The 121,880-nt window shown below is 39.5% G+C and overlaps 1 protein-coding gene across 3 annotated transcripts; it reads right to left on the reverse strand.

The window, feature by feature from the left end:
- Positions 1-5,913: 5,913 nt before the first annotated feature.
- LPIN2 (lipin 2) lies at positions 5,914-73,771 on the reverse strand. 3 transcript variants are annotated; one of them, XM_063451509.1, is made up of 20 exons: positions 73,557-73,771; positions 40,659-40,859; positions 38,673-38,768; positions 37,012-37,298; positions 30,749-30,856; positions 30,154-30,277; positions 29,624-29,954; positions 29,429-29,528; positions 28,308-28,495; positions 27,630-27,723; positions 27,045-27,114; positions 26,529-26,618; positions 25,164-25,243; positions 19,409-19,550; positions 14,227-14,375; positions 12,197-12,283; positions 11,162-11,314; positions 10,089-10,203; positions 8,758-8,861; positions 5,914-7,139 (listed from the first exon to the last, which is right to left on the reverse strand). In XM_063451509.1, the coding sequence occupies exons 2-20, from the start codon at positions 40,848-40,850 to the stop codon at positions 6,995-6,997; spliced, it is 2,655 nt and encodes an 884-aa protein (XP_063307579.1). In that variant the 5' UTR covers positions 40,851-40,859; positions 73,557-73,771; the 3' UTR covers positions 5,914-6,994. The 3 variants fall into 3 exon arrangements, with proteins under 3 accessions (XP_063307579.1, XP_063307580.1, XP_063307578.1); XM_063451510.1 differs by lacking the exon at positions 73,557-73,771 and adding an exon at positions 64,999-65,070; XM_063451508.1 differs by lacking the exon at positions 73,557-73,771 and adding an exon at positions 58,546-58,755.
- Positions 73,772-121,880: the final 48,109 nt, after the last annotated feature.

The following is a 121,880-nucleotide window of genomic DNA, read 5'->3' on the forward strand; positions in this document are numbered from 1 at the left end:
CATATATATATATTACACACACACTTTTCAGTGCTGGTCACATTCAAAGATTAATTATTAGTGTTTTAAAGGATTACAATTTTGATTTCAGCAGCTTAATTAATAACATTGATTTGATATATGTTCCCGATTTTTTTTATTTTTTTATTTCTTCTTTAATGCACTTTTGTATTTTAGAATTGTTTTACAGAGATCTATGCCTCCCAACTATACTCATTTAGGCAGGACAGTCATGACTTTTCATGTCCTGTATTAACTATGTTTCCTGGTGTCCCACTTTTGGGAATAGCAAAGAACTGTCTACAAAAAGTATAATGCGAGTGCATTATTAGACATGCTTGCTCTGGGTTCAATGCACTAGGACTGAAACAGTGCTCTCTTCAAGACCTGCCCTAAGTGGGATGACGCAGGCATTACGCTGACATGATTGTAATTTGAGCAGAGCCAAAGACACAAACAATCATCTCACTGGCCCGGTCCCTTCACCCTTCCTCCCTGTTGCGTCCTGATTCTTGGGAAGCCAATGTTTTGGCGGGTATGTAAATATAATGTGAGAACAAGAGCCACCAGAAGACACCACTCATCCCATGGGACATGAGGTACAGAAAATCTATCCTATACTCCATAGAGCACATATGCAGCATGTAAGAATTGTAGGCAAGATTTCAGCCTAAACTTGTACAATACATTATCACTCCTTCTTACATTAAATCACCATCACCTAATGATGTCCATTTATCTGTCAAAAAAACACCTTCACCTGGAGAGAAACTTATCTCAATGTGATAATATTTCCCAATATATTAATAAACCAAGTATAAACATGGAGTGGTTCCATACCAAAGCTAGATGGCGAGTAAATCACTGAATTTTCCATTAAACAAGTAAGAAATGGCATGTCTTCGATCTCTCACATCAAATAGTAGATTCTAAAGTAAGCAACCCTAAAATCTCAACTACAGATTAGGGCAACTTGTACACAATGGTGCTTGCAATTATAACCCCACGGTCTATATGAAGACATATTCATAAATCTGTTCTTTGGCTTTGCTCTCATGTACCCTCTTTCAAATTAGAATATTTAATACTCAAAAATTAAAAAGGATCAAACACATCAATAAATTGCTAGATACATGCAGCTCTACTGATCATTGCTACATGGAGTGCAACCCATGTGGTTGCACACACATCCCTGTCAGTAAGGTAGACGAAAAGAATAGAGAAGATCTACATTTAGTGTCAGTTGGAGAGATGCAAATGGGCTATTGATATTAGGCAGTGGGAGAAGAATGGGTAACTGGTATAGTGCTAGGATGGGGGAATGGGCTGCTGCTACCAAGAGTGGAGGGTTGGCCTACTGGTGTAATGCAGGAAATTATGGTTGGGCTACTGATAAAATGTAAGTAAAAAAAAAAAAAAAAAAATTGTTACTGGTACAGAGCACAGAAGTTGGAAATTTAGCATTGGTATAAGAAAGGGTCTTAAGATAACAAGAAACTTATAGATCTAGCTAGTTAGTAACTAAAGAATTTAAATTTAAATCCTACTGTAGATTAACCGAGTAGTAAGCAGTATATCATATAATGATGGTGAGTAATGGGTTTATAAATTTTCAAGCCTTGAAGGTTAGGACTAGTAAAAAAATGTTGGAATCTCATTGGAGTAGCCAGCCACAGCTGCCAACAAAAAAAACATTAAGAATAAAGTGTTTATGAAAGTGCACAACAATGATATCCATACATTCGTATGTTGCCAATCCTTGGAAAATAATACAATCAATGTTTATTCTGGATTTTGTTAACACAAGTGTTGGTGATGCCATTTTACACAGATGTTAGTGGCCTTACAATACAATCGATGCTTTCATTTCTCCTGCTGAAATTTTTTTTTGCAATATATGACATTTCATGGAGATGGATCCAAGGGTTTTAAAGAATATCTTCTGAGCTTTCACTCATCAATAACACAAAATATGACACTATTCAAATGGCTAAAAACTGCTCCCCTCACTAACGCGTACAAGTACAGAGACCTTCAATGTTATTGTAATTCTTCAATATATTTAGAAGGGTTGATCTACAAGTCAGGGAATTCACTAAATTAATCCTGTGAAGAGACAAATGATTCTGACCAGAATGGCTAAAACAACAAAGTGTTGGTAAGGAGTTCACGGAGGTTTAGTCTTAGTCACCATAGGTCAACATGTTTCATGACTGAACCCCTAATCCAGGAGGAATTGTTCATTATGGTTGGCTTGCGTAAGAGCGTCATGAGTAAGGAGTGTGCCCTCTCTTTCCCCATGTTATAATAGTGCAAATTTTAATAGAAATCAGCACATTTATAATTCAATCCCGATTCCTATGGCTAGCTTAGGTCACCAGAGATAAGTGCAAGTGGTATGCGCTGTAATAGAGCTTACTGAGAAGTCTGTGACTGGACAGTCACACATATGGCTGGCCTGCAATGCTTCTCAATGAGAAGCCTCCAATTGGTCGTTCTCTACTTGTCTGTGCCAGGGTAAAAGAGCAGGGGTGGCAGTCCACTGTTAGGAGTTATTCACAGTAGAGGCTGTAGGATGGAATTGTAGCACTTGGCAGACCCCAACAAACAAAACGTAAAAGTATTGAAATATTAAGGGCGCCTTGAACCTAAAACGTTTGGGAACCACTAGGCTATAAGTACAAGTAGCACTTTGCTATTTCCAAACCAATTTTTTTCCCCCCAAAAATAAACGCACACAAGTTACATTGTAACACTGATATCTGTCAGGAATCCCTGAATAACCCTTACATGTATATATTTTGTAAAAGAAGACAACCAAAAGGTATTTAACTTATTTTGACTCTTTTCATGCAACCATTTTCATACTACCAATCTATGCCAAATTTAAAAAAAATAAATTGGTGATTCTTTTGACACGCATAGTAATTTAAGAATACATGTACAGAGAACTTTCAGGGTTACTGGCAAAGAACATCCCAATATGTGTTCATCAACATCTTCTCAGTACAGTGATACCACCCATGTACAGGTGTGTCGGGTTCTCTGGGGGCTAAAAGACCTTAGCATACTGGGGGGTGCGCATTCCAGTTTTCCAACTTTGAATTTTCACAGCTGGTCATCATGCACCCATGTCCTACTGGGGACATTTTTGAAGCCGACAAATGTAAATTTACCCCCAGCAAACCATATATTTCTGACAAATGGTGGTATTTTAACATTTTCCATGCCCTAATTCTACCACCAGTCTTTTTCAAACTTTTGGGTAGTCATTTTTTTGTGTTATTTTTCTCTCACATTGTACTTTAGGCATGGATTGTCAGCTTCTGTTATGTGTTACTGACAAAGAATACCCCAATATGTGTTCAGCAACATCTCCCGAGTACAACAATGCCCCCAGTGTACAGGTTTTATGGGTTTTTGCAAACTTACAGGGGTCAAATGTAGGGCTTTCCCCTTTTCCATGTTTGCACATTGAAATTTGCCAGATTGGTTTGCTGGGCCTATGTTGCCTTTGAGACCGTATAGCAGCCAACGAATGAAAATTAACCCCATCATGGCATACCATTTGTAAAAGTAGACAACCCACAGTATTCAAAATGGGGTATGTCCAGTCTTTTGTAGTAGCCACTTAACCACAAACACTTGCCAAAGTTAGCATTCATATCCGATTATTGCATTTTTGAAAATTTTGTACAAAAAACTGCACTTTTACTGGTAATTTCATCGTCGTGATAAGTTTTACTGTTTTAAACACTCATTTGTGTTCAGCGAAGTCTCCCGAGTATAACAATACCCCCATGTACAAGGGGCTGCAGGCAGTGAGGGGGGTATTGCAGCGATGCCTCAACATTGAGGCATCACTGCAATACCATTAGAGCTGCTGGAAGCGATCATGATTGCTTCCAGCGCTCTAATTCCCCGCGGACGTATCAGGTTCGTCCGCGGTCTTTGAGGACCCTTTTTTGTCTGACATACCTGATACGTCCATGGTCACCAAGGGGTTAAGGACCGTTTTTGTCGGACATACCAGATATGTCTGCGGTCGGGAAGAGGTTAAACTACTGGATGCATACTTGCAAAAGCATAATATATAAGGATATGATTTTTAAATTGTGGGGTAATAGCTTCTTGATCCAAGGATAAATCAGACTGCAATTCTGGTGTTAAGAAGGAATTTTTTCCTAGTTTGTTGAAAAATTGGATGGCCACATGCCTCTTTTCATCCTAGGTAACAATCTAACTGTTTTCACATATATTTGCTAAGGGTGTGGGCAGTTTATTTTGTCAACAGGATCTAAACGTAACAGAACCATTGTCCTATACTGGGCAATGTGTTTGTTTTTAGGAACAGAACCAGATGGAGAATAAATTGGGTCTGTGTATTAGGACCATTAAATATTGTTGGGCTAAGGGGTGTGTGGACCCGGATTTCAATATAATTATTATATTTTTACCAAACCTAGAGGCCAGGGAATGAAGTTGGAAGGTGCCACGCTTCGGGCTGTCCTCTAGTTAATCTTCTCTCTCTTTGTTTAATACTTATGGACCTTGGGTCATATGGACCCAAACTGGGATTTAGCTGCAAACTAATATTTTGCTGTTCAGAGCAATAACATAAAATCCCTGCAATACTATCCCTGCAAGTGATAAACTAAGCTCAAAAGACAGTCTGCAAACAGTAATTTCTATCCAGTTTCCGAGGAGCAACTTATTTTATGTTTTATGGCAACTAAATCAAACCTATAATGATGGCCCTATATTATACTAGCATTCAGGCTCCCTAGGCACACTGTCGGAGTGCAACTTTCATCCATTACTAAAAGGTAGCATGAGTAGTGTTCCTACAACAGCTGGCTTTAAACCCCAATTTGAAAATATTCTAAGCCCATAATAAAATAACTTATGTAATACTTTTGTGATTTTATTTTGTGCCTTGTGGGGGCATTTTTCTGACCACATCCCATCCAGTTATTTCTAGGAATTGAAGGTATTTCACATCAACATTCATGGAGATGTGCCAAGAATACATGTTGCATATACATGCATACAAGATTGGTTCCAGATGTAACACCACTGCGTGCAGGTTTAACTCTTTGGGTGTTATGACGCAGCTCAAGGGTATGGATGGAATATATGGGTAAGTTAATAAAAAATTTTAAACCTGACTATTTAATTCTCTTCCAATGGATGAGGGTCCTTTGGCAGCACATGCATGTATGATTTGATTGGGTGTAGGAACTAAAGCTTTGCAAGTAATATATATGGATATATAATATGGTTGCAGTCGTCAGTGGTAAAGAGTTTTTGCAGTATCTGAGGATTAGTGTGTAAATATTAACTGTGGGCATTCGTATTTACAACTGCAGAAACTATATCACATATGATAAGAGGTAGGAAATTCAGTTATATATTGTATTTAACATAGAATGGTTGGGTGGGGTAAGGGAGTAAAGGTTTTTCACAAGACATATTAGGGTTCTACAACACAAAAAAAGAATGGGGTTCTTGCAATCTGGAAACTGATGAAGATGGATGCACTAGAAATAAAAGTGGAGTTCAATGATTAAGGAAGTCAGTTGTTGCATTTCAGATTGACAGGTTTGATTTCCTGGTGAGGTCAACTTAATCGTTCATCCTTCCAAGGTCTATAAATGTAGCACAATTCACTTGGGCAATAAAAACTAGACCCCTGACATATTTGGAAATTAGCAAGCTGGTGAAATACAATTTTCACTCACATTTTCAGTCTGACATATGCATTATGGAATTATTCAATATTGATCGAGCACATTAAATCTTTGAAAACAATTTTAAAAAGTGTAGCAAGAAAAACTGGACAATGCACTTTCTTTCAATAATATATTCATAGTTATACAGGTTAACAAAATACAAGATCTCAAAACAAAATAGTATTTAAAATAGCTCAACACTTTATTTGGGTAGAGTTTTACATCATACTTACAAATAAATACTTGCCTTGGCCCAGAAGCAGACATACAAACACACACCTTTGTGTTATCATTTACAAATGATATGGTTCTTGTAATACTTTACATCTTTTAATATATACAATCTCCAGGCCGGTGTCATCAATGAAATGTCTGATTCTATGATTCTAGTTTATTGAGGTTTTGTACTCTTACTGGCAAAAACAAAAACTTCTCTATCCACAAAATAGTTGTGGGTATGTGTGAACCACTTGAACTAGGTGCAGATTCACAATAAACCTGAAATGCATAGTGAAAGCACTGTGCATCCACATTAACAAAGGCAAGAAGGGTGGATGGCATAAGAACATATTCCGTAGGAAGAAAATAACATTCGAGGCTTGTTGCCTTAAATAAACAAAAATATTATAAAATATGCCACCTATCTCTGCCATATAAAATAGCACATTTTAGTGGCCTGAAATGCAGAACTGCATGTAAAATAAATAATTGCACTGGTACATATTTGGCTTAAGCAAAGGTCATGTATATTGAAAATGACCATTAAACTAACCAATTGGCAGTACATTAGAAATTCTCATCTAATTTCTACAATATTCTTATGTCTTCATAGCTGTAAAGTCTGCAACCCATTGCCCTGCAATAGAGGTCAGGCTTTACAAGCCCTGAAAGGGTTAATCTCCATAGGCGTAACGAGATAACAGGGTGAACATCATTATAGCTCAGTTAGCATCAATGAATCTGGAACACAGAGTAAAACGCGTTATCCATCCATTCACAAACTTGTTTACAATGAATTAAGATACTGTATTAAAATAAAATCAATATTATTATTTTTTTTTTTACATTTTCCCTGAATAGAACATACAATATCTTTACTGGCTACAGATTACAAACTGACTGTAAAATTAAATGGGAGAGAGGCATTTAAAATGATTTCAATAAATGCCTTCTTCCCACAGCAATAATACTTCAGAAGGACAAATCGCCAACAGAAAGAATCGCATATGAATCGACAGCTCCAGAAGTGCTCAAAATGTGAGTTATGTCAAGTCTGCCATGTTTACTTCTGGTAGTGGGACTCTCCAATAGCAGAACGTGCTGAACTCCGGACACGTGAAAGCAGAACTCTGTTCTTTGTCAAGTAATGGGAAAACATGTTCAACCAATTCACTAAGATGGCTGTACCTAGATTAGAATGGGGGGAAAAAAAAGGGTGGGGGGGGGGGGGTGATCAATCACTTCAATAGAAACAAATCATTAGAATATATAGCATAGAAGGCATACTCATGTGTTGTCAAATGCTCTCATAAATCATCTTCCATAAACACTTGAACCTGAAGTAGGCCGAGATTCCGTCAGGAGTGGTGTGAACCAAATTAGGTAAACAGAATGCACGCTATAACTTGGAAAAAACTGGCACTACAGAATAAAAAAGTGTGCACATTACTTCTGCACATCCTCATGACTTGCTTATCTCCGCAAACCCTGTTCAACCATGCTTGTATTAAATTCATGAGGGTACGGACAATAAATTTAACTTTTTCCCTTCAGTCAGCCTCTAAACAGAATAGAGGTGATTAAATTTAACTATTTTAATAGAGCCAAGGGGATCTGTTCCCTTCACAAGAATTTTGTATGCTATGGTTAACTACTTATATTTAATTATTATTTGTATTTAATATTTTTATTATTTATTTTATTGTTTTATTATTTAATAAAACCGTATTACTGGAAAATCCATGGCAGCATCACTAAAGGGTTAGCTCTGCCCACTTGGCTGATGAGGCAGGAAGTAAAAATTTAGATACACCCCATGTCAGAATATACTTGGTCTTCTTCCTGTCCTTTGGCTGTATGGACACTATTTTCTATGAGAACATTTAGTTGTTTTTTTGTTTTTTAAACTTTACTTTGGCCAATTTTGATTTGGCTTCCCTAACAGTCCAGACTCTTTTAGTAGACCCCAGTATGCAGCCTAGTTAAGCTCGGTTCGTTCTTAACTTTATGGGAACACCCTGGTAATATGCAATGCTTTCCTATTGGGATCTTACGAATACTAGATCATCAGCAATTGCTTTAAAGCGATTTCCAAGGCACCTTTGAAATGGGTTTCTCTCCTTGAGAAGTATATTGATAAAGGAGTGCGAAGAGTTTCCCTTTTATGGAGTTAAAATAGGCTTTCTGGGGCTTCCTTGGATCTGGTTAGGATTTTAGTCAGGAACATGGCCCTTTCATTGGCTGCCCACAAAACCCCTTGGCTTAAAGGGACACTATAGTCACCCAGACCACTTCAGCTCAATGAAGTGCTCTGGGTGACAGGTCATTCAGGTTTTAACCCTGCAGATGCAAACATAGCAGTTTCAGAGAAACCTCTATGTTTACATTGCAGGGTTAAGCCAGCCTCTAGTGGCTGTCTTCCGGACAGCCACTAGAGGCGCATCTGCTAAGCTGGAGGCATATTATGCCTCCATCGCGCAGAGCGTCCAAAGGAAAACATTGAAAAAGCATTGACAGCATGCGCATTCGGCTCTGCTGACATCGGCAGAGGGAGCTGATGTCAGCAGAGGAGAGGTCACCAGCGCCGAGGGAGCCCGGCGCCGGAAAAAGGTAAGCTGCTGAAGGGGCTTTAACCACCTTTTTTTTGAAGATGGAAATGGCAGCTTTGGGCTCCAACTTATATTTAAAAAAAAAAAAAAAAAACTTTTTTTTGTTGTGTTTTTTTTTTTTTACTTTTAAAGTAGCAGAATTTGAACCAATAAGCTGCAATTACAACGTATTAGAGAAAGTGAGAAAGGCCTCTTACGATGTTTTGTTCCCTTTTGTTCGTTCCTGTATTAATTCTCCTTTTGGATTCACAGTAAATATCCGGCAGTCTGGAACGCCAACTTTCATATATGCAAATACATCCTGAAATGAAATACGTCTGATACAGTTAGCAGAAAATAAACAACAACAAAAAACAGTATCTATGGGTAGCAGGCACTTTAAAAAAGATTAAAAGTAAATATTTCAACACTGAGGCAGGGCAGTATTCCAAAGACACTGTTTGTATTATGATGTGGGTCTCAGGAAACATTGAGTCATGGAGAAAGGAGATCAAGCTGGGAGACATACAGCTTCCAGGGGATCCCTGTACTTGATAACTCTTGGCTCTGCTCCACATTTGTTCAACATGAAAATGGCATAGCAGTGGAAAGAATTGAACAAATAAAAAGCACATATTTATTCAATTGACCACTATCACAAGCAACGCTCTCATACAGCGTTAAGGTAAACCAAAAGATCCCAATTGTATGAGGCATGGGTATTTCTTCTTGAACGGCTTGTAATGATACTGTAATCTTCATGGCAATGGTGCCCAACCTGTGATTTTTAGTCAGCAGTAGCTGGCCCCAGGTTGGACATTTCTGCATTATATGCATTCAGAACACTGAAATGACACTGTACATAGAATAAAAAGATTGCTACACTTTTTCTCTTTTGACATACCCAACAAAAATAATCCTACTGTAAAACCTAATGTATAAATGAAATAACTTCAGGATTACTAGTTATACAAACACAGAGTGAGTTTTAAAACCACTGTACCATAAAGGAACACAATACAAAAATGCAATCCTAAAGCTATAGTATTCTCCTCACTAGTCAGAAGTCTGGGCCCTCTAAATTAAATTATATGCAAAAAAAAAAAAAAAAGAAGGGCTGTACTTACCTTTTTCCCCCAGAACCGAAGCTCACTCGGTGGTGCTGTCCTCTCCTTCTACCATGACTTAAAAAAGCAGGCTCCTCTTCCAATCCTTCTCATAGAGAAGCATTGAGGAGGAGAAACCCATGCGTGGTGCTCATCCAATTAACTGCTTGTCATAGGTAAGCATTGAATTCAATGCCTTCCTATGATCAGAATTTTATGTTCCGCTCTCATAAGTCGTCATGAAGTGGCCTTTAGTCTCCCTTTAAGCAATGTGAGCTAATCAACATTTCGGGAATTTGTCCATAAGGTTAACTAGTAGCTACATTTATATTTATTTCTCCCTATCAATATATCTGTCTAAAAAGAAAGACAGAATTTTATTGTGCAAAGAAAAAAAAAAGAAAAAAAAATCAATTTTAAGAATCTAGAAAGAGAATACTTACATTAGGGCGGTTTCCAAAAGCAGCATAAAATGGTTGTTCATAAATAGGAAACAAATTTTTTATATCATTGAGGCATTCTATCTTGAACTTCTCGGGTTTCTTTTCTATAACCTCCCTAAAAAAATAATAGTAGACAATTATTAAATTAGATGAACACAAGACAAAGCTAAGATGTAAAAGACAGGATCTTCTCACGGAATACTTCCAATTAACACAGATTGATCCATATAAACACATCTTATAACCTGAACTTGCACAGTATAGGGGTAAGTGAGAGAATTCACAGACTTTGTTTGAGAAATTTGTGTGTCTGCGGCTTATTTGACTGTAAAAAGTGCAAAATTAGAATACACAAACCATTAAACAAACAAGCCTTAATTTAACATTTTTGTATATATATATATATATATATAGTATATTTTTCGCCAAAATATCAGAAAATATATCATATATAAAAATATCAACGCAGCAATAAAATAAGTAAATTAAAATTCCATAAAATGAAACCATTTTAAGTTTGAAAGAACATTTCATTATTTGATAACTTTATCCAAAAATATTAAAATAGAGGCCAGGTTTTTTTGAGTACTGTTAAGAGTTTAAGGCCCAGAGTAGTTTAGCACTCTTACAAAATGTCAAATTATTTTACAAGTATTCTAAAAGATATTAAATAGGAAAGAGCCGCTTTCAGAGTGTAAAAGATATTTACAAGTACATCATATACTGCAATTACTGCTGCAAATATATTTGGTTTAGACATACCCAACTATTTGTATACAAACGTAGTTGAAGGGTTACTTCAACCAAAAACTCAGTATTTTAACCAAAACCAGTGTTTACTTAAGAGTAACCCTTCCTTGTCTTGATCCACGACACCAAAAAATGTACTGGCATTAACATGTGCATGCTGACAATATGTTTAGAATTAATATTAGCTAATTTGGAACACTTGTTCAGGGCTGATTAATGATACCCTAAGGAAGTGGTCATTGTGCTTGAAGGATCCTTTTAAGGAGAACAGATCAGTCAAAACTGAAAATGAACATGTATTGCAACTCAAACTGCACCCATACCTGTGAAATGCTGAAAAGAGACTGCTGGGAGACAGCATCAAAGGCCCTCTGGGAAGGATAGTACCTTTGTCATTTACCCAGTGTAAATAGCCTCTTGTCATATCTGCCATACCAATGGCACGAGCGGAGCAGTACATAAACTTATATCCGTTTCTAAAACGAAACATAAAAGATTAGTTTAAGGAGACAAATGCAATGAAATACAAACAGGAAAACCACCAGACACTTGGTATTGGTTCCTTCATACATTCCAGTAAAAAAAATTGTAGTGAAATAGGTAATGGAGGAATTAAGAAACCTCTCTACTGAATGCAAAAAAACAAGGTAGTGAGAGAGGTTGTTGTCGTATCATGTTCCTTTGTGTGTACATCATGACAAACAGAAATGAACACATAGCAAACACCATATTGCTAGGAAACGCAGGCTCATGAACACAATATGCCGTAAATTGTACATACATGGATGGAATCATGAGACAAACAAGCAAATTTGCATACATTCATGTCAAAGAAAGGCCAATTCAGAGTACAACTGAATTTATTTAACTAATTTAGTATTTAAGTCATTCTACTCTCTCACAATGTGCAACTTAATTACAAGTTGAATCGACACTGACCTCAGGTCAACAAAGCTAACTTTATTTTATACAAAATAGGGTAGTGATCTGTGGTGGACAAACTTATAAAATGCAATTCTACAGCCATCAGTCATTTAGAATTCATGTTTAAGACATTGTATCAATTGTTTCAGAAGAGAATTTTATAAAAGTAGTCTGGATTAGAGCAATATGCAAGCATGTATTCTAGGATGGTTAGTCAAATAACTCCGTTTGGCAGGATACAAAAACCTAAGATGCTGGTTTGGAAAGTATCCAAAGGTAAATGAAAAAAATGTTTAGAAAAATTCCTCTTCAGCACCATCAACCCAAGTTCCCGCAGCTGGACTGACCTAATTTTCACAAACAATGAATAACCAAAAATGTAGTCATTTCTCAGCTGGCAGAACATATTAAATCCACAGATACTTTAAACATACTCGTGTATAGAGTGGTAGAGTTTCGCAATGCCTTGATGTGTCCAATCTTTTCCAAGTTGTGGAAGAATCTGTCCTAAGGCATCCGACCTTGTTTTACAATGAGAGAGAAGAACAAAAATGAGGTTTAGATATAAAACATACCTACAATATGGTAGCAATCTAACAGAAATCACAACTCAAATATTACTATATTAAAAGCATACATCTCTGGACTTCTAAATTGGATTTTCTTACACTAAATATGAGCCTTTGCCTGTACTCATTCATAGTGATTTGATAAAACTTTTTTTTTTTTTTTTAAAGTTGCAGATGCAATAAGTGTAAGTCAATACAATCTTCAAAATAAAACAAATCAAATGGAGGGGCTCAAATGGTGTGACAGACTCACAGACAGAATACAAAATGTTTACATTTACAAGGTATACTAAACCTGAACAAGGTTTACAGAGTGTAATAGGTATTATCCCCAGTAGGGAATAAACAAACTGGATATAAAGTCTGCATGAGCATAATTAGTACTGTAGTTTGCCATATAATATGATTCAAATTATATTCCGTTTATAGTCAGAATATGGTTTACAACTTAATAAATAAAACAAATTAAAAAAGGCCTACGGATTTTCATTTCTGGACAATGAGCATCAGGCCCCACTGTTTAAGTTTAAAATGTAGAGATCTTGAACTTCAAAGTGCTGATCTCACCGCTAGCGATGTGGTGATGTCAGACAATTAACAGATTAAGGACTATAAATGTTCACCATACTTCCATGGGCTAAATCACATTACGTCATATACAATTAAATATTAGGACTATATTATAGCTGCAGAAGATGGATACAAATGTGTGGGAGTTATAGAGTATGACCATGGAGAACGTATGCTAGGATATCCACAATCGCACAAAGGATAAACATTAATTCCCCATGAATGAAATGGGCTAATATTAAAAAGGTTACTAGGGAAAAATTGCAGAATGGAAAACAGTTCTAATGAAGTATTACTTTTTTATTTATTTATTTTTTTACATAAATTCTACTATTTGTAAAGGGGAAGCAAACATTAATTTAATATCAGTGGAGCTCATTATATTCTATGACTGCCCAATTACTGCATATTACACCGTGCCATTATTTAACAAAAATAAAGCCAAAACGGAAAAGCCATGTGTGGAAAAACCAAGTACACCCCCTTACTGCTTGCATAGGCATTAAGAGACTAAGTAACTGACAGGTACTGCTAATCAAATGCCCTTGATTCATTGATCATCAGAAAGTGTGACCACCTCTATAAAAGCCACATTTTAGCAGTTTGCTGGTCTGGAGCATTCAGGTGTGTATGAATCCCCAATGATCTGCAATTTATACTGCCAATCACACTAGGAAGGTTTATTAGGTAAAAACTATTTGAAGCCCATCATTCTACAATGAGAAAGATTATTCAAATGTGGAATAATCTTTCTCAGTTGCCAATCTCCCCAGGAGTGGATGTCCCAGCAACTTTACCCCGTCAGACCGTGCAATGCTCAGAGGAATTGCAAAACACCCAAGAGTTACATCTCCGACTTTACAGGCCTCATTAAATGTTATTGTACATGACAGTAGAATTAGAAAAAGACTGAACAAGTATGGTTTGTTTGGAAGAGTTGTCACAAGAAAGTCTCTTCTTTCTAAAAGAAAAATGGCAGCAGAGCTTAGGTTTGCAAAGCTGCATCTCAACAAACCACAAGACTTCTGGAACAACGTCCTTTGGACAATAAAGTGGAAATGTTTGGCCATAATGCACAGTGTCATGTTTGGCGAAAACCACATGCTTCTCCACTGTGGCTTTATTTTGTTAAATAAATCATGACACTGTCATGTGTTAATCTGAGGTTGTACTTGCATAATTTTAAGACCTGCTAAGGAACAGATTGTTATTATGCCCTGATATGTAACACCATAGCATTCAAAGAGGGTGTACTTTCTTTTTCCACGTGACTATGCACACACACACACACATATCGTTTTATTGGATATAAGAATGTCACTTGCTTTGTGATTGTTCCATCAATGTCTGAAATTATGAGTTTGTCATTCCAGTTCCATAGGTAAATGGTACCTTCACACCTACACGTGCCTTGATACTGAGTAGTAATGCTGAAAACAATATCGTTAGGACCATCTCGCAGCTTTAACTTTTCCTAGTAAGAAAAAAAAACCACAAACAAAGATATATAGATATATATAATGAATAGGTTTGCATCTTATTTTAAGGCCCATTTTACTACTTTAAAAATGTATTTAACCCCTTAAGGACACATGACATGTATGACATGTCACGATTCACTTTTATTCCAGAAGTTTGGTCCTTAAGCGGTTAAAGATTGAAAAATTCCATAAAAATATCCAAGGGAACATTTTATTTTCTCTCCTTATTCCACAGTTCTTTATATTAAAAAAAAAAAAAAAAAGCCAAAAAAACCCCCCAAAAATTAGCTTCCTGGAAAAACTCCATGAACATTTACTAGCAACAGATAACTGACATACAAGTGTGTTTTAGGTTAATACAACTTAAAGGAACACTCCAGGCTCCATACCATCCACATGCACTTTCTCTAATGTTTTTTCTGGAAGAACGGCCTGAAGCTGATTGGCTTCATTTTCATTTTAAAATAAAAAAAATAAAAAAAATAAAAATTCTGTACGCTTTACAGAATGATACTCTGAAAACATTTTATTCATCTTTAAAAGCCCTCAGGAACACAGTATGGAATTCTGGGCAGCAATTGTTTGTATACACCCATTTGCACGGGGAAGTGGACTAAATAAACATTATTATGTTTCTATGACAAACAGTGACAAATTCTAGCCTCCACGAGTTACAACGTGAGGAAGGAAAACCATCTGTGTAGACATACGTTTTCGAAGCTCTGGTGGCTTCTAGGTTAGTTCAGGGCTTATATACAATTTATTACAATAATACCACTCCAAACTCATACAAATAATGAAAAAGTAAGTAAAATGTTTGAGGATTTGTTTCCACCATACCTACAACTTTGATATCTCATTAACGTAAAAAGTCACAGAAGACTTATAACAAGCATTATGCGGTGATTAACACAATAAAAACAAATATACAAATATAAGTAATAAGTGATTCCCTGGGGAAATGACTCCTTATCGTGACCTTTCCTGAGAAGCAGACACAGTGAGTTGTTAAGCAGCTTTTCCCAGCTGGAAGTGGCACAAATGACTTCCTGACATATTTAAGAAACTGTCATATCAGTGGGAGCACAACATCCTGCAGATTTGTGCAAAAGACTGGAGGTATTATATAGGTTTTAATATATTTTTTTTAGTATTAAATTAAAAAAAAAAAAAAAAAAAATCAGAATTGAAAGGACGGGCAGGTTTTCCAAAACATTTTTTTTTTTTTAAATGATACCATGGAAGAAACAAAATGTGCAAAAGGAATGAAAGTTTTTCAGGAATTTGAGCTACAGTAGCTCTTCTGTGAGATCAGACAAGGCTGGCTTGCCTTCTCTCTCCACATGCATCAATGAGCCATGGGAACCAATGATCCAGACGCCAGTTCACCGGTTGTTCTTCCTTGCACCACTTTTGGTAGGTACTAACCAATGCATACTGGCAGACAACCCACAAGCGTTGCCATTTAGGAGAGATGCTCTAACCCAATTTTCTAGCCCTCACTATTTGGCCCTTGTCAAAGTCACTCAGATCTCTTCACTTGCCCCTTTTTTCTGCTCCAAACACATGAAATTCAAAAACTGACTGTTCACTTGCTGCCCAATATATCCCACCCCTTGACAGGGGACTTTGTAATGCTATAATTAACGTGTTTCACTTCACTTGTCAGTGGTTTTAATGTTGTGGCTGACCAGAGTATATCTCAGTAACAAACTGGATGTGTCCAATCACACCAATAGTGCTTTTTTAACCTAAAAGCACATGCAACCTAAGTGACTTTTTTAACCCCTTAAGGACACATGACATGTGTGACATGTCATGATTCCCTTTTATTCCAGAAGTTTGGTCCTTAAGGGTTTAAAGAGGATAACAGCTCCCTATTTTTGTTTCTTATGATCTCATAAATAAAAAGTGATTCACTAGCCGAATAAGAGGATTCAGTTGACACTATAAGCTAATGAATGACCATGGGCATCATTACTCAGCTTCTGAAGCTGAATTCACATTGCCAGGCATTCTACAATGCTAAAGAGACTCAGAGCTTGGAGGGACCCAACTAAAAAGGCAAATCATTGCAAAATGGTTTGCCACATTACCGGGTAAAGGGCACAAGGGTATTCCTAGCATCATAAACACTACAGTGGGCTAGTTTGTTATAAAGGAATTATTTGCCAATTTAAGGGGCTAATCAAGATACCTTTTAGTTTGTTTGTGAAAAGTCTGGGTTCACGACTCCTATCTGTGAACAAATGAACACACACAAATCCAATGTATTTCTAGGTTCTGTCAAAGCAGGAACAACGAAGCCAGACATACAAAAACCTTATAACAAATACTCTCAAAATTGATTAATGACCTCAGACAGGGCAGTAAGACTGTCCAATCCTGAAGTAAGAGGATACTTTGACTCATATAATACATAAGACAGTTTTGACCATAATGCAGTGACTCACTATGAGATATGCTGTAGACTGAAATGACTCGGCTTAATCACTTACACAGTCTTTTTTCTTTGTTTTTTTCTATCAAAACAAACCTGGATACTCAGCAAATTATACAGCTGTTTGAGGTTTATCAGAGAGCTAGTCCTATGAACCAATGTACATGTATCTATCATCAAGTATTGAGTAAACGGTCTGATCTTTAGAACCCCCTCTGCAACAGCCGGCAGTATAATCAGACCTCTTTTGCGGTTTTAGCTCAACGTGTACAAGCACAAACAAGATCTTTGTGACTATTCCAGGAGTAATTATTTCCCCAAATCTGAGAGTATTTATAGCAAAACAGCTAGAGGAAAAAAACATGTCCAAAGGTTTTTCTAACAGGTGGAAGCCTTAGTACGGACACCCAAGAATGGTAATGCTATTTATTTAAACTCATTTTAAAGATGTAACATTTTAAAATTCATCCAAAAAATATTGTAATAACTCATTTTCAACATATTCAGATAGACGGCTTTGCAGTGACAGTTGCAGAGACCTCTGGTCTTCACACTTTTTAGTGGGATTGCTGAATCATAAAAAGGTCTTTTATGGAAAAGGTGTTTATGGGACACATACTACAGCCATTGTAATGGCAGACAGACAATGCTGTACAGTTTTGTATGTAAATAAATTAATGACCATCAACTGAATGGAATTCCATTGAATGTAAGCTCTTCTCCTTCATTAATTCATTCAGTATCCTAAATGGAAAGAAGAAAAAACCTACTACTTAACCCCTTAAGGACACATGACATGTGCGACATGTCATGATTCCCTTTTATTCCAGAAGTTTGGCCCTTAAGGGGTTAATGTACTTGCATGTTTCCAGGCTTGTATGTCACGATTTATCTTACAAAAACAATTAAACATATCAGGATGTTATCTATGATGCTCGCTACTAGTGGCTGGATTGTCCATTTAAAGGACTCAGATGTAAGAGATTTAGAATGGACTGCATCCAGCACAAGGCATGGTTTGAATTACACACTATGGAATTCAATGGTACATTTAAAAAAAAAAAAAAAAAAGAAAAAAAAAATATGTTATATATATATATATATATATATATATATATATTCTGTAGAAATGGAACATGACAAATTTTACAGTTTCACTGACTCACCATCCTCACACGTGAGAATATTGTGTTCTTGATAGTTCTAAAGAGGCAGTGAACGCAAATTTTGTTAAATCTAGAATCCTGTGAATAGACAGCATAGATTCTCATAGAACTTGTGCTAATCCTAACATGGTCCCATGGATGTCCAGTAGCTCATTAAAAAGGAAATGTGCACATACAATAGGGAATACTATTCAAAATACCAGTGTTGGATTTTCCATTGCCACACATTAAAATTATAGTTTGATTCTTGTAGACATGGGAAATCATCCAAATCTGCTTTTAATGTATATATCAGCTTAAAATGTTCAATGTATAACTTTAATTCGAAGAAGAGATAAAGTAAATTTTCAGAGCTTGTGTGTAGCAGCCCTTTAAACTCAAGACAGGTGATCTGAAGTTCCAGAATGTGCTTATGAGAAACTGCATACTGATGATAAGACAGTTGAAAACTGACAGGTACACATGTTACAGATTAGCATTGCTACATCCATCTAACTTTTTTTTCAAAATGTGTTTAACATACAAAGCACATTTTCCCCTCTCTCATGTCATAAATATTATGTCTCATAAAAGATAGAAACTGTTTTTATTTTGTATTTTGCAGTCTGGAAGGCACAAGACATGTATTGGTGATTTAAGCTTGGCACCATTGATAATCAGGCCGTCGCAAGAAGAAGCCAGCAAAATATTTTCCCCACTTTGCCAGTTTCCCTTTCTGCTCCCAAAGAGAGATAATAGAAGGTATCTGAAAGATGCTGACCAGTCTGCCTCCATGCTATATGCAATCTTTTAGGTGGAGAAAATATGGCTACACACAACCAAATTGAGTAGCTGAACTCCAATCCCCCAACTAGCAGTAGTGAGGAAAGGAAACATTAATATTCAAGGTACAATATGTCCTCAGTGGCTGGGTCAGTGGGACTACCAGATGTCAAACTATAGCCATTATCCAATGATTATGTATGAGCAAGGCTACTTCATTTAAATCAGCAAACTGTCTGGCAAAAAATATTTGTGTTTTTTTACAACGGCCTATTTGGGATTGAAATGGATCAAGTTGATGTATTGATCTTTTCTGCCTTTCCTCGGATACTACAGTATGTTGTATTTTTTTCTTTATATAGTTTATAATTTGTAATTAAAACCAAGTACCAATGTGCTGTCCCACGCACTGCAAGGTTTAACTGAGGGTAGCAAACAAGAGTTTCTGCTTTCCTGGAAGCTGTGACTGACAGACGCCAGGTAACTTGTCAAACATTTCCAAATGGTTTGACTAACAGAGTTTGAGTGCAATCCTGGAATCATAACAACTAGAGCGCACTGTAGTGGTTACAGTGTTTGGAGTGTGTTCCTTTAATTCGGTGTAATGTTAGATGGGGGTAATAAAAGCAAAAAAACAAAACAAAAAGTCAGAACATACTATTTTGTCCGAAGAGAGTCGCAGTGTTTTGCGGTATGATGTGTTATATCCATGGCTTTGATATTCTACAGGAACAGATTCATTTTTTATTTGCTCCAATTCCAATGATTCCTCATCACTTGAATTGTCGTCGGCAGGTAACCTATCAATAAAAACATTCATATAGTAGTTAATTATTTGTTGTTGATTTTTTTATTAATTTTTTTTTTTTTTAAATGAAATTTATTTCACTCTAATTTGGTTATCCAACATAATCTAATCCGTTATCTTTAAAGGACAACTGTCATAAAATTTTCACTTGTGAATTTTCAAGTATTTATTACATTTAACGAAATAATGATCTATTTTTTTAAACTAAGGCAAACAGATTTTTTTGGAGAAATATTTTCCCATTTTGTTTTTTTATCTGACTGTGCAGCGATGTTGGGTTAAAGTCTACGGTTATCTAACCACCTGCTGCTAACTTACCTGCTAATGTAGGTTCACACAGAGCATTCACAGGAGCAGGCAAGCAGTTGGTCAGCTAACAGTACAGTCGGACCCAACATGGCTTCACAACCAGATTAAAAAAAAAAATTCTTAAAATAAGCATGATTACATTTTATTAAATGTAATAAACGTTAAGCATGAGAAGTGAAAATGATGTGACAGTTGTCCTTTAAGTGATGATATAGAAAGTATTTTTTTTCTATATTTCTTTAGAACGTTTTTTTTTTTTTTTTTTTAATGTGATTACAATTATTTGCATAGTTATAAAAGTGCAAATTAAATAAGAAACCACAAATTCAAATAAAGAGTTTGAGGAGAGATTCATGCAGTTTTTACTTAAGCTGCATCATAAGAAAATATATTTAGAGGCATTAACTTTTTAAAAATATGTTTTTATTTTCTGTTATTAAATGTGGTATGGAAAGAAATACCATTGGGATGTGAAAAATACTTGGGATTCAGCGTGGTTTCCTCCCTGCTGTAACTGCCCTCATAACAGATATGGCCACGTATATAATTTTCTTTGGCAGAATAACCATAAGACAACGTAATTCCTATTTACATCTCTGCAATGTCCGCAAGCACAAACCTATCCTCACCATTTATTGCCCTTCAAGTTGTTACACCACTGCAATCCTCCCAAATGAAATCACAAATGATATGGTAGACTATACGTAGTCATTAAATTATTTAATTAAATAAAAAATAAAACGCAAAATAACATTAATGCATAATCTAGCTAAGCAACTAGTGTGACAGATATATTACACATCTGAAAAACTAGTGCAAAGTCCAGAGCTGTTCTAACCATCACACTCCATCCTTTGCAGAGTTTCGAAGCTCTGTGGTAGATAATAAAATGGACACTGACATTTTATTTAAGTGATGTTTCTTAGAAGGACTTCTTTAATATTTCTACATCTTGTATGGTCATAAACGTACAATAGCTTTTGACATGCTGAATTTGTTATTAAACTTAATATGTCAAACAGTAACACAAAGCAGGCTTAATGAAAATGCTTTCATTCTAAGTCACTGTTTATCTATTGTAAGACACATCATTTCCCAATGGAGTGAGGTTATTGAGCTACTTCGTGATTACTGCCAGCCAATGAGATGCTAACATGGAGCTTGTTACAGGTTTCCAAACATGGCAATGAGACAGGTTCTGGCTAGCAAACAGGATGGCTGTGTGAGATTTCTCCAGGAAAGAATTAGAAAACAAAAAAACAAAAATAAAATGTAAAAATTAAAACACTCAGAGGAACAGACAGTTTACTTTTCCGTTAAAACAAACATCAATAAAAGGAGCGCATTACAATCAGGAAATAAAATAAAAGTAGAGTGTGGGGAGACTGGTCACATTGTCATCCCCAAAACACTGTCACTCCCTCCACCACATTCCCATATCACACTCACCCCCTAATTCTGTCACTTACTCCCAATCCTTTCACACTTGCACCCCCTTCACCCTACCACACTCACCATATCACATTAACCCAACCAAATCATGTCACACTCATCCCCCATAACCATGCCACACAAACCCTCCCAAATCTTGTCACATTTATCAGCCATTGCCCTGACTCACTCCCTCCTCCAACCATGCCACAATAAACACAAGTCTATATGACTCATTCACCAACTATGCCACACCACTGTCACATTAACCCCTCAATCATGTCACAATTAATCCCCCTCACCCTGTCACACTCCCTCCTCCAACAATGCAACATTGACCCCCCCCCCCAACCAATGCACACTCACTGTCACATTAACCCCTCTAATCCTGTAACCGTTTCCATGCCTTGCCCTGTCACACAACCCCATCTCATTTATTCCTCTTGCCCGGTCACACTCACCCTGCCACTGTTACCGCTTTACCCACCCTGTCACAGTCACCACCATACATACATAGCCATAAAACGTAGCTTTGCCATTAACACAATGCACAAAGGCAGCACCTATACACACACACACTGCAAGCAACCAACCCCCACACACAGCCCCAGACACAAACACAAGCGCACAGAGATGTACATTCACACACTGACATTGTCAGACACACATGCACATACACAGTTAAACAATGCCAGACATTCACAAATACACACAGACCAATACACATCATGACTGTATGGTGAGGGGAAAAAATGTTGATTGTTTGTCCACTGACAAAGAAATGATCAGTCTATAAATTTAATGGTTGGTGTATTTTAACAGTGAAAGACAGAAAACAAAACAAATTCAGAAAAACACATGGCAAAAAAGTTATAAATTGATTTGCATATCAATGAGTGAAATAAGTATTTGATCCCTTATCAATCAACAAGATTTCAGGCTCCCAGGTGTCTTTTATACAGGTAATGAGTTGAGATTAGGAGCACTCTCTTAAAAGGAGTGCTCCTACTCTCAGCTCATTACCTGTATAAAATACATATGTCCACAGAAGCAATCAATCAATCTGATTCCAAACTCTCCACATGTCCTAGGAAGTCTGGAACAAGATTGTAGGCCTACACAAGGCTGATATAGGCTGCAAGTCTATCGACAAGCAGCTTGGTGACAAGGTTACAACAGTTGGTCGATTATTCGCAAATGGAAGAAACACAAAATAAATGTCAGTCTCCCTTGGTCTGGTGCTCCATGCAAGATCTCACCTCGTGGAGTTTCAATGATCATGAGAACGGTGAGGAATCAGCCCAGAACTACACGGGAGCATCTTGTTAATGATCTCAAGGCAGCTGGGACCATAGTCACCAAGCAAATCGTTGGTAACATACTACGCTGTTAAGGACTGAAATCCTGGAGCGCCCGCAAGGTCCCACTGCTCAAGAAAGAACATGTACAGGCCTGTCTGAAGATTGCCAATGAACATCTGAATGATTCAGAGGAGAACTGGGTGAAAGTGTTGTGGTCAGATGAACCCAAAATCGAGCTCTTTGATATCAACTCAATGCACCGTGTCTGGAGGAGAAAGAATGTTGCCTATAACCCCAAGAACACCATTCCCATCGTCAAACATGGAGGTGGAAACATTATGTTTTGGGGGAGTTTTTCTGCCAAGTGGACAGGACAACTACACCGCATCAAAGGGACGATGGACGGGGGCCATGTACTGTCAAATCTTTGGTGAGAACCTCGTTCCCTCAGCCATGCCATTAAAAATGGGTCGTGGATGGGTATTCTAGCATGACAATGACCCAAAAGACACAGCCAAGGCAACAAAGGAGTGGCTCAAGAAGAAGCATATTAAGGTCCTGGAGTGGCTTAGCCAGTCTCCAGACCCTAATCCCATAGAAAATCTGTGGAGGGAGCTGAAGGTTAGAGTTGCCAAACGTCAGCATCGAAACCTTAATGACTTGGTGAGGATCTACAAAGAGAAGTGAGACAAAACCCCTCCTGAGATGTGTGCAAACCTGGTGGCTAACTACAAGAAACGTCGGACCTCTGTGATTGCCAACAAGGGTTTTGCCACCAAGTACTAAGTCGAAGGGGTCAAATACTTACTTCACTCATTGACATGCAAATCAATAACTTTTTTTACATGCATTTTTCTGGAATTGTTTTTTTAATATCCATACCATTAAAATTATAGACTGATCATTTCTTTGTCATTGGGTAAACGTTCAAAATTAGCAGGGGATCAAATACTTTTTTCACTCACTGTATGTCTGCATTAGGCAATGTGTGTGACCCTGTACATCAGTGTGATATTTATCAATGGGCAAAACGCCCCAATGTATTTATTAATGGGCAAAACGCCCCAATATATTTATTAAGGGGCACACCAACGGTTGTATTTATTAATTGTAAAACCTACTGTGATTCATTAATGGTATCTGGCTTGGCATATATTTAATGGGAAAACTGACTGTCCCATGTTTTGTGGGACAAAGTGACACTGTTCAGCGTTCATGCACTTATATATATATATATATATACACACATACATACATACATACACACACACACACACTTTTGCTTGTGGTGTGCCATGCAATTCTGGGAAAAGCTATGGTGTGCCTTGGGTGAGAAAGGGTTGAGGAGCGTTTATCTACACCAATTTCCTATTCATTATGTTTTCATGATTCTTCTAAGTGAATAATAAGGGAAGCACTACATGAAAGATAAATTCTACTTTGTCATAATTACAAACATACAAAGAAAACGACAAAGAATTTGTTTTAAAGCAGTTTGCCAATTAGTAGCATGTGTCATCTATGCAAGATGTTTGAGAATACGCACTTTCATATAGGAGTTTCTAAGCAACAAGAGGCAACAACAGTTCAACGAAAACAGTCAGTGCCCTAACTGAAGATTCATCGGTAACAAAAACATCAACATCATTTTAATGTGTCAAAGAGAACTCTCAAAATAATAGCCTGTTATGCTACACGTGAATAAACTGTACTGGCAAAGAAAACCAGTACTTATAAGATGAAATTCATGGGCAAGGATCAATGGAAAATTCACAAAATATTTTACATTATGAACTTCGCTACCCAACATTTTAAGGAAAATTTAAAGACGTCAGCAGAACAAACCATGGTCACAACCAGTGCAAAATATAGAATAATATGGTCCTGAGTTCTATTTTCACATAAATCTTATTTTATACATTTTGGAGAAGACCAAACTAACAATATATGTTGCAAAACTGATAATAGATTTAGAGGATATAATTTAGGGGGAAATTATTACGCCTAATGATTGGCCTAGGAATATGAGGTCATTGCAAAGCATATGGTGCATCCTATGGTGCAATCACGTCTTCCTTATAAATATGCCATATTCCAAGATGAAATACCGGGAGTGAATATAATTAACCAGTTTTATGTGGAAAATATTTTTATAACCATAATCAAGTAAAACTGTTGATACTATTTAGATAAATACCAAATAATTTTATTAGAACTATTCCAGTAAGATAATATGTACAAAGTCCTAAAGAATACTTTCAGAAATACCAGAATTAAGTCGGCCTTCAATGGCCTGTCCGCTAACCAAAACTAAATATCATTTATATTATTTATCCTGTGCCAACTACAGCAAACTCATTCACTCTACTATTACTGTCCATTCATTGCAGATCTCAGCTATAAACTACTATTATCTATTACTTTCATATTGCAACTCCCACTAGCCAATGTATACGCAGTTACCAAAAAAAAAAAAAAACAAGTTACATCTACTACTATCTAGTATACCACCACTGGCTATCTGGTATAATAATGTAAAATGTATCAAGCACTCTTAAACATACCGTATATTTGATTGATCTTTTATTTCCAATGTTTGTTCAATGCCTGATTCGACATCCAGCTTCTCGTCTTTTGTGTCTGGCTGTTAGAGAAAAAAAAAATACATTTTGTGATACCCCAATGTGGAAAGAAAGTAGGACATTAAAGGACCACTCCACACCCCAAAAGCATTTCAGCTTGCTGAAGTGCTTTATAGGTGAGTAGTATCCTCATTTAACCCCAGTTTATAAAAGTGCTGTTTTCTACTAAAAAATCTGTACTTTTATAAATTAACTAGGGAACTACCCTAGGGCTGTCAAACAGCCAGGGAGGATTGCTTCCTACTTCCGTTAGCTCCCCTGAGCCAACGGAAGTGGCAGGCACGCTCTACTTGAGTGTGCCTGCCTGCCTCCCCCACACACCTGTAGACCAGCTTGACAGCTTCGGCCCTGAACATGTGACTGGGTGCACTCGCATACACACACGGTCTGGTATATGTGCATGCAACATTGTGCACGAACAGACACGCGCGTGCATGTGGGAACCAAGTCAGAGGCTTCTCAATGGGAAGCCTCTGGTTATTTTCTTGTGAACAGACTGATAGTTTCTTCCGGTGGGGGGAAAGGGGAGGGGCTTACAAAGGATGCAGTCATAAGAACGGCAGCTCTCGTAAGCTATTTTAAACTATATTTGCAATGAAAACATACATGAAATTATGCATGCATGTATTCATTTGGGGTAGATCTACTGAACTGTGGTTTTTTTTGGTGGGGGTTTGGAAGTGTGGAGTGGTCCTTTAAAGTAAAACAAACTACAGAGTTAAGAACCATGCACATATTTTATCAGATATAATGTTATACGTGATTATATCCTAATAAGCTGGAGACATTAATTAAAATATATATTTTTGTGTGGAAAATTCATAAAAGTGTTGATAAAACAATGACTCTAGAATGTCCGAGGTACATAAAAAAAATATACAGAATAAACAAAGTGAATGCACATGCAAACAAAAAAAAATACATATGTGCATGCACGATGCCAACTTTTTAAAACAATTGACACTACTATTTTTATTAATTAATTTATTTTAAAAGCGTCAACACATTCTGCAATGCTGGACAATAGTTGAATTAACAAACAAATTGTGGTAACAAGACAAGTTAAACACACAGGAAAAGAAGGTGAAAATCCGTTTTTATAATAGTTTGGGGTATTTGTCAATTGGTTAGCATCACATTGCTGAACTAAAACTCCATAATACTTTTAAAGTTTACGGGCTGGCAAACCACTATGACAGCAGTAGTTCCACACAAGCCAACGGGTGACTTCCCTTAGGTTGAAAACTTCAGGTTTAATTATTCATCACTATATATCCTTTTACATACCTGTTTTACCATGCTATCCTTCTTTCGCCAGAACCACCATCTTCCAGATTTCTTTGGCATTTTTTCTTTAACCCACGATTCAATGGTATTCTGCAAGATAATATATCGTTATTTATATATAATAAAAATCAAACAAACAAACAAAAAAAAAAAAACACGAGGCAATATCAGATTTGGGTTTGTGGTATCAGCATTACCTTAAAGAGGAGACTATATTTAAAAGAAGAAACACTTCCACAACAAGAGATAATAGTCTTAAATTAGAGGGGCAAAGCTTTAAAAATTATTTCAGGAAGTATTACTTTAGTGGACGCATGGAGGGTAGTGGATGCATGGAATAGCCTTCCAGCGGAAGTGGTAGAGGTTAACACAGTGAAGGAGTTTAAGCATGCGTGGGATAGGCATTAAGGCTATCCTAGATACAAGATAAGGCCATGGACTAATGAGAGTCTTTAGAAAACTGGGCAGACTAGATGGGCGGAATGGTTCTTATTTGCCGTCACATTCTATGTTTACCTTAGGTAAGTTTTTCTGAAACACTTGCAAGCTCAAGATCATAGGTGCTGCCAAGACCCAGTTGTAATACCTGTTAAAGATAGACTTGTGAAGTTCACAGTTCAAAGACATTCATATTAAAACATCACATGAAGCCTGTACTGTCAGAAAATACAGAGGGAAAAAAAAAATAGATTTTAAATAGTGTGTAAGTTCTGTTTTCTAATCTGGTCATTTCTTTCAACTTCTGTTAAAAATGCAAAAAAAAGTATATTAAAAAAAAACAAAACGGATTTTTCACATGCATTATCAATTCCTTAAATGTAGGCCAGAATAGCTGTGAAAGCGACAATACAAGACTATTCTATTACGTGTGCAGATGAAGGGTATATTCACCTAAATATATGCCATGTACTGTCGCCAACTAACAGAATACAAATTCAAACGCGTCAGAGAGCTATTTAAAGAGGGAGATACAACGGAAATAACAAAATTTGCAGTGATTGTAACATAGCTATGAATGTTGCAATAATATCCCCCACTGAAAATCCACAGCTAATGAAATAATACAAATTATAAAAAAAATATATAATAAAAACATTTTACCTGTTGGAAATCTGTACGACTAGGTTAGGATTGTCAATAATTCCTGGGTTCTCAGAAAACTGTTGGTAGGTGATGATATGCTCCTTAAATTTTTCTGTGGGTAAAAAATAAATTAAAAAGATTACACTATGCTAGTGGGTAGTCCTAAAAGAATAGAACGCATCCTGTCTCAGGTAACAGTCTCTTGTTCTTTTGTTATTTCTACCTATCAAAATGAAGTCTTTTTTTTTTCCCCAATAAATATTCGAAAATAGACAAAAAATAAGGGACAGAAGCAAGGGACTTGTCATTTTATGCAAAGGGAAGGAGGGGTCTGGATTATTTAATTCAATGGTAATGGAATCCTAAAATACTCATTAATAACATATCCCATGGAAAAGTAAAAATAGAGCCACATATTGTAACAAAGTCACACTTCTGCGACACTGCAGCTGTTCCCCGATTGTTACATAACTAGCAGAGCTGGGTTAGCTCACTACAGTAGCCAAATTCCATGATGTAATCTAGACCCCTGGAGAGGTTTCCATTCCATTTACAGTCAGCACATGTATTTTAGTGAAGAACATTGAAGATATTCAAGCAGTTAATAGCTGCCACCAAAGGCAGAAAAAATAAATCATGATGAATTTAGTATGCTATTCTGCGAAAGCACTGTCCATTGTCAGTTCTCACACTCACCTTTGGAGATCTCTCCATTTTCACTGAGGCCTCCACAAAGAGAAAGTGTAACATCTGGCAGGTCCATAGCCGAATCAGAGAGGCACTCGGTACCACTGTCAGCAGCTGCACTGCCCACGGACTGTGGCGACTGTGAGCCAGACAAGGTTTCAGACTCAACCCACTGCCTAGAACCAGTATCGGATTCACTAGAAGAGGACACAAATTATGTTCACCACAACCATATCCAATATGCAAACATAAACACAAAAATAAAGGGGATAATCCAGGGATTCATATAAATAAATAACATTCCCCAAGCATAAATAAAAAAAAATAAAAAACAAGAACTAAAATGAAGTAGTCAATAAAAGAAAAAATAATAATAAAATAAATATATAAATATATATATAAATATATATATATATATATTGATTTGAATTTTAGATTGAGCTATAGGTTATGTTATTTATTAAACAACCACCTATGATCTGAAGGGTGAAATAATATATCGTAAATCAGAATGATTGGAACTTACTAACTGCATTAGATTGTGTTTGGAAAAAACCTTTGGGTTACACGATTGTGGGATCTGGGTCATGTAAAGATGATGTAAAGATATTTGTGCCATTTTATTCACAATTTCAACCTGCGCTGTATTTCTGATCAACATGTGAACATAGCAGGAAGAATAAAAGGACACTAAATTTTAATGATTATGGGAAATTATTGACCAATATATTCCTTAAATATACAATAATATATGAGAACAATAATATTTTAGGCACCTGTCAATCAGCAGAATAGGCAGAGGACAAGGTACAAAAAAACAAAAACATGTTATTTTGCTTCAAAGTCTTATTTTATGGAACACTCCCACCACCATAGCATGATGTAGTGGCTATAGTGCCAATTTAAGTAGTTCACTACAGCCTACAGGAATCATTCTGTCTAATACTGGTGGTGCAAGTCTTAGCTCAGGAGAGCCAACAGAAGATCCTAAGCAGCAGCTCCTAGTTTTACTGGCTTCAGAGAGGTGTCTGTTAGACTCAAATTAAGAAGTCAAAACGTTCTGCTATTTTGGAGTTTTCCTTTAATTAACGTCAAGTAGAATGACAAAATTGAGATAAAAGACGATGTACCTTTTGGGAAAATAGAGGGCAGCTACATCTGGTTCCAAAACATTTAGGTCATCCAAATAAATATCACCCGGTCCCTGATGTTGGCTCCTTTTACGTACACCTGTTTGTATTTAAAAGAAAATGGAAAATCTATTTTAGCCGATACTTGTAAATGCAATCATTTTTTAGAAGTAGATCCATATAAGTGCTACCAACCTTTCTTCTTGGACGGGGAGTCTGACTTTGATAAAGGCTTCAGCTCAGATACTGTATCAATACACTCTGTAGGCAGCTGTTCATCTGGCACTGATGGGGAGCTGAGATTGCTCTCAGGAGTAGAGTCAGAAGGCTGGTCTCCATCTACTTGAATGTTGATAGAACAAGGACGAGGCTCTGGCTTTAGAACAGTAGTGCAAACCGAGTCTTCCATGGAAACTTCATCACCCACCCCAGTCAATGCCTCAGAGCTGATCACTCTGAAATGTGTATTCTCAGATGGGGTGATTGTGGCTGTTCTGGGATGCTCTATTTTTTCCTTCTTGTAGATCTTTAAAACATTACAAAAACATGTTCGATTCTTTTAGGAAATGGTTTTAAAATTACAGTATTACAGAAACATTACTAATGTGAGTGAGCACGTCATAGACTTGGATAAAATACTGTGTGGTAGTCTTGCAGTTTGTTTTCATATAGGTTACAATGAGAATTCCATAACATTATACACAAGAAAACAGATCGTTATTCACCTTGGTGGATTCAGGGAAACCTCCCCACGTCCACTCCATATGGGGTTCTGCCCTGTGCATGCTATCTGCTGGCTTCACTTCCAACTCCGAATCGCTCTTTGGCCCCATGGATTGGGAAAATTCACTGAGGAGCAGAAGACAATTATTTTCAACTAAACATTGACAAAGACCCCATTCTGAGTTAAAACATCACTGGGTTTATCTTTTGATTGCGGACTAAAAATATTGATCACATTTGGAGCTATAAAAATTCATGTTAGGTTGAATAGGTTTCCTGATGCTGCATTTTAAGACTTGTCGAGAGTCTACATTGACCTGGTTTAAGGTTTGATCCCGTAATTTAAACCACGTATTTGGATTTGGGATAGAGTGCAGGTAACATTTTGTTTTTAAGTTTATGTTTTAAGTATTTGGGTTGATGAATACTGTAGTCATTTCTACTGCCCAGGAGTAGTGGGAGTTTAACTTCATTTTGTGTGTTCGTAGGTATATTACTCTACAAATGTTTATATACGTTTTATTTATTTCATTTTTAATTTCCAAATCATTGTGGCAAGTCTAACTTCTGTTGATTGAGGAGACTAAATGTTTTTACCTTTCCAGTGGCGACCAGTCACCATCAGAGAGAGCATAATGATCTGACGTGTGACAGATAAATGATTCTCTGTATTCATCTTCCTTGGGTGTTGTGCTCAATAGGGACCTTAAAATGAGAGGGTAAAAAAAAAAAAGTACATTTTTTGTAAAATGAAAAAGTTACAAGACAAATAACTACTTTTATTTTATAGTAACAGCAATAATTGCCGACACATCATTAGGTACACAGGTACCTACATTCCCGCTAGTAAGGTCATGTTTAACAACCCATGATGCAAAGTCATTAGACCAATAGTGACCACTCTTTTAGATTGTCAGATAATTCCTAATGTCCGAATTTCTTGGCAAAAATATATTGGGTACATTAATGTTAAAATACAAGTGCTAGGGGTAAGCAGGGGTTTGCAACCTTTGGCAATCCAGATGATGTGGACTACATCTTCCCTGATGCTTGAGTGTCAAAGGTTGCCTACCCCTGGGTTATGTGAAGATAAGAAGGACCTACTATGTTTTCCTGAATGTAAATTCTTATATAAAAAAAAAAAAAAAAAAAAAGCAGAATTGCTAAGCAAAAACAATGTTCTACCAGGTTGTTTTTTTTCTCTTTTTTTTTCTTCGTAATTCGAGTGCCGAAGACAGGCCAATTGAGGACCTAATCCACATGCACCACGCGCACATCTAACCTTCCCTATGGGAAAGCATTAAATCAATGCTTTCCTACAGGGGTTTTGAAGATGCTGTACGTTTTAATGCAAAGCGTAAGGACGTCCAATGTCATTTCACACAGTTAACACGTTTCTCTAAGTTAAAATGGTCTGGGTGCCTATAGTGTCCATTTAAAACAAATGCATTGTGTATTGTCTTCTTGTGCAAGAGTTTAAAGGATCACTATAGTGTCAGGAAAACAAACTTGTTTTCCTGACACTATATAACCCTTAGGTCCCCCCAACGGCAGCTCCCGAGTGGAGCGGAATGCGCATTCAAACAGTCCATAGTAAAGCATTTCTCAATGCTTTCCTATGGACGTTCTGCACGCTGAATGCGATTTTCACATCCAGCGTCGCAGAAGCGCCTCTAGTGGCTGTCAGGAAGACAGCCACTAGAGGCTGTATTAACCCGGCAATGTAAACATAGCAGTTGCTCTGAAATCACGATAAGATATATGAAAAGGTTAAAGAGCAATGATGGTCCTTGGAATGGGTTGTAAACACATCTTATAAAAGGAATGCTGTATATGCAGAGGTCTCAACACTGGCCTGCCTACAGAACTCTCTGCACCTTAGATGCTAAAATTAGATGGGACATGTGAGATGCAAGAAGAAGAAGAAAATAAATACATCTTTAAGATGGTGACATCGAACATTAAAGTAGTTTTAAATAGCTGTGAATTTAAGGCCAGAGAGGCTTAACTGAAATCATTGCTAACTTTGTCCACTTACGGTAAGCTATTTTGACCTTAAATTTTAAATTCACTTTGAATTATCACTTTAGTGAATAACCCAGACAGAATCTCTAATTTCCTGTAAAGCTGAAGAGATTTGTATGGAGCAATAGATTCAAGGGAGACACACAGGAGGTGTTTTAAGAATGCGTACTGTCAGATGTGTTTTGACAGTACAATCACACATTAAATCTCCACGAGATTACAATATGTACCATCACCATTACAACAATCACTTTAACATTAACAGAGCCCATGCTGACAGTCACATACATTCAAATGTTTAGCAATCATGAAACTCCAGCCACATTGTTTGGATAAATTTTTATAATCGTCTGTTCACAGAGGATATGTATGCATAGTGTATCAACACCAAACCACTTCCATTCGCACAAACAGAAGAGTTGCAGATTTAAAACCGGTTAGTCTTTTAGCAATGACAAAAATCAAAACACAGTGTGCTTGTATAACATGTCAAATGAGGCTGCAGACAGCAGGGTGCTTTTAAATGCACTATAGGAATAACAAACAAGGGTTCTGTAAATCAGAAAGGAATGATTTATTAAAGGACCACTCTAGGCACCCAGACCACTTCAGCTTAATGAAGTGGTCTGGGTGCCAGGTCCTTCTAGGGTTAACCCATTTTTTCATAAACATAGCAGTTTCAGAGAAACTGCTATGTTTGTGAATGGGTTAAGCCTTCCCCTATTTCCTCTAGTGGCTGTCTCACTGACAGCCGCTAGAGGCGCTTGCGTGATTCTCACTGTGAAAATCACAGTGAGAGCACGCAAGCGTCCATAGGAAAGCATTATGAATGCTTTCCTATGTGACCGGCTGAATGTGCGCGCAGCTCTTGCCGCACGTGCGCATTCAGCCGACGGGGAGGAGAAGAGGAGGATCGGAGGAGGAGAGCTCTCCGCCCACCGCTGGAAAAAGGTAAGTTTTTACCCCTTTCCCCTTTCCAGAGCCGGGCGGGAGGGGGTCCCTGAGGGTGGGGGCACCCTCAGGGCACTCTAGTGCCAGGAAAACGAGTATGTTTTCCTGGCACTAGAGTGGTCCTTTAACTAAAACTGACAAGCATGCTTGTATTTTACCTGTAAAGTCCCAATGCGCTAACAAAACTTCAGGAAGCCATAGGTTATTTAATAATAATAATAATAATAATAATAATAATAATGATTACATAAAAAAAAAAACTGCAATCTTCCAATGGCCCGGAGAAGGCTTCCATCATTGTATGAATTGAATGAGTTGCTGAACTAAAGCTCCCATGATTCCCTGGCCATTTCATTTAAAAAATCATGGCTCAAGTTGTAGTTCAGCAACATCTGGAGGGGCAGAGGTTGGATCATAGATGTTACAGAAAGGTGTGAGCTGGCAAAAAAATCAATGTATGTCCATATATTATTATTATTTTTTTTATTTTTATTTTTATACAGCGCCATCAGATTCCGTAGCGCTGTACAATGGGTGGACTAACAGACATGTAATTGTAATCAGACAACTGGATGTACAGGAACAAATCATTTTACTTGATAATCAACTTACATAAAAATATATTTTACAAATGAGAAGCAAAATATAAATCGTTTGATTACATAAGGAATAATAATCCACGAGCAAAGTTACTGGTCATACAAATTCGGGCATTTCAGTCGGTCACAGAGAAGCAGGTCTGCCATCTGTCTGTTTCTGCTAGTACTCAAGTAAATGAAGAAGGGGGATAGAAGTCAGATGGAAATGCATGCCACGCTGGCAAACAGCCTGCTAAACCGGTCACACTCTGTACAGAACTATGCACAGAACATTGGTGTACGTATACCATTCAGCAATGCGCCTGAAGATGCATCCGCCTTGCGCTTAGACCTTCCGCAGTGGGAAGGAATGCCAGGGAACCCAGGATGAAAAGGACCCTGAAAAGAACAGTACATCAAGAACTGGGACGGTCGGCAGTATCCTTCAGTAATAACTTAATATTGTTTTCTACAAGAGTTGTATACACGTTCTTGTGGCAAATGTGATTATACCACAAGCTCCTGGAGAAGCTAGCTAGCCTCCTGCCCAAGGACTATGGGCCATGTAATAGACCACCCAGTCACTGACCAGACTCTTTCAGTTAGTTTCTTCCTTATGGTACGGTAACCGAACAAAGCCACGAATTTCTCCTTTTTATATCCTACCTGGAGCTTGTTAACCCTGTTGACCCCTCTTGATACCTCAATCATCTGTTCGCACCTAGTAATTTCAAGTGTTCTGCTGGGTGGCCACTATTCACATTAACTAACACGTGGGAAATTAGTTGGCGGCCATCTTCTTGCACGAAAGCAGGCAGTGGTGTTCGGACATCGAGTGCATGGAACTAAAAATTGGATAGACTAACTCGCAAACACCGCTGAACCTATATCAACTCCTGCACTGTTTGGTAGGATTGTTTGCACAAAGTAGGCAAATAATCGCTACCTATGAGCCAGGGGAACGGTTTGGCAATTCATTCGTTTTGAGACTCCCGGAAGTGACCGACCGCTACCACTTTTCTTCTGGAACTATTTTAGGCAGGCACCACATACGCAGTCAGTCATGTCTTTATCCCGGTGGTGAATCAGCTGTATTCATGGGATTCGAGCGCTATTTGGACACTTTTGGCGCTCAGATCCAGGCTATCAAGGGATATAAGACTTGTGGGGGTCCCTTGTAATATTGTGGATGATTTGGGGTGTTTTTAATGTTTGTGCATTGTACCTCTATGCCTGAGAGAGGGTTAGTTTAAGCAGAGTACACTCAATTATCTCCCAGGTGCCGGGGAAGAGTCAGTATTAAACTGTATGGAGACCCCCTGCTGGGGGTCTGTGTATAAATTGTGTGTACCATGCCACATTAAACCAGTTCACTCCAAGCATTAAGTCTTGGCTAATGTCTGTGGGGTAAAGCTATACTCTCTGCAGGAGCACTTTAATCACTAGAAGCTGGATCCAGGACCCTGTTCCAGGGTGGGAAGCGATGGAGAGACCCCCAGCCAGGCTGCGGCAGCTAGGGTCTGGAGCGCAGATGGTGTACCGGCGATAGCCAGGGAGCGTGTCTGGCGGAGGTACCCAGTCGGTGCGCCATAGAACTGCCCTGAAAAAGAGCCACTGTAGTGCAAACAGAGGCTCCTCTATGCTCTGTATGACTGGATATCTACTATGGATTCAGACATTTACCACAGAAGAGTGAAAAGTACCACCTTACCAAGTACCATATTATAGCACAAGAGAGATAAAATTGTAACCTACATATAGTTTAGGTTATGGCCATGAAGCACAAGGTACAAACATAATTCCTATGGCCATGATGCTTCAGAGAGTGTTTTGCAGGCACCAGTGTGTGTCTCTATCTCTCTCTATCTCTCTCTATCTCTCTCTATCTCTCTATCTCTCTCTATCCATCTCTATCCATCTCTATCCATCTCTATCCATCTCTATCCATCTCTATCCATCTCTATCCATCTCTATCCATCTCTATCCATCTCTATCCATCTCTATCCATCTCTATCCATCTCTATCCATCTCTATCCATCTCTATCCATCTCTATCCATCTCTATCCATCTCTATCCATCTCTATCCATCTCTATCCATCTCTATCCATCTCTATCCATCTCTATCTATCTCTATCTATCTCTATCTATCTCTATCTATCTCTATCTATCTATCTCTATATATCTCTATATATATATATATATATATATGTGTGTGTGTATGTATGTATGTTGTAAGACTGTCAATTGGTTTCCATGGTGATTGCTCTTTTTAAACATCCAAGATTAGCACCTGCTTGTATTAATATTCTTTTCCTTAACCTAAAATTATAACCTTTCTAAACACATTTACATGTGATTACCCTCTACACTTTTCATGTGCTTCTTAGTAGTGTTAGACACAATTCTTTAGGAGATAGCGCCATCTAGGACGATCAGAACATATTGCACAGTCCAACATCAGACATGTAATGGCAAATCAGTTAACTATCACGTCCGGTTATTCACCAAGGTGAGAATTGATGGGTATTTAAAGTAAATTCTAAAGTGAATTTCAAAATTAAAGCCAAAAGAGCCAAACTCAGAACTGAATAGACTTTGAAATTTACAGCAATTCTCACCTTCGTGAATAACCCTGTGTGTGAAGAATAAGCAACACCTCATTAGCTACACTTACCAAAACAACTTTATAAGTAAATAATTACTGTAAGTTCTAAAAAAAACCACACTCTAAACATAATTATAACCTTAAAATTGTATACGTACGCAAACATTGCAAGTGTATACATATTGGTACAAATTACTGCTCAACCAAGACATAAAAAAAAAACACCATTTACAGGGACAAAGCATATTTAGATAAACACTGTACATTTAAATAATTTTACAAGTGATTTATCCAAACATATGCCTGTCAATTCTATATATGTATCCACAGGTGCAAACCAACTTCAGTATAAAAATAATTTTTTTTTTTTAAGCTCACCGAAGAGATACTGTTACCAAAAACTTAAATTACATAATTATAGCAGAATATAAAATAAATGATACCATTTTATATGCGGATATATGGTATACAAATATAAGCAAATATTTTGCACATAAAAAAATGCTTTAAATGCATTTTCACAACATACAAATAGTATATTTATTCATACAGTTTTTACTTAAGGTCTGCAACCCTACATTTCTTTAGAAGGAAGAATTCATGGTAGCCACCGTCAATACGTGTACTTGGCCCAGCAACAACCGGTTTACTCCATGCAAAAAGGTCTTTATTTATAGGAATATGCATTACTTTGCTTATACCTTTGAGACTGCATTAAGCTTTCTTCATCTGAGCTCATATCCATATCAAAGATCTCCTCCACTCCTGACGCTACAGGGAGGTCTTCCTTCTTCTCATGTTTGATTTTCTTTCTCCTACGTTTTTTCTTCTTCACAGACGGCGTAGATACCGTTTCTGTTTCCGCCATTGGAGACACTGAAGGTTTCTTTTCCTCACCAATGGAGGTTGGCAAGTGAACACTTACATTCATGAAAAATTGATTATCTGTTGGTATGGGTGAGGTAGCTAAATGTGCAGGGACTTTTTCCTGGAAAAATAACCCATAAAAAATAAAAACAAAAGTTTAATGTATATCCAGAACAGAAAATATGCATTTATAAATCATTTAAAAAAAAAAAAAAATTAAATACTATTTTCACAATAAGGACTGGTGGAAGTTTAAGTTACACTTCCAGGCATTTAAATCCCACTCTAGGTGCTCCTTTGGAGGTTACCACAGGAAAGCATATATTTGCGGAGAGTCTCTGGAAGCAGTTAAAGCAGTAAGAATTGCGTACTGTGACAGTGATGGGTTTAGCACAATATGGACATGTGTTATTTTGTGCGCTGTTAACACAATCTGTAATCATCATTACAGTAGCTCAACAGCTGGAAGTGTTTTGGGTGTTCCCCCTCAATTCCCTATTTTTTTATTTTATTTGAAGTGACTAACAGAAGCCTATTACACACCAGGCAGAAATACAAATTGGCACTGCTTGATGTTATGGGTCAGCGTAGATCATTAGAGGTTCTCTTCTGACCTGCCTGCTGCCTAACATGTTTTATCCAATGTGATGACCTCTTGCCTGTGTCCCTTTGTTAAACCAAGACGCAATATTTTCACTTACCTGAGCTTCTTGTGACACACTACTGAGATAATACTTCGGTCCTAATAATGCTCATTTCATGCTAAACCACCAGCACGGTGTTACTCTACATTTCCAAAAAAGGAGTGGACCACTACAAGCACAACTTAATCTCAAATAAGTCATAGGGTATGTTGGTCTTGGCTGCCATCTTACCTTAAAGTAAGGCACTTACGTAAAGTTTGTACCATTCCAAAGCTTTTCTCTCAAAAGGAGGCCCAAGTAAAAAAGCTTCTGTAGGGGCCAGAGATGGACTAAACAGAGTGGACGGGGGCCGTGGACAGAACTTTAGGCTTTAACCATTCACAAAAAAGTTTAACCCCATAAGATAAGATGGTGCTCAGGACTTCCAAACTCCATAACAACTTCCTTGAGATAAAGTGTTTATGGGATCCAGCGTGGTCTTTTAAAAAAAAAAAAAAAAATAATAATTGAAGCGAAGCAGCAGGAATATTATTGATTGTTTCCTTACAGGTCAGCAATGGTTCTGTCCAAACTTTTCAAACGTTCTACTAAAAGTCTATTCCTGGCATGTGTAGGATATTTGTCATTTTCTAGTTATTTTTCCTTTTTATTTTTATAAAGAGAAAATATAATCTAGTTGTGATTTGCGAACTACAATGATACATGTATTATTTGCATCACTAAGAAGTCCAATGAATGTCTGGGCCCAATGCACATGTCATAGGCCTACACTCATAAGCTGGTAACTGGAAGTTCTGTATAAAATAAATCTCTTTGATGAATAAGTAAGATTTGTAAGGAAAGCCACTCACATTTTCTTCATCAGTTTCCTGTACAAAAAAAGCTTCTCCATTGTCGCCGAGTTTCATGTGCAAATCAACTGGCTCTCCATTGATTTCAATATCAATCTGTAAAACAAGAAGTTTGATATTTCTGTGCGCTTTTTCATGCTAAATAGGGACAGAAGTGTTAGTAGGGGGTAGAGGGTAGATATAGATCTTGCACAACTGGTGTAATCCTGTGGTGTCCGGTGCTGGTCTGGCAAGGATCATGCAGACATAGCAGAAATGACCGCACGCCAAAGACTTTGTAGAGATTTTCAAATAAAATTTTACTTTTATTCAATCCATTTAAAAAGTCAATGTTTCAGCTCCCACGTGGAGCTTTCATCAGAAAAAAAAAAAAATACATCACAGAAATGTTTGTTTTTGAAGTGTTTTTGTCCTGATGAAAGCTCCATGTGGGAGCTGAAACGTTGACTTTTTAAACGGATTGAATAAAAGTTACATTTTATTTGAAAATCTCTACAAAGTCCTTGGAGTGCGGTCATTTCTGATATGTATATATATTAAATAAGGAACATTACATAATGGACTATACACGCAAGACTCAAACAAGGCAGACAATTTTTAAATCCTGTGACTTTATAAACCACATACTTGGCTTGTGTACTGCAAGAGCTTAAAATGGAAATAAACTATATTTTGCAAATGAAAACAGATTGATGCCTCTAGAAATAATACCCAATTCGTCAGCAATATTGAACACACTAATTGTGTTAACCAAGGCAGTCTATGGAGGAAAACAATGGTTACTTGTTACACTGCTGGGAATATCAAAGTGATTACAAATTGTGTGTGGGTGAATGAACACATAACGGAAACTATGAATTTGGGGAAAAAAAACAAAACACAAAAAATGAAAACATAATGAATACTACTGAGCCATGAACGGATACAGGATCCATATGAAATGACTTGGAATCAATTATTGACATGCTTTGGATATACCAGTAACCGTTCCTAAAACCCTCTTTGTTAACACACACAATGCTAGAAACATTATGAAACGGATTTACTACACGCTGAATGTTTAAAGTGCCTAGAGTTTAGCAGTCTGAATTTGCAGACTTTCCGTTTACCAAGGCTTGGCCTAACATGCAATGTAATTAAATACAGACAGGAGACACAAGGGAAAAAGAGGACACGGTACGGAGATGGGTCACACTAAGGGATGGGTACGAAGGTCAAAGTTTTAATACACTGCGAATACAAAGAAAAGCATTTAAAGAAAAAAAAAAGATACACTTAACAAGGGTTTGGGAATTTAGCAATAAAGAGGGGGACTACAGAGAACTGAGGTTTGGGGGATGAGAGAGGATTAAGATTACCAGATAACTGTACAAAAACATACATGCGATTATTCACTAAAGTGGAAAAGCAAAGCGATTTTTACATTTAAGGCCAGAGTAGCCAAACTTAAAGCAAAGCTGAAAGGTATGCAAGACAGCACTGGGGAGTCATTGACTGGCTGAGAGTGTCAGCTGACTGCTCACAGTTAACCAGTGGTGCTCCTGCCCGGCGACACTCAGCACTTCCTGAATCTGAAATTTCTGAAGCCTAATGGTGCCTGAGGGGAAAGTTGATATCAACGCTGGAGAAAACTTGAGGTAAGAGTGCCCCCGGGTGACTCCTGGCACCATAATAACTTAATGTAGATTAGTTGATTTGGTGCCTGGAGTGTACTTTTAAGGTCATATTACTCTACCTTAATTTGGCTATAGGCATCTGTTTTTCTATTCTTAAAGTATAGTTGTACATAAACTACTTAAAGTTGACCTTAGACAATGTTTTGACAGATGGATTATATATAACTATGCATTTAAATTAATACTATGCATGCAATTTTAATCAGATATTTGTCTCTATATTTTGCAGATCTGAAATGCGATATACATAAATCCCATCTTGAAAAAAAAAAAAAAAGCACTCACAGAGAATGCATTCCAGACTGCTTACCACTTTTTCCTTGGAGCGCAGAACTCCAAGCTTCCCAAATCGAACATGGAAAGGGGAGCATAGGTAGGTGCCATCCTGTTGTCGTACAATGATGACGTCAATGCACCCGGACAGGGTGGCCTGGTTGATGCCTTTGTACAGCTCCTTTACGGTAACCAGGACCTGCCCGGCAAGCTGCCCAACATAATTCATGGTCTGAGACTAGAAAGCAAGAGGAACGTATTATTAACCCATTCAAACATAGTACACGTGCATACCTTACATAGCAGATTCCCTGTTCATATATAAACAGAAATATAGATGTAAACACACCATTATTAAACTAAAACACATTCAAAATGTAGCCATCATTCAGAACAAATGCACTTTCCAAATCTCAAAATAAACAAAGGAAAAAATAAATCTTTAGTGTGATTTATAACAGACATTTTTGTATTGCTTTACTTTAGGTAATACGTTTGCGAAGAAAGTAGGTTGCTTCCAGGGAATAACATTGCTACTGCAAAATTCCAGTTTCAAAACTGTTCATTCTAACTCCACAAGGTGGCAGACTGCTCCAGAGCTCCCATCTAGAAAAAATTCAGGGCCAGCCAGTGTTACTGGGCCATTGCTGTTAAAGGCAACTAAATGCCATTAGAAATTGACTTGGCCTGATTAGAATAGTTTTAAGCTAACTGAGGAAGCTATCACAGCGAAACAAATTTTGGCGGTTTTTGCACAAGGTATTTATATTAGGTGCACGTTTATTAATTTATATTTGTTTTCAATTGTTATAATAAATGTAATATCTGTAGCGCTGTCGCCAGCACTTTATTACAACAAGGATCAAGATAAACAGCTGGGGAAGTGTCACCCACAAATTGACAATAGGTGCTAAACCTTAGAGCCAAGAACCTATAGGCTCTAAATAATGTGAACGATCCATTTTTTATTATATCCATATTAGATATAAAACTTTGTCAGGCATATAACCCTATGATGGTATTCCTGTGTTTTCTCTGAGTGACACGTCTTCAGCTAGAAGACAGGTGGGGTGCTACCTGGAAAGGCACAACTACACATTAAGTAAGCCTATAAATCGTGGCTCCATTACATGTGAGTGTGTTTACACCCCATTCACATTCACCAAGGATTTTTACCAACTGCACTATTTGCTCTTTCTGTTTTTATCTTTTATATGCTGCTGTTTTAAACAGCAGAAAGGGTGATTTTACCTGCATTGTTTGACACCGCCCGGGTCAGCCTCCATGGTTAAAGGACCACTATAGGCACCCAGACCACTTCAGCTTAATGAAGTGGTCTGGGTGCCTGGTCCAGCTAGGGTTAACCCTTTTTTCTATAAACATAGCAGTTTCAGAGAAACCGCTATGTTTATATTTGGGTTAATCCAGCCTCTAGTGGCTGTCTCAGTGAGAAGACGCCAGCGTCCATAGGAAAGCATTGTAAATGCTTTCCTAAGAGATTAGATGAATGCGCGTGCGGCTCTTGCCGCGCATGCGCATTCAGCAGAAGAGGAGGAGAGGAGGCGGAGAGAAGGAGGAGAGCTCCCCACCCGGCGCTGGAGAAAGAGGTAAGTTTAACCCCTTCCACTCCATCCAGCCCGGCAGGAAGGGGCACCCTCAGGGCACTATAGTGCCAGGAAAATGAGTATGTTTTCCTGGCACTATAGTGGTCCTTTAAGATCAATCTTGATTATCTCAGCCTACTGAATGCTTTCCCATAGGAAAGCATTGGAAGGCTATAGCATCAGCATGTCCTCAGAAATGTATTGAATCAAGTGCTGTACACTGTGCAGAACTGACACAAGAAGCCCTTCTAGTAGCCATATGAGTGAATGCCACTAGTGGTGTTCCTAGATACCAATATAAACACTGCCTTTTCTCTGTAAAGGCAGTGTTTACATTGAAAAGCATGCAATGAAGGGCTATAAACACCAGAACAACTACATTAATGTAGTTCTGGTGATTATAGTGTCCCATTAAGGCCTGAGAGGACAAAACAACTCCACTATGATAATATGAGGGAGGCAACAAGCAGATGCACTAGTGTGTTGCCAAGATTGTTACTTTAACGTCTTATATGCAACGCCAATTGAAGAACCCAGAATACAAAGCATGGCTGGAATGGCTGACAAACGCAAAACACAAAAGTACGATTTTTTTATTTATTTATTTTTAAAGGGCAATAAAGTTGAGAAAACAACAATTTTATTTTTTAGGTAAACATCAGGCAGTTCGGTTAACACCCATGATAATAGCTATACAGTCAGAATGGACTTGTGTACACATGTATCCACAGAAGGGATATTCACATCCTTCCCATTTCTGCATTCTGAGATAAACTTGTCAAAATTGCTAACTCAGGACATGAATCTCCAGGACCAAACTACAGGCAGATGCTTCCTCTGCTTACATTGGATATTCTGACAGTTTACAGATAAAGTCTGCATACCATCAACATTACATTAAAAAAAAAAAAAAATATATATATATATATATATATATATATATATATATATATATATATATATATATATATACACACACATACACATACACACACACACATTTTATGTTATTTATATAGTGCCAACAAATTCCGCAGCGCTTTACAGTGGGTGGACGAACAGACATGTAGTTGTAACCAGACAAGTTGGACACACAGGAACAGAGGGGTTGAGGGCCCTGCTCAATGAGCCAACATGCTAGAGGGAGTGGGGTAAAGTGACAAAAGGTAAGGATAGTATTAGACTAATGACAGTTGCAAGAGAGGAATCAGTTGGGAGCTATTAACAGTTTAATTGATCAGCTTTTTTGACGAAGGAGGGAAGTGAGTTCCACAGGAACGGTGCAGCCCTCGAGCAGTCTGGAGTATGGACAGAGGTGGGAGCAGTGGTGTATCCTGGTTTTGTGCTGCCCTAGGCAGGACAAAACTCAGGCGCCCCCCCCTCCGCCCCGCGCCACCCCCACCCAACCATTCCCCCCGCCCCGCATTCTAAATACACACACATTCACTGACAGATACGCATACACTAGCTAACAGACTCACTCACACTCAGTAACAGACTCACTCACACTCAGTAACAGACTCACTCACACTCAGTAACAGACTCACTCACACTCAGTAACAGACTCACTCACACTCAGTAACAGACTCACTCACACTCAGTAACAGACTCACTCACACTCAGTAACAGACTCACTCACACTCAGTAACAGACTCACTCACACTCAGTAACAGACTCACTCACACTCAGTAACAGACTCACTCACACTCAGTAACAGACTCACTCACACTCAGTAACAGACTCACTCACACTCAGTAACAGACTCACTCACACTCAGTAACAGACTCACTCACACTCAGTAACAGACTCACTCACACTCAGTAACAGACTCACTCACACTCAGTAACAGACTCACTCACACTCAGTAACAGACTCACTCACACTCAGTAACAGACTCACTCACACTCAGTAACAGACTCACTCACACTCAGTAACAGACTCACTCACACTCAGTAACAGACTCACTCACACTCAGTAACAGACTCACTCACACTCAGTAACAGACTCACTCACACTCAGTAACAGACTCACTCACACTCAGTAACAGACTCACTCACACTCAGTAACAGACTCACTCACACTCAGTAACAGACTCACTCACACTCAGTAACAGACTCACTCACACTCAGTAACAGACTCACTCACACTCAGTAACAGACTCACTCACACTCAGTAACAGACTCACTCACACTCAGTAACAGACTCACTCACACTCAGTAACAGACTCACTCACACTCAGTAACAGACTCACTCACACTCAGTAACAGACTCACTCACACTCAGTAACAGACTCACTCACACTCAGTAACAGACTCACTCACACTCAGTAACAGACTCACTCACACTCAGTAACAGACTCACTCACACTCAGTAACAGACTCACTCACACTCAGTAACAGACTCACTCACACTCAGTAACAGACTCACTCACACTCAGTAACAGACTCACTCACACTCAGTAACAGACTCACTCACACTCAGTAACAAACACACTCAGTAACAAACACACTAACAGACAAACACACTAACAGACAAACACACTAACAGACAAACACACTAACAGACAAACACACTAACAGACAAACACACTAACAGACAAACACACTAACAGACAAACACACTAACAGACAAACACACTAACAGACAAACACACTAACAGACAAACACACTAACAGACACACACTCACTAGCAGAAACACACACTCACTAACAGACACACACACTCACTAACATACACACACACACTCACTAACATACACACACACACTCACTAGCAGAAACACACTCACTAACATACACACACACTCACAGACACACACACACACACTAACAGACACACACACACACACTAACAGACACACACACACTAACAGACACACACACACTAACAGACACACACACACTAACAGACACACACACACTAACAGACACACACACAATAACAGACACACACACACAATAACAGACACACACACAACAACAGACACACACACAATAACAGACACAGACACACACTCACCCACATTAACACATTTTTTTTAAATTTATTTTTAACACATTTTTTATTTAATTTATTTTAACACATTTTTTTTTAATTTATTTTTAACACATTTTTTTTACATTTATTTTTAACACATTTTTTTTACATTTATTTTTAACACATTTTTTTTACATTTATTTTTAACACATTTTTTTTTTTTTTATTTAACACCCCCCCTCCCCCCAGCCTCCTTACCTTTGGGAATGCTGGGGAGGGGGGGGTGTCTCTTCCTCCCTGGTGGTCCAGTGGCTGCTGGGCGATCGGGCGGCACTGCCTGGCGGGCGGGCGGCCGGCGAGGGAGCACTTCCCTTGAGCTGTCTGCTCAGCTCCCTCGCGCGCCTCAGAGTGAGGCTGGGAGCCGGAATATGACGTCATATTCCGGCTCCGCCTCCCAGCCTCACTCTGCGGCTGGCGAGGGAGCTGAGCAGACAGCTCAGGGAAAGTGCTCCCTCGCCGGCCACCCGCCCGCCCGCCCAGCAGCCCATCCGGCATGTCTGTTAGCCGCAAGGCTAACAAGACATTTGCCTTGGGCATTTGGGGGCCGGCTTTTTTTGCCGCCCCCTGGAAAATGCCGCCCAAGGCAAATGCCTTGTTTGCCTCGCGGCTAATACGCCCCTGGGTGGGAGTACGGACAGAAGATAGATGTAAGTCTTCAGCAGAGTGTAAGGGCCTAGACGGGACATATTTGTGTATTAGGGAGGATAAATCGGTGGGAGCAGCATTATGTAGAGATTTGAAAGCAAGAACTACCCTTAGGGTTGCCACCTGGCTGGTATTTCTCCGGTATTTGAGGCTGCCTAGCCGGTGCCGGTATTGCAGTAATACCGGCAATACAAATGTCAGTCTTAGTATAAACGGAGATTAGAGGCACGTAGGTGGCGCTGTGTGTGTGGAGAGAGGCAGGGATGGGAAGTTACATCTCCCTCCCTGCCGCTTTCTACTCACTGATCCACGGTGGAGCAGCTCTGCACAGAGAGTCCAGACAGCAGCTCCCATCCTGCAAAGACAGCCTACAGCTCAGGTAAGTGAGAGCTGGGGGGAAAGGCTGCAGGGAGACATGGGGGACAACAGACACTTGAGGACACTGTGAGACCTGGGCACACTGTGAGACTTGCTGACACAGAATCACTAGGGGAAACAGACTAGGGACAGACAAGAGGGCACTGGGAGACTTGGGGACACTGAGACACTAGGTACACAGTGCCCCCATGTCTCCGAGTAGCTCTAGTCTCTCAGTGTCCCCATGTCTCAGAGACAGTGTCCCTGGTGTCTCCATGTCTCCCAGAGTCCCCAGTGTCTTAGTGACATGGGGACACAAACACTAAGGCACACTGGGAGACATGGGGACACAAACACTAGGGGATACGGAGACACAGAGACTTTGAGACCTGGTCAGTGTCCCTAGTGTCTCAAGGTTTTCTAGTCTCCCAGTGTCAGTGTCCCCTACTATAAAATAAAAAATCTCTGGCACTCACTGTCCTAGATTTAAACGGATTTATTGGACACTGCAACTTTTCGACCTGTACCCAGGTCTTTATCAAATCTCCATTGTCCCCTATGGTTCACAGTTTCCCCTATGTATCACAGTGTCTCAAAGCCACACAGTTTCCCCATGTCTCCCCCAGTGTCTGTGTCCTCAGGTCTCCCAGTGTCCCCTAGTGCACTACATAGGCAACCTTCGGCACTTCAGATATATTGGACTACACCTCCCATGAGGCTTTGCTAGCATTATGGGTGTAAGAGCACTATTGGGGACTAAGTCCACAACATCTGGAGTGCCGAAAGTTGCCTACCCCTAATGTCGCACAGTGTCCCCATGTCTCACAGGGACACTGGAAGACATGGGGACACTCGAAGACACAGGGACACTGGGTGACTGAGACACGAGGGGACACTGGAAGACAAGGGGCACTGAGACACTGATACACAGGGGACACTGGAGACCTGGGGACACAGACACTGGGAGATAAGAGGACTGGGAGACTAGGGGATACTGTTAGACATGGGGACACTGGGAGATTAGAGGGCTGAGAGACATGAGGACACTAAGACTGGGAGACTAGGGGAAGCGGATACATAGGGACACCTGGGAGACACTGAAAGCAATCCATATATACAGTAGAATCAAACTAAGTAGTGTTTTGGTGATTTTAAAGAATTATCTCGTATGTCACTCCTTGTGATTTACATCATGTGATGTCACGCATCCAAATTTTATTATGCAAATTAGTAAGGCCTGTTTTTTTTTTTTACAAGAAAGGTGGCAACCCCAACTACTTTTTGCATACTCTTGCTTGAGTATTGAAACGTAAGAGGGATGCAGAGGAACAAAACTTGTGTGGACTGGCTGACAATGAAATTCATTTAGATAATGCTGACTTTGGTCTCTCTAACACTGTGGCATGTTCCCTTACTTCTACACTCGCTACATACACCTTTTCTATTTCCCAGACTATATACCAGGAGCTTCTGCCTGATAGAAAGGAGACAAGTGGACATGTGACTGCTAGGGAACAGTCCTTAGAAAGAGTGGAGCGGGTGCATCATTAGACACATTTATGCCAAGCTCAGGGTGCTGTCTGCATAGTATGCCCTTAGTTGCCCAGCCTGCATGACTGGCAGGCAGCCTGACATGCATCTATGCCAGGCTGTCCTTCAAATTCTTTGGGCAGACATGCCTCCTTTTTGTGTATGTTCGACCCTTTCGGCAGTTCTGGTTACGTGATTTGCCCACCCTTTTACACTGTTCATAGACTTCCTGCTTCACTGGACATTGCTGTTAGGGGGTATGGATTTACTTGAAATGTGAAAGCGTGAGATTAGCATAGAGTATGTGTTTTCGCATAGCAGCAGCCTATGAGTTTCCCTCCAGCACCATCTCCATCAGATACATGACGCTTGGGAGGTAGGACTGTTTTTAGTGCTTTTTGTCGATAAGATTTTTTTAAATTAGGCCCATCATAATTGTCAGCACCAGGCCCACTGTGCTCTTAATCTGGCCCTGCTGACAGGCAAAGTGAATAATATTGATTATATAGTTACAATGGCACCTATCAAACGGTGGGATACATTAGGCAGCAAGTGAACAGTCAGTTCTTGAATTTCATATGTTAGAAGAAGGAAAAATAAACAAGTAAAAAGATTTGAGTGACTGACAAGGGCCAAATACTGATGGCTAGACTCCTGGGTCCGTGCATGCAGTAGTTGGTACCTGCAGAACATGGGGTCATAGGCACTCAAGGCTCATTGATGCGCATTGACGGCAAATGGTAGCCCATCTGATACAATCACATAGAAGAGATACTGCAGCTCAAAGTACAGAAAAACGTAATGCTGGCCATGACAGAAAGGTGTCCAAACCACACAGTGCATCGCAGTTCGCTGCATATGGGGCTGTGTAGCCACAGACTGTTGCGAGTACCTGTGATAGCCCCTGGCACCTTCAATAGGTACGCAAGTATCAAAACTCTACTATGGAGCAATGGAAGAAGGTTGCCTGGTCTGATTGATCACATTTTCTTTTAGATCAGGTGAATGGCCGGGTGTGTACGTCATTTACCCGAGGAAGAGATGGCAGCAAATTTGATCCATGGCGTAACAGGGCTTAGCACAGTAGAGCCAACACAAGCTACTTGCAAATGGTTTGACTTCATATCCTGGGAGGGTGCCATGGAATTCCTGGCATAACCACTACAGTGGGCTATAGTGGTTATGGTGCTTGTAGTGTTCCCTTAAACAGAACATTACAATAAGCTGTAGTAGTTTTGGCGATTAAAAAGCCCCTTTTTAGCCTAGTGTAGCTGGGTACATTCTTTGCAGTGCAGTTCCTGAGTGAGGAGGCCCGTATTTCCACATCTTGTTGTATTGTTTTGGGAGAGCAAGTTGCTTTTCCTCTATTTAAGTAATTTTTATTGCTAGTTTACACAATTCAAAAACATACTTTCATATACTCTGATATGTGTATGTAGTTCCATAAAAAATAAAATAAAAATAAAATGAATTTCTGTTTAAAATACCCCTAAAACTACAAATTTGAATAGTTCTCACTTATGTCCTCTTAACGTAGCCATAGCAATAATATTTAGGACTGGTTTCATAATCTATATCTCTTATTAGTAAAAAAATATGGAGGTAATGTGCAGACATTTACTAAATCGGACCAGAAATCTATGTGAGCTTTACATTGCAGAGTAAAGGGCCACCATGAAGATGAAGTGGTCTGGGTGCCTTTAATTGTATTTTAAAATTATTCTCCAAATAGAAGTGATTAACCTATAAAGCTGGAGATAGTTCACCTTGCAATAATGTCATCATTGTCTATGCATGTCAAATGGTATGTAACAAAATCAGTTCTGATCTTACCATTAAACTAATATGAAAAGGTATTATTCCAAAAATGGCATGCTTGCTGGTTCTTTAATATTTGCAATCAGACAAAGGGGTATTTACGTTAACAAAAAAAAAAAAAAAAAAAAAAATCAGGATTTAAATCAAGTTATACAGACTGACTTAAATTGACTTGATTTACATTAAATCCACTGCTCAAAACTTGAGTTATTAACTATACGGAGAACTAAAAATGTTAGGCAAAAATAGCCTAAATCATGTAATTACCTTGACAGTTCTCTACAGTAGGTATATAGTTATCCCTCTAAACAGCTTGTTAAATTGCGCCTGCAGATTTGTTATTTTGAATAGAAGTCTGGTTTTACTGCAAGTACTGCATCATATGACCTAGTACAGCAGAGTGAAGTTGCCTCTTAAAATAGGCAGAAGTCATGTCCTCCCACTGTGTGACTTCTTATAGAGCACACAGTAAGAATAGAAACATATGACCCTATAATTAGACCCACAGCACAACTACTACTTACTTATTGCAAACTATAATCCACAAAAACAAAGCAAAACTAGATTTGTCACCAGGTAAGCAACAGAAAATATTCAATCCAGAGCATCCCTTTGAAGATTATTTTCAATTGTACTTTACAATAGACAAATGCCATAAAAAGGCAGGGCCACCATCAGAAAATGTGGGAACACAAAAGCGTGTTTTCTATTAATGCAGTACTGAATTATGCCCGCTCTGACCCATTCCATCCAAAACTGTACTTCTATGAACGTCACAAAGTTGGAATTTATGGCAGTGCTGCTATAGATATCGTTTGTAACCAAGGCCAATGCACAGAGAGAAGATAAGCCATTGTAAGGGGCCATACACCTGGTACCACAAGCAATGGAAAATGGCAATATTGGCCTAATAAGTCACCTTGGACTCGGTCTAGCATTGAAGTGGTTTAATGGGCGGCACATTGTCAGCCATCCAGAGGTCCAGCCTCAAAAAGAGACCGTCTATAGAATTTAACCCCTTAAGGACACATGACATGTGTGACATGTCGTTATTCCCTTTTATTCCAGAAGTTTGGTCCTTAAGGGGTTAAAGGCCAAAGGAACAAGTTTCTCTCACTATTCAAAGGAGAAATTAACCAGTGCCAGGACATACTTGAAAACGAGAGAAATCTCAATGTATCTTTCCTGGTAAAATATTTTATAAGTTAATAAATAAATGTAAATATCCAGGTTTTGGGATGCTTCAAAGGATTGCAATTAATCCAAACTACAACATGTCTTTGGAAGCATAGGGTCCACAAGTAAGGTCACTAAAAGCACCTAGTGTACAGGGGAATCTGCTAATATTATAAAAAATAAACAATATAACAATTGGTGAGACTATCACAATTATATGAAGCAGACTGCAGCTTCGGTTGCCAACTCTTGATTTAAATGCTCTTGAAACTGGACATCTGAACCAGAGATTTTGTGACATGGCTGAATTGGGCCGAACTCTGGTGCACACTGTTCCATTCACAATACTCTGACCAGGGCTTATAGGCCATTAGCAGCCACACCGTGGCTACGGTCTACTTTAGTGAGCATGTCATGCTCCTTCTGGATTCACAGTTATTTGCATCTCCAGCATTTCCACAGATTATGTCCTACAGTATAACTGGTTGCACCATTTTTTCTCACCACATCATGTACTTGAAGCCAAGATCTAAGAGACTGAAGCAATGCAAACAAAATTATCTTGAAATGATTCTTAGAATCAAATCCACATTGTGTATCATCTCTATTATCATTATTATTTATAAAGCACCAATAAAATCCGCAGCGCTGTACAATGGGTGGGCCAACAGACACATATTTATAACAGACTATTTCATAAACTAATTTGACCCCAGTTATAGTGATCAAACCAGGTTTTCCTCTTTTACTCAGGTTAATGAATAAACATGCTTAATTTCTAAAATATGACTCATCTTAAACACCTATATCATTGACATATTTGCAATGTATGCTCATTAACGATCAATAGCAGCTGTGGGTGAGTAGTGCCTAGCGACTAGATATTATAAGTAGACAAGTGTCAAACTGATGTGGTTTAAGAGCTCTTTAGGTTTCAACCAACATTATTACACAAACGTGCTAGCTTTGATTCATCCATCTGGTTTTATCCCAAAGGCTTATATAATATCCATCACTTATTAGTCCATCAAATCCAGTTTAATCTATCCTTTAAGTTTGAAACACTGCATCAAACAATATATACCAGTACATATTGCTGGTGCAACAAAATGAATAATAAAATACTGTCCAAACATGTCTCAATAATTGCACAGGCTACAGTCTCGCATTGAGCATTCTGACGACTATATAAAAGAGGCACTCAACTGTATACATATGCAAATGTCACATGTGGATATTAAGCATAAAATGGAGCTTTTATCTAAACACATCTGGCAATATTTAACTTATAAAACTTAGAAATTCATAGCTATAGATGGTTTTGCAGAATGACAAAAAAAGTAAAAAAAAAAAAAAATACATTATAAGACATTAAAGGGATACTATAATCAGCAGAACAACTACAGCTTTTTGAATTTGTTATGGTGAGTAGAATCATTACCTTCAGGCCTTTTGCAGTAAACTCTGTCTTTTCAGTTAAAATGCAGTGTTTATATTACAGCCTAGTGATAACTTCACTGGCCACTCCTCAGATAGCTGTTAGAGATCCTTCCTGTGACATGTCTGCCTAAAATGCATCCAAAAATTCAGTGTCTCCTCCCTCTGCATGCAGACACTGAACTTTCCTCAGAGATTCATTGATTCAATTCATCTCTATGAGGAGATGCTGATTGACCAGGGCTGTGTTTGAATTCTGCTGGCTCTGACCCTGATCTGCCTCCTTGTCAGTCTCAGCCAATCATACGGAGAAGCACTGTGATTGGATCTGACCACCACTTCTGATGATTTTAGCAGACAGCTTGCTATTCTAAAGCAAACAGCATGCAGAGCTACAGCTTCATGCTTGAATACAACTAATATTTTGCTATATTTAGGGAGGCATGAGGAGCCCAGGGGGGCTAGATGGTGGTTTTAACACTATAGGGTCAGGAATACATGTTTGTGTTCCTGACCCTATAGTGTTCCTTTAAAAAGTGCGAGAATACCATAGGACAGATACCAGGCTGTAGATAGCAAGACATGAATGTGTCCTATGTATCATTTACTGTGCACTAAGCAGTGACTATAACATGGGATCACTCTGTACATGAAGCTCCTCTGTGTACATTAATAAAATGCATTGACACCTTCATTTGAAAAGGAGATTCATTTATAGGTTGGATTTATACAAATCTACACCTGCTAGAAAGAGCATAACACAGTTACATGAAAATGAGAAATCCATACACAAAATTTTAACCCTATCGTACAGAACACCGCAAACCCTGCAGAAAATGATCCCAAACCCAAGTGACAGGTGCTGGCGATGCCACACCAGGGCGGGCACATTCCTGCACATATGGTGGGAATACCCAATTGGCAAATAATCAGTAGGGTGCTACAAAAGTTCTCTGACAACCCACGCCCCCTTCAAACCTACCGCATACCTCCTACACTACACTACAACCACGACAGGCAAATATAAGAAATGCCTGACTATACGGATACTGAACATAACAAAACATATCTTGCCCCTATATTGGAAGACAGACACACCCCCTCCGTTAACGACCTGGTTTGAGAGAATGGAGGAACTGCGAGGACTTTACGTTCACAGCGCAGGCACGCTCACAAACGTACGTAGACATATGGACACATTGTATAGTAGCAGCATACCGCCCAGATTTCTGAAGCATGTTGACATATAGCTGACAGGGGGATGACACGGGGAGTGGGGAGGAAGACACTGAGGCATTGACCCAGACGGGAACATCGGGTCGCTGGCCCATCCAAGACGATGACCGATGTTCCTCCACCCAGGCCCGTGGACATCAGAGTATTTTCCTAACACTTTAGATTAGGCCACCTAAAAGGGCAAGTAATATTTATATAACTTTGCCCCTCACTGTCACGATTCTGGGAACCAAACACGTTAACACACACACACAGAGAAAAGGTGCAGTAACGGACCTTAGAGTGGCCGGGCTAAGCACACAAAGAATAGTCAGGAAACAAGCCGAGTAAGGGGAACCAGAAGACAGAATAACGAGAGACAAGCTGAGGTCAAAGGGTAGGAGAAATTCGCAAAGTCGGATACACAAGCCAGAGAGTACGTAACCAGAGAGAAACACAAGTTCAGTAGCAATACTAGCAAGCAAAGACCACAACAGGGCAGAGAGAGACAGGAAAGGTTAGTATTTAAACCTATTGATTAATTCTGATTGGATAATTTCCAATCAGAATTAACAATCACACGTGGGAGATATTTATACCTCCCACTGTGATTGAGGCACTGTGCCTTTAACCCCTTAAGGACCAAGCTTCTGGAATAAAAGGGAATCATGACGTGTCACACACGTCATGTGTCCTTAAGGGGTTAACGCCGGGTCAGGGTGCTGACCCCGGCGTTTATAAAACTGGGCGGTCTCCCAGCGTGCAGCGTCATGCATGCTGCCGCTGGGGGACGGAGAGGAAGACACGGGCGGCATCCGAGGCTGGGATGATGCCGCCCGCCGAGCATACGACGGGAAGGGGACCGCGGACGGCTGGAGGGTGAGTGCCGCTAGCGGACTGAAGCCTCCCCTCGCAGCCGCCCGCGGGATCCTGACACTCACCAAATCAGTCTTCGTGCATCCACAGTCTTTCCCCAGCTTAGATCATCAATAACTTTTTCAGCCAATCCAATTCTTTACCATAGGGATGTTTGGGGGTAACTGTGCCAATCGCCACAGTAAACCATCAGAATTCAGCACAGAGATGTACTGGCACCAGAGAGTGTCTCTACTGGCTGACTGTGGCCATAAGGAAGCCTTAGGAACACAGAGTCTTTTCAAAAAGGCAGAGTTTGCATTGCTGAGGCTGCAGCGAAAATCTTTTTGCTTTAGAACCACTACATTGAAATGTATTGCTTAGAATGTCCCTCTAACTGATAATATTGCTTCATAGGAACACTGCAGATCCCTACAGCACTTGAACTTGCTTGAAAGCTCCTGTTGTCCCAATTAAAAACAAAATTATTTTCAAGAAAAAAACCTGCACTTTTATGAACTAATTACGAACACACCCATAGCAATCAAACTGAGCACTTCCTTGTTCAAGTGGACATATGTGGTTCCACAGAGAATAATTCATCTAATGCTTCCCTATGTGAAGCACTCTATTGGGTAATACCTGGCGCTTTTAAGGAAACTGCCAAGCATGCATCAATATCGTCTGGACATGACAGGGAGGAGACGGATCACTGAATCTCCCAGGGTAGGAAAAAGCCATGCGAGAAAGGAATTACTGGTGAAAAAAAAAAAGAAAAGGCAAGAATTTTTTTTTTTTTTATAAAGATAAATAAAAAATTTAATTGCTTTACAAGATATACTTACATCCTCACTGATTTCACAAAAACACCAGATTTGTGTGTGTTAACATCAATGATGCACGCATTCTATTCTACTAGACCTGCTCTGGAACGTGCTAAAATAGGGTGCACCTCCTCCATAATTCAGAGATGCTGGCTTATTTGCCATTGTAAAAGCAACAATAGATTGATGTGTGTTCCTTCATTCATACATTCCTCCAGGAGAGTGAGACAGTCGGTGTATTAGTTTAACCCCCGATATACTCGAAGATGTATTCATCCAAAGCACTATGACGAAACGATAATGCTCTGAACATGAAAGTGCTCGTTTTATACTAACCTCCCCTGCACTATTCATCTAATCTGGTATTTTGTCAAAATCCTTGAGTTAGTGATCAGAAAACACTTTAAAGAAATATAAAGCTAACCCCCTCAAAAACACAATTATTATGTATGGTGTCGGAATTCCTAGTACAGTAAGCAGATCAATATTTCCACCAAGTATTTTAAAAACCAGAGCATTCTTGAGCCACTGAAGTCTTGTGACTTCACATTAACACAGGTGAACGAGGGCATGCAAGGCAGCAAAACAAGCAGTTCAACAAGGTTGCAGAGAATCCAACGACATTCTAGAAAGGAGGAAGAAAGGGAAAATCTAAAATCTTTACATCTACGCAACAAACAAAAATACATTAAAATCAATCATACTCTGTCTAGTAAGCTTAAATGGAAACGGAAAGCCCATGCACCAAAACGCATTAAACTTTACTGTTACATTACACAAAAAAATAAATACATTAAAATACAAATATGTGTAACACTTTACCATGACAGTTGGCACCATAATATGCAAACATAAATATATCATGCAGTAGCACATAAGTGTGAATTGCAGGCGTGTATATAATTTATGGTATGGACACAATGAATAAACACGGGTAAATACTGAATCTCTGCAAAAACTGATAACTGCAGAGGTGAAAAAACACGGAGATGTCCTTTAATTGATTTACGGAAAATACCTATGCACAAATTATTCTTATATGTGGACATCAAACTAGTCCTAAGATTCAAACAGACCAGCCTTTAATGAATAAAACCATTCAAACAGAATGGGTTTGAAAATTTGGGGTGATTGCCCTTGAGAACTATTGAGAACATTCGAGCTACAGAAAATATAGACCTACTTCTGGTGCCCAGCAGTTCCCTCAACAACTTAAGCGACTTAAGTTGTGGTGCCACGATGTTCCTGAAGCCGGCTTACATTTAGGGGTTATACCCTACACATTTAGCTGTGCCCCTGTTTTCTGATGTGTAAAATAGAAAGCATGGGATAGGGTGTGCTTTCCTATGGTGATTCTGAGCAAGCTGGACATTCTCAGGCAAATTATGAGGACGTCCAGCATCGTTTCACAGAATCAAACTCTGTTAAACAGCAGGAAATACTGCTAGTGGGTCTCTGGTAGACAGCCATTAGATGCAGTCTTAACCCTGCAATATAAACATTGCCATGTGTCCCCGCTGCAGGACTAAGGGGGACAGGGACTGCACCAAGAGCATGTCTATGAGATGAAGTTTTCTGGGTGCCTATAGTGTCCTCTTAATTCCGATGAAGTTGCTATGGTGACTAGAAGGGTTCCTTTAAATAATTTAAGCAAACATAAGATACCACTTTCAATACTTTTATACATCCTTCCTGTGATTTCCACAATATTGTTGTCCAGTTTGCTTTTTTTTGTTTTGGAAGTTTGACTACACAAGCAGACTGTAACTAGTCAACCACAGTTAACTGATGAGAAAAGGTGCAGTGGCCACTCAGTGTGAAACTGAAAATGGGCTTCAGTTTCACAATGAGTGCAATCCTATTCTAACAATGAGAAACAGTGAAATAAGTTTGTTTTGGTAACAGACTTCATTAGCATTCGATGGAACAGAGTAAGGCTTCAGCCAGGTATGATCAGACCAGTCAAGCCAGAACCTTAACAGAACTACTAAATTACAGCATCCCTGTATGGTAAAGTGAGAGCGTGCAAGCACAAACATGGTTACTACAATACTATTCAAACAAAACAGCCAGAGTCATTGTTAGGTTTCATTTTCAACACTATGCACTTAACGGAGTAAAAGAATAGTTATACATTCAGCACAATAAAGAATTATTTTATGGCAAAAATCATCCTCATTTTTACATTTAACAATATGAATATATACAAAATAAATGACCTGGCATATCAAAATACATCATATTTCATCACAATAATCGAGGATGTGGTAATGTCATTATCCACAGCCCACAAGAAACCATACATGTTATAAAGCGAAAGAGTGTACTTGCTTGTGATATGAAAAAAAAAAAAAGTATGTGGCAAGCTTACGCTCGCACTTAAAGATACAGCCAGATCGCACGTTGAGGTTATTGTTTGCATTTACTATTATGACTTTGTGTAACCCAAAGCCAGCTAATTTAGCATGCTTAAGCTCGTACTTAAAGTTTAAAACAGGGCACTCGCTGAATCGTCTGGATAGAATATTATACTCTCATATTTTATCTCATGATTTTACCTAAATTAAATGCCAGCTAATTTAGCATGCTTAAGATTGCACTCAAGGCTGAAGCCGGAGAACACTTCAAATGTATTATTTGAATGTACTATCATAATTTTAAAGTTAAAGCCGGAGCACACGTTGAATTAACAGTCTAAAGGTAATCCCACTATTTAGCCTAACTCGAGTACTTGCTAATTTTGCCTGTATAAGCTTGTACTCCACGTTAAAATTACGCTACTGTATTGAATAGTTCTGTCTTTCATAATAATATTTTAAAATGTGCAGTCAACTCGGAGCCACATATGTAACCTTATGTGCTATTCCTACACTTATTCATGCTGTTGTGGCATTGTTTGATGCTCTGTTATTCCTTGCACACTCAAAATAAAGAATTTAAAAAAAAAAAACAAAAAAAATTCTGCTAGATGCAGCAGGTTTCCAAGCATGAAACAGTTAAACAGGACCTTGAGGAACACCACAGTACCTGGTTTACAAGTACCTGCACTTAAACAAGGTGGCTTATATACAATGACAAGCAGTGGGGACAATTGGATAAGCCCAAACTTGAACAGAGGTGTAATCTGAGTAACACAGGCAAGCAATGGCTTAAATTACTGAGGGAACCAGAAGAAGTAAACACTTCTGTAATAACACGATGAGCATTAAATATTAATAGTGATGCCAAAGAGGACCACAATTTGAAGGACAATGACCGGGACTAAAGCAGATCAGAGCAGGGCTGGTCGGCAGTTAGATCCACAGCACCTGCAGAACAACATCAACTACTATGATGTTTGACTTAGAGAGTTATCAGGATGTTCTGCAATATGATGTTTTAGGACTGAATCCTGTATCCCTTGTTACTACAGGCACTGTAACTTACCAACAGGCTGGAGGGAGAAGTGGCCAGGTCTTCCTCAGAATCCTCTGTACCATCAGAGTCATTATCACTGTCCAGTCTAAACATTGCACATTATACAAAGACCACAGTAAACGTCTAAAAACAGACAGACGAGAAGCAGCTCCTTCCGCTGGAAACCTGCCCTTAGTGTTCCTGCTTCTATGCAGCACAGAATACACTCACTGTGGTATTGTCACAGAGGAAATGGCTTTCTTATTGAGCTTTACATTATCTGCAAACAAGGGACCAATAATAGTTTCAGCTGAAGACACAGCCTTGTCCACAAATGAATAAAACCCCAAAGACACTCCCTTAGGTAAAGGGCATAGCCTTGTACTTCGTCACATGGTGTTCATTTGCACTTTTTCGTAGAAGTCACAGATTAAAGTTAATGATTCTTTTACCTTCCTTAGCACTGCTTGTTCCATACGGAATTATTGGGGAAAAAAAAAACAAACTATATTGTTGTTCACTTGCTATTTAAGGAGGGTGTCAAATCACTTTTTTCTCATGGTCTTTAAACGATTCATTAAAGGAGAACTATCAATTCCTAGGATTATTATTACTATTATGTTTATATATCCTGATAATAAATACATATTTGTAAGCTGTGAAAAATTGTGATGTCATTTACTAAAAATAGTCAAAAAAAACAAAAAGAATAAAAAGAAAAAAACACTTAAAGCAGAAAATAATGAAAAATGTTAACACTAATATAGGCAATTTAAATGTTTTATTCAATTTTGAAAATTCTAAAAAAATAAATAAATAAATGCAGTTCACCTTTAAAAAATGTATAATGTAAAGTTTTTATATGGTAAAAAAAAAGGCTACTAAACTGTAGATACATCCATCAGAGGTATTATTAATGGCCTATAGACTTTAGGGGCTGAAGTGCTTTCCTGATTTATCTAGTAAAGAAAATGCAAGATTTGTACCATGAAGAACTGTTCAGAAAGGCTAAGCATTAAATGTATGGGGGAGAATTATTGTGGGTCTGTGGGGTTGAAGGGTAGATTAATAAATGCATTAAATTTTTTTATTAAAAAAAAATAATTTTGATATCCCCACTTCCTGCTTACCTTTGCCTAGGAGGGGGTACATTTCCTGCAACACCTAGTGGTCTGGTGGAGAAGCCCTGGCTGTCCTAGTGGTGTGAGTGAACTCTAGCAGCCTCAGGAGCTGCTAGAGATCACTCTTGCGACATTCGGAGCGTTGCCATGGTAACCGTGGCGATGCTCAGAGCCCGCAAGAGGAGAACCCAGCAGAGCTGCAGGTGAGAGCTACCCCGGGTGCTCTCTCTCCCTCCCACCCTGCCGGCTACAGCATTACAGTGCTAGTGGGCCGGAGAGGGAAATCTCTGATCTATCCTCTGGTCCTGCACAGCCGGCAGGGGAGAGGGAGACACAGTTCCCGGTGCTATGATCATATGACCAGGGAAATATTTTGAGGCATTTTATTGCTGGTTCACAAAAGCTTTCACCCGACTATAGCGCTACACTGTAGCAGTACAGTCGGGTGAAAGCTTTCGCGGACCGGCAATAAATTATTGCGGGCTGGCGCCAGTCCGCAGACCACTGCTTTAGATAGCTTGTCTTTTTTCAATAAGCATTTCACAACATTTTTCATCTGGAGTTGAGACAAAAATAAATAAATAAATCTGAGCTCCTCATAAGATTCAGTGTAGCTCATTTTGTTTCAACTAGCTGTCATTTCCAAAAATTGTGCTACGCCACATCGCAGTAAAAACAATGAGGGCTTACTTTGACACTAGAGACAGGAAAATTATCTGCCTAAAATATTAAAGGTGACAAAACTGGCACATTTTGCCTAACAAATGAGCTTTGCCTGAACATACTCCATAAGCATTGTTCTTTCAAAGGGTCTAGATGAAACACAAGTGTAAAATAATGCTGTCATGATGTAGAGAACAATTAAGTGACTAACAAAGAGGAACTTAAAAACTAGGCACGAACAGTGTGTCACTGGAATTTATAATTACAGGTGATATTTAGGATTTGTTTTGCATGGTGTCACCTTAATGACATTAGCAGGTGAATAACATTGAAAGAAAATAAAGCAATTACAAAGACAATGGCAATTTTCTTTTAAAAAATGTGCAACTTGTAACAATGATGATACAATATTTGGACAAGGAGACAGAGACTGGATACCACCATCTACCTAGAGGCTTTTACCCTCATCTTAGAAAATAGGGAGTCTCACCGGTCTGTGCTATATCTACCAGCATTTAATTGAACTCTGATCTGCACCTTATACCCACATTCACAGTTATTTATAGTGGGATCCAACTATTTTTCATCCACAACGTGGTCCATCTGATTGAGATTTATTTTTCCCCATTTGCCCTACTTGTTGGTTTTTTTTATCGCTTTTTTTGTCTCTCTTCCTTTTAAGCATGAGAACTTACATTTGTTTTGTGTCTGATCAGACTGCCAAGTATGCACCAATTGATTAATCAGAGTAGAGTCTAACAACTATATAGTTAAACATACCGTATGTGGTGGATCCACCGGACTCTGAAGAACTACTGATCATCACTTCTGATCTTATTATGGAGGGGTGTATATAGGAGGTTTTGAACTTTATATGAATTTAACTTTTTGCAAGATAAGCTGTTGTACATTATATCAAATGTAATGTCTGGCTGTGCACCATTCTGTATATTGAGCTTTTACTGGGCACCATTTGTTTTGACTTTTTTGGTAAACTGGATTACTCTTAAGATAGCAATTGAATAATAAATCAATGTTGCATTACTACAATATTTCATTTTTTGTAATACATATGTATGTGTCTCAGTGCGGTATTAATATTGGATTTGTTTGTATACAATGTATAGATTCCAAATCCCAGAATCGGATGCACATGCCTTTGTCAGCTTTAGTTTTGCCTTATGTAAGTATTGCATCTTTTTCCCATTAAAGATCGTATTCTACATATTCGTTTGTTAAGGGTAAAATAACAGACCATCAGCCATTTGTTATGTATTTAAATTTAGATAAACAGCAATACTTTGGTAACAAGATGTGTTCAGTGCAAATGCAGCTTTATTTTCCATTTAGATAAATGCTTCAATGTACCATTTATATCATGTGAACCTGAAATTTCAACTCGTGTGTTGAAAAGTATAAAGTGCAAATAAACAACTAAAGGCGTGTTTGGAGTTGTATAAGGTGCTGATAAAAGATAGGAAAGGTAGCGCTAAACTATACATTGGCCTTATCTTATTACAATTTGGTAAACAGAATCCATGACAACTATTCAAAATAAAGAAGTTTAATGGGTACATAAGTTAAAGGGGCACACAATGCACCATAACCAATACACTAATAATTGGCCGAGAATATAAATAGTTAGCACGCAGTCCATCACTGCCATCCACATTACATTAAGTATAGCTTCCGTATTACAAGTTTGGCTGAAAAGGGGCGTTATAAGAGTGCCAGGGTTTTACAAAACAGTTACAAAATGGTTTCACTAAATAAATAAGGAGGAACAGCACTCCTACATGTAAAGCATGTATTTAACAAAGAATAAATAACTAAAAAAAAGAGACATGCCAGAAAGTGGGGTGCTGTAAGCACTCATATCAGAAGGTAGGCTAAGTACGTTGAAGATGCCATAAGGTTTAACAGAAATACTAAACAAAATACTCAGTTTATAAAAGGAATAAAGGAACATGCGGTGGTTTTGGTGCAAAGACCACATCCCTGCAGTCTGATAAATATACACAAAGTAATTTGTTAGTTATATGTTCATGCAAGTTTAAAAAAAAAAAAAAACACCAGGTGGAGACAAGTCCCTGTAAATGTATGATAGTGATAAGATAACGGTCGTTCACAGTTTTCCCATTGACAGTACCTGTAAGATAAAGTAGTCAACATATATCTGATCCTATGGTAAGGGGAGTAGTTCTGCCTCTGGGAAATCACTACTGATGATCCCCCAGTCAATCCAATGTTTATCATATAGAAGCATTGAGAGGCAAGGACATAGGCATTCTCAATTCGGTTCTATTGGGTATACTGACAAAACCTGGACTGATTGTGAGCCCTTAGAATTGTAATGGAAACCCCTTGTATTCGTTCAGCAACTATAATCTGACACCATGCACACAGTATAGTAACGAAAGGCAGAGCATGAGATCATAACATAATTACACCTACCTTTAACATGATAAAGGCTGCATTCATCATTCAGTGGGGAGAGAATTTGTACTATCATACTTCAACGTTAACAGTGACTTATAACAAAAAGCAACTGAAACCATAGAAATGTAAAACTGAAAGTACAGTTGTCAAAGTGGGAGGCGGTAGGAAGAAATGCAATCCATAACCCGGTGTTTATTAAATATGTAGATATTATATTTAAAAGGAACACTACAGGCACCCAGACCACTTAAGCTCATTGAAGTGGTCTGGGTACAGTGTCCCTTTTGCACTTAGTTACATAGCTGAAAAGAGACTTGCGTCCATCAAGTTCAGCCTTCCTCACACATGTTTTTGCTGTTGATCCAAAAGAAGGCAAAAAAACCTAGTCTGTAGCGCTTCCAATTTTGCAACAAACTAGGAAAAAAATTCCTTCTTGACCCCAAAAAAGAAGTCAGATGTCTCCTTGGATCAAGCAGCTATTATCCCACTAATTAGAAATGATATCCCTGTATGTTATGTTTTTGCAAGTATTTATACAATTGCAGTTTAAACATCTGTATAGACTCTGACAAAACCACATCTTCAGGCAGAGAATTCCATATCCTTATTGCTCTTACTAAAATATATATATATATATATATATATATATATATATATATATATATATAACCTTTTATTTGAAATCTCCTTTCTTCCAGCCTAAATGTGTGACCTAGTGTCCTATGTATAGCCCTGTTTATGAATAGATTTCCAGACAATGGTTTGTACTGGCCCCCGAATACATCTGCAAAATGTTATATCCCCCCTCTGAGGCGCCGTTTTTCCAAACTAAAGAGATTTACATTTTTTAACCTTTCTTCATAATTAAAATGATCAATTCCTTTTATCAATCTTGTAGCTTGTCTCTGCACTTTTTCTAGTGCCATGATATCCTTCTTTAGAACAGGTGCCCAAAATTGCACAGCATATTCACTGTGGTCTTACCAGCGATGTTATGTTTACATTGCAGCTCTAAGTCTGTCTCCAGTGGCTGGATTGAAAGACCTTTGGTCCATTATCTGACGTTGGACATCCTCAGGCTCTGCATGTGGGCATCCAGCATCAGATTTTTTCCCCGTAGGGGTGGAGCCAGCTGTGAGGAAACCCACATGGCACTGGGAAAGGTACATGCAGCTTTTCTTTAAAGGACAAATGGATAAAAGGCATCTTCACATTGTATTTGTAAAACAGCTAACTATGTATAGATTCCGCTATACATACATAATGCTATTTAAAGATGGTCCCTCTTCTCACAGTCCGTTAATAGATGGAAATAAAATGGACCCTTAATATACACACCACCATATTTAAAATTACAGCAATAACCGAGGAACTCCATTGCCAATTAAATAACAGGCTTTGGAATTTAAGGTGGTTATAATTTCATAGATATTTCTAATTGGTTTTCTGTAACACATCATTATTCAACCCTGACTCAGTATCCTGTCTAGAAGCACTATAAAGACAACCAAAGTGTCCCAGTTCTCCAAAATCTCAAGTCAAACAATAAGATTCATTATTGCTATATTGAAGATGATCAGCATTTAGAACCATACACTTATCTTGGGACAGGCAAGCAAAATGCAAACAAAAATAACCGTACGAAGACCGGATTTGTATTTTAAAATTTAATTTAAAAGAAAAAAAGTAATAAAAATAGAATAGAGTTTACATTTCCAAAAATATATATTTTATGGTGGTGAAAAAAATATATCTAGGAATCTCTAGGCGGTGTTTATTATCACCACTTTTTATTACATTGTATCAACTAACCAAATCACCTTTTGCTTCATTTCCCAACAACTTGGGAGTTTAAAGCAGCATTTCTTGAACAAAGGTAGCTTCTATTCACCTTCCTCTGATGGTACCAGTACATCTAATTGTCTATCAGAGACAAATCTTACTGGCAATGTACATATCGCCATGATCCCAGTGCCATCTATGTACCACCTTGGTTAAGCTGTGAATCCATTCAGGTACCTGTTTTGAATAATTTTATAATAAAAATAAAAAAATATATATAAAAAAGAGAATCTGTCATAATAGACCTAGAAACGATTAGGCATGTATCACGAATCCCATAGTTAAAATAATGTCCCTTTTAATGAAGAGTTTCAGATGTATGCCCAATGAACTGTATGGTGATATGTTGTGCACATCTCTAGCATCGAAATTGCTAACAAAGTAATGAAAAACAGTCTCACATCAGTCTCTTACATACCCATTTCAACTGCCAATGAAGCAACTCCGTATTGAAAAATATTCTCAGGATGCATATGTTTGCATCTTCATACTTATTCCACTTTACACTGCTTTGGCATTTAGCAGAAACAAGTGAACTAAAAAGGCCTTTGTTCGCACACTGCGTCCGTATGGTGGGATTTCACCGTTTACATTTCCCACTGGTGCTGCAAACTCGATATTCAAACAAAAACAACAAGCTCTTTGTCAGTCTTTCAGGAAAGATCTGTCCAAAAAAACTCAGTTCCCACAAATAACAGATCAAATAACAGGCTGCAATTCATGTGATTCTAGACAGTCTAAAGCTCAAATCTTCATATACAAAGAGCTACACTGCAACACATTGTACACCGATTGGCAATGGGCAATGCTTATTACACATTATAGAGCAATTCTATACTCCCACATTCAATGCTGTTAATACGTCCCAAGTCCTACTTCTGTCACATAACAGTGTGGGGAGAGATTATATAATATTATAATACAAAATATGCACCCAGGTATTACCTGACAGATGTACAAAATTGCCCTGTATTGTTAAATTATTATTTATAAAGCGTCAACACATTCTGTAGCGCTGTACAATGGATGGACTTACAGACAAGTATTTGTAACCAGTTAGACGCGCAGGAACAGATGGGTTGAGGGCCTGTGTCAAATGAGCTTACATGCTAGAGGGAGTAGGGTACAGTGACACAAAAGGGTAGGGTAGAAATGTAGGTTGCTAGAATAGCATTCACCGGGAGGAAAAGCTATTATAAGTTTGATTGTAATGCTTTACTAAAAAGTGAGACAGGACATACGTGTCTATTTGGGAGGAAAGGTAGATAGGAGAAGTGTTATGTAGAGATTTGAAAGAGAAGGCCAGAATTTTAAATTAAGCCATATCTCTTATTGGAAGTCAAAGTAAGGACTGACAAATGAAGGATGCTTGGGAGGTGCGGGCAGACTGGAAGATGAGCCTCGACGCCGCATTCATTATAGACTGTAATGAGGCAAGTTTGAAACATGTAAGATCAATGAAAAGCTGATTGCAGTAGTCGAATCGAGATAGTATAGCGGCATAGATCAGCACCTTAGCTATTTTAGAATTGGAGTTACTGTTGCATGTTTGAAGGGTGAAAGAAATATGCCAGAGGAGAAGAAGAGATTAAATATTTTACTGAGAGGGAGTGTGAATAACAGGGAATAGGATCTACTGAACAGGTGGTTGTGCAGGAAGACCAGAGTAGAGACCTCTTGTGCTGTGGCAGGTGCGGTTAAGCAAAAAGCAGCAGGAGTCCTAATTGTTGCACATATTTTCACTACTTAACTCACTCTATTCATACACCCCATTTAACATTTTCACTATTTTTACACTTTTCTCACTTCATTCCATGATCTTATTACTTCCTTTTCTCCGTATTCAAAACACTCATAGTTGCACACATTCTATTTTATTTCACATCGGCAAGCTCCAGTATGGTGTTTAAGATTATGTTTACATGTTCCTTCGCAACCACATATGCACTTCACGTCATCCCGTTCACATGACTCATTTGTTACATGTTTGCATTTCGGTGCTGAAAATCTCTGCACGACAGACTACTGGTTAGTAGATTATTCTTATAAACACAACTACAGTGACACAGTTTATTTTGAGCTTGATAAAGATCCTGGTGGTCAAAATATTGAACAGTGGTATGTAACATTATTTTTGTTACTTAACCCCTTCAAGACTGGACTGTTTTGGCCATGTTGTACATTAAGGATCAGAGCTGTTTTAACATTTTTGTGGTGTTTGTGTTTAGCTGTAATTTTCCTATCTCTCATTAACTGTTCCCATACAAATTATATATTGTTTTTTTCAGGTCAAAAACTGGCTCTCTTTACATACCATTATTTGTACCATGTCATATAATTTACGTAAAAAAATAAAATAAAATATGGTGAAAAATTGAAAACACATTTTACTTGAAAAATCTTTTACTTATCTACAAAAGCCAATGAATAAAACAGCTAAATAGATTCAAAATTTTATCCTGAGTTTAAAAACACCCTGTGTTTACATGCTTTATTTTGCAAGGTATAGGGCTATAAGTACAAATAGGAAATTTCCGTATATATATATATATATATATATATATATATATATATATATATATATATATATATATATATATATATATATATATATATATATTTAAATGTATCAATAGTTACATTGTAACACTGTTATCTGTCATAAATCTCTGAATCACACCTCACATGTACATATTTCTTTAAAGTAGACAACCCAGGGTATTCAATATGGAGTATGTCCAGTCTGTTTTAGTAGCCACTTAGTCACAAACACTGGCCAAAGTTAGCATTTATATTTGTTTGTGTGATAAAAATGCAAAAAACACTTGTGAATGCTAACTTTGGTCAGTGTTTGTGACTAAGTGGCTACTAAAAAAAACTGAACATAACCCATTTGCAATACCTTGGCTTGTCTACGTTTTCTAATGGTATGCCATCATGAGGTTGATTCTCATTCCTGGGCTACCATACACTCTCAAAGAAAACATAACCAACCTAGCAATTTTTTTTTAATGTAAAAAAATGTGACCCTTATTATTTGACCGTGTAACTTTCAAAACACTATAAAACAGTAAAACGTATCACAACAATATCATCAGTGAAAGTGCCGTTTGTGTGTGAAGAATGCAAAAAACATCACTTTCACTGGCAATATCATCGCTGTGATATGTTTTACTGTTTTCAAACACAAATATTTGTGTTCAGCAAAATCTGTCAGGTGTCATAGAAAGTTACAGGGTTAAATACAGTGCTAGCAAATTAAATTCTCTAGACTTTCAGTCTGGATTGTCAGGCAGGTCCCCCAAATTGAAATCAATAAAATTACTTAATTATGTAAAAATATTACATAAATATGCACAGATTTTAAATATATATAACATTTATATATTTGAAGTCTACGTGTATATTTATGAAATAATTTATGTAATTTTGTATATGGATATACGTATATTTTTTTATTATTTAGAGAATATATACTAGCAGGCAGATACTTTGACACCTATTGCAGCCATGTGACCGCTCTGTTAGAGCAATCACATGGCCGCGGGATCCTAATTCGCGAGGGGAGACTGCCTGGGCTGTCAGGCAGTCTCCCCACACCGGGAGCAACACTGATCGCCGCTGGGGGAACGTCGGCGATCAGGTAAGTACATAATACCGTTATGACGGTTCAGGACTGTCACCGGTTCTCAAGGGGATATTTACGATGACGGTCCTGAACAGTCAGCGGTCGTTAAGGGGTTAAATAAATTCACCATGCACAAGACCTGCAAGGGCACCCCTTTTAATTGCACTCGTCGGCAGCTGATTGCTGTAGCCATCAGCGCCCCTACCCGGCGGCACACTGCGCTTTGAGAAATTAAATTTCAGAAGCCGGATGCCACTGGGGGACTGGAGATCCAGAGTTGGAGGTACCCTTTTGGGGTTAAACTGTTTATAACACTTTAGGTAAGAAATTAAAAAAATTACACAGAGAATTTAAAGTGGAGTTGTAATAGTGGGGTATCACAACTCAACTTTGAATTCGGTGTAATTTTTTTTTGCTCAGAAATGCTTTAGACTCGAGAAAGGGAGGTTCCCCTGAAAGCTTGTAATTCCAAAATTCAATTAGTTCAATAAAAAGGTATATCAAGATACTAACTTTATCTGTAATTGTACATCAGCATCACTGGACTAACACAGCTACAATCTCTATTCCAACACTTCGTTTTTTCACCAAGGACAGTACCAGCACCTCTGCCTTACTCCCTTCACATTCCATCTTTCTAACCAAACAACCATTCCCTGAGAAAGGTCAGACCTCAGCATGCTTTAAGAAAACATACAGTTAGTGAATGGCTTTACTATTGATTCATTTATGTTAATATACTCCCCATTTACTTTATCATATAACCAACTGAGCAGCTCCATAAATGGCTAAGTTTGCAAACTACTTCATATACAACATAAAATAACCATAGCCAACGGAAATGTCTTTGAATTCTGCTCTGTAAAAATCAAGGGTTATTGTATTGTCTTGTAATACCTTTTTTGGACTTAATGAAAAGTGTTAGTCCAGTAAAAAAGGTATTAAAAGAATCGTCAAAAACGTAATTTTGCATTACATTACTGGACTAACAGGGTAACCTTAAACACAAAGTAAAAAAATAAATAATTAAGGCATTGAGTCCCATTATCAAAATGATACTGTTGCCAGTAAATATATTTCCTTATTTCAAACAGATTAAAAACAATACATCGCACAAACCAAACCATAATGGCTTAAATACTCTCATAGATGGTGTAGTGCTGTTATTGGTGCAATTTTTAAGAAGATTTATATTTCCAGACCTACTCATAGAGCCACCTTTGTTCCTAAGCGGAGATGCCACATCTGCAGTTGTCTGTCTTTTAGCAGACATCTTTAATACAGAAGAACAAGGAGCTCCCCTGGGGCCATCTAGATTACCCTACTCCAAGTCACAGCAGATGGGCGCTATTATACACATCTCATAAATACAGTCCAATGCAAGAGGTAATTATCTGATGTCTCACACAAGGGGTGTTTTCAAGAGCCACGTGAGCTGGAAGGTCACATATTTAATGTTAAATTCCCTAAAATATGAATTGAGTGGTAAACAACTTTTGTCTTATTCACTAAACAGTGATGCATTGAGACTTGACCATGGAACAGAAATGTTTATGTCAAAAGAACTGCATTAGAAAAGGTTTCCTTCCAAATTAGATCTGGCCATATATCCAAATGATCTTTGGATCCTTGCCCTGGGGTCCAGTGTAGCAGCTGTAATCTTTAAGCTCTTCTTGCTTTGCTCCCTTGTGCACCGATTAGTGATGCCAGGTCCAGAGTATCATCATATCCAGCATCACTACAGGGCTAGCAAAGGAGCAGAGCATAAGAGCTCTCTCAACACCCGTTTCCATTTGCCCTCAGCAGGCCGGTGTGGGTGCGGGAAGGGAGTGGGGGGTGAGAGGGAGCGGATTCCGCAGCCACTGAACGAGCTGACAGATAACTAGGTGCCAGGACAAAATTCCTAGTCGCCACAGCGACCTAGGATGTGTCAAGCACTGCAATATTATTTATTTATAAAATATTTTACCAGGAAAGATCCATTGAGATTTCTCTTGTTTGCAAGTATGTCCTGGGTCCACAAAACATTGCATTGATACATTAGGGTACAATAAAATACAAAACCAATATTAATACACAATATATACAAAATTTAACATAGAACAGGTAGGAAATATATTATCAACCATGACAGGTGCATTCTGTTTTGAGATATGTAGAGAGGGATCTCTTAAAGGACTTTAGGCTTGGGATAGATTTTAAAGTGTGCGGGAGGTCGTTCCATAATTGCGGTGCTCTGTAGGAAAAGGAGGATCGGGCTGCTTTCTTTTTGTATTGAGGTAGACTAAATAAAGTGCTTGTACTAAATCGAAGGCTATAGGAGGTGGGAACAGCCGGGGAGAGCATTCTGCTAGGGATCGACCGATATTGATTTTTTAGAGCCGATACTCTGAACTTTTGGGCCGATAGCCGATATAAATTGCCAATATTCTGTACATTTACCATTTTGGAAAATAAAAACTATTTCTAAAGGTAAATGCACAAAATATACATGCCACGTGTAATGGATGAAGTGTTTAGACAGGGGAGCTGTGTGTGTTTGTGAAGTGTGTGTAGTGGATGCAGTGCGTGTTTGTGTAGTGTGTGTGTAGTGGATGCAGTGTGTATATAATGAAAGCAGAGTGTTTGTGTAGTGTGGGTAGTGTGTGTAAAGTGAATGCTGTATATACTAAATGCAAAGTTTGTGTGTGTGTAGTGTGTGTATATTATGAATGCAGAGTGTGTGTATAGTGAATGTAGTGTGTTTATATAATGCAGAGTGTGTGTGTAGTGTACATTATATACATACACTATACAAACACATTGCATTATATACACAGTGTGTGTAGTGTATGTGAAGAAAACAATTGAAGACTAGGGGAGAGTCTGATGGGGGGGTAGAGACGCTGTTTCAAAGGAAGGGAGCCACCCACAAGAAGTCCTGCAAGCGCGAGTTAGCAGTAAGGGGGCGAGCAGCGAACAGGAGAAGGTCACATGCAGAGCGGAGAGACCGAGAAGGCGTAAATCTATGAATCTGAGAAGAAATGTAACAGGGGCTAGAGCTTTATAGGTAAGGGTTAGTATTTTGAATTGACACCTATAGGATACAGGGAGCCAGTGCAAGGATCGACGGGTGAGAAAAATCAGTCTGGCAGCTGCATTCATTACCGATTGTAGCAGGGCAGTTCAGCTTTTGGGAAGACCAACTAGGAGAGAATTAAAGTAATTCATGCGAGAGATTACCAGAGCGTGAACAAGCTCCTCGGCAGCAGCTCGCGTGAGAAAGGGTTGGATGCGGGTGATGTTTTTAAGGTGTTTTAGCAACATACTGGATATGTGGGGCAAAAAAGTGGGGCCAGGATCAATGATAACACCAAGACAATGAGCTTGCAAGGACGGACTGATGCAAGTACCAACAACTTGCAGGAAAGGCGTAGGGTCAGCATGACGACGGGGAAGAAAAATAGAAGCTCAGTTTTAGAGAGATTGAGAAAGTGGGAGGACATCCAATCAGATATTGGAAAAAAAAGGCAAGCAGTGACACGTTGCAGGACCCTTGGGCGAGATATTTGGGTATCGTCGGCATACAGATGGTAGCGGAATTAATGAGTTTGCCATAAAGAGAGAAGAGAAGGGGGACCAAGAACAGATCCTTGGGGGACTCCAGCCGAGATGAGGACGAGGTATCATTGCAAAAGGAGACACTGAACAGACGGGAGAGATAGGAGGAGAACCACGAGAGGACAGTGTCACATCCTGTCTGGGTACAGCTCAATGCAAGCAGCAAAAGCAAGTCTTTAAAGACTGAAAGCCAATGCAGGTACTTCAAAGAGGCATATAGTTTCATCCAACTTATTATTTATTCCATATATTTTATATGAGAAATGTAAAGGTGGGTTACGATAACCCATACATATACTTGATAATGGCCTAAACATGTCTTCCCAGTTTGAATACCTTGGAAATATAGTCACTAACTGCTGACACAAAATGCAATGCAAATTGAATTCCTATAAAGTATTTTACTGCCTAAAATATACTGTGGTTAATGCAACGTCACACACGCAGAAATAATAATAACTACAACAATGTAGAATGTGTGTCATATTTGGCAGTCAAATAGGTTTTAACACAAATGCAGTGTCACAAACACATGAGCAAAACAGATCTTATAATCCTCCCTCCTTCAAAGGCACATGATATAGTTGAAACTGCCAAGATTTTGTAGACTAAACACAGGAGAATGCCACTATACACCAATGTGCTAGGTGGCTGGGAGACTAGATGGCCTTTATAATCTGTAGGATTTGGCAGATTAGAGGAAATCTGATTAACACTATAATTATATGAAGCATTTCAAATTTCAGCAGGAGAAATTGAATTATTTCATAGCATTTAAAAAATGTTAAAAGTTACAAACAAACATTCTGTGCTCATTCAAGTATAATTAAAATGTAATAATTTCATACCTGGCAGGCAGTAGCAGCCTGCAGTAAAGATACTTAACTCTGATCACATGCACAGACTATAATGAGTGATGACTAATAACAGCACAATAAATGGGAAATACTATAGCGGATCTAAGTTACCCTTGTGCAATTCTAAAACAATACCAGTGACTAGCTTCCCTAAGTGTCTCTCCTGACTCTAGGGGCATGAGACTTTGTACTGTGTGACTAACACATGGCAAACAGGTAGCACTGCTAACTTTAATATGAGGGCAGACTGGCCACCAAATTAACCTTTTAAAAAGGAGAAATAAATTTAAATCATACAAACACACAATTGCAACGCACACACACTTGTATCATAGGTCTAAAATGCAATTCAGGATTAAAGTGCTGAAAGTTAAGTAATCACCATGGAAACCAATGGTGTGGTTGGGCTTATTTTAACACTTTTTGCTCCTTAATTGTTAGTTATCAGATTTCTTCAAACACCCCCCCCCCCCCCCCCCCCCACCCCCCACAAACACACACTCCCCTCCAACTCCTAGAGACACAGCAGAGACTCTCCATTCACAGATTAGATACTCTTTCATTTCAGATTCTGCTCACATTGCTAAAACCTGGGGTAAATAAACATGGAACAGCAACCCCATAACTCCAGCCTAAAATAAGGAACCCTTCTGTCCACTGTGTTTTTGTTAGACTACAATCCCCATCATCCCCAGCTCTCAGGATACCAGGAATTGTAGTCTAACGTCAGCATGAAGGCCTTGCGCTGCTCGAACGGTCTAGCAGGCAGAATCTGAAGCAGAAATACAGCCAACCTACCTGCCTGCCTACCTACCTAGCTTCACTAAGTACACCCTGCCCAGAGACATACATCAATATACACCCACCCCCCCTGACCTCTCACCCCCTTACACAGTGATGGGGAAGGAAGCGGCCGCTCCGGCTGGGGCTGTGCGGGACCAGCGGGATGAATGAATGAACTCGGCGCTGTGCTCCCCGTTAGCCGTGTCGGGATCAGACTTCCTACCAGCGCCGGCCGCAGGCTCTTACCACCGGCAACCCGTCTGTTTGTGGACCTTCGGGAGCTCAGTTCCAGAGTGGAGGGGGGAGGAGCCGCGCCTGCTGGCGTCATAGCCCCGCCCCCTCCCATCATGCTGTCAGCGGTCTCTCCGCCTCGCTGTGACTGCATGGCAGCGGGCAGAGCAGGTGGGCGTGGATTGGTGACGCCACGCAGGTGATTGACACGGGGGCAGTTACTGGCTAATACATGGAGCTAATCTGCATTTACAGCTGGTAATGAGGGGTTAACTATACACAGGGCAAAGGCCTGAATAGTCATTAACCCCTTAAAGGACGGAGGCTACTGTACAAACTTTATGTTCAACCATAATTCTGGTAATTATACCAGCACTATAGTGGTCCTTTAACCCCTTAAGGACTGGACTGTTTTTGCGATGTTGTACATTTGCGACCAGGCATCTTTTTACACTTTTGTGGTGTTTGTGTTTAGCTGTAATTTTCCGCTCTCTCATTTACTGTTCCCATACAAATTATATATTGTTTTTTTCAGGACAAAAGGGGCTTTCTTTACATACCATTATTTATATAATCTCATGTAATTTAATTTTTTAAAAATGAAAAAATATGATGAAAAATTGAAACAAATACATGTTTTTTGACTTTTATGTGAAAAATCTTTTACTCATCTACAAATCAAATGAAAAAAACTGCTAAATAGATTCAAAATGTTGTCCTGAGTTTAAAAATACCCAGTGTTTACATGCTTTCTGCTATTTTTTTGCATGTTATAGGGCTATAAGTACAAGTAGGATATTGCGGTTTCAAAACATACATTTTTAAAATGTATCAATAGTGACATTGTAACACTATTATCTGTCATAAATCGCTGAATAACACCCCACATGTACATATTTTTTTTAAAGTAGACAACCCAGGGTATTCAATATGGGGTATGTCCAGACTTTTTTAGTAGCCACTTAGTCGCAAACACTGGCCAAAGTTAGCGTTCATATTTGTTTGTGTGTGAAAAAAGTAAAAAACTAAATTGAACGCTAATTTTGGCCAGTGTTTGTGACTAAGTGGTTACGAAAAAAGACTGGACATACCCCATTTGCAATACCTTGGGTTGTCTTCTTTTGCAAATGGTATGCCATCATGGGGGTAATTCTCATTCCTGGGCTACCATATGCTCTCAAAGGCAACGTAACCAACCTGGCCATTTTCAATGTAAAAATATTTGACCGATATATTTGACCCTGTAACTTTCAAAAACGCTATAAAACCTGTACATGGGGGGTACTGTTATACTCAGGAGACTTTGCTGAACACAAATATTAGTGTTTCAAAACTGGAAAATGTATCACAACAATTATATCATCAGTAAAAGTGCTGTTTGTGTGTGAAAAATGCAAAAAAAGTCACTTTCACTGACAATATCATCGCTGTGATATGTTTTACTGTTTTGAATCACTAATATTTGTGTTCAGCGAAGTCTCCCGAGTAAAACAGTACCCCCCATGTACAGGTTTTAGGGTGTCGTAGAACGTTACAGGGTAAAATACAGTGATAGAAAATTAAATTCTCTGGACTTTCGGCCTGGGTTGGCAGGCAGGTCCCTTAAATTGCAATCAATAAAATAACTTAATTATGTAAAAATATTACATAAATACGCACGTAGAATTTAAATATATATGCATATTTATATATTTGAAGTCTACGTGTATATTTATATAATTATTTATGTAATTTTGTATATGGACATATCAATAGTTCGTATTCTTTTTATTTATTTATATATACATAGATATATATATACAATTTCATTCTAAGTGTATTTTGATATAAATATATATATTAATATCAAAATACAGTTAGAATAAAATTTCGTATAGATATATAATTTTTTTACATTTTTATTATTATTTGTACATGTTTAATTTAATTTAAATTACTTATTATTTGTATTTTATAATAATATATATATACAATATATATAGTTATTATATATGTTATATATATACGTGTGTAATTTAATTATAAGTGTATTTTTATATTAATATATGTACATATTAATATAAAAATACACTTAGTATGACATTATATATATATATGATATATAGACATATATTATATAAATATAATATATGTCTATATATCATATATATATACACACATATATAATTATTATTTTTTTATTAACTTTAACTTTATTTTTTCTTTGATTTTACAGTTGCAGGGAGACTGCCTGTCAGCACAGACAGTCCCCCTGCAGGCAGACACATGGACACCTATTGTGACCATGTGGTCGCCCTGTTGAGCGATCACATGGCCCCAGGTGGTCCTAATCCGCCATGGGGAGACTGTCTGGGCTGCAGGCAGTCTCCCCACAACGGGAGCACCGCCGATCGCCGCCGGGGGAACGACGGCGATCGGGTAAGTACATCTTAAAGTTAGGACAGTTCAGGACCGTCATCGGTCGGCAATGGAAAAATGCCGATGACGGTCCTGAACCGTCCTCCGTCCTTAAGGGGTTAAGCACAACTGACAGCTAACTTTTAATTGGCCTTTTGGTTGTGCTCAAACTATAAAAATAACAGTTCCTCTTTAAGGGTTTACAATAGTGAGAACAATTTGTTCTACCAGAGCAATACAAAATGTAAATGAAGACATGGCTGCTAGGTTGTTTGTCTAGTGTAGTGAGTGCACTGAATTCAGCTGACTAGTTTATTTGCGCACATTATTGTTTGCTTTGCTGTGTTTAATAGCATATCTGGAAAGAATGTGGATTGTACTATGCCCTTCTTTTTACACAGTAAACAACTGTGCTAATCACGTGTAAATAAAAATATTTATTTTTTTATACACTTCCAGTTCTCACTAAAGTGCAAGTTAAATCATATAATATGATTTTAGACTCTGCAACAATCTGTTTCTTTATTGTAGCAACAAAAGGCTTGTTACAGATTATTATGCAAGTTGCATAACTTTTTTTATTTTTTTTTTCATTGCACAGTTGTAGTTAGTGATTTCTTATGGCTATTTTAAAACATTTTTTTTTTTAACAATTTGCTTCACTAGTGTAATGCCTATTTTAATTTATTTTCTATTTAAAGAAGGTAATTTGTGTTTAAATGATAATAAAGGAAGACTTCAGACACCATAGCCACTATGACTCGTCATGTTTTTCATAATCATTATGTAGAGGAGAATCTCCAGAAACCCCTGTAGATGATAACACAGAGCATTTAGACAATTACCTCGATCATGCGTTATCAGTCGGCCATAAATTCCATATGCTACTAGGAAGTACATACATAGAGCTGCCATCTTTGCCAGAAGCTCAAGGGCAGGCGGGCATTCCTTCCAATGGCCATTAGAGTAACTAAATGACCTCCATTTGTTTAAAAATACATAGGGATTCAGGAAAGAGTGCAGGTAACTTTTTCTTTGGTTTTTACTGTATTTAAAGAAAGACTAAAAGTGTTGGTCTGGATGCTGTGCTCTGTCAGTTCAAGCCAGCAATGTAAATCATTGATGATCTCAGCCAAGGAGGCAGAGCGGTAGCGAGGAGAGTGGCGTGGCTGAAAGGTAAGTAAATCTCACATTTCAGACCCTCACATGACGGGGAGGCACCTAGATAGGTATTCCTAGTGCTATAGTGTTCCTTTAATCAATCAAGAATTAAAATTAAGAAGCACTAAACTTAAATAGAACTTGCATATATCCTTACTCTCCTGCCATCAATTTCAATAGCTGCCAACAATAGGATGTATGAATTCAGGAGAGGGGATTGTCATATCACAAGGTAGTGGACCCTGTGACGTACTGAGGGATAGGCCCATCCGCTATAAAAAGTGATCCTGCCCATAAAAGTAGCTTTGTCATTTGAAAATGGGGTGTGGCAGCCTGGCCAAAACAGCCCATACTGACAATGTTTTTATTCTCCCAATAGTACAGGGTTGTGAAATAGATTTAAACATTCATTTTTGGACAAATGCAAATGCATCTGAATTTCACGCAATTAGTTTATTAGTATGAAACACAAATTAACAAACTGCAATGTGCATCAAATGACTGACAATTCAAGTGATTACAGCTCTAATTATAATAATGGGGGTGGGACCTAATATCTGGGAATATTAAATAAATACATATTATTTTCAGAATAGGAGTGAACCAGATTACCGCACGCTATAGTGGCTTTGGTACTTGAACTGTTTCTTTAAACTTACTCTCAGATGCACTAGACTATTTCAGATCATTTATGACCATACTAAGAGTTCTTAAAACAGAAATAGTAATCAATATACAATCTGTTGTAAAATCAATGACAGATATTTACTTTCTTATAGACTAAATAAATTAATAATGAAAAAATCAGCAAAATAAAAATTCCAGCCAATGTTTGTGCGTTGTTTTGTTTTAATAACACTAGCCATTGATGCAGGGGGCAAGCAGAAGAATAGGGATGTTAGTGTGATGATACTTTCAGAGATATACTATAGCTATTGCATTTGGTTATTTTCATAATAGTAAAACCAAGTGTCAGCAAATTCTGTGTATGCTAAATACACAGGGGGGCTAGATGGTCGTGTTAACACTATAGGGTCAGGAATACATGTAGTTGCACTGGTGACTATAGTGTCCCTTTAAGGCTTTTTTACCCCCTTTAGGGCTACCAATGTGCAGAGAACTTTTGTCAATTTTTATTTTGCAGTGCTGAGATGTATACAATCACCAGTCTTGCCCCAACAACAAGAACAGGCGTATGCGAAGACACAATTATACATTTAGCTTGATAACAGGATATGCTATTCAGAGATTAGAACAAGCGATGGAACAGCACAATTTTATAGAAGAGGGAATAGCAAAGCTTGCTAGTGAATGCCAAATAACTCTACGCTAGTTAGTCAAGAGTAACAGTAATAGAAAGACAAGATATTTCAAGATCGGCAAACAGGCATATCATCGCATTGCACATTTTATATTATATAGTATAATGTCAATGATGTGTAGCAAACGTTCTGCCATTTTGAAGGTATTAGGAGGTCGCAGGCTTAACTAAAGCATGTCTTGTCTGCGCGCTTCATAAAATAACAAGGTTTTGCAGAGAACTTTTGAAACACTGTGTCATGGTGTCATGGACCGAAGGCTTAGGATTACTCTGTGAAGTGTAAAAGTGTCTAATTATGTTCTTCTGCTTATTGAGGACTTGGTGTACCTAGATAGAGGACACACAGTGACCAACACCCAAGATGGCGGTACAGGAGCTGGAATTACAGATAGCCCACAGTTGTGAGGTTTACTCACTTTGATAGCCATATTAGACAGTACACATGTTTCTTCCTCTCTACCTGTCTGTTGCTGCCACTAGTTTTTTCGCAAACAGCAATCCATGATATTAAAGATAGTACCTGTTGGTTTGTAGAAGGTTACACACATTTTATCATGGATTACCTGGTAAGACAAAGTGAAGAACAAATAAAGAACACAGTAGTTTGGCAACTGTTTATTAGCAATAAGCAACATCTTGTTCCACAAAATTGGATGTCATTGATTGGCTAAGTGAGAAAGGTGAAGCTAGTTTCCACTTCTGCGATTACAATTGCTTTGAGAATGAGGCAGGAAGCAGGTGCTTTGGGGCCCCCAATCTTGGGTAAACTTCTTCAAAATGATTGACAAACAACCATAGGACAGAGGAATATACAGCGCCAGTGGAGGAGGAAGGTACTCCTCACCGAAATTGTATTGGGTTGTAGGGTATTGTGGGCATAACCCAATGTAAAGGCTAAAAAAGAAGGGCTGAAGAAGACTTACACAGAAGAGGCAAGCCCGATAACAGTCCTAATACCCTGATAGAGGTTTCAATGTAAAGCAAAGAATTGCCTGATTTTGTAAAACCCTAAGAAAATACATTTTATGTTACAACTAAATAGGGGCATAAATTCTCGAGATGAAAATATAATTTTGCCTCTTTATAAATCGCTGGTAAGACCACACCTTGAATATGCTGTGCAATTTTGGGCACCTGTTCTAAAGAAAGATATCATGGCACTAGAAAAAGTGCAGAGACGAGCTACAAACTTGATAAAAGGAATGGAGCATTTTAGTTACGAAGAAAGGTTAAAAAATTTAAATCTCTTTAGTTTGGAAAAACGGCCTGAGAGGGGATATGATAACATTATACAAATATATTCAGGGCCAGTACAAATCTTTATCTGGAAATCTATTCATAAACAGGGCTATACATAGGACACAAGGTCACACATTTAGGCTGGAAGAAAGGAGATTTCATCTAAGGCAAAGAAAGGTTTTGTTTTTTTACAGTAAGAGCAATAAGGGTATGGAATTCTTTGCCTGAAGAGGTGGTTTTGTCAGAGTCTATACAGATGTTTAAACTGCAATTGGATAAATACTTACAAAAACTTAACATACAGGGATATAATTTCTAATTACTGGGGTAATAGCTGCTTGATCCAAGGAGACATTTGACTGCTATTTTGGGATCAAAAAGGATTTTTTTCCTAGTTTGTTGCAAAATTGGCAGCGCTTCAGACTGGGTTTTTTGCCTTCCTTTGGATCAACAGCAAAAACATATGTGAGGAAGGCAGAACTTGATGGACCCAAGTCTCTTTTCAGCTATGTAACTATGTAACTTTATTGAATCTCTAACTGGGTATACATATATATGACAAAAAAAGAGAGAAAAAGTGTGTGATTTGCAACGTGTAAAAAAAGAAATAAAGTACAAACATAAATAGGTTACAGTAGGACCATTCACTGTAGCCTATTGTAACAGGTTTGAGTGTACCTGATACAGTGTTGCTAAATAGTAACCAATCTAACTGCTGTGTGGATCGGATGTTTATCAGGGAGGTGTGGTGGAAATGTAACTGAATGTAATGGTATCCTATGCATACAGTTACAAAAAACAACAACCCTGATGTATGGATATCTAAGTTATAGGGGGGGACACAAAAAACGTCTGATTTATATATAAATCACTTAGGAGTAAGGAACTGGGTGTTAGGGAATAGTAAAAGTAAAGGGATACATAGCGAGCCCCAGATAGCTAATAGTGGTAAAGAGGTCATATGAGATAAATCCCCTATTACTGTATCCCTTACTAACTTATGCTGCTGGAAGTTGCTGTGAGTCAGCTATAAAATGTTGGTGGGACTCGCTCAATATCATACGGATGAGCGAGTACTCATTCATATACACAACATAAATATTTCAATTCCCATATGTTAATTGATTGCTCTAGTCTACAGTTGCAAACGAAATAAACTTTGCTCAGTAGTGTGCAGCTAAGACAGTAGTCAAATCTTGTGGCTCAAATATATAGGCTAGCAGGAGAGAGATTAATTCCCCAATTAAGTTTAGAGATTATAGATGTTGCAAAATAATTGCCTAGTGAACAGGAGATTGACCTCTCGATAAGAGTCTGCCTAGCCTAATTTAATCCAAGTAAGATATCTCTTTTAAGGCAAGCTTGAAATGTCAGCTACTCTCCAGACAAATGGTTGGAAGTATATAGGTATCCCAGGAATGTCCAGAGATAAGGAGAGTAGTGGCTAAGTAAAAACCTGCCTGGTGAGATTCTATCTGGTTGGATTATCCCTTCCTAAATAAACTTATAACACTAACTGCTTCAAGGTAGTTCTAACGGCTAGCTAAGCTTAACCCCTTAAGGACCAAACTTCTGGAATAAAAGGGAATCATGACATGTCAGACATGTCATGTGTCCTTAAGGGGTTAAAGGTACTAACTAGTCTTGTAGCTAGATATCTGGAACAGATTTACAGTCCTATTTTAACCTATTTACGTTTATACTTTATTTCTTTTTTTTACACTTTGCAAATCACACACTTTTTCTCTCTTTTTTGTTTTATATATGTATACCCAGTTAGGGATTTAATAACGTTGTAATATAAAAAAAAAATTTGGGGGGGGTTGTACAAAATCAGGCAATTCTTTGCTCTACATTTAAACCTCTTTCAGGGTATTAGGACTGTTATCGGGCTTGCCTCTTCTGTGCCAGCCCTTCTTATTAACCATAGGACAAAGCTTGAAGATTATTAGTTCCATAATAGTTATAGATCCATTTAGCAGCAATGAGGTTTACACTGCCCCATTAACCCAAAACAGCAGAGGTATAAAAGTATCTTAGTAGTTCTATTCCTGCCATAACAAATAAATTACAGTTTGTTGAGGTTAGCAATTTCTAAATAACCCTGTATATTGTTTGCCTATTAATGGTGCTTCACTGGTGTAGAAATGCTTCACTGATGTTTAGGAGTTAGATTGGACCTTTTTATTGCATGGTGTCCTACTTAGTAATAAAACCTGGAACTTTTGTGACATAACAGAAGTGGGCAGAGCAGGATAGATTTTGGGTGATTTGCTGCCCCAGGAAGGAGATCCCTGCAAAATTGCGTAGGCTGGAAAAAGGTTGTCCTACCCAGAGACTGCAGAACAATCACGCACATTTAATGTAAATTCTAACTTGATGCTGTTACTATCGAGAAACAAAAAGCTGTTCACACACAGCATATCATATTTTCTATGAATATTAATGGATTACTATCCCATACCAACTGGTTCTCAATGAAGATGTCTTGGGTACCATTTTACGTTGTAGTGTTTAAATCATTTTCAGATGGTTTAAAGGAACACTGTAGTGTCAGGAATACAAACCAAACATGTATTCTGACACTATAGTTCTAAAATCACGGTTTAGGTCCCCAGCCCCCATTTACCACAGATGAAAAAGGTGATTTTACTTTTTCCAGCGCCACGTGGGTCCGATCGTGGCTGGCCTTACCCACGCTCCACCCCCTTGGCTGAGATCATCAAACTTGATCTCAGCCAATCCAATGCTTTCCCATTGGAGGCTAATGCACATGCACGACAAAACGTCAATCAGCATCTCCTCATGGAAATGCATTTATTCAATGCATCTCTATGTGGAGCATTCAGCCCCTCCATGCAGAGCGTTGTGCAGCACTGACCCAGAAAGCACCTCTTCTGGCTGTCTGAGTGACGGCAACTAGAGGTGTTACAAGGCTTTTCTCTGAAAAGTCAGTGTTTGCATTTTAAAAGCCTGCAGGGAATAAAGCAGATGGGCAGACTCAGACAAATGCTGGAAAAAATGCGGGAACAAAGGAACATACATCCACCTATGCTGGGAATGCGACAGAATCACACAATTGTGGCTAGAAGTAGCGCTACTCAACTCCAAAATTCTACACACCATAATCCCCTAGACCCTTGCATATGGCTCCTCTCCAAACCCCACAAAGAAACCCAGAGAGCCAAAAACAAACTAATCGCTAGAACCGCACTGGCCACGAGAAGGGGAAGCCCAGATGTCCCCTCCATAGAAACAGTAAAACGCAAAGTGCATGAAGCAAGAAAAATGGACGGCCTCTCTGCATTGTTACACGACACCACCAAACACTTTGACAAAATCTGGGAACCATGGCTAAACAAATTCCCTCTCTCAACATGAGATGCCGGTGGCCTTGTAGGGACAGGCAGCTGAGGCATCCCTTAACTCTAACCTCCATTCTAGACACTACACCCCTACCCCATCTCCCATTCAACCTCCCTTTTTCATCCCCATGCCAACCGCATCCCCACAATCAGTAGTGCATAACTATTAAGCAGTCTGGAGATACAAAGCAGCCCTGGAAAAAAAACAGAAAAAGTGTTCCCTAGCAGGCACACACACATACACACACACAAGTTCACTCACTCCCAGCTGGTATATAGGGGTCTACTTCTGCTAAACATTCAGGCAGTAACTCATATACAAGCAATCACTGTGTATCTCTCTTAAAAAATAAAATAAAAAAAAAAATAAAACAGAAAAGAAAACAGACAAAAACATTTAACCACTAGAATTGTGATTATGAAGAAACTCCCAGCTTTGCACAGAAGGGATTCTCCTGGAATCCTTTATTTGGCAAGATAATTGGAATAACTACCTGGCTGCTTCCCTTTTACAATTTCAGAGCCTTATTGATCTTGGCCTATACACTAACTTCTTGGTGGGGTAAAAATAAACAAAAATCTCTGAATATGTGGAGATTTTTTTTCCATGGGGATCAAACTAAATAGGTTGAAGAGGAGCACAGCATGACACACTGTTAAGGGGTCTTGCAGAGGGTAGGAGAGGAAAGGGTCTAGTTAGCACTGTTGAAATAAACACAGACCACTTAAATTGTCTGCCTGATCTCAGGAAACCTCATCAGACCTGACCCAACTCCCTCATGTGTCAGTCTTTATTTTATTGGAGCACATTATTGCGCTCCTCTTGTCCCAGGACTGTGTCTTTTCATTTTCATATGGTTATTATATCTCTTATGCTTAGAGAGCATCTTAGCACTGAGTGCTGGGTTCCAGTTTAAAAGGATATCACCTTTAAACACAAAGTCCATCTAAACAATAGCACACATTGTCCATACTCAGACATCTACTGACACCTACTACACATCACCAGGTTCACAGTCATAGATTACTCACTAGCAGGCGCACACACTCACTAGCAGGTACACACATGAACAAACACGCATACACACACAAGTCCATTCACTAGCAGGCACACACACACATTTTGTGGCCTCTTCCTTCCAGAGAGGTCAGCAACGTGCATGCGGGGGAAAAGCTTGTGTGCGGGAGCCGGAGCTTCCGTCCAGGAGGCAGGGCTTACGTGCGGGGGCCAGACCTTGCTGCACATTGTGCAGGAGACTGACAGGTCTCCCTGCAGCCGCCAGCAGCTGGATTGTGGCCGCACCAGCCCCCAGCTCCTCCCTCTTCACTCCCCTCGAACTGACACAGGCTGGCACAGTCCAAGGGGAAAATACTTAAAAGACATTAGCCTAATGATTTGGGCTGTCTGCCCGGCCCCAGGTTCCTGCGGCCCACCCAGAAATTTCCCGGTATCCCGGAGAGCCAGTTCATCCCAGCTACGAAGCTGCACATAAGACATATTTATTTTTATTTATTTATAAAATATTTTACCAGGAAAGACATCAAATATCCGTAGTCGATATGACACACACCACCGAGCAACCACGACCTAACAACACTTCAAGTCTGGGTAACTCTAAACCCGACCCTGAACAGCAATCACGCACCAAGGCAAGCACACACCCTCAATTGCCAACTAGATCCACAATGAGGGGCATAAACAATATTGGATGATCCCCCCCTTCCTCCCCTTTAAAACCCATAACCTCCCCCGCCTTGGCAACAACACCCCACAGATGTACCGAATACTCTATTATACTTACTCCAACGTCAAAGCTCATTCAGCGTTAAAATATCAAATTATGTTCAGTTGATGTTAAACTACTGCATACTTGTTTAAAGGAACACTATAGGGTCAGGAACACAAACATGTATTCCTGACCCTATAGTGTTTAACCTACCATTTAGGTGGCTTGGCCCCCTTAGTTCCCCTATAAAAGTTTAAATCTCACCTTATTTCCAGCATTGTGCGGGTCCCCCCCCCCCCCCGGTTTAAATCTCACCTTATTTCCAGCATTGTGCGGGTCCCCCCCCCGGTGCTGGCTCCACCCCCTTTGTGACATCATCAAAATGTCTGATTCTTTTAGCCAATCCAATTCTTTCCCATAGGGAAAGAATTGGATTGGCTAAAATTGGCACGGGGCGGGGCCAAATGCCATTTTGGCCAATCAGGACCTCTTCATAGAGATGCATTGAATCAACCTCTTCATAGAGATGCATTGAACCTTTTTCGGCAGCACTGACCCAGGAAGCACATCCAGTGGCTATCTAAGGAGGCAGTGTTTGCATGAAAAAAGCCTAAAGGGGGCTATTATACTCACCAGAACAACTACATTAAGCTGTAGTTGTTCTGGCGACTATAGTGTCCCTTTAAACTGCATGGAAGCAATAACACGAAAAAATACGTAATGTACACTGTATATGTTTTATATTATTGCCCACAAAAACAAAATCTTTGTAATATAGAATTTATAAAAAATGAAAAAAAAAGCAGGGACAGGCAATATACACCATAACCACTACATTAAGCTATAGTTGTTCTGGTGACTATGGTGTTCCGTTAACCTCAAAGATGGTCACCAGGGAGCCCAACAGATTTCACTCAACTCCAGTTTCCTCTGTACACCATAGTGATCAAGAAGGTTTGTCTGATGGCTGGCGATAGGCTGAGAGTGTCCATTGCTTATCACTGGCCGTCCATTGAAAAAAATAGTACACAGGGGTACCAATATTAGGGTTAAATGGTTAACCCTTGAAGTTTAGATGGAACCAATGCACTCCTCATGTGAAGATGAGATAAAGCTTTTAAGGGAGTAGGCGTATTATTTTAAAACAGGAAATTGCAATTCTAACTAAATGTAAAATAATTGAACACAGGGAAGCTGCTTTATAAACAAAGATGTATATGGGGAAGTTAACTGCAAGAGAAAAGTTATGCATGGGTAAATAGATTTCAGCTACCACCTTCTCTTTTTATCAAAACACTAATATGAAATATTAAATAACTGAATATTCCACATGCGGTCTGATGGATACTTGACATTTAAGTTAAGCCATTATATGAGACTTAACACTGTTTAACAGTAACCAGAGTATTTCTGGAGTCAATTCTTTACAGACAGTACAAATCACAACAAACAAATCCTTCTGAGATTGGTAGATAATAAAAAAGGCCATATATTTGAAGACATCTTTGCCATACGTGGGTTTTTGTACCAACTTTAATGCCACAGTGAATATGCAATAAATCAAAACCATGCCATTTTTATTACCATTATAAAATATTGTTTTTCTGCCACAATATAGTTTTTATAACATACATAAAAAGCTAAGTATGAAAAGAAACTGGATGATATTACACTCCACTCAGCTGCATTCTCGGCAGGAATTATTATAATCAAGCTTTCTTTGCAGTCCTATCAACCCTATTTATTGTACTGTAAAATCACAATGATAACTACAGTATAGCAGAGAACATTCACATAACAACTATGCTTAAAGGGACACTCCAGGCACCCAGACCACTTCTGCTCATTGGAGTGGTCTGGGTGCCAACTCCCACTACCCTTAACCCTGCAACTGTAATTATTGCAGTTTTTCATAAACTGCAATAATTACATTGCAGGGTTAACTCCACCTCTAGTGGCTGTCTATTAGACAGCCACTAGAGGTCACTTCCTTGTTTCTAGCACAGGTTTCCTGTGCTAGAGCGTCGCTGGACGTCCTCACGCTGTGTGAGGACCTCCAGCGTCGCTCAAAACCCCATAGGAAAGCATTGAAATGATTTTTCAATGCTTTCCTATGGGGAGACGTAATGCGCATGCGCGGCATTTCCGCGCATGCGCATTAGGTCTCCTCGGCCGGTGAGCGAGATTAGTCTCGCCCACCGGCCGACGTAAGCACTAGGAGGAGCGTCACAGAGGCGGAGACAGCGGCGAGGGACATCGCCGCTGTCCCAGGTAAGTGACTGAAGGGGTTTTTACCCCTTCAGTAACCGGGGATTGGTGGGTGGGAGGGAGAGGGACCCTCCAGTGCCAGAAAAACGGATCGTTTTTCTGGCACTGGAGTTTCCCTTTAAAATATCATTAAAGGCACAATGAAGTGTCCTGGGTGCATTGGTCTTTTGGTTTTAACTCTGCAGTGTAAACCATTGTAATTTAGTAGATATGGCAACACTTACACTGTGGGGTTAAATATGCCTCTCATGGCTGTGTTATTGACAGCCACTAGAAATTATTCCACTGTGTGATCTGGGTTAAACTTGGTTCTCACAGCTAACATACATTTAAATTGGTGGAGCACAGCGCTGGCCACGAATGCGCTTTTCATCCCCAATCCTTTTTTTATGAGGAATATTGAAGGGTAGGTAAGAGAAAGGTTGTCATGTTGAAGGCACATCAAGTGGCTGCAGGGACTAGATCTTATCACAGGAAAGGTGAATAACTTTTTAATTTTGATTTGACGGGAACCTTAAAACTAAATGCAAAGTAGAAAAGGGTAGTGTTAGAAATGCAGGAATATTCCTAACACTGTACTCTTCCTTTAAATCTCTTTAAACATCCTAAGCCACAACTCTCTCAATATTGTAAGAGAAGCGGAGTTGCATAATTTTCAGTAGGGTTTGTGTGTGTACTAGAATATGACATGTAACTAAACCACAGGGGAATTCCATTCTAAAAAAGTATTTGTCAGCAGCTATTTGAATTATTGGAAAGTGTACAAAGATGATAGATTGCAATTAGTTCTTACTAATGGATGCACATTGTAGCCACCAAGTCATAAGTAACCAGCAGCCCTTGTCGAATTGAGCCCCAGAGTTTAAACTAATGTACAAATGAATCACTCCCTGGTCCCCTATCAAATGAAGGGAGACTACATTAGTATTTTTGTAGCTTCAGAGCATCTTGATAAAGATGAATGTAATGTTTTCAAATTGCACAAGCTTTAGACAATTTTACATGCAAAGGAAGCAGAGGGAATGGGGGGACAAAGTCCCCCTCCCCCTGAAAATGTAGTATTTGCTTGTGAAACATGGGATTCACCCAAGTTCTGCTGGTGTTGCTTTTAAAATCAATTGTATTACTTTTTAATAAAGATGAGAAAAACAAAAAAATGTAAAGGAGTTAGTTACTTTTTCCATGGATTTTGATATTTTAAAGCAGTTACATTCCAACAACAAAAAATAACAGTGAAAATATGTTTATTGAATAGCTGTGGGGTTTGTTTTTGATGTGATGGGGGGGGGTTGTGAAAAATTGCATACATACACACACATTATATATATATAAATATATATACACACATGCTATATTAAACGTTAAAAGCTTAGGCTAGCTTACATAGGTGTGTATTCCATACGGCTGACAGTGTATATTTTTGCCAATAGAAAACTCCGTTGATTAACATATACTCCATTAAGGGTGTATATTTGTTATATACTGATTTTCTTTGATTCCTATGCCAAATGGGCCATTTGTATGAAACCTGATTTGCTCTTTCTCATACTAACAGCAAGTTTTGTTGAAGAACACCTTCTAAGTAAATGGAGAATAAGCTGATAAAATGGAGGGTAGTTAACACATTACAAAATTACAAGCAGCAAATACCAATACTGTTTTCAATGTTCACATGAAATATTTTGATTCATAAAGGCAAAATTAAAAATGGGTTAAAAGAACACTCCAAACACCATAACCACTACAGTCAGCAAAACCACTACATCCATGAGTGCCCTGGCACTTCCCCCCCTTGTACGTAGTCAAGCTATGTTGGAGCAACCTGATTTCTCACTTTGGGTCAGCTGGGCGTTCTGACAGAGCCGGAAGCTGGTGGTGCAGGGCTTAGCTCATTGGCTAAAGTGATCAGTTGATTCCTGAGCTTAGCACAGAATGTAGCAGAGATTGGGGTTTGCACACAGGCAGATACCAGGCAAGAAGTCAAAATGTTCTAAAATGGGAGGAGCACCATAACAACTACAGCAAGTTGTAGTAGTTATGGTGCTTGGAGTTTTTTTATTTTTTTTTTAAACAGTTATGAATAAACCAAGATAGACCAAGAATATAACTTAGGAATTTAAATAACTCTTCTCAAATAATATAATAATACAATCATAATGTACAGTATAATAATAAAAACAACCCCATCAGCTTACCAGCTGTCCTGGGCAATCTGTCTAATTCTTCCCAGAAATGGTTAAATGGCATGTGCTATTTTCTTAGAAACCCTGAATGATTTATTTTTTGTTATAACCTTGGTGTGCGTGATATATTTTCAATAAGACAATCTATGAAACAATGGTTTGATTTACTGTAGAACATTCCCATGACACATTATGTAGAAACTTGACCCAAAACACTCGGGTAATCAATTTAATCCAGGGTGGAACAATCCAGAAGATTATTATTATTATTTTTTTTTTTTGAGAGCAGATGTGAAGGATAAAATATCAATATCTGCTTGCAATTTCATTTAATGCTATTTGTGTATGTGTATAATTTCATAAACCACATGTAACATATTACAATGCATGTCCTTTTTTTGTTGGAGGCATAGGCTGTTCTGTGTCATCATCTGCCTCTTCCACAATTGGTACTTCGTCTGGAGCTGGAGTCTCCTCTATTGCAATAATCTGTTCAACACGTGGCTCTATGATATCTGCTAACAGAAAGTTTAAATCAAGTCAGCAATAGCGATAAAAGTAAATAAGTAAAAATAATGATCTTGGTTTAGGATGAAGACAGACAAAAGACAGGTCAGTCTGCCTCTCCATTCTACATGAATAAATATATTATTATTTATTTTTTTGTAATGTCTTTTATGAATTTCACATCAGATTTCAATACATAATTAAAAACATATAAAAGGAAACTAATCACAAAATCAAATCGCACAGTCAAAGCAATGAAAAGTGTCTGGAATGGCAACATCCATAAACAACCACTTGTCCCAAATTATATTAGCAGCAGCAGGCTAAACAGATAGCCACAAACTTTCTCCTCCATATGAGCCCCAACAAGGATTTAATCATTTGATTGAGCCAGTATAAAAACAATAATTTAAATTCCTCATGTTGGCAGTGGATCCAAATGTCTTAAAGGGACACTGCCCTCCCCCCTTACTACCCTAAATATAGCAAAATCTTACTTTTATTCCAGTCTGCTGCCTCTGCCCCTGATCTGCCTGCTTGGCTGACATTACCAGAAGTGTTGTTTTGAGCCAATCATAATGCTTTACATAGGAAAGCACTGGATTGGCTGAGCTTTTCATGGAGGAAGATCAGGGGCAAAGCCAGCACAAGCCAAATACAGTCCTGGCCAATCAGCATTCCCGCATAAAGATGCATTGAATCGATTTATCTCTATGAAGAAAGTTCAGTGTCCGCATGCAGAGGGTGGAGACACTAAATGGAAATGCTCCAGGAAACAACTCTCATCTGATGAGTGGCCAGAGGAGTTATCACTAGGCTGTAATGTAAACACTGCATTTTCTCTTAAAATACAGTGTTTACTGCAAAAAGCCTAAAGGGAATGACTATACTCACCAGACCAAATACAAAAAGCTGTAGTTGTTCTGGTGACTATAGTGTCCCTTTAAGTATAAACATGATGCAATCAATTGGACAATAAATCTGACTGCTATCTGTCAGGGTACCTGGAGTCTCTACCGTTGAGAGAGGTAGAGACTTAGAAGGTTATCCGTCCGGACGCCATGTCTCCTCGGTCTCCCGCGGTTCACTCGGCCTTGCTAACGCCGGCCGCGAGGGAGTCACTTCCTTTTATAACAGAAGGACCGGAGGTAGACGTCATGACGCTAACCCGAAACATCCTGCCACTCAAATCTCGGGAGACGAATCAGGACTCGCCGGAGGCGTGTCTTCTCTCCCTAGCCAGGATACTTAACGGGGGTTCTCTCATTCACTCATTGCCCTGTCGTGGTTCTAGTCCTCCTAGTCACACAGTGCTTTGTGATTCTCTTGTCTTTTGGTTCTGACCCGGCTTTGTTATTTACTCTCCTGCCTTTCTGTTATCCTTGACCCGGCTTGTCTCTCGCTTACCTGTCTTCTGTTATCCTCGACCTCGGCTTGTCTCTGACCATTCTATTGTAGTTCTACGTTAGTCCGGCCATTCTAAGGACCGGTATACGTATCAGCTACTCTTTGTACTCTGCGTGTTGGATCCCTGACCCGATCCTGACATTACGACAGGGCCATGGATCCTGCAGGTACAAATTGTCAGCTTGGTTCTCCTGATCCTAGGTTTGACGCCATGGATCATAGGATGGATCAGATGGCTCTGGCACTACAGGCGCTGCTGTCTCGCCCTATTAATCCACCTGAGGAGAGGCGTAACACTTCTGCTTCTTCTGTGGGTTCAGGGTTAGAGGTAGCTACTGTAGGTGCTTCTTCCCGAGTTACCCCACCTGTACGTTATGCTGGTTCCCCTGAGAGGTGTCGTGGCTTTTTGAACCAGATCAGTATTCACTTCGAGCTACAGCCCCGTTCATACCCTACTGATAGGGCAAAGGTGGGATTTATTATTACCTTACTCATTGAGAGAGCTCTGAGATGGGCGAATCCGTTGTGGGAGAATGATAATCCATTAGTCTATAACTATAATTCCTTTGTAGCTGCTTTTAAAAGAACTTTTGACCCTCCTGGCAGGAAGGCCAATGCAGCCAGATTACTGTTGCGCCTTAGACAAGACAACCAAACCCTTGTGGATTATGCACTAGAGTTCAGGTCTTTGGCGGCAGAGGTAAAATGGAATGAACAGGCCTATATAGACGTATTCTTAAATGGATTATCTGATGTAATACTTGATGAGGTAGCTACTAGAGAACTTCCCGAGAATCTGGAGGACTTAATTTCCTTTGTCTCCCGTATTGACGAACGCCTAAGGGAGAGACAGAATACTCGAGATAGAACCGCTAAATCTTTCTCTAGACTAGTACCATCATTTCAAGTTGCTGAAACCAAAGATCCACAGGTTTCAGAACCTATGCAGTTAGGCCTTACTCGTCTCTCAGAGGAGGAGAGACAGTACAGGAGAAGAGAGGGACTGTGTATGTATTGTGGGTTCAGAGGTCATGTACGTTTGAGCTGTCCCAGCCGTCCGGGAAACGCTCGCACCTAAGTTTCTCTAGAGGACAGACCTTGGGTGTTTCGATTTTGTCCTCTACTCATAACTACAAAGAACATAGACTCCTTTTACCGGTCTCGTTAACTTGGGAGAAGGGAACTTTAGAAACTATGGCATTGATAGACTCCGGCGCTGCTGAGAGTTTTATCGACCAAAAGTTTCTCACTAAACACACTATCCCATCCCAGTTAAGGAAGACACCCTTGGCTGTTGAAGCCATTGATGGTAGACCTTTAGTTGAGCCTGTGATTTCCCGGGAGACCACACCTCTTTCCTTAACTATTGGTATTCTACACAAGGAGGAAATATCCCTACTACTCATTTCATCCCCTTCTGTTCCCATAGTCCTGGGATACTCCTGGCTTAAGAAACATAACCCCGTTATAGATTGGAGATCAGGGGAAATAGTTTCTTGGGGCCAGAATTGTCAAGAGAGTTGTTTAAAGAAAGTGTCACCTCTTTGTAGTGTCAACCCAATTAATAACGCTAATGACTCTACCAAAGTACAGATACCGTCCTTGTATCAAGATTTAAAGGCAGTATTTGACAAAAGAAAGGCTGATACCTTACCACCACATAGGCCTTTTGATTGCAAAATTAATTTACTTTCTGGTACCATGCCCCCCAGGGGTCATGTATATCCTTTGTCCACGAATGAGAACTTAGTTCTAGAGGAGTATATTCGTGAAAACCTAGACAAGGGGTTCATTAGAAGATCCTCCTCCCCTGCTGGGGCTGGATTTTTTTTTGTTAAAAAGAAGGATGGCTCTTTAAGACCTTGCATTGACTACCGAGGCCTTAACAAGATAACCATCAGAAATGTTTATCCGATTCCCTTGATCACCGAGCTTTTTGACCGATTAAAAAGTTCTAAAATTTTCACTAAGTTAGACCTTAGAGGTGCTTATAATTTAGTGAGAATCCACGACGGTGACGAGTGGAAAACTGCATTCAATACTCGATATGGGCACTATGAGTATACGGTAATGCCTTTTGGTCTCTGCAATGCTCCGGCAGTATTTCAGGACCTTATTAATGAGGTTCTTAGGGAGTTTCAAGATGACTGTGTAATTGTATACCTTGATGATATTCTTATACATTCCAGGGATATTGAGACTCACCACAGGCAAGTCAGGAGGGTTTTACACAAACTTCTTCAGCATGGCTTATACTGCAAACTAGAGAAATGCAGCTTTGACCAATCCCAAACTACATTTCTTGGTTATGTGATTTCTGGGGAGGGGTTTGAAATGGATCCGGAGAAGCTCCAATCCATACTAGACTGGCCTTTACCTCAGGGTCTCAAGGCTATCCAGAGATTCATTGGTTTCTCTAATTACTACAGACGTTTCATTAAGGGATACTCCTCTATCATTGCTCCCATCACTAACATGACCAAACAAGGGGCTGAGACTAAGAATTGGTCTACTGAAGCTCTTCGGGCTTTTGAGACACTCAAAGAGCTGTTTGCTTCCGCACCAATTTTAGTTCACCCTGATACTACTCTACCTTTCCTACTCGAAGTAGACGCTTCTGAGACAGGTATAGGTGCTGTTCTGTCCCAAAGGTTGGGTGTAGATAAACCACTACATCCTTGTGGATACTTTTCCAAAAAATTGTCCGGTACTGAAAGCAGATATGACATTGGTGACAGGGAACTACTAGCGGTTATAATGGCCTTGAAGGAGTGGAGACATTTATTGGAGGGTACCTTGCATCCTGTTACTATTTTGACGGATCATAAGAACTTATCCTATATTGGGGAGGCTAAACGACTATCATCTAGACAGGTTCGTTGGTCCATATTTCTCACTCACTTCAACTACGTACTCACATATAGGCCAGGTTCTAAGAATTCTAAAGCCGACGCCTTATCTCGCCAATATGAACCTGCTGCCGTATCTGAGCCGGTTTTGTCCTCTATAGTACCCAAGTGTAACATTATCGCTAACACTACTCTCAAAGTTCATTCCCCGCTACTTGATCAGATAAGGAACTTGCAGCATCTGGCACCTAGACTGACTCCGGTTTCCAGACTTTTCGTTCCCCCTGAACTTCAATTGGAGCTCTTACAGTGTCTTCACGAGAGTAAGGTGGCTGGTCATCCGGGTGTCCGCAAGACGTATTCTTTGATCTCCAAGGATTTCTGGTGGCCGTCGTTACGGAAGGATATTAAGGATTTTATCGGGGTTTGTGTGGTCTGTACTAAAACCAAACTACCGCATTCGCTTCCTTGTGGCCTTCTACAACCGCTGGAGATTCCTGACAAACCTTGGTCCTGTGTGGCTATGGACTTTATTGTGGATCTGCCGGTTTCTAAAAAACACACTGTTATCCTCACCGTAGTCGATAGGTTTACCAAGATGGCACATTTCGTACCTTTGCCTAAACTCCCGACTTCTCCTGAATTGGCAGAGGTCTTTGCTAAAGAGATTTTTCGTTTACATGGGATTCCTTCTGAGATCACTTCTGATAGAGGCTCCCAATTTGTTTCACGTTTTTGGAGGTCGTTCTGTTCTCAATTAGGCATCAAATTGAATTTTTCGTCCGCCTATCACCCTCAGTCTAACGGAGCTGCTGAACGAACTAACCAGAAGATTGAGCAATACTTACGTTGTTTTGTTTCCGAACACCAGGACGATTGGGTCGGTTTGATTCCTTGGGCAGAGTTTGCGCACAACAATCTTGTTTGTGACTCCACGCATTCAAGTCCCTTCTTCATGAACTATGGCTTTCATCCATCTATTCTTCCCCCGGTTTCTCCTTCCCAAGGAGTACCGTCGGTTGATGTCCATGTGGCCAACTTGAGGAAGTTGTGGGATCAGACTCGACAGATTCTTCTACACAATTCTGTACTGGTAAAGAAACATGCTGACAAACGTAGAAGGGCGGCTCCGAATTTTGTTCCAGGCGATAGAGTGTGGTTGAGCACTAGGAATATTCGTCTTAAAGTTCCTTCCATGAAGTTCGCCCCTCGTTATATTGGTCCTTACAGGATCTTGACTCGAATTAACCCAGTGGCATATCGTCTAGCTCTTCCAGCTACTTTACGCATCCCGAACTCCTTTCACGTGTCATTGTTGAAACCTCTAATCTGTAACAGATTCTCCTCCACAATCGCCCCTCCGCGCCCTGTTCAGGTGGAGGGTCAGGAGGAGTATGAGGTTAACTCCATTATTGATTCTCGTGTCTCCCGGGGACGAGTACAATATTTAGTTGACTGGAGGGGATATGGTCCTGAGGAGAGGAGTTGGGTACCACAAGAGGATGTTCATGCTCCTCGTCTTCGCAGGGCATTTCACTCCCGCTTTCCATCTCGCCCCGGCTCCTTCCGCCCGGTGGGCGTATCTGAGGGGGGGGGTACTGTCAGGGTACCTGGAGTCTCTACCGTTGAGAGAGGTAGAGACTTAGAAGGTTATCCGTCCGGACGCCATGTCTCCTCGGTCTCCCGCGGTTCACTCGGCCTTGCTAACGCCGGCCGCGAGGGAGTCACTTCCTTTTATAACAGAAGGACCGGAGGTAGACGTCATGACGCTAACCCGAAACATCCTGCCACTCAAATCTCGGGAGACGAATCAGGACTCGCCGGAGGCGTGTCTTCTCTCCCTAGCCAGGATACTTAACGGGGGTTCTCTCATTCACTCATTGCCCTGTCGTGGTTCTAGTCCTCCTAGTCACACAGTGCTTTGTGATTCTCTTGTCTTTTGGTTCTGACCCGGCTTTGTTATTTACTCTCCTGCCTTTCTGTTATCCTTGACCCGGCTTGTCTCTCGCTTACCTGTCTTCTGTTATCCTCGACCTCGGCTTGTCTCTGACCATTCTATTGTAGTTCTACGTTAGTCCGGCCATTCTAAGGACCGGTATACGTATCAGCTACTCTTTGTACTCTGCGTGTTGGATCCCTGACCCGATCCTGACACTATCCAAATCTCCCACCTTAATTAATGCATGCCTAATTCTTCACAGCCTTTATGATGGTCAATAGTGCATGTAATGCATACTATATGCATTGCTACCTTGTTACAATTTAAAGGGACACTGTAGGCACCCAGACCACTTCAGCTCATTGAAGTGGTCTGGGTGCAATGTCCCATCAACCTTAACCCTAGAGTGGTAATTATTGTAGTTTTTAGAAGTTGCAGTAATTACCTGCTAGGGTTAACTCCTCCTCTAGCGGCTGTCTACCAGATAGCCACTAGAGGGACTTACGGGCTCGAAGGCTTGGTTGCCTAAATTACGCTGGACATCCTCACGCTATGCATGAGGACTTCCAGTGGCACCGGAATGCCCATAGGGAAGCACTGAATAATGCTTTCGTATGGGGAAATCCTAATAGGAGCACGGCCATTGCCGTGCATTAGGTCTCCCCATGTACGTGACCCAGGTAAGTGACAAAATGGGTCATTAACCCCTTCTGCACTATGAGGGGGAGGAGGAGGGGGAGGCCTTGACAAAGGGGGAAGCTATAGTGCCAGGAAAACAAGTTTGTTTTCCTGGCACAATAGTTTCCCTTTAAGAGTACAATTTCTTGTCCTTTTACCAGATAACGCCCTGTGCGTTTCATTACACTCTCCTACCTCTTTGTCTTTTGAGGTGCTGGGATGCACTGCCAAAATAGAAAAGAGGAGGACATATGTTTTATATTGGATCAATCCACAGAAAACACTCTTGTAAGAGGATGATCCAGATACGAAGGACTGCAGCTGTTTACATACCTCCCACGTATTCCTATTTAGGAGGGTCATTCCCTATTTTGAGTCCAAATCCCTATTTTCTATCCTAATGTCCCTCTTTTCTAGAAGCTCCATATTGTTGATGTGTCCGAGTGTATAACAGAGCTTCACAGCAATAATACCAACAGTGATGTGTCTAAACTACAATAATGTGCTTAGCAATCAGTCTGTGTGAATAAGATACATTGTTCTTGTTCTAATTTACATTTTAGTTGCGTAAAATATTATTAGTAAGTCACATTACATTTCCCAGAACAGTCCTGCTTCTGGTTACACCTTCACACACACCTGTAATGTTAAAGCGTTCTTTGTCCATTTGAAATGTTGGGAGGTATGTGGTTTAGCCAGCTGCTTATAGGCTCATTTGGAACAGTCCCACAAGTGGTTGTTTGTAAATGTTGCCGTGTTGGACAGTTTTTATTACTTTTAACTGTGTAATTAGATTTTTTTAAATCAGTTTCCTTTATTAGTATTTCTTTATTCTTTATTATTTTGTTAGTACAACTTATGGTCTAGGATCAGGGATAGGCAACCTTCGGCTCTCCAGATGTTGTGGACTACATCCCCCCCATAATGCTCTTACACACATAATGCTGGCAAAGCATCATGGGAGGTGTAGTCCAAAACATCTGGAGAGCCGAAGGTTGCCTATCCCTGGTCTAGGTGTATTTTGTGTATGTGATAGGTTTATGGGGAGGAGTTGCTGCTTTTTTCCTAACTTTAGCAATGCAAATGATGAGGTTTGTCCAATAAATCGAGAATTGAGGAGAACCAACAAGGGAATTGTAAATTGTTGGCTAAAATAGCTGAGTTGCAGATTTTTTTCAGATTCAGCTACTTTGCAGTTATTTGTCTATTCTCCGCAGTTTATTGTTTAGTGAATAAGCTCATGCTCACTTGGGGCCATTTAATGAATAATTCTATCAGACAGCCAGAGATTATATTTCACAATGATTTTATGGCAGTTTGTCTTACACAATTTCTAAGTCAAATTATCTTTCATATTATATTTAAAAAATCTAATTATGTAAAAATTGCCATTAAATATGTGTGCATGGAAATGTTACAGTTGAATGAGTTTTCAGAAACATTAGTAATTACAGAATTAATTTGTTCATCATACGCATTTACTTAGTGCCCAACTTTTATACAAATAACCATTTAAACATTATTAGTGCATATTCTTTGCATTTTTGCAGAATATTAGGTCAAATGTTATAGAAGAACCTCCCCACCCTTCTTTTGTCAACATACCTGTTACTTTAACATCTTCTTTTGCTTCTGTTTTTTTCTCTAAAAACAGGAATGCCACTATTATAATAATGTATAAAAGTAGACAACTGTAAAAGTGTTAAATGGGTCTTATGTTTGGCAATTCTACCATGTTTCAACTCAAGGAGCAGGCTAAAGAATGCGGCATCTTTAAGATAACTTTGAAACACATAGATTATTTTAGTATAGTCTGGCTAGTGTAGACTTTTTTAGTAGTGGTTATGGTGTCTGGAGTGCCCAGGCACTCTACCATCGTAAGTAGTCATACCATTTAAGAACAGTTGCCAGCTTAAATGGGCCTGTGTTGCCAGACCATCTGCTGCCGAAAAAGTCCTGACATACCGGCCATGATCATTAGCTGAGAGTCAGCTTTGCACTGCAAGGATTAGCAGGGAAGGCAAAAATGGTCACCCTTTGCGACCCATTAAAGTTGGCAAACCGTTCTTAACCCCTTAAGGACACATGACATGTGTGACATGTCATGATTCCCTTTTATTCCAGAAGTTTGGTCCTTAAGGGGTTAAACAGTAGGACTGCCTACTCTAGGAGGGATATCAATATATTGTTGTATAGTGTACTTGGAAACACCAAGATGTCATATCAGTTGAATTATCTAACAGGATCCCTTCCACAAAATCCACATAGTCTAATGAGCCAGGCACCACCAGAGCCACAAAAAGATGGTGGGGAACTCATGCATTAATGTTTGGGACTCCCCATTAATGCTTTACCCATTCTGTTGCATACCTTGCAGGAGATGGTAAGGAAGCTTACAGTCCCTAAGGGAGCCCAGATTATATACTTATTTCTCTGTAACATAAGATGCTCACAGGGGCAGAAAAGAGAGGTCAGTACTGCTAGGGATATTGTCTGAGGTTCAGAGTTCCTGAGCACCTGCTTTGATAAAGCTTATAGTGGGAGGCAGCAACAGTTACTGTAAAACTCTGAACTACTGACAACATGCATCTTCTTGGCACATATATCTTATCGTTTTTACGTGTTTTTTTTTTTTTACATTTTATGTGACCTTTTAATTTTGTGTATTTGCAGGATTTTTCACATTAGATTACAGGTCAGGGCTAACTACATATTACCTGCAATTAACCAAATAGACCAAATAATACCACACTACTCCACGGTCCCGACGCACTCCACTACATTAATATTAAATTCAATCCTTTTTTTTTAATACTAATTCTGCAATAATTTGAACACAATGTTACATAATATATTTATTTTTTTTTGCTGTGAGGCAGGCGCACACAATCTTCTCTATATTAGGTGCTCGGGGTGACCATTCTGCCAGCCTTCTCCTGTTAGATTTCAATGTTATCCCAAAGTTGGTATAATGCTCTACCTTGTGTGCATCGATTGCCCCTTTTAGGCTCCTCATAGCAACCTACCTTTTTTTGATCCTCCTCTGGCCTGAAATTTTAGAGCAGGCTCTTTCTTCTTTTTTCCTGGTGTAATAGTTTCCATGACATGTCCCGCAGCATCGGCAATATACATAGCCATTCCAAACTCCCCCACAGTATGTGTCACTATAAGCTACAGTGTCAAAAAAAGAATTGAAAAAAACAGAAATATTTATAGACAATTGTGTATCACTATAAGAATTTCTGATGAGAATTTTTTTGCCGTTGTTTAATAATAAAATGGTCACTCCAGGCTGGGATTGACCCATTATTTTTTGAATGCATTGTCTAAAAATGTACAAAAGCAACCAAGTTGCATTTTACATGAATGATGTTGTCAGAACCATAACTCACAGAAACGTTTCATGTGCTCCTTGATGATGACATGAACGACAGACTTATAGAAGAAATACCAAAGGTTGGGAAACCCGGAAAGGAATGATTACAATATGCACCAGTTACAGTAGCCAGCAAATACGATGCAATTCATAAAAAATGTGTTAGTTTCTGGAGTGTCCCTTTAATTATAACATTATAGTGAACAGTTTATTGTGGCCATTCATCATGGTTTGTTTCTTAATTTATGTTTTGGTGAATCTATGAGGTAGAAACATAGGTAAAGTTGAATTCCTATTTCTGTAAAATAGTATATAGATAATTGATTGCAAAATTGCAACAAAAAAATAAATCTATGAAAAATAAGAGACAAAAGAAAAGATACTTATCTTCAAAGTTTCCAGGAGAATCACTGTTTTGTCAGAATTACTGACGCTTCCAGCAGAACCTTTCTGCTTCAGTTAGAGACATTCTAATAAGGAGCATCTCATTCTGGTCTATGGAGTATTTTCTTATTCCATTAACTTTTGTCCAGGAGAGTTTAAAGAGACACTCAAAACAAATTTAAAGGGATCCTATAGTACAGGAAATTACAATAATTATTTCAGGGCTACAGGTTCCCTTCTGACCTGTAGTCCTGAAATAATTATTGTAATTATCATCTGCCCTCCTCCTTTGCATTTAGAAAAGTAAGTTAGAGAATGATTATTTACCTTGTTTTCAGTGCCCGGACTCCTCTGTTGATGCAGCTTGCACCCTTCGAAGACGCATGCCTGCTGAAGTCTTCACAATCTCCTCCAATCCATTGATTCGCATAAAGAATCAATGGATTGGAGGTATGCATGCTTGACCAAACACCACACTCCTCTAATCAAATGCTGCTATCAGCGGCATTGATTCCTAGATCGAGTTTTACTGGGTCTGGAGGAGAAAATGCATTTAGTGGCTGTCAGGAAGACATTCCATACACTCTGTCAGCGTCTTGCACCAAAACACACATGATTCCAGACACAGAGATATATATTGTAAGACACATACAGGTATGCATTCCTGACACACTCAAGTATACACACTCACTAATATGCAGTCACAGATACACACCGCAAGACAGATAGACACACATACACAATAATACTCACTGTCAGGGATGTACAATTGCAGACAAGCACAAACATGCACAGATACTGTTGCATACTGACAGACACACACAGAGATACAGACAAACACCGATTGTAACCCTCTGATGATAGCCCTGTAAGGAATTCTTACCTTTACCACAAAGTTTAACAATGTTATTTTAGCCGTACTTTTTTTTATTTATGTGAACAACAAGGTTGTTCCGTGAATAATTAGATTTACGCATGTAATTACTGAGAATTAAACTGTTTTATAGATACTTTTTTGTTGTATTATCCGTTGTTCTCTAGATTCATCATTGACTTTTTAGAGGGACATTTATTTTATTTAGTTCAACAGAATATCCATTTATGTAACCCGTTTTCTCAGTCAGTAATGAGTATTTCTAAAACGATGACAATGACGATGCTGCTGCCGGGAAGAAAATTCTGTTATTATTATTATTATTGCAATTTATATAGCGCCAACAGATTCCGTAGCGCTTTACAATATTATGAGAAGGGATTTAACTATAGATAGGACAATTACAAATAAACTTACAGGAACAATAGGTTGAAGAGGACCCTGCTCGATCGAGCTTACATTCTGTTATTTTACTAAGCATTTTCATTAGAATAGGGCACAATGTGTTCTTTGGGTATCATGGTTTTTGTCACTAAGGTGATGCCAGGGCAATGTGCCGTTTGTAACATTCTCCTATGTTTGGATCTTTGAAGCTAATTATTTTATTACCACCATTTGCATATTCTCTCCATAGAAACATGCCCTATAGTTCTCATTTAAAATGGAATTTCCAAGGTTAATTCCATAAATAGTGACTCAATAATTTGTTTGTATGACAGGTCATAAGCCTAGCTGTTCTCGCAGTAAAGTTGACTTTTTACTACTTTAGGGATATTATTTATACAAAATATCAGTCATCATATTGGTAATAGTTACAATTAATTCTTATGAATGATAATTACACTTAGAATTATAGTTAAAATTAGTTGTCCATTTACTTCAATTAGTTTACTTGAGCTAATTCAGGAGTTAAATGCTTAATATGTTAATTAAAAGTAATTTAAAGTAATGAATCTGCCAAATGTCTGTTTATCTTGGAGTAATTACAAATGGTAACTTGTATATTGAATCTCCTTCCAAACAATTTAAACTAAACCTGTCATGATTGTAAAGATACATTAAATATTTTATTGCTTCAGGAGTTACTAATTCAGTACTTACCTCCTCTCCAGCTTTATCACCTCCCCCATTATGCCAAGATTGTCGCTGTTACACTAATTTAAGACCCAGTGTTCAAAGAAGGGTTTTCATACTACTGTTAGTAAATAGTCAGTATGTGCTTTTGTTGGCGCATGAGATTAGGGGCCTTTTTTATTTTGATATATGTTTTTAAAATATACATTTGCTATTCTGCTTGCACAACATATATATATATATATATACAGGGAGTGCAGAATTATTAGGCAAGTTGTATTTTGAGGATTAATTTTATTATTGAACAACAACCATGTTCTCAATGAACCCAAAAAACTCATTAATATCAAAGCTGAATATTTTTGGAAGTAGTTTTTAGTTTGTTTTTAGTTATAGCTATTTTAGGGGGATATCTGTGTGTGCAGGTGACTATTACTGTGCATAATTATTAGGCAACTTAACAAAAAACAAATATATACCCATTTCAATTATTTATTTTTACCAGTGAAACCAATATAACATCTCAACATTCACAAATATACATTTCTGACATTCAAAAACAAAACAAAAACAAATCAGTGACCAATATAGCCACCTTTCTTTGCAAGGACACTCAAATGGATTCTGTCAGTGTTTTGATCTGTTCACCATCAACATTGCGTGCAGCAGCAACCACAGCCTCCCAGACACTGTTCAGAGAGGTGTACTGTTTTCCCTCCTTGTAAATCTCACATTTGATGATGGACCACAGGTTCTCAATGGGGTTCAGATCAGGTGAACAAGGAGGCCATGTCATTAGATTTTCTTCTTTTATACCCTTTCTTGCCAGCCACGCTGTGGAGTACTTGGACGCATGTGATGGAGCATTGTCCTGCATGAAAATCATGTTTTTCTTGAAGGATGCAGACTTCTTCCTGTACCACTGCTTGAAGAAGGTGTCTTCCAGAAACTGGGAGTAGGACTGGGAGTTGAGCTTGACTCCATCCTCAACCCGAAAAGGCCCCACGAGCTCATCTTTGATGATACCAGCCCAAACCAGTACTCCACCTCCACCTTGCTGGCGTCTGAGTCGGACTGGAGCTCTCTGCCCTTTACCAATCCAGCCACGGGCCCATCCATCTGGCCCATCAAGACTCACTCTCATTTCATCAGTCCATAAAACCTTAGAAAAATCAGTCTTGAGATATTTCTTGGCCCAGTCTTGACGTTTCAGCTTGTGTGTCTTGTTCAGTGGTGGTCGTCTTTCAGCCTTTCTTACCTTGGCCATGTCTCTGAGTATTGCACACCTTGTGCTTTTGGGCACTCCAGTGATGTTGCAGCTCTGAAATATGGCCAAACTGGTGGCAAGTGGCATCTTGGCAGCTGCACGCTTGACTTTTCTCAGTTCATGGGCAGTTATTTTGCGCCTTGGTTTCTCCACACGCTTCTTGCGACCCTGTTGACTATTTTGAATGAAACGCTTGATTGTTCGATGATCACGCTTCAGAAGCTTTGCAATTTTAAGAGTGCTGCATCCCTCTGCAAGATATCTCACTATTTTTGACTTTTCTGAGCCTGTCAAGTCCTTCTTTTGACCCATTTTGCCAAAGGAAAGGAAGTTGCCTAATAATTATGCACACCTGATATAGGGTGTTGATGTCATTAGACCACACCCCTTCTCATTACACAGATGCACATCACCTAATATGCTTAATTGGTAGTAGGCTTTCGAGCCTATACAGCTTGGAGTAAGACAACATGCATAAAGAGGATGATGTGGTCAAAATACTAATTTGCCTAATAATTCTGCACTCCCTGTATATATATATATTAATTATTTCACTCCCACTTGAATATAAATTTGAGATCCCATGAAAGGTAAAAATTTGTCTTAAATAATCATAATGCGCTTGGTACATTCATCCTCTTCACTTAGTACCTTTTTAAATCATTGATAATTGTTTTGGAACTTGAGGTAAACTTGGGGAGAATCTGGAAAATATTGCCATAAACGTACATTCAACACACAAACACTAGATTGATTTTAGAACTCTCAAAATCAGCAGTGTGATATAGTTGTTCTATATATTACGACAGGCAGAAGAAAGGGTGTTTCTCTAACCTTTCTTAGTCAGAAAAGTTCATTGTGTGTGATGTGAGTCAGTATTCACACATACATTATAAACAATTCCTGTGTGCTTTTTGTTATGTTGATCCGTTAAAATATAAAAATAGTCATCATTTTAAAATGTTTGTACTATACTGTGGGGTTTAACCTCTTCACAGGGCATAACCACTTAAGGTCATCTTGAGCATTGCTTCTGAAATGTGGACAACTCAGTGTAGTCTCTCACACTCTCAACGACCTAAAACATGAGGATGGCTTCCTACTCCATCAGGTGCATCCTTATATTATTTAAGGATGCACTTGATGCCATGTAACTTCACCACATACTGGCACATTGCTGGGATGGGAGGTGACCTCCTCTGCTTCTGGTAACGTTCTCTCTGTACTGCCTAAAGAGACAGTTGGGCCCTTGTCTAAAAAGACAGATTCTACTCTTTCAAATTAGAAGTCACTGGTCCATTTAGATTGCTTTACACAATCTGCCTTTTCTAATGGGGTTCTCACATCCCCTTAGATTGTAAGAGATCTTACTGCACTGTCCATCATTCCCCCTATTTCTTGGAGAGGCATAAGACACCTCATTTGAAAGACTGGATTTACCTCTTGTGAATGAGGGGGCCACATGCTCCTGTCATCTACAAAAGATTACCGTGGTAAACGTGATCACATACCCCAGGAACATACTTTATAAGGGGTGAGGAAGCCACTTAGCAATTTTGAAAATAGGTGATAACCCACTTTACAGTTTGCAGTTTTACACCCCTGTCATAGGTGGGTGACTCCCACAAAATAGCCGTTATCTACCTACATTTCTTCCAACATTCCTAATGGAATAAGAAGCACACTTTAAATTTAGGGGTGTCACCAGTGGTGTGGCTGTTTTGAGAAATAATAACTATTATTATTACTAAAAAATAGACAGAAAATAACTTAACAGGTAAACACCAGTTGTAATGGCGAATGACCTTTAAAGTAAAAAAAATGAGACCAGATACAGCTACCAAAACCACTTTGTCACTGCAAAATTAGCAGCCACCCACGGTTAAGAAAATACAAAGTATATGTGCCTATTGAATAAATCAATAGTATTAGCAGGACTCCGTGGAAATGAAACTATAGGATATGAAAATGTCTTGATAGATAATGGAATATAAATGTATCAGCTGACCAGATCAATACCTCCCATATGAATGGGTAGGGGAAACCGAGACTTGCTGAGGAATAATATAGTAATGGTTCTAAAACACCAATGTGAGAGAACCAATACAAACTGAAATATAAACGAGTAAGTCAGAAAATAAATAAATAAATGACTCTTTCGTGATCATAGGATCACTTCATCAGAAACGCGTAAGGCAGCATCATACACAGATTCCTAAATGATAGCAGACTGAGCCGCAGTGGAACGCACGCGGCTTACAGCGGCTCACAGCCAGTGTTAACACAGCACGAGGAGGTCCACACTCACTTTTATCCGGCCGGTGAGAGAGAGTTACGAACAATCTTGGACCCTCAGTCTTCATACCTGGTATTCTTTGCTTTTTCCACTTGGGACACTTTGTTCATTTTACTTAAGAGTCTTTTATATATGTGTGTATTGTACAGACAGTATTAATGTGCCAATAAATACTTTTGCAATAAGCACTCTGTCGGCTACACTATATAATTGGCATTACTTTAAGGATTTTTTAACCCCTTATGGGGTAAGAGTCATTTATTTATTTATTTTCTGACTTATTCGTTTATATTTTAGTTTGCATTGGTTCTCTCACATTGGTGTTTTAGAACGATTATTATTACTACGATTTATGAAGCTAAAGTGTAATATATAACAAAAACAATGTATTTTATTTACACATAATGTTTTCTAAACATATTTATTGTAGTTTAAAGACACATTACTGTGAGTATTATTGCTGTGGAGCTCAGTTATACACTCAGAAACATCAACAATAGAAAAGGGGAACAATAGGTCAGAAAAGGCTGGGGGAGGAATTGAGACACATGGGCGACTGGAGGATGCAAACGGGGCAGCTGCCCCGGGCCTATTCACTCCTGGGGGGCCCAAAGCAGCTACCTGTGGGCCCCGCTGTCCGCCTCAATTTTTTTTTTTTTTGCCCCCTGGGCCTGCCGGTGCTCCGGCTGCATCTGGAGCCCACACACTAAGAGGGCCCGGTCGTGCGCTGTGGCCCTTTAACAGCGCGACCGGGCCCCCTTGTTTTACCGCAGCAGGCAGGGAGGAAGTGACTGGCCTGAGTCACTTCCTCCCAGATAGAATGAAACCGCGCGGGATGGAGGAGGAGGAGGAGGCCGTCAGGAGGGAGCTGGAGTGCAGGAGCCTCACACTCCCAACAACCTCAGCCTGCCACTGGACCCCAGGGAACCCATAAGGTAGGCTGGAGGGTGGCTTTATAAATGTAAACGTTGCATGTGTGTGTGTGTCTTACTATGTGTGTATGTGTGTGAGTATGTCTGTCAGAGTGTCTGTGTGTGTGTGTCACCATTTCTGTGTGTGTCAGTATGTCTGTCAGTGTGTCAGGGTGTCTGTGTTTGTCAGTATGTCTGTGTGTCTTAGTATGTGTGTATGTGTGTGAGTATGTCTGTCAGGGTGTCTGTGTGTGTGTGTCACCATTTCTCTGTGTGTGTATGTCTTAGTATGTCTGTCTGTGTGTGTCAGTATATCTGTGTGTGTCTTAGTATGTGTGTGAGTATGTCTGTCAGGGTGTTTGTGTGTGTCAGTATGTGTGTCTTAGTATGTCTGTGTGTGTGTCAGTATGTCTGTCAGGGTGTCTGTGTGTGTGTCACTATGTCTGTGTGTCACTATGTCTGTGCGTGTGTCAGTATGTCTGTGTTTGTGTGTGAGTATGTCTGTCAGGGTGTCTGTGTTTGTATCAGTATGTCTGTCAGTGTGTATCTCTGTTGTCAGTATGTATATCGGTGTATCTGTATTTAGTATATCTATGTTTCTCTATGTGGTCTGTGTGTATCTGCATGTGCATCAGGTTGTGTATCTGCGTGTCTGTATGTGTGTCAGTGTGTGTATCTGTACGTTATCATTGTATGTATTTGTATGTTGTCAGTGTGTGTACCTGCGTGTGTATATCTGTGTGTGCATCTGTATATAGTCAGTGTTTTTATCTGTGTATGTGTGTCAGCATGTGTGTCAGTATATACATCAGTGTGTCTGAGTATCCATATGTGTCAGTGTTTGTATATATGTCTATGTATGTGTGTCAGGTTGTGTGTCTGTATGTGTTACTGTGTGTATCTGTGTCAGTCTGTATCTGCATGTGTGTTAGTGTGAGTGTCAGTGTTTATGTCTGTGTATCTGCATGTGTTTCCGTGTGTGTGTGTGTGTGGCAATCTCTGTGTACATGTGCATACATCTCATCCTTCAAATCGCCAACACTACACACAAGTGCACCCCTGCATTCAACCTTCAACACTACATACAAACACAGTCCTGCATTGAAACGTCAATAATACATAAACACCAAAAATATATATAAACACACCCCAGCATTTAAAAAAACAAGCAAAAAAAAACTACACATAGATTCATGCTTGCATTCAAACACCAACACCACATACAAACACGCCCCTACATTTACACAAACATACTCCATACACAAACATGCTTCCATTCAAACACACAAACACAACTCAGTGCTAAATACGACTCTGCAAGCATGGGGAAATGGTTCCGCTACTGCGTTGTGAAGTGGAGAGCGTGATTGCATGTCAGGGAGTGGGGGTCAGGGGGCCCCATCAAATTCTTGCCCAGGGCCAAATGAATTTTAAAGACGGCCCTGGGAGGATGAAACACATAGGGAAGATAAGATGCATGGAGGGCCTGAGAGGGACACAAAGCGACATAGAGGGGCTGAAGAGAAAGAGAAAAGGTGCTGGGGAAGAGACACACAAATGGGACTATGGAGAAAAAGAGACACACAGAGGGGTTGGGGTAGGGCAAAGAGCCACAGAGGGGCTGGGGAAGAGGCAAAAGAGACAGACGGTGGTGTCAGGATTATATTGATCCAGCACGCAGAATAGTATCACACCCTAGAACTAGGGGTAACGTCTTACCGGGCATTAGAATGGCCGGACTTAACGTACCCGAGAATAGTCAGAAAACTAGCCGAGGTCAGGGACACAGAACAGGACACAGCGATAAGGAAAGGTCAAGGGTACCAGAAATCAGGGAAGTCAAAACGAAGCCAAAGTAAAAAAACTGAAAAACACGATCAGGAACACACTCTTGGATAACCATCTAAGGCAGGGGTTCTCAACCCAGTCCTCAGGACCCCCTACCAGTCCAGGATTTAGGGATTACCTGGGTGTGTCTAAGGTGTTTAGAAAAAGGGAAAAAAACACCTTAGACTCTAAGGGAAACCAGGACAGGGCAATGAGCTAAGGAATAAGTGAGTTTAAATAAACCTCTTGCAGATCCAATTGGCTGTACCTAGCCCTTGACCCCAAAACATGCTTGTGCGTCTTTTGTGTGACATCACCTGCACGTCGACATCGTCTTTACCGTGGCCGGACGTGGGGCTATATAATTGCATGGGTCCACAGCGGCCGGTGTGCACCAACATACCGCAAAAGTCAGGCATCGTGGCAGAAGGCGGTGAACCGCATTACCCTCGATCTTCAGAAGGTAATTATCTCCATTTTTGCCCATTAGAGACAAAAGATATGTGACAGGTGGCTTGGGACAAAGACACCCAGTCGTGTCTACTAATATCTTCCATACATTTAGTCAATTAAAACTAAAACACTTCAGATGACTAAAATATGACTATATGGATATAGATTTAATTTGATGTAAGGTTCTCATCATTTTGTGCTGCTCCATAAAAGGTATATCTATCCTTTGTAAGTGGCCATTTTATTTAATACAATTTAGATTTTGCTGCAAATCAGCTGGGGAAGTGGCACAACTTTTCATTTTTTTCTTTTTTTGGCACAATTATAAATTTAAGCCATGATAGCTAAGCTAAAGTTGCTGATAATTTCTCAAGTTTAAGCTACGAATAGGCCTCTTAAACTTGTATATTAGCTGAGTTGGCAGTAAAATTAGGTTTTATACATTTTTAATTTAGGCAAAAATATTTTCAAACTCCGCTATAGTCACAGCATGTTTTTTTTAACCTAATTCTTTCAATTTGACTTCCAGTTCCCTACCAGTCACTGTTTATTGAATTAACTCCAGAGATTTATTAGATAATATTAATTTCAGAATATTCATAAAACTTCAATTTGTATCCTATTATAACTTTTAATGTTCCTTCCTGTAGTGATGTACCGGTTTAAATGAATACATCCATTTGTAAGAGGCCATTTACATTCCACTGTGATTTCACACACGTTTTTGAAAATCTGGTTTAACACAATATAGCTTGTTTTTAATTACAGCTGTCTGCTGTCTATATACAGTATTGTGCAATTTGCATTTATGAACCTGGTGTCAATACAAAGCATTGCTCAATCAGTTTTGAGAACGATGCATAAGTGCATATTATCTTATTATTAATAACAGTTGGTAGTATGAGTGGTACTTTAATAGGTGTGCCAGGAAGTATTGGTGATATGACATTAGGTGTAAGAATTTTAATTATGCCCGTGGGAGGTAGAAAGTATACCTAATTTTATGCAATGCTTCAGCTATGTATTCAGTGTGACTATAATTACTTTAATTGAAATAATAAGCATACAGCTTCCTCATGTTATCATGCTGCATATATTCAAGAAATGGGGTTTCAGGCACCATGTAGTTACATATTTTGTAAGTACACGGTATTACTCTAAAATGGGAAAAGATACCACAGCCTCACTGACGGAAATAGACTTTTAATTAAATGACAATACACCAAAAGAAAAATAAATAGAGTGCATTTATTTATTTTTTCCATCTTCTTATTTATGGTTACGGCCGTGGCACGTCAAATGCAAAGTGACTCGGAATCAACACAATTTTTAGACTACATGTTCTGAATACCTGACCTGTTCAGCCCAACTCAAGACTTGATGTACCCCTGTCACTTACCCCTCAGTAGACTATGCTTTATTTTAAGAAAATGGATTAAAAAAAGGGGGAAGAGCAGAGCCTGTTCCCCTATTTCTCATAAGAGAAGCGCCGGACTCCCCATTTCATGGCTCAGTATGTGAGGATCCCTCTCTGAGCCAGCAAGGAGATGAATAGATCTCCCTTGTCCCCCTTACCTCATCAAGGGATAGAACAAGGGCCACACCTTATTGGTGCCAGTACTGAGACCAGCACACTGGGGGACAATGGATTGGGCCTTACCAAATCCCCAATTAGCTGCCCTTCAATGTGTCAGCGAAGGGGGTGCAGTGAAGTGGAAGCCTAACCCCTCTGTCATGGACTGAGGGTCAGTGGTGTATTTTGGATCTGTGCTGCCCTAGGAATGATGGAACTCGGGCACCAATTAATTGAAATTTGCCCCACCACGGTACACATCAGCCCCAACATATAGTAAAAACCAAAGAAAAACAAGCAAGGTGAATGGTTAGAGTTAGGACCCACCTAGATGGGTCTGCCTTGACGTTGGCAGGTGGGCTCATCCTCTCTTGGCCATTGGAGGTAACTAAAAAACCTCCATTTGTTTAAAAATACATAGGGATTAATGAGAGAGTGCAGGTAACTTGTTTTTCTTTGGTTTTTACTATATGTTGAGGCTGATGTGTACTGTAGTCATTTGAAGCCGCCCAGTGATGGGAGTGAGCGCAGGACTTATCCTTCTGCATTTGTATCCATTTTTTGTATTACTCAGCCTTGTTACAATGCAGCCGCCCATCCCATGTGTTCCCTATTAAGGGTTAATAATGTATAGGGGTGTATATAAAAAATACCCCTTTCTGTCTCAGTAGAGATTTTTGCCAGAGGCTCAAGGAAGCAAGGTGAATGGTTAGAGTTAGGACACACCTAGAGTGGTCTGCCTTGACGTTGGCAGGTGGGCTCATCCTCTCATGGCCATTGGAGGTAATTAAAAAACCTCCAATTGTTTAAAAATACATAGGGATTAAGGAGAGAGCGCAGGTAACTTGTTTTTCTTTGGTTTTTACTATATGTTGGGGCTGATGTGTACTGAAGTCATTTGCAGCCGCCCAGTGATGGGAATGAGCATAGGACTTATCTTTCTGCAAATTAACTGCAGATGTCTATGTAATAGTAATAAAAAAATCACATAAAGTAAATGTGACTCATGATAATATTAAATGTATGCTTACTAATGCAAGGAGCCGAAAAAACAAAATGGGGGAACTAGAGGTTATAGCATACACTAAGCCAGGGCTGCCCAACAAGTAGATCCCCAGATGTTGTAGAACTACAACTCCCATGATGCTTTGCATGCCTTTAGAATGCATTTAGAATGACAAATAGTGATGTCGCGAACATAAAATTTTCCGTTCGTAAACAGCGAACGCCAATTTCCGCAAATGTTCGCGAACGGGCGAACCCGGCGAACCGCCATAGACTTCAATAGGCAGGCGAATTTTAAAACCCACAGGGACTCTTTCTGGCCACAATAGTGATGGAAAAGTTGTTTCAAGGGGACTAACACCTGAACTGTGGCATGCGGAGGGGGATCCATGGCAAAACTCCCATGGAAAATTACATAGTTGATGCAGAGTCTGGTTTTAATCCATAAAGTGCATAAATCACCTAACATTCCTAAATTGTTTGGAATAACGTGCTTTAAAACATCAGGTATGATGTTGTATCGATCAGGTAGTGTAAGGGTTACGCCCGCTTCACAGTGACCGACCAAACTCCCCGTTTAACGAACCGCAAACAACAACCGCAAACAGTCCATTTGCACAACCACAAACTCCCCATTTGCACAAGGTTGGATACCAAGCTAGCCATGTCCCGTTCCTTGTCCTCACTGATGTCATTGAAGGTCTCTTCCTCCACCCAGCCACGTAAAACACCAAGGGTCCCCGAAAGGTGACAACAAGCCCCCTATATTTTTTTTTTTTAAATGTACACTACTGTTACACCAGATATGAGTTGCACTGGTGTGAAACTGTGCCCTGGCAGGCCCTGAAACGCACACGTGTGAAGGAAACTGACTGCTATTATATTACAGTCAAAATTTTTTATTTTTTTTAAATGCAAGCTATTGTGACACCAGATATGGGTGGTGGCACTGGGACCACCTTAAAAATATTAGATATCGCTAAAAATCATGATCACTATATACTTTCTCTACAAACCTCTAAAACGAACCAAACTACTCATCCATCCGCTATACCACTTTATTCCACCTAGAACTAGTGCCCATTTAAAATACTTGACTCTTACTTACCCACACTCAGTCATGCCACACTCGTTTCACCACTACTCTCACTGAATCCCTCTGACTACGGCTAAATTCATCTTCTACATCAGAACACTACTCCTAAGATTGGGTTGTATCCATGTCTCGGGTCTTTCATTTAGAATAGGGGCAGCTTCGGTCTCCTTCAACACTGACACTCCAGTGCATATTATTAAAAGATTGGGCAGATGGAAATCCTCAGTCTACAACCGATATATTCCTCATCCCGAGAAAGAAATTAGGAAAGCTTTTAAAAGTTTGGCTTTGTAAATTTGATGCAATAAGTGTGTTTTTCTTTAATACATTTTCACCCTCTTTGCATGAACACGATTTACATATATTACTAATATGTTTCTGAACATATATATGATATTATTCACTCACTCACTCTCTGGGCCGGCCTAAGACATCATGCTGCCTAGGTCCAACCAGGGCCGGTGTTTGGATTTTTAGGTACATATCGAAGATGCATTCCCCCCCCCCAAAAAAAAATCTTCACCTATGTGCCTCTTAACCAGCCCCTCTCCCCTCCCGACCATTAGTGGTCCCTTCCCTGTCCATTAGTGTTCTTATCCCCTCCCCCTCTTTTCCTTGTCTCTTGGTGTTTCTCTCCCATTCCCTCCCTGTCCCTTGGTGCACCCCACACCCCTTTAGTGGTCACACTCCCCTTCCTGGTGTGCCTCCTACCTCTATTGTTGCATTGCCGAGCGGAGCAGATCCCCTAAAGGAGCTTCAGTTTTCTGTACCCGGCCGGACTGACAGGGAGTGCTCTCTCTGTGAGCACCTCCTGTCAGTCTGGCCAGGTACAGGAAACAGAAGCTCCTGTACCGCGCTCCGCTCTGCTACACTCTGTACACACTGACAGTCACACACTCAATGACAAACACACAGACGTCACTGACAGACACAGACTCATTGATCTGACACACACTCATTCATTGACACTGACAGACCCACACTGATTGACACTCATTGACAGACACACTGATAGTCACACACAGACTCAATGACAAACATACACTCACTGATTTGACAGACACACACTCATCATACAGTGACAGACACACTCATACACTCACATGCCCACACACTCATACAATCACTCACAGACACACACAGACGCACTCACTCACACACACACACTCAGTCACTCACAGACAGACGCTGTCACTCACAGACAGACGCTGTCACTCACAGACAGACACAGACAGACACTCACAGACAGACACGCTGTCACTCACAGACACACACGCTGTCACTCACAGACACACACAGACGCACTCACTCAAACACACACACTCAGTCACTCACAGACAGACGCTGTCACTCACAGACAGACACTCACACACAGACACACGCTGTCACTCACAGACACACACGCTGTCACTCACAGACACACGCTGTCACTCACAGACACACGCACTGTCACTCCCAGACAGACACTCACACACAGACACACGCTGTCACTCACAGACACACACGCTGTCACTCACAGACAGACACTGTCACTCACAGACACACACGCTGTCACTCACAGACACACACGCTGTCCCTCGCAGACACAGACACTCACACACAGACACATGACATACATTCACTAATTATTTTAATAAATAAAAATGTTCCACCCAGCCTCCCTACCTGGAGAGCTTGTGTTTATGATGGATCATTCCCTGTGGTCCAGTGGGGCTGCTGGGCGGCGTGTGGCAGTGCTGTGATCAGGCGCGGCGAGGGAGCTCTAATCTCACCGCTCTGCTCCCTCGCGGGCTGTCTGCTGATACCGCGGGAGCCAGAATATGACGTCATATTCCGGCTCCCGCGGCATTAGCAGATAGCGCGCGAGGGAGCAGAGCGGTGAGATTAGAGCTCCCTCGCCGTGCCTGATCACATCAAAGCACTGCCGCGCCAGATGGTGGCCGGCAGGAGGGAGAGCTTGCCTCCTGCCGGCCACTGAAATATTGCGCCCCCAGAGCCCGTGCGCCCTAAGGCGTCCGCCTGTGCCGCCTTATGGACGCGCTGGCCCTGGGTCTAACGATAAATGACTATTGGGGATAATGTATAATAAACACAGGTTACTGGCTATGGGGGGGATAATGTATAATAAACACAGGTTACTGGCTATGGGAGGGATAATGTATAATAAACACAGGTTACTGGCTATGGGAGGATAATGTATAATAAACACAGGTTACTGGCTATGGAAGGATAATGTATAATAAACACAGGTTACTGGCTATGGGGGATAATGTATAATAAACACAGGTTACTGGCTGTGGGGGGATAATGTATAATAAACACATGTTACTGGTTGTGGGGGGATAATGTATAATAAACACATGTTACTGGTTGTGGGGGGATAATGTATAATAAACACAGGTTACTGGTTGTGGGGGAGATAATGTATAATAAACACAGGTTACTGTCTATGGGGGGGATAATGTATAATAAACACAGGTTACTGGCTATGGGAGGATAATGTATAATAAACACAGGTTACTGGCTATGGGAGGATAATGTATAATAAACACAGGTTACTGGCTATGGGAGGATAATGTATAATAAACACAGGTTACTGGCTATGGGAGGATAATGTATAATAAACACAGATTACTGGCTATGGGGGAGATAATGTATAATAAGCACAGGTTACTGGCTATGGGAGGATAATGTATAATAAACACAGGTTACTGGCTATGGGGGGATAATGTATAATAAACACAGGTTACTGGCTATGGGGAGGATAATGTATAATAAACACAGGTTACTGGCTATGGGGGGATAATGTATAATAAACACAGGTTACTGGCTATGGCGAGGATAATGTATAATAAACACAGGTTACTGGCTATGGAGGATAATGTATAATAAACACAAACACAAAAAATGAATGCAGCTTCAGAATTAATCTAAATTGTATGCTGTCTAGGAGGTGGGAGGGTCTGGGAGGGAGGGTCTGCTGCTGATTGGCTGGAATGTGTCTGCTGACTGTGAGGTACAGGGTCAAAGTTTACTCAATGATGACGAATAGGGGGAGGACCGAACATCGCATATGTTCGCCATCCGTGACGAACGCGAACACGCTATGTTCGCCAGGAACTATTCGCCAACGAACCATTCGGGACATCACTAATGACAAAGCATCATGGGAGTTGTAGCTCAACAACATCTGGGGATCTACCTGTTGGGTTGCCCTGCACTAAGCAATATGACAGAATAGGTATATCAGAAACATGGTGGGATGAGACACATAACTGGCCAGTTAGCTTAAATGGTTAAACATTATTAAGGAAAGACAGAAAAAACGGGAAAGGTGGTGGGGTATGTGTGTATGTCAACCATGAGTTAACCAAGTGGAATGTGACAAGAAACATGTGAAAGCTTTATGGGTAGATATCTACTTGGGTCAAAAGAAGGGAAATGATTTATTGTTTGAGATATGTTAAAGACCACCTAATGTTAATATTGATAAGGAAGAATCGCTTTTGGAGGAAACTGGGAAAGCTGCACATCTGGGTAACACGTTAATTACTGGAGATTGTAATTACCTAGACATAAATTGGGATAGAGGGACTAGTAGTTCAGCAAGGGGAATCAGGTTTTTGAATGTGTTAAATGACACCTTCATGTCACAACTGGTACAAGCACCAATAGAGTATGCTTGTCTGGATCTGGTGATAACAAACAATGTTAGTCTTTTAACCAACATTCAAGTAGGGGAGCATTTGGGAAATAGTGATCACAATATTGTGTCTTCTGAAATAAACTCAAAAAAGCAAAAGCACATGAGGTATACTAAAACATATAGTTACATAGCTAAAAAAAAGACTTCAAGTTCAGCCTTCCTCACATATGTTTTTGCTGTTGATTCAAAAGAAGGCAAAAAAAAAAAACCTGAAGCGCTTCCAATTTTGCAACAAACTAGGAAAAATGTCCTTCTTGATCAAAATAGCAGTCAGATGTCTCCTTGGATCAAGCAGCTATTACCCCACTAAGAAATTATATCCCTGTATGTTATGATTTTGCAAGTATTTATCCAATTGCTGTTTAAACATCTGTATGGACTCTGATAAAACCACCTCTTCAGGCACAGAATTCCTTATCCTTATAGCTCTTACTGTAAAAAAACAACAACTTTTCTCTGCCTTAGATGAAATCTCCTTTCTTCCAGCCTAAATGTGTGACCTCATGTCCTATGTATAGCACAGTTTATGAGTAGATTTCCAGATAATGGTTTGTACTGGCCCTGAATATATTTGTATAATGTTATCATCTCCCCTCTGAGGCGCCGTTTTTCAAAACTAAAGAGATTTTAAATTTTTTAACCTTTCTTCGTAACTAAAATGCTCCATTCCTTTTATCAATTTTGTAGCTCGTCTCTGCACTTTTTCAAGTGCCATGATATCCTTCTTTAGAACAGGTGCCCAAAATTGCACAGCATATTCAAGGTGTGGTTTTACCAGCGATTTCTAAAGGGGCGAAATTATATTTTCATTTTGAGAATTTATGCCCCTATTTATACATGACAAAACCTTACTGGCCTTAACAACTGTAACGGAACGCTTGGCAACCCGACTGGGTACCTTCCGTTGACGTATGCTCCTAGTGCTTCCTGAGGGCTCCAAGCACGCCACCAGACACCATAACCACCGCAGACCCCACAAACCACCGCAGCTTGGTTGGGGTCTCGCCGTCTTCCACCCACTCTGGACCCAAGCCCAGGGTCCAGCTTCCAGTAGGTAGACCTCTCTTAAATCCAGAGAGCGGGAACAGGAACAAGCTCTTACCAGAGCTTAATGATTATACCCTGGGGAGTATAGTGATTATAGCAATCCCCATAGTGTAGTTCTCCAATCCCCCAAACATGAGCCAAAACTTCATGAAGGTGCAAGATGATCTGTTTAATGGTGGCCACAGCTTGGCCTTTTATGCAGGTCCTCCAGCAAAGGATACTCCCACAGGGACCTTGTGGAGGACTGGAATACAATTACAGTAGCCAATCAAAATACAATACAATGGGAAACACTCCCACAGAAACAGTTAAATTCCTCCCCTCTATCCTGGAGGTAATTGGCTTAAGTGGCCGTAGTAAACTTAATTATCTCCAGGTACAGAAAATATTTCTAAGTTAAAACAAAAACCCATTAAAATATATAACTCATATTCCACATAACTAAACCCCATGTTCAACATATTCCCTGTTGCTGCTCACTGTAAAAAAACAAAACCTATTATCCGGCCCCCACCCCTGCGCGGTGGGTGGGGACCATGAATCACAATGGGGGGGACCTACTGTCTTCCCCCCGCCCCACCCGTGAGCGTTGGGTGGGGGCCATAAAAATAATGAGGGGGGGACCTACTGTCCTCCCCCCAGCCCACACCCCTGCACGGTGGGTGGGGGCCATAAAAATAATGAGGGGGGGACCTACTGTCCTCCCCCCCTGGCCCCCACCCGTGAGTGTTGGGTGGGGGCCATAAAAATAATGAGGGGGGGAAACCTACTGTCCTCCCCCCGGCCATAAATCACAATGGGGGGGACCTACTGTCCTCCCCCCGCCCCCACCCGTGAGTGTTGGGTGGGGGCCATAAAAATAATGAGGGGGGGAACCTACTGTTCTCCCCCCTGGCCCCCACCCCTGGGCGGCGGGTGGGGGCCCTAAAACAAACCTCCCCCCCAATCAAAGGTGACTAGGGGTCCCCAAGCCTCTAGTCACCCACCCCCCCCCCCACTCCAAAAAAAGATACCCCCTACCTACCCCCCTCACCCTAAAAAATAGTGAGGGGGGAATAAAATAACTAACCTTCAATTCAACTTACCATTTGACATCTTTTTTCTAAAATCTTCATTTTTCAGCCCCAAAAAAGGCCAAATAAAAAACCATCATACCCGTCGAACTTAAAATAAAATAAAAAACCTGGGCGCAAAAAAAAAATCCCGACGAAAAAGAAAAAACCCGACGCTAAAAAAATGAATCCATCTTCACCCATGGAGGGCTCCGAGAAGACTGAGCTCTGCGGGGCGGGGGAAGGCTTATAAAGTCTTGCCCCGCCCTGCAATTAGGCTAAGAACACTCGGATTGGCTGGTTTAAGCCAATCAGAGTGCTCTGTCATTTTTCACAGCGTGGGAAAATTCCAAAGAACTTTCCCACGGTGGGGGTCCCCCCCATTATTCTTTTATAGGGCCCCTACCTGAAGCTCAGGGGTGGGGGCCGGGGGGAGGACAGTAGGTCCCCCCCACTATTCTTTTATTGAGCCCCCACCCGCCGCGCAGGGGTGGGGGCCGGGGGAAGGACAGTAGGTCCCCCCCATTATTTTTTTATAGGGCCCCCACCCACAGCTCAGGGGTGGGAGCCGGGGGAGGACAGTAGGTCCCCCCCCTTATTGTAACTTAGGGCCCCCACCCGCAGCTTAGGGGTGGGGGCCGGGGGGGAGGACAATAGCCCCCCCCCTTATTATCCTTTAGGGTAATAGGTTTTTTTTTGTTTCTTTTTACAGTGAGCAGCCACAGGCTGCTCACTGCTTACTAGACATGCCCCTACTCGCGGTATAGAGAGTAGGGGCAGATCATTTACTAATACTAAGTAATTTTTACTTAGTATTAGTAAATGTGGATGAAAGACCAATAATAGCTTTGGGTGTATTCCATCAGGTCCCATTGACAAATAAGTCAATGGGACCTGATGGAATACACCCAAAGCTATTAAAAGAGCTTAGTGGTGTACTAGCAAAACCATTAACAGATTTATTTAACCAATCATTGATAACAGGAGTAGTCCCAGAAGATTGGAAGCTAGCGAATGTTGTGCCCATTCACAAGAAAGGTAATAGGGAGGAGTCGGGCAACTATAGGCCAGTAAGCCTAACTTCAGTAGTGGGGAAAGTGATGGAAACCATGTTAAAGGATAGGATTGTTGAACATCTAAAAACACATGGATTTCAAGATCAGAGACAACATGGGTTTACTTCAGGGAGATCATGCCAAACTAATCTTATTGATTTTTTTGATTGGGTAACTAAAATTATAGATCAGGGTGGTGCAGTAGACATTGCTTACCTCGATTTCAGTAAGGCTTTTGACACTGTTGCACATAGAAGGCTTATCAACAAACTACAATCTTTGAGTTTGGATTCCAATATTGTTGAATGGGTAAGGCAGTGGCTGAGTGACAGGCAACAGAGGGTTGTAGTCAATGGAGTACATTCGAAGCTTGGGCTTGTCACCAGTGGGGTACCTCAGGGATCTGTACTTGGACCCATTCTCTTTAATATTTTTATTAGTGAGATTGCAGAAGGTCTTGATGGTAAGGTGTGTCTTTTTGCGGATGATACTAAGATATGTAACAGGGTTGATGTTCCAGGAGGGATAAGCCAAATGGAAAATGATTTAGGTAAACTAGAAAAATGGTCAGAGTTGTGGCAACTGACATTTAATGTGGATAAGTGCAAGATAATGCATCTTGGACATAAAAACCCAAGGGCAGAGTACAGAATATTTGATAGAGTCCTAACCTCAACATCTGAGGAAAGGGATTTAGGGGTGATTATTTCTGATGACTTAAAGGTAGGCAGACAATGTAATAGAGCAGCAGGAAATGCTAGCAGAATGCTTGGTTGTATAGGGAGAGGTATTAGCAGTAGAAAGAGGGAAGTGCTCATGCCATTGTACAGAACACTGGTGAGACCTCACTTGGAGTACTGTACACAGTACTGGAGACCCTATCTTCAGAAGGATATTGATACCTTAGAGAGAGTTCAAAGAAGGGCTACTAAGCTGGTTCATGGATTGCAGGATAAAACTTACCAGGAAAGGTTAAAGGATCTTAACATGTATAGCATGGAGGAAAGACGAGACAGGGGGGATATGATAGAAACATTTAAATACATAAAGGGAATCAACACAGTAAAGGAGGAGACTATATTTAAAAGAAGAAAAACTACCACAACAAGAGGACATAGTCTTAAATTAGAGGGACAAAGGTTTAAAAATAATATCAGGAAGTATTACTTTACTGAGAGGGTAGTGGATGCATGGAATAGCCTTCCAGCTGAAGTGGTAGAGGTTAACACAGTAAAGGAGTTTAAGCATGCGTGGGATAGGCATAAGGCTATCCTAACTATAAGATAAGGCCAGGGACTAATGAAAGTATTTAGAAAACTGGGCAGACTAGATGGGCCGTATGGTTCTTATCTGCCGTCACATTCTATGTTTCTATGTTTCTATGTTTCTTTTAGTAGATAGCTCCCTGATACCGTGGGAATTAGGGAGTTATCTACTAAGCGGCTGCAAGATGCAGCCGCGGCAATGAGTAGGATCGGAGTTTCATTCATTAGAATGAAATTCCGATCCGAACAAAGTCCCGAATTGCGTTCTAACACGAATGGAGAAACTGTTGGAACACAATTCGGCAGTTTTGCCGGCGTCCTGTCTAAGTGACAGGAAGCATCGCGGGAACAGATAGGAAAGCAAAGGATCATGGGAAAATTGCTGTGACCAACGGAAACGAAGCACTCTTTGCTCCTCCGCTGGTCACCGCTGGTCACTGGCGTAGGAAACCTCCATAAGAGAAATAGTCCCTACTTTGTCTTATGTTTTAAAGAAAACTAGAGCAGATAGGAAGAAAAGAAGAACAGATCCTGAGAGAGGGAGAGAATAGGAATCTTTTGGGGAAATGTAAGTTCGGCATGACGGTGCCGCTTTAATATGGTTGGATATGTTTTTCAAATTATATCATATTTTTGGATAAACATTTTAAATGTACAGTTTAGCAAATAGGTCACAAAATCTAAGGGAGTGGTAAGTAGCCATAATGTTGCAGGTTTTTGTAAACATTGCAGATGTATACACAACTACTAAAAGCTAGCTAAGAATCATGGTAAATGTAGTTCACAAACACCTGCAATGGTTAGAATGTTGCCATCAGTGGTCTGTGAGACAGACATAAATAATGATAGAGTGGTTAAATATAATTGATACAAATGAACAAAACAGGATGTGAATATTT

Source organism: Pelobates fuscus, chromosome 4, assembly GCF_036172605.1.
Source record: "Pelobates fuscus isolate aPelFus1 chromosome 4, aPelFus1.pri, whole genome shotgun sequence".
Classification (NCBI taxonomy): Eukaryota; Metazoa; Chordata; class Amphibia; order Anura; family Pelobatidae; genus Pelobates; species Pelobates fuscus.

Bases quoted from the DNA above. Each gene is read 5' to 3' on its own strand.
- LPIN2 (XM_063451508.1), bottom strand. From the start codon at position 58,629: ATGTTTAGACTGGACAGTGATAATGACTCTGATGGTACAGAGGATTCT. The intron at 30,857-37,011 runs GTATAAGCAAAG...TCTCATTTTAAG, and splicing joins AGCTTAATGCAGTCTCAAAG to GTCCCTATTGAGCACAACAC. The intron at 26,619-27,044 runs GTAAACATAGAA...ATTATCTTGCAG, and splicing joins TTCAGAAAAACTTACCTAAG to AATACCATTGAATCGTGGGT.